The sequence below is a fragment of the Solanum verrucosum genome, unplaced genomic scaffold, assembly GCF_900185275.1.
Source record: "Solanum verrucosum unplaced genomic scaffold, falcon-dt-bn FXZP01000100.1, whole genome shotgun sequence".
NCBI lineage: Eukaryota > Viridiplantae > Streptophyta > Magnoliopsida > Solanales > Solanaceae > Solanum > Solanum verrucosum.
The window spans coordinates 173,054-284,516 of NW_026020254.1; the positions used below are offsets into that span (position 1 = coordinate 173,054).

Sequence of the window (111,463 nt, forward strand, 5' to 3'; positions counted from 1 at the left end):
AATATAATTAACTAACGAGCTTCTTAATCCTAACGAAAAATAAAATAATTAACTTAACGAAAAACTAATTAACTCGAAGATCTAAACTATTGATTAACTAAACTAATTAACAAAATTTTACGTAAAAAATACAATCTTTTTAAGAGGATTTTCGAATATTCATAAAATATTACTAATTATCTACAAAATTATATAAAATACAAATTTATTATTTAAAAATTATAAAAATGACAAAATTACTTTAAAATAACTTGAAAAATATTTGGAATTTTATAAAGTCATTTATTTCAAATCATTCGAAGTTGGAGAAACTCGATGGCTAAAATACATTGTGGAGGGCCAAAATTGGGTGTCAACAGTCTTGTCTAACCAGCTTTCCCCAATATTTCTTTAGCTACCTCTACCTCTCTTCAGATCCACTATAGCCAACCTCTCACAACTCCTTATTGGGACATTGTGCATCTCATCTTCACATGTCTGAACCATCTATGCCTTGCTTCTCTTATCTTGTCTAACACAAAGGTCACTCTCACCGTGTCCCGAATATCTTAGTTCCTAATCTTATCTCGCCTTGTATGCCCACACATCTATCTCAACATTTTCATTTCCACTACTTTAATCGTCTGGATGTGCGAGATTTTGAACGACCAACACTCCCCACATATAACATAGCTGGTCTAACAACCACTTTATTAAACTTATCTTTAAATCTTGGTGGCACATCTTTATCATACAAGACACCGGATACGAGCCTCCATGTCATTCACCTCGCTCCAATACGATGTGTAACATCATTGTCAATCTCTCTATTTCCTTGGATTAATGGCCCAAGGTACTTGAAATTTCCTCTCTTGGGAAATAACTTGCGTATCAATCCTCAATTCCACATCTATTTCTATCTCGTGTGTTACATCACTAAACTCTTGCTCCCAAGTACTTTGTCTTAGTTTCGCTCAAGTTGAACCCTTTTCAACTAGGGAAAAAAAGAAGTAAGACATGTGAAGCTTTAGTTTGTTATCGGCTAGAGCTCCCGCTTTTTATTTACCCACTGTATGGTGGCCAAACCCACCAAATAGAAGTAGGTAAGTTCCATAGATTACTACATTTCACATCAATATTTTAGAATCCAACGGAAACTACATGAAAAAAAGGGAAACATATAAAGCTACTTTCGTCTCAATTCCAACAAACAATCAGAAGTAAATGTAAATCATCAACCTCTTGCGTAAGGAACATAAACCTCCCTCTCCTTCTTTTGGAAACTATAGTGTAAAGTGGTTAATTAGTGTTTCTAATCTCTGAGGAGAATAAGATCTACAAAATGTATTGTTTGATCTCGCTTTCACCTATTTGCTTCCCCACACATCCAAAAAATGACGGTCTAGTGCACAAAACATTCATACAGGATTCAGGGAAGGACCTTCGTACCTCAAGAATATTTGTAATGAAGATAGTCTACCCTGACACAAATATTAATGGTTGTTTCACACACACATTACATGTACTTAAAATAGGATCCATGTTTACACATCCTAAACCACAAAGGAGTTAAATCAACATATAAAATTATGGTGGTTTTGCATGTCGATGCTCCTAATTTCTGTAACTTACTTAGCAAAAGGTACTAAATGGTCCATCCCAAAACCCCATATAATCAATGGCTAATGTTTTCCTCATGCCCCACTTAGGGGCGAATTTATAGCCTTATTTATATATAGTTTACATTAATCCATAGTCTTTCCGCCAAATTAGGTATTTTATGGACATATTTTTTAGAATTGATCAATATTATTTGCTCACACCCCTTTTCTACAAATGTTGAATGGTGCACTTAGTTGAATACTGAGTCATTTATCCAAAAAAATACGAATCAGTTTTCACTTAATATATACCTACTTTTTTCTCCTAATTTAGTGGTGCACCCCACTCCTAAACTTACAGTACTGGGGTTGCTTCAAAAGTTGGCAAAACTTGTGATAGCTTTCAGTTATTGAAATTCATTTATTTCATCTTTACTTTTTCCTGAAATTTAACTATGGGAGTCATCCCAAATCCTTAACACCCTTCGTATTGTATTGTATTGTATTGTATTGTATGGTTAGTTTAAATACAATGTTTGTTTTGTTTTGTTACTTAAATTATATTATATCGTATCGTTAGGTAACGACGAAAAAATACGTAACGAACCAATTTATTGGTGTGATTGCGTCGTTACTTTAATATTTTCTCCTCATTTTATCTTTATTTATTATTTAACAATCATATTTCATCTTTTATCCTGCATTTTCATAGTAACTCTACCTCGTACCCTATTTTTCTGGTAGGTTTATCATTCAAAATATGAATGTTTGACATTATGTAACAATGAAGAACGATACAATACGATACATGAAACAATACGTAACAACCCTCCAAACAAAGTGTAAGTAGTAAGAAATATTTGCGTACACGACGGAGGTGTATATAACCTTTCTAACCCTTTACAAATTTGTTTTTGGTTTTATACTTTTTCTTTGTTACTAAAGGATCATAATTTTACACGCAACACATGAACATAACAGACAACAGATCATGTTTGCATGATCATCATCGATGATCTGTTACATATTGTAAATGGTCTTAATCAAGATGAGCTACACAATTTTGCTTCCTACAAAAATGTATAAAATTAACCAAAAACAAATTTGTACTTTTGGGTATATGTTGGTATTATATATGACAAGGTCTCCTACACAAATTAATGTGCAAGTAGAGTAAAGTACTCTACTATCAGAAAAAAAGAAAGAATATAATGGCCTTTTGTATGCAAAAACTCGATTATACTTATTAAATAAAAGTTTCTTTCTGACTCTTCAAATCCAACACAGCTAACAATGACCGACCTTTGGAATCTGCAAAGACTATAATTGAATATATGAGCCAATTTAAACCCGCTTTTCCCTTTTACTTTACTTAAAATAATTAAATTATTTGTCCCTCAATCCCTTCACGTCTCTCTAATTCTCTTTTAAACAATTGCTAACCTAAATGACACGGCAAAATTAAGTTTATTTTGGGTAGTGCATTTAATCGTTCATGATGCTCCTCCATCTCGTTGATCATCATTTTATTATTATGCTAATGTGAAAACGTACTCGTATCAGGTATTTATACTATATTTTATTAACATAGTGGTAAATAATATATTAAAAGCGATAATATGTAATTAGCACCTTAGTTGTGGCGTAGTGCTCAGTGAAGGTTGAGAACCATAACGCCTTAGTGGAAGAAAATTATTTTCATCTGCCCAAATTAAATTAGTTGAGGTGCGTGTTTGATCCTTTAAGTTTTGAAGACATTATCACATTATCTTACCTGGATTCTTAATCTCTCTCTATATATAATAATTCCACTAAATATCGTCAACACCAATTCGTTTAAATTAAATAAAAGTAGATTTTTTACTTGTCATTCCAATTTGGCAATTTTGTCCGTTCGCCGCATCCTGACACGATTTACAATCATCCAATATATATTAATTTGTGGATCAATTATAATTAGGTTATGGAGTAGGTAGAGTCGTGTGAGTTCAGTCGAATTCAATAACTTCAGTTTAAATCTAGTATTTTTAAAAAAAAAATCATATTATTTAGTTTAGAACTCATAACTTAAAAGAGCTAAAATCTTGAACCTTTAAATTTCAAATCATAATTTCTCTTCTGAGTAGAATTAGCCTGATATTTAAATGGAAAAGGATAAACAAATGGATCAATTATCCCAAAAGTACAGTCAGAAAACTTTGTTCATATACATCCAAAGCCACAAGAGTTTTTTTTCAATTCTAACCCATGATTCATCACTTTATAGTTTATATTGTTCAATTTATTATGTTACATTCAGGGAAGTGACAAAATAATTTGCCAGTTAAGGACAGTGATCATTTAACTGCTACCAACTACTATTCATAATTTTAATTATTGCCAGTGTCTCACTTTTATTTTATTCTATAATTTTATTTGAATTGAATTGTTTAGTTTATTTTATATTCTATATATTCTATGGTTTTGCCGCCTCCACTGGGTACAATGTAAGTCAACAATGCTACAGTAAATGATTAGTTGTATAAATTGCCATATTTTATTTCTCTTTAATTAAATAATAGATCAATCAAAGTCTTCTTGTTTAATTAACTAAAATAAAGTACTCACATAAATTTAAAGAGCTTTTGAGCATTCTGATTAAAATATAGTTTTTTGATAGATTCCAATTTCCATCCCTACGACTGAATTTTTTTTCATTGATTCTTTTTTATTTTGACGAATTATTCATTTTGGATCTTGATAGTGACGCTGTTCAAGATGCTTCCATTTTTTTTATTCCTAATTGTTTATTGTTCGTAAAAAGGTAAGTGAGAAAATATCGTTTAAATAAAAATTGAAAGAAAAAAATTATCAATATAGAATCTTGGTGATGATGAAAATTTATTTGCACTCAATATTTATACAAATCAACCTAATGAATACATAACACTTACACTGGCTAATCTTTCCTAGTCTTATTAAACATATTTGCAATTCAAAAACTGAGAGATTCTTTCCATATTTAAAATTTAACATGTTTAACTTTGCATCAAATTGTTTGATAAATTAAACATGTCCATGATATATATGTCTCATATATTAACTTTTTCACGTCCTTTATGATCATTTTTCATCTTCACATACAAGAATGACACCCTCTCAAGACCTGAAAGGCCTAATAATAATTGCATAAATAGTGTTGCTAAATAGAACATATAAAGTGACAAATTAAAAGTAGAAGGTGATGGAATTGTACAATATAATTATCAGTTGATAAAGATTTTCCATCTAATTAATGGAAATGATGTCTTATGATCACTTACAAATTGAATAGAATACAATAATCTTTTCAGATCTTTTATAAAAAAAAAGTAAAATTAAAAACAAATTTGTAAAGAAGAATATTGAATTGAATTGATATTCAATTTACTCATATTGTGTGCTGATAAGCACGTTTCACTCTCAAAGTTTATTTATAATATAAGCACTATTTTTAATCTTTTAGTACTAGTATCATTTTGAATTCTGACACATTACCAAACATTTTTGTTTTTATCTAACTGATTATATATAAGTGGACGTGAAGCACGCCTTCGTTCTCAAACTGTTTGTACTACTAAAAAAAAGAGCACATGGGGTCCCTAATTATAGATCAAACCACTTTATTTTGGGCTTTTTAAATAACTTTTTTCATATGATACTCCTCCGTCCCTAATTACTTGTCTATTTTTGAATTGACATATCTATTAAGAAAATAATAATTGAAATAGTGACTTTACCATTTTACCCCTATTAATTATGAAGTGGGTGAATTAAAAATTTACGTTTTTTCAAAAAGTTCTACCTTTTTCAAAGTAATTAATTGAGGGTATAATAGGTAAAAAAAATTTGTTCTTTTTTGATTTGTCAAAATGGACAAATAATTAGGGACAACTATAAAAAAGAAAAAGTAGAAATAATTAAGGACAGAGGGAGTATGATTTTAAAAGCGTTTAGTAGTTAACGACGAGGGTTTAATATTTAGCTAGTTAATTAAGGTAGGGGTGAGTTTTAGAAATAAGTACTAAATGTTTTTGACGTTTTAAGATTTCAATATTAGTTAACATTTGGAGTACGTACACAGACCATAGTTATAAAGATTTTGGCGAATATCTTCCTTAGTAGAAGTTCTAATTTTGTAAGTGTGATAGTATACTTTCGAATCGAAAGAGTAGAGATGGATGCAGTGTTGTAGCATAGAAATAAATTAAATTTTGTATCCGCTTCTGAGTCGAACTCAAATTAGTGGCTGCTCAAGTGACGAAAAGTTGCTAGAAAATAAAGAAGATGACTGTCATTTTCCACAAAGGAATGGGACCTCATATAGTCCTTCACTTTTTTGAACTGATCTTCACATAAGTGAGCCATGTGAGATGAACACTTTAGCAGTAATGTTGTGTCACTATATGGCCATACCCTCTGCTCTCTACCCTCAAAACCAACATTTAGCTATATATATATATATATACCGTGGTGGGCTAGAATTATTAACAAGGGGTTTAAAATTTGAAGAAGTAAACACACAAACTAATTGAAGGGGGTTCGACTACATAAAAAATTTAATTATATATAAATAATAATATTTTCCGCCCGAAGAAATATAGAGTCTCCATCAAAGAAAAAGAAATATAACTACCGACAAGATTTGGCAACGGGGACCATATGGACCACGTAAAAATGGAAAATCAGCGGCGGCAGAGAGATGTAACTAGTCACTCTCTAGTGCCATTTTGACTAAACTTTGTAACCAAATTGTACACGATCTACGCTTGAATACCTTTTTTTTAAAAAAAATATTCGGTGTCTGGTATTCATATTGAGTCCTATTAAATCCGAATTCACACTTAGAAGTCCCACATTCAAGAGACTCGAACTTGAGGCTTCTGATTAAAAATAAAAAATACTTATCATTTCACCACAATCCTTATTAACACGAGGCTGAACAAGTAGGTCAAATGGGACATTACATTCAAATGTTTCTCTCGTTTATTCTTATTTGTCTACTTTCGACTTTGCATGCCTTTTAAAAAATAAGATTTAATATGAGTAGTTTACCATAATATTCATATTAATTGATGATGGTCTTATATTTTGAAAAATGATTTAGGGAATAAATAATTAATGTTAAGCATAAAATTGATGAATTTTATAATCATTTTAAATTAATATTCAATAATAACTATATTTATGATTAAATATTTATAAATAATTAATAAATATATAATACGTAGTCCGCATATTTCAGTTAGACAATTTTGAGTTTGGTGGATTTCGCAATCATAATGTAAACGACTTTATAAAGTCTAAAGACGGAAGAATAATCCAACATCTCGATTATTTTGTTCGATGTAGCTCTCCCACATGTTAACTCTACTTTTTTAAAAAATAAAATAGACCATAACTGAAAAGCTTTTAAGGCTTTAACCAAAATAGATACTTTTTTTGTTCTATTTTATTTGTCGATTATATTATTTATTTATTTTTGTCTATCTTAGTAAATGATCCAAATAATTTTTTAGTAAAAAAGATGTTTATTAAAAAGCTAATAAATACAATTTACTATTCATATTCTAATATATTTTGAAAATTAAATATTGTTAAGAAGATAAAATATAAAAATATATATTATTTTTTCTTAAAAATATACTTTTCCTGTTTACTTTATTTTGTTCATGAACAAAGTTTACGCTGTTAATATTTCAAAATTAGGAAATTATTTGGGGATGAATAGTTAATGTCAATAGTAAAATGTGAAAATAAATATTTTTTATATTTATATTAAAATCGATAAATATAAATTAATAATTAAAAAGAGTACTTTAAAAAAAATAAAGTATCAAATCAATATAGATCAAAGTAAAAATATAAACTGAGGTAGTTGGTAATTAGAGAAGAAAAAAGCAATTTGGGTACGTGGTGGTTGAGATTTTGACATTAATCAAAATTTTAGCATCATATTAACCATTGTTAGTGCCTAATCTCACTATATTTTCATTAATTAAGGGAAGAAAAATTCAAATTTGACTTTGTGTAATTCATTCCCTTTTGCCTGCTTCGCAGTTTCAGATATATAATCATTTTTTGTACAAGTGCCACGACATATATTTCGTCGAAGAAATTGTCCTTCTAGTAAAAATTTATCTTTATCAAATATTTACAACAAATTAATACTATAACTTATATTGATTAAGTAATTTAATGAAATAAAAAATGTATTTTAATTATAACTTAAACTTTTAGGCTATTAGCACTTGGTGATATTTTCTGCACTAATTTATTTTTTTGAAAGCTTTGAACTTTATATTCAAATGCATATATTAATTTGATGTAAACACTCGAAGATAATGATTTAGTTAAATTTTTGCCATCCCTTTCCGATAAGTCGATAACCTGAAGAAAAAGGCCAAACCCGTTTTGTTTGCACCCCCAATTTGAGCATAACATATATGAAAAAAATTAAAGTGAAGGAATCAACTTCAATGAATAAACATGTGCAAATATATATATGCAAGTAGGCTATTGACATCAAAAAGGGGAAAAGAGAAAAAAGTAACAATACGTAGCCTGCTTTTTGGTCTGCAACAACTTAATTATAATAAAAATATTCCCTCCCTCCGAGTTTATATAATTTATACTTTCCTTTTTCGTTAGTTCTAAAAAAAAACAAACATATTTTTATATTAAGTAATAATTTAACTTTAAAATATATATTTTATTCTTAATGAAATAATTTATAACAACACAAATATTCTAGATCACAAGTTTTAAAAGTCCTTCTTTCTTTCTTAAGTTTCCAATCAAATTAAACTAATTCATATAAAATGAAAATGAATAAATATATAAGTAATTATCAAAAGAAAAGTCTAGTTTGTGACTCTTCAATGCGTGAGTAAGAAAGACTGACTGACCTTTTGTTATCAACAAAGACTAACGAATTGGTCCCCTCATTTACTGAAATGGCCAACTACTTGCAACAATTTGTCCCTCATTCTCTTCAACTTGCATCATTCTATTTAATTACTCATCATGGACTTCCATCTCCTTTAATTTACTACTATTCTTTATTATACACTTTTATAGTATAGTTGAGCACAATTATTATTATTATTATATATATAAAAAGTATATTCTTCGACGGTCATTTAGCTGCTTTAGAGTGTGTATAAACGGTCAATTGACATTTATCAAGAGAGAAATATTAAAAATATTCTTATACTTGGTGTGAATTAGTAATTTCGTTAATGAATTATTGATAACTTTAAAAATATTCATTTCTTTAACTAACTTAATTTAAATACACCCACAATCTTGCAACATGAGTGAAATACACCCCTAAATTCTCGCTAAGTTTAGGGGTGTTTTCAACACATCTCTAGGTTTTTTATTATAAGTTTCCTCCTCCTACAAGAGTTTGATCCCACTTGTTATGTCATGTAATAGATTGGAAGTGTATCTAAGTTTAATTAAGACTGTCAATAGTTTAGAGACAAAACTAATAATTTACACCAAGTTCACGAGTGATTTCAAATACTTCTCTTTTGTTTATTAGTAACCTGAGCATTTGATTTTAATAAGTCAATATACTTTTACGAAAAACAATACAACCAATTGTTTTTCAATTAAAACAAATATATATTTTACTATCAATCCAATTTGGCAATTTTTAGTCGTCCATTCGCCACATATTAACAATTCATCAATCATTCAATTTTTTATAATCAACTTATAATGCATGGACCAGTGTAAGACACATACAATGTATGTTAAACAAATATATCTTCTATTATCAATCCAATTTGGCAAATTTTGTCTGTTCGCCACATATTGAAAATTAGTCAATCATTCAAATTTTATTTTTTTAATTACTCTTATAACGTCATGGGCTGTGTAAGACACATCCAAATTCACTTAATTGTCCATTTGCATTAGATTTCTTATGAATAATTAAATGTTTGCTTTACCCTCTTCAGATTTAATTTCAGAACTATACTGAGTTTGTTATTATTGTTATTGTCGAAAAAGGGAAAAGAAAAAATAATTATTTTAGTTGAAAATTATCATTTTCTAGAGCATAAAATGGTTTAACGTATTTTTTAATTCTAAGCCAGGGGTGTATTTTGTACTTCAATTCTTTATGTTACATTCAGGATTAGTGAACAACTAACTGCTACCAACTAATACTAATTAACTTTTTATTAGTGTTTTAATTAATGCTAGTGTTTCGCTTTTATTTTATTCTAATAGTTAGTTTATTATATAGTTCTCTGGCTCTTCCACTTTCATTGGTTACAATGTTAAGTCAACAATTGCCACATTAATTGCAAGCACATCGCAATTGGTTAATATAAGACAAAAAAAAAAGTTAATAATTTTCGTATTTTATTTCTCTTTTGAACCACCAAGAATCTACAATTTCCTTGTTTATTTAAATCCAATTAAATTATTATGAATTTAAGAGCCATTGAGCATTGTGATTTAATTATATATTTTTTATAGGTTCGTTTCTGTGCAATTTTATTCTATTTTACTAAATTCTTTATCGAGTATAACGAACTATTCATTTGGGGATCTTGATAATGACGCCGTTAAGAAAGCTTAATTTTATTTTACTTTTTCTTCTATCATAAATTATTTATCGTAAATTTTTTTATACGTCTCTTGAAAAACTTTAATGATGAAGATCTTTATCTAGTTTATCCTTTTTTTATTTGAACAATTATAAATAATTGAGGTGCTTATAATCTAGTCATAACTATTAAGGAAAACTTGAAAAAAATAATTAATTTTATTTAAGTTTTTAAATATTTAAAATAATTATTTTAAAAATTACGATATATAATTTGAAACGAAAGGAATACATTCTATAATTATTATTTTGCGTTAAAAGGTAGGTAACAGATTCCCTTGTATAGTGGGTTGGCCATGATCAATAGTTTTGGTTCGGATAAATTACTTAGCTAAAGCCTAAAAGTTCTACTTGGTTCGGATATTGTTGTATTTTCAATTTTAACCATCTTTCAACTCTACATTAATTAAAAGACTAATTATATTATAATCCATCTACGTGGATACAAATATGATTAAAAAAATAATAATCTTGGTTGGTGTGTTAGTTAGGTACACCTCACCAACCTTCATGATAATGATGCATTAATCACATTTTTAGTTCTTTTAATACTGTATTTCAAAGTAAAATATCCTCCCTTTCTAGTTATTTGTTTTGATTTTCTTTTACACGTTTCTTAATACTAATCAAGTAAAAAATTTAACTATTTTACTCGTTATTGTTATTTGAGCAATCATAATATTACCCCATACTTAAAGTATTTATAGGTAAGAATATACTCATAATTTGAGACGAAGAGAGCATATGGTAATTAGTTAAGAAACTCAGAAGGCAGGTTCAAGGTATTTTCTCTATTCTACTTTTACATTACTTAAAAAGATAAAAATAAATAAATAAATAATTAGAATATTTTTCAATTCTAATTAAATACTAACAATAACAATAATATTTTAAGTATAGTATTAGGATATAGATTTGGAAAGAGTAAAGTCTATGTAAATTTTATTTTTGTTTTGTTGAATGTAAAAATTATTTCTAATAGATCTTCGATTCAAGAATAGGTTTGAAAAAAATAGCGATAATATCTCACAAAATCACTCAATTTTAAAAATTTATCAATAGAGTCAGTCAACTATCAACATAAACCTTTGTATCAATAAAATCACTCTTTTTGTATAATTATTTGTATTTATTTTATCTTACGCGAATCCACTAACTAATGTTTTATAGGATTAATATTCTAATAAAACGTGCTACACGAGTTCATGTAACTTTTCGATCACTTTTACATTTCTGAATGGGACAAGGGGAAGGGGGGTGGGGGTAAATAAGTAGGAAAGAAAGATAAAAGGAGAAAGAAAACGTGGCTTCATTATGTCCTTGTCGTCAGAATATTTAAATTTTATTTACGTACAAGATAGAAACGTACATTTTTCATAGCTTAGGACTCCCTCTGTTTAAAAAAAAAATGACTTAATTTAATTTGTAATGAAGTTTAAGAAAAGAAAAAAAAAAACTTTTTAATCTTGTGGTTCTAAATTAAAGTTATGTCAAATGTACCAAAATGTCTTTTAATCTTGTGATCTTAAACATGTTACGTGAAAAGTTAAAGTTAAAATATTACCAAAAAGAAAAAGGGTCATTCTTTTTTAAACAGAGAGAATACTAGTTTTTTAAAAACTATTAAGTGTAGATGGTGCAGAAACTTCATTTTTATTTATCATAGAAACTATTTTACTTTATATTTAAAAATGATACTTATATTTTTGTGAGAGTTATCTGCAAATTAGGAGTTTGGTCGTATAATAATTTTTTTAAGAAATACTTTTTGTGTCTATGAATTAATTAAGCTCTAGTATTAGGTAAGATTTCTTTTTCATCCTTATAGTTGAAGTGCTATAGAGCGTGCTAAGTTACCAAATATTACAAAAACAAAACTGGGGTGTTTGGTCAAATTTTTTCGGAAATTTTAGGTTTTTTGAATAATAGCAAAAGTTAGTTTTTGAATAATAGCAAAACTTTTGAAATCTTTGCCAAACATAATATTTTGTTTTAATATTGACAAAAACACTTTCAAACTAATTAGCTACAGACAAAGAAATATGTACATCTCTTAAAAGTGTTTCTTTTTTTCTTAAAAGCACACCTAATAATTTAAAAAATTAAACAAATTTTAATAGCTCAGCCAAACAAATTTATAAAACCATTATACAATTCTGTCATATAATGGCACGTGAACAAGAGAGGGAGAGCTATGAAAATGGTTGATATAACTATCGGGACTCTTTTGGTGTAAGGGATAAATAATAATTAATTTCGAAATTAATTATAAGATGAGTTTATCACTTGTTTAGTTGGAATAAAATTATAGAATTAGTCATATCACTGTTTATATATTGGAGTATGATCTATGTACACTTTACCCTCTTCTAACTCAACGGTAGGATCCCAAAATTATAGTGTTAATTATTTTATCTCATATTATGGGTAAGATTTGACAATTCTGAAGTAAGTAATCCCGAAATAACTTGGTCTATGTATACTTTATTCTTTTCGAACCTAACTGTGAGATCCTGAGATTACAGTGTTAATTATATTATCCTATATTAAAAGTAAGATCTGACAATTCTGAATTAATTAATCCCAAAATAACTTGTTATCCCATCGAACAAAGTGCTTTTAGTACAATCAGAAGAGTAATTAGATATTGTTGGTCAAACTTGAGAAGCATAACCTTTAATAGATAATAAGATCTTGGTTATTCAAAACCACAATTATTCCAATCAATGAACTTGGATAAGATTTCCTTTTTGATTAAACACATTGAACTTTCTATCATATTATTTTGATAAAAATGTTCACTAATACTGTCTAATCACCTTTACACGTCCCACTCTAATTTAATTTAATCCTTGTTCTTTATCTCATATTCGAGATTCACAAATTAGTCACTCTCAAGATCCTCCAAAGTCCTAAATATTGCTGAATCAACATAATAGTGTTATATGCTATTGAATTGTCTGATCATCTCATTAAAAAAATTAACTGATTAAAATAAATATATTTTTAATTACTTAAATATGTGATATATTGACTTGTAATCTTACATATGAACTTGATACTTTTTCATAAGCTAAATATGAGGATTTTTTTTTTTTTTTTTTTGCATTTTGGATGACAGTGAAAATTTAATCTATGAAATCACTTATCGATTCTTAAAATGATTGAAAAATATATAATTTAATTATTTAATTATATTATGTTTCAACAAATAAACAAAAGTGACATTCACAAAAACAGATGATAATGATTCTCATATGGATTCCTTTTTGACTACTTTAAAAATACGTTCGGATTTATATTCTATCATTAAGTGGAAATAATTACGTAAAATCTACGCTAATTATTAGGTACTAATTCTCAAAGTATATCTACAATAATATTCTTTAATCCAATTCCTTATGTTTTATCCAGCTGATCAAGTTACTGTGAATAACGTTGTCAATTATTTGTAAAAATATCTGAAGCTCACTCAACTTTAAGAAATTATCTTCTAATATTATTCAATTTTATTTTATATATATAAAAATCACTCAACTTAAAAAAAAATTCTCAAATAAAATCACTCAATTAGAAATGTAATTTTAAAAAAGTTGACATGAAAAAATAAATTAAATTTTATTGTATATAAACATGGATCACAATAATAAAACAAATAAAAATTGACTATATTTTACATCCGATATTCCGTAATTGTCAAAATTATAAGCCTAAAAATTTACCGGATTCTAAAATATTATTTAAATTCATTTTTTTTTAAAAAAAATATCCGAATTCCATATATCGACTTACAATATTTCTTGGTTTTTGGCGCTTAAAAGGGCTAAAAATTATGGACCTCCAAAGTTTAATTATATTATAAAATAATAAACAATATGTATATATATAGGAACTTGATTCTTTTTTTCTTTTTCTAAAAAAGTTAAATATTGTAAAGTATTCTTCTATTTCAGATAATAAAAGATAAAATAATGAAACCAGACTAATCCCTACAACACCAATAAAACTTAAGTAAATATAGGAAACTACTTAATAAAGGTATATAAACTACTCATATCCCAATTCACTCGGTCCTATTTGATTTCGAATCACTCTTCAAACATAAAAGTCATTGCTTTACTTTTCAAATCTCAATTCTTTATATGTTTTTCTTCTTTATTTTACTATTTCTTTTTTATAATAATTATAAAATTACTTTACGTTTTGAAAAAATTACAATTATAGATTGACTGAATCGAATGCAAGATATTAAATCTTTAAAATTTTATTTTATTTATGATATGTGGTGGAAGTCATATGAAATTACAAAGCATCTTGTTCATTATGATTTAGAAAACACCCTAGATACACTATAATGAAGATTTAAACAAGAAAATAAAAGCAAAGACTTCTGAATATAAAATTTGGAAAAGTGAACATTTGGTAATGAGATTGAGAAATAAATTTTCCATATCACACTTTAAATTATATAAAAATGACTTTAGAAAAGTAATTCATATCATCAAGACATATAAATAATAATTTATTTTATCATATCAAAATATTTTTTTGTGGTAAATTTAGTTGCGTAATTATATAAAAGAAAATTTCAAATTTGAGTGATTTTATAGATATAAAATAAAATAAAATAACTTAATAATTACAAGATGATTCTCAAAGTTGAGTGTGACGTTTTGAAATATTTACTAAATAATTTTAAGCCTCAAACATAAAGTACACAATAGTTATTTATTACATTATTCTTTTCATGAGAACTAAAAAGATATGTTAACTGTTCACTCAAAAGGTGCTCATCAAAATTATTAATTAACAAAAAGAGTACCTAGGTAGTTAAGATTACGTTAGGTGTCGATATCGATCGGCAGTATATCTTACAATCTTAGCATTATTTTCCTTATTATGGTTGGTAGAAATATGATATAACTACTGAAAAGTGAAAAGTAAGAGGCGTGTGGGAAATGTTGTTATAATATATTAATAAAATAAAAGATACTTTCTTCCATCAATTATCCCACCTCTTTTTTACAATTCTATTTTAATGTATACGGTTGGATTTAATTATGTCAAGTTGATATATCATAAAGATTGTGTAATTTTTGACCATGTATTCTTTAATTATATTTCGTTTGATGTGATTTTACTTGTGAAAAATAGAGTATACTTAGTGGTGTTTTCATGCTGAAATCCCATTAATATATAAACATGTTATTTAATTTGGATTTATTTAGTATTTATGTTTTCCAATTTTGAAAGTAGACATTTAAATTTATACAAAATTAAATAAGTAGACATACACGTTTTTATGTGATAATTCACGTGAGGTTACTCTTAAATTAATTTATATTATGTTAGGTAAAACATGGCGTCTGAATTATTGGTCCTATACTCCTATTTCAAATTTAACTTGATGATTGATACAGCACAGGCCAATAAATTTGTACCATGTCCGTATCCTTTGAATATAAGTTGCCATCTTTGAATCCAATAGTTTTTGGTCTAAATCATGTGTATTTATTAAGAATTTTATTAAATATGTAATATTAAAATTTTGAACCCAATAATTTAAAGGTTTAATACATTAACCCTTTAAATTTGTGAATAAATTTTATTTAAATATTTAAACTACGACTTGCTTTAATTCATGAACATCTAAACCCAATATAATATGGAAAAAGGGTTAGTATTTTTAACACAAATAATTGAACTTACATGTAGAACTATGGAAGTCATCATTTACAGATGTGGTGCAGTGGATAAGGTTGTTCTTTTCTTCTTTAGAGATCTTTGGTTCGAACCTTAGGTATGAAAAAATTCTTGATAAAGAGTAGCTGAGCGCTACTCCCGAATTGAGCCCTACCTAATGTGAATCCAGAATAGTTGAGCTTCAATGAACACTAGGTGGACGAAAAAAAACATAAAAGTCTATTTGAAAAGTCTACTCTAAAATGACATGTTGCGAGGCTACAAATACAATTCCAATTTCGTTTATCCATTCCTAGTAATTTCTTCATCAAAGAAAAAGCAGCAACGTCAGCAAACAAGCATGGACCATAAGGAGTTACGGACCACAAAAAGTGGTTAGCGGCGATCCGAAATGTCATTTTTCTTTACTTGTCGTTGATATTCGATATTCATAGTAAAGTCTTTATCAATTTAATTCGTATAAAAGAAAACGCTCTAGCCAAATATGTTCACTAGTCACTCTAGCCCAACCTTCACATTTTAAATAAGACAACTTTGTGACCAAAAAGTAGACAAAGTCATTGTTGAACATTTCAATTTTGTTCCTTTCTTCCCCAACATCAACACTGAAATGCAGGTATCAATAGTTGTGGATTAGATTTAGATACTTCATATCTCATCCCCATACTTGTATTTTGTACGTCTCTATTATGCCCCTTTATATCATTGTAAACCTACCAATTTGACCTCATTTTTTTTAAAAAAAAAAAAGGTTACATCTATCTTGTGAGTGAATGCTTCATAATTGTCGTATTAGAATCGGAAAAGGGTCATATTTACCCCTGTACTCTTAGAAAATGATCATATTTGCCCTTCGTCATACTTTTTTGGATATGTTTATCCTTGTCATCCAACTTTAAGGCCATATTTACCCTCCATCCGTTAAATCTCCATATTTTCACATAATATTATTCATGTTGTGCCCATGTGGATTTTATTTTTATATAATTAAATCTAAATATTATTAAAATTATTTAACTGGCTCCATACATTAAACCCAATCCACTAATCAAAATAAAACCCAATCTTGATTCTTCTGCGTAAATTTCTTTATGGGCATTCTATTGGAACAAATGTAGAAAACTATATAGTATCTCCTCTTTCACATTAGACAACACTCAACGTTAGAACTAATACAGATTTTAGCATTCAATTAGATATTTTTGTTAAGTAAATTAAAGTCAAGTTTCATCGCTAATCTTGATGCATAAAATTGATTAATCTTAGCATTCAGTTCGATATTTTTGTTAAGTAAATTAAAGCCAAGTTTCATCGCTAATCTTGACACATAAAATTGATTAATCTGCATTTTATTAAAAAATAAGTAGAATTTCACAAACATTCTACATGTGCTCTGTTTTCTCGATGGTTTCAGACGGTGAAGAATGTGAAGTGAGGTTCAACAATGGAGATGGATGATTTAAGTTGGTTTCCGGTAGCTATCAATGGTGAAATGGGAAAGGAGATAAGATTAAATTCGAAGTAACTATCAGAAAACTTCTATATATCTAGAATATTTAATGTTGTTCGGGAATATATTTATTTGATGGATCTGCTTCGATGGTTCAGGATGGTGTTTCGATTTTCCGATAGTGATGGAGATCTCAAATCGGATTATAATTACATTAACCCATCTGTCCCATACAAATATAAAACCCAAACCCACGATAGTTAAAGACTTGTTCTTGGGTTCATTAGTGGATGGGGGTTAATTCAATGTGGGTGGGTTAAAATGATTTTAATAATATTTAGATTTAATTAGATAAAAATAAAATCCACACAAGCATAACATAAATGATATTATGTAAAAATATGGAGATTTAACGGATGAAGGGTAAATATGGCTTTAAAGTTGGATGGCAAGGGCAAATATATCAAAAAAATATGATGAAGGGCAAATATGATCCTTTTCTAAGAGTATAAGGGCAAATATGACCCTTTTCCGTATTAGAATAATGTACCTTTATGGGACCTAAACTGACATTGTGACACAGAGAAAAGTAAATTACAGTACTCCTGCATTTCATATTAATTAAATTGTTAAGGTGTTTCACACCCTTTAAGAAAAGAAGATTAAGATATAAATTAGGCTTAACTTTCCATTTTTACCCTTACTAATTATTATCAAAATTATGCTTAAAATAACTAAACATTAATTAATAACTAATTCCAATACTAACTAATGAAGAGTAAAATTGGAAAAACATTCAAAAAGTAGTCTTGAAAATTGAACAATTAAGTTAATTTGAAAAATGAAAAATGTCTCAACAATTCAATTAATATGAAATGGAGGGAGTAATACATTAATTTCCATTAAGTATGAATTTAAGAGCTTTCACTCTCTTTTTTCCCCATTAAATAAGCATATTTTCTTATAATGATAAAAACAATTGATTTATATTTCTCAAATTAATGTATTTCAATTGAATTTATCATAAAAACTAAAAGTATAAGATTTCTATGAATATCATGAAATGTATGTTTGACAAAAAGATTAATATTATAAATAAAATGTCATAAAATTACTAAAATATTTGGCAAAAAGTAATCCATCAAATCTAAATTAAAAATAAATGACTTGCAATGTGAAGTCTCGAGTCAATACTATTAAGACAAATGAAACTGAAAATATAACATAAGTTCTAGATTCAAAACAAATTAGTCTTATGTCAAATTTCAACATAATATACATAAATGTGATTTAAAATAAAAGAAAAATGTAAGTCTATAACCTTACTCAACAATGATTTTTACTTTAATTTAAAAATTAGGATACTATCAAAATTATGTTTGTATAAAAACAATAAACATGACATAAAAAAATAGATAATAATAAAAGTTATATTAAATCACATGAAATAAATGTTGAGAATAAAAAGGAAATGAAATATAAAAAATAAAAAACAAACTTTTAAAAAAATAAATAAAAAAGAATCCACAGTCTCTTCATTAGAATTGGACTTTCCGAATGATCCTTACTGTTTATCCTCACCTAACCCAAGTTGGTTGGTGAGGGTGGGGGCACAGGACCCACAACTTTAGATTCCCAAACGACAAAAAGTAAAAAAGCATAATGATAGATCAATGACCAATTACCTAAAAAAGGTAAGGTAGTAACCTCATTTGTTTTGACTTTTTAAATGCTTTTACTTCAAACTGTTGAACGTGGAAAACAAGGCAATTCCGTACTTCTCATTATTAACCTGATAATCCTACTTTCTTATATAAGGAGAAATTCACTAAAATAAACACCAGTTATTTATCAAATTATTACTCCCTCGGTTTTTAATTACTTGTTCATTCTTTTTAGTTAATTTAATTACTTGTCAATTTTGACAAATCAAGAAATGACAATTTTTTTTTACATATTATATCTTCAATTAATTATTTTGAAAAAGGTAGAACTTCTTCATAATTAATAGGGTAAAATGGTACACTCACTATATCAATAATTGTTTCTTAATAAGTGTGTCAATTTAAAAGTAGGCAAGTAATTAGAAACAGAGGGGATGTACTATTAGACTTCACGATTTTTTTTGTCGGAGAAACAAATTGAAATGGAAAAAAATACTATTTATAGTAAAAGCAAATTTATTCATATAAAAAGAAGAAAAAAACTTTGCATCTCAAAATATTTCTTTAAGAAATCTATGAATAATTTTGTATGTTTAAAAAACTAAAGAATAGACTTTAAATAAAAAGAGATATCATTCTTATTATTCAAAATTTTAATGTCTCCGATTCATTTTGAGGCTTTAGGTTCCCAATGCCTAAACTGCCCTTGTTTTTGGTGTAGTAGTTTATTGAAATTGATGGGTTTTTCTTGGTGTTTTTAGGTTAAATTATTTTTATATATTAAAAGGATTAATATTGTTCAATAATTTTTTAAGAAACTATTTTGATCCTACTCGAAATATTAGGACCATATTTTTATTTTTATTTTCTCCCTCCATTGCTAAGGCATTTTGTTTCCTCAGGTCTTTCCATTTTCTTGTTTAATTAATTGTTAGAAGAATGTTCCACACCAAGATTTTCTTCATTAATGAGATTTAAATTTGAGATATTTAATTAAAGATAAAAAATTTCATTGATCTCAATATATCTTTTGTTGATAGTCATGTTCCCATTTCCTCACACGTAAGGATAATTAACAAAATACAATTCAATTCAAACATTCTTACTATCAATATTTCACTTCTATTTTGTGTCTATTTTTGGCAGATTTAACTTTAATTTTTTTCTTCTATGGAGCACTTTTAGTTTCTGTCTATTTAATTTTATTTTTTTTGGGCAGATTTCACTTTTTTTAGCTTCATGTTTTGAACCAGATAATTTCACTAACTATTTATTTGATAAATAAAATAAGCTAATCAATGTCTTCATCTTGATTAAGGAATTTATTAGGACACGTAATATGGACTTTTAGTCTTGGTGGAGTTCTTCCAAAATTAGAAGTTATTTCTATATAAAAGTTATGTACCGGCGCAATGCGCGGAAAATGGTACAAAGAAAATGTAGTATGAAACTAGTATATGTATCAACGCGATGAGCGAAAAAATGGTATTTTTAAATCTTATTTTCCTCCATCTAAAATGTTCCTATGTATGTGCAATAAATTTCTGAGATTTTTGATGAATTGTTATTATTTTTGAAAATTGCTTTGGGTTTATTGGTCGCTAAAAAGTCTAAAATAATTCTATATTATCATTTGTCATTCTCTTTTTATTGAATAAATATATATATTATATATATATATCCTTCACTTTGAAAAGTAAAGTAATCCTTCCTCTTAAAAACTTGAAATGCAATTAAATTCTTTAAATCCTCTTTGTTCATTGCTACCACTCCATCATCCTGATTATTTTGATATCATTACACATGATTAGTGGTGTCAAATAGGTAAATTGAGCTGAATTTGAATACGTTTAAATGAGTCAAGTGAAATGACTCGTTCAAAAGTTACTTGAATTGAAATAGACTGGGCTAAAAATTAAATCATAGCCTAATCCATTCAATTCTTACAATTTAAAAATCTTTATTTATTTTCTAATAATTTGTTTGAATACCTAATAATTAATTTTCCCTTTTTATTATGACTATAATATCAAATAAAATCACCAAAATTGAACGAGTCATAATTTAATTTTATGGAGTAGTTGATTTTGTCACCCCTATCCCTACCCCTACGCATGATCAATTTAGTCAAACATACAATTGGATTTATACGTAGTTGTAGGCGTTTGTGTGTGCGCAAAATCATGTCACTAGCATAATCATTGAATTTGTAAATATAATTTGTTTATTATACATCATGAATCACAATATATAAAATTATAATTAATGAATCTTATATTCTTCCAATATTTTAATCTAAATTCGTAATTAAGATATTTACGCTGTTTGTGAATGTAATAGCCTGTTTGACTAAGGACAAGGTTTTTGTAGATTAGTATTTATTTTTTTTAATGTTTTTAAGTAATGGTAAAAAAAAAAACCAAACTAATTCAATCTTCTCAGCCTAATTAGTCGTTAAAGTTCATACTATGTGCGGCCCACAAGAAATAAACCACATAATTAACAGAAGACAAATGCGAAATGATAAAACAGAAAATAAAATCCTAAATTGAATACGCAGAACTAGAAGACAAATGCAAAATGATATTTCTTCCGTTTTAATTTGTTCGACCTATTTCTTTTCTAGTTTATTTAAAAAAATGAATCTTTTCGTATTAACTTTTTAGTTTTAGCTTTTCACATTATATGTTTAAGATCAAAATTTATTTTGATATATTTAACATATTTTTAATTTTATATTATTTCATTCAAAATATTTTTTTAATATCTTAAATTTCGTATTAAATTAAAATAGGAGGGAGTATGTGAAAGCGAAATTTCTGACTTTTTCTTGTTTCATTTTTTTTTTTCCTTTGTGTACATTTTTGGTTTTAGTATCAAGACATTTTGTAGAAAGCGTAGTAAAAGGAACACGATTGTTTTGTTTATAATTTTTTGCCGCATAAAACTACAGGCACTTGCTCTCTCACGTAAACTATTGGCCGCGTCTGTTTTTTATTTTTATTTTGGTACACTCTAATCTCAATTTATGTTTATTCATTTCGTCATTGAACTCGTCATCTTTTATCAATTATGTACTAATTCCTCCGAGTTTGTGGACTAAAATGAATGATAAAAAATTGTGTAGTTATAAATCATTTAATTAAGGTTAAAATGAACATTTTAAAGCTAAATTATTACTTAATATAAAAATGTGTCATTCTTTTTGAAACTGACTAAAAAAAAAGTAAGTCATATAAAATGAGATAGAGAAAATAACAAAATATATTCCATGTCACCATAATTCGACATATATATTAGTTGTGGATTAGCAAGTTTGATAATCACATTTAAGAGAAATATTCTATTGTTATAATAAGTCAAAAGCTATAAGTCCTTCCAACCAAACTTTATAAGTGAAAGTTGTCCAATCACAAAGTTGATTGATTATTAATTGTATAAGTTAGAGAAACTCAAATTTTAATCTTATTGTGAAATACATAATGTAATCTTTTTTTCATTTTTAGTTTGTTTTTCTGATTTTAACTTGATACAAAAGATAAAAATATATTTTTTTAATTTTAATCATTAGATATGTAAAATATATCAAAAACCTTTTAGTTTTGTGATATTTATATATATGTAGAAAATTAATATCAACATGAATTATAATGTAGCTATTAGACTGCTTCATCCTTGATTAGATGTTTAGAATTCGAGCTCTAAAACTGAAGAAAATTCTATTAAAACCCCGAGCTATGATCTAGAGAAAATTCTCTTGGGACCGCCATGAAAAACTAAAAATGTTCTTGTTAGACACAGGAGAAAAGGATGATGTAATAATATTTTTTTTTGTTGCAAATTTGTTTTTGCTCCCTAGTCCCTAGTGAAACTATTCTAACATCGGTTGATCAACTCGCACGTAGCAAATTTGCACCTGAGAAAGCACAATAAGGGGGTCCCACAAATAGAAAAAAAAAACTGAAAACCTGTAAGCATTTTTTACCGTGCCCGAACCTTGGAGGCTTGTAACCGAGCCTAGAGGCGGCTATAATATAGAATATCATAATCACCACCGTGAACCTCCTCGGCAAACCGTGGCCGACGGAGAGACCCCACCACGCGCGGTTGTCGGGTGCCGCATAGGAGATTCATCTTCTACACGTGATACCAACAAATTTTAGTAGGTGTTTTGAGCTGAAAATAATACAGTAAATTTACCCAACTATGGTTGTGGTAGAGTCGTAAGTACTCCTTCATTCTTAAATAAGAGGTTTCAGGTTCGAGCCCTCTAGGTACATAGTCGCCTTTGTTAGGGAGCACTTTACCCCATGTGAGACTTTTCGGCACGAATTTAAATTTAGTTGAATTTCAATGTATGTACCAGATATCGGGTGGAAAACAAAAAATACAGTAACTTTTTATAATAAAATATCTGTAAATACGAGTATATCATTAATAGATTCTCTTATTCATTATTTATTAAATTTAAAGTAAATTGAAAATCGGATTTAGGGAGTATTTGAAAGAAATAAAATTGTGAAAACAAATACTCCTACTATGTTTAAATAATGATTTTCTCTCACAAATTTTCGATTTATTAAAAAAATAGAGAAAGATTTATGATAAATTTCAAAAAGTCTACATATTTATACTTAAAAAATAGATTAAATAACATCAAAAGTTAAAGTATTATATACAATAAAATTGAATTTATCTAGTGCGATTTATATCTCTTATAATTAGATAAAAACTTATTTAAATTATACCTATGTAATGTATGATAAAAAGACATTAATTAATAAACTAGCGATTAAAATTGTAAATGGTAAAATTGAAAAATATCTACTATTATTTATTTAATGATGATAGAGGAAGAGTTTATCTTTTTTGTTTTTTTACTTTAAATGGCACTACGAAAGATAGATTATATTATATCATTTAAGATAAAACAGATACACATAATACTCCTCATTTATCAATCAATGGATAGATTTTGTTTTAAAACAAAGATAAAAACGTTTTTCTTCAAAAAAAAAAAAAACTCAGGTAGGGCCCACTCACCCCACCCCTCCAAGTCTACACACCCCGACAGCTTCTACTGTCTAATCTCATCTATAAAATCATAACACAAGCCACCTCGCCCATGCCGAAAAACGAACAAGAGTGCAGAGCTCCGCCACCTACCCCTGTCTCCTCTCCTCTCTCTGTTTTTTTATCTGCCCTTTCGTTTCTCCTCATTTTCATCTCCATTTATGTGAAAGAAAGAACCTTTTTTTTCTCAGTTTTCTTGAAAAGTTCGTCTGAATAAGGACAACGGACAGCCCCTTTTTCTCTATATATCCACCGCCCCCTTCCGCCGCCTCTGTAACTCCTTTTGGTTTATTCATCTTTTCATGTGATCTGCTGAAAAATCGACTGATTTGGTCATCTTGAACAACGGATCTGAGACTTTCTTGACGTTTTTAAGAATCTTGGTTCCTGTATACGTTTTGTTTATTCATAAAGATCTCGACTTTAATATTATATATATATATACAAAAATCTATCTTAAAAACTGGTAAAGATTTGAACTTGGGTGTTTTTTGAATATGTCGATTGCTTCGAGTTCTGTACTTCAGACCAAGAACAATGGCGTTGTTATGTCGTCACCGGTTAAGAGTCTTGTGGGGCATCAATTGAATGCTATGCCTTTGGGTCGGGTCGGTGTTGGTCTGGGGAGAACTAGGGTGACGAGGAGCTCGGTAGTGAAGAGGACTACCAATTTCGAGAAGAAGTTTTATGGAGCCAAGCTTCGGGCTTCCGGGTCGGAAAGGTTGCATCTTTGGCAATCTGACGGGCCGGGTCGGGCTCCGAAGCTAAGGGTCGTGGTGCGTTCTGCATTGTCTCAGGTGCCAGAGAAGCCTCTTGGACTCTACGATCCATCATTTGATAAGGACTCTTGTGGCGTTGGGTTTGTTGCTGAACTTTCCGGTGAAAGTAGCCGGAAAACGGTAAATCAGAAAACCTTAGGACTGTTTTTTGTTTTTCTGGTCTGTGGAAAGCGTCTGAATTTGTTTTTTTTTTTGGGTGATAATAGGTTACTGATGCTATTGAGATGTTAGTGCGGATGTCTCATAGAGGCGCGTGTGGTTGTGAGACTAATACCGGAGATGGAGCCGGTATTCTTGTTGGTTTGCCTCATGACTTCTACAAGGAGGTGATTTAATTTAACTGCTCAGAATTACTGCTTAGTGAATTATTTTCGTCGAATCAATGTTCTTGAATCCTGTATGACTTGTTCATTTGATGGCTGCTTCTTTGGTTCTTTACTATTTATGGTTAATCGGGCGTGGGTGGATTACCAGAGAATGTTAGGAGAATTGTCATGGTAGTCTGCTAATCATAAAAAGTGGGTGGGGGTTGGTGAGAAGGAAATGGTGCCATTCTTATATATGAAAATGATAATAAAGAGATTTTATTTTAAAATTCAGTATAATTTGAAATTAATTCGACAAAAATAATAGTAAGGATTTTCTTTTCATTTATATGTTCTTTTTGAAGGTGTTGCTGATAGCTATTTTGTTAATTGATAATAAGAAATGGACTAAGAATGCAGAATTTTGTACTGAGAGTATTTGTAGTCACCTCTCATTAGAAGTTGTAATTTGTGAGGGCTGAAATCTGAATGTTATATCTTCTGTACTTTCATCAGGTAGCTAGTGAGGCGGGATTTGAGCTACCACCACCTGGACAATATGCAGTTGGTATGTTCTTCCTGCCTACCTCTGACAGTAGAAGGGAGCAAAGCAAGATTGTATTTACTAAGGTGAGTTCTTGCTCTATCTGATGCTTTACTGAAAAACAGATTTATGTGTTCTGATTATCTTTTTTGATTCTTTGTTCTTCGGCAGGTGGCTGAGTCACTTGGTCATACAGTTCTTGCATGGCGTCCAGTCCCTACAGATAATTCAGGATTGGGCAAGTCTGCATTGCAGACTGAGCCTATCATTGAGCAAGTGTTTCTGACACCAACTCCTAGGTCAAAGGTCGATTTTGAGCGTCAGGTAGTTGTCTGTTACTGAAGTACTTAGTATATTCATTGGTACTTACTATTTACTGTATCAAATCCACTCATCCATTCTGAATCTGTTCCCCCTGCAGATGTATATTTTGAGGAGGGTGGCAATGGTAGCTATACGAGCTGCTTTAAACCTCCAACATGGTGGCGTGAAAGATTTCTATATATGCTCTCTTTCTTCAAGGTTTGTTCTGGAGACTCAGAAGTCAGAATACATTGCTCTTTGCTGCAGTTCTATGACTAATTTTTTGAAATTTATATGCTTAATACAGGACTGTTGTTTACAAAGGTCAGTTGAAGCCTAATCAGTTGAAGGAATACTACTTTGCAGATTTGGGCAATGAAAGGTTTACGAGCTACATGGCCCTGGTAAATATTTAATCCATTCTCTTTTAATTTGTACACTGACTCCATACTTCAACAACGAACAGCAGTGGATCAACCAGTAAACTGAAGAGATGCAAGGTTGAGGAATGACTTCTGAGGCATTGAAGTATGAATGATCTCTTAAGTTCTTCCACTCCCTTGATCACAATTTGAATTTGGATGCCCGTTTGGACTCTTTGGTGAGTTGGTAAGGAAACTCATTATGAAGTAAATAATGTTTTCAGAAACTTGGTGCCTTGCTCTCTGCCATCTGTTGTTAATAGTAAAACCTCCACTTAAATCATGTGGAGGGATTTGTGTGTGCTCAAGGTTAGACTAGGGCTCAAGGTTATGTGTCCTGTCACTGCAACAATCTTCAAAGTGCCTGAACTCAATTCCCGCTGCATTCAGAAGACATATCTCAGCATCTCTATTTTTTATTCTAAAAGAAAATCAGTTTTTTCCAAAATATAAAATTTTGGGTGTTTCTGGTGTAGGTGCATTCTAGGTTCTCTACAAATACCTTCCCTAGTTGGGATCGTGCTCAGCCTATGCGTGTCTTGGGTCATAATGGTGAAATTAACACACTTCGAGGCAATGTGAACTGGTAAGTTCCCTGCAGAATTGCATTTTATAGTAAAGTATATGTAGTGCTTACTGTAACTCATTTAGGATTGATCTCCTGAATGCAGAGGTAGTTTAGATAATTTGATTCCATGTGAAAATTGAGAAGGAACTTCATTGACACATTGTAAGATATGAATTGTGAGGATAAGGAGTTGACCGTAGTTGTTGCTGATCAGTGAAATTTTTTTCCATGCTACACGAGTGGCACTGAAGGATGCACATGTCTTCCTTCCTTTTGCATCAAATAGCTTTTCTTGTTCCCTTTGTGTTCTGGAGTAACATATTGACTGTAAATTGGCTAGCATGCCTCCTCAGAAGCTGAGGAAGAATCTCACATAAAATTCCGTTGTTTTACTGTGGCAAATTACTGTTGTTTCTTGTTAATTTGTCATCTGCATTGATTTTAAACTTTGTTCTGGACTCATTACTTTTGCCTATTCAGGATGAGGGCTCGTGAGGGTCTTCTTAAATGCAAAGAGCTTGGCCTTTCAAAGACAGAAATGAAAAAAATCTTGCCCATTGTTGATGCCAGTTCATCTGACTCAGGTTCTTAAACTACCTCTCTGCACCTTGAAACGGTCAACATCTCAACCTATTTCCCTACTAGCTGTTATTTGTGTTGATTGTCCCGTATCTGATTATGATCTCCATTTATCAGGAGCTTTTGACGGTGTGCTTGAGCTACTGCTTAGAGCTGGTAGAAGCCTCCCAGAAGCTGTTATGATGATGATTCCTGAAGCCTGGCAAAATGACAAGAACATGGATCCTAGCCGGAAGGCATTGTATGAATATTTTTCAGCCCTCATGGAACCATGGGATGGACCTGCTCTTATGTCATGTAATATACTTCAAGGAATTAGCTGATATCTTTTATGAGGTTTTCCAGTATGCTGTTTGCTTAATGGGGACACTTTACTTTGCAGTTACTGATGGGCGCTATCTTGGAGCTACGTTAGATCGGAATGGTCTGCGTCCAGGTCGCTTTTATGTTACATACAGTGGTAGGGTTATTATGGCAAGTGAAGTTGGAGTAGTTGATATTCCACCTGAAGATGTATCCAGAAAAGGTAGACTAAACCCTGGAATGATGCTTCTGGTGGACTTTGAGAACCATGTTGTTGTTGATGATGATGCTTTGAAGAAGCAGTACTCTCTTGCAAGACCTTATGGACAGTGGCTGAAAAAGCAGAAGATAGAGCTGAAAGACATTGTTGAGTCAGTAAATTATTCCTATAGGGTCCCTCCACCCATTGCAGGAGTTTTGCCTGTGAGTACTGTGTCTCATACTAATTTAGTTCCTCTGAATCTCTTATTAATTAACCCTTTTTGCTGTTAATTGTACTTCTTGTTATTAGTTGTTCTTTAAGTGCCATTTTATTTATCTATCTGTTCTTCTAAAATTTTACAGGCGGTAAGTGATGAGGACAGTATGGAAAATATGGGACTTCATGGTTTATTGGCTCCATTAAAGGCCTTCGGGTATGTATCTTTTGCCTAAGACAGAAACTTCCTTGAAATTTTTTGACAACATGAAGCAAAATAGTTTAATCACTGACCTATTATGCAGTTACACTATAGAGGCCTTAGAAATGCTGCTACTCCCAATGGCAAAAGATGGTGTTGAGGCTCTTGGTTCAATGGGGAATGATGCTCCATTAGCAGTGATGTCTAACAGAGAGAAACTTACATTTGAGTATTTCAAGCAGATGTTTGCTCAAGTCACAAACCCTCCTATTGACCCTATCAGGGAAAAAATTGTTACGTCTATGCAATGTATGGTTGGTCCTGAAGGAGATCTTACGGAGACCACTGAAGAACAGTGTCACCGCCTCTCACTCAAAGGGCCTCTTTTGTCCATTGAAGAGATGGAAGCTGTAAAGAAGATGAACTACAGAGGGTGGCGCAGTAAGGTTCTTGATATTACCTACTCCAGAGACCGTGGTACAAAAGGTCTAGAGGAGACCTTAGACAGGATTTGCTCTGAAGCGCACGATGCAATTCAGGAGGGTTATACAGCAATCGTACTTTCTGACAGAGGTACCAATCTTTTTAGAAAGCCTACTCTTTATACCTTTTTTTTTTAAAAAAAAAATCTGTCATTTGGCTGGACATAGGCTCGTTATCTCTTTTATCGACATAGCATTAAATTTTTCTTCTTAACCTTCCTAGGCTTCTCGCCGAAGTGTGTTGCTGTGAGCTCTTTATTGGCTATTGGCGCTGTCCATCATCATTTAGTTAAAAAGCTTGAGAGAACTCGAGTTGCATTGATTGTTGAATCTGCCGAGCCACGAGAAGTACACCATTTCTGTACATTGGTAGGATTTGGTGCTGATGCTATCTGCCCTTATTTAGCCGTAGAAGCTATATGGAGACTACAGGTTGATGGCAAAATCCCACCCAAGTCAACCGGTGAGTTTCATTCCAAGGATGAGCTTGTCAAGAAATACTTCAAAGCAAGTCACTATGGCATGATGAAGGTTCTTGCAAAAATGGGAATATCAACATTGGCATCGTACAAGGGCGCTCAGATTTTTGAGGCTGTTGGCCTTTCATCAGAAGTGATGGAGCGATGTTTCAATGGAACTCCTAGCAGAGTGGAGGGTGCAACTTTTGACGCACTTGCCAAAGATGCACTCAATCTGCATGGACTTGCATTTCCATCACGAGCCTTGGCTCCAGGGAGTGCAGAAGCTGTGGCACTCCCTAATCCTGGTGATTATCATTGGAGAAAGGGTGGTGAGATTCACCTTAATGATCCATTTGCCATTGCAAAACTGCAGGAGGCTGCACAATCTAATAGTGTAGCTGCCTACAAAGAATATTCTAAGCGAGTACAGGAATTAAATAGACAATGCAATTTGAGGGGACTTTTGAAATTCAAAGAGGGAGAGGTTAAAGTTCCTCTAGAAGAAGTTGAACCGGCAAGTGAGATTGTAAAACGTTTTTGTACTGGAGCCATGAGTTATGGATCAATCTCCTTGGAGGCACATGCTACTCTTGCTATGGCAATGAACAAGATTGGAGGCAAATCTAACACAGGTATGCTTTTTTTAAATGGAATGTTGACAGTGATCTTTCTTTTGTGAGGCTACCATGTCTTACCCTTGGGTAGTGGAATTTCTTTACTGTAACATGAAAGCTGTACCTACTTTTGAACAGGCGAGGGTGGTGAGCAACCTTCTCGGATGGAACCTCTTCCCAATGGTTCAAAGAACCCAAAAAGAAGTGCAATTAAACAGGTTGCAAGTGGTAGATTTGGAGTCTCAAGTTATTACCTTACAAATGCTGACGAGCTACAGATAAAGATGGCTCAGGTACACTTCACATGCATGTGCACTACAATATGTTTCATTTATGGTTATTTTCCTTCATTGTCATGTTTGTATTAAATGTTGGTCCATTCCTATCGGGTCCTGTATTCCAGCTGGAATAGAGGTTTCTCTTGTTTATGAATTTATGTTCATGGACAGATGATGCTGCATCTGCAAAGCACCTATTGGTGTCTTTGCCTCTTTAACTGAAACCTTCATTTGGCATTTGGTGAGATAAATGTTAACAGTGAAGTTTTCCGTGTGTGTGTCAAACACACCTATTCACTTCTTATTGTATTTTGCAGGGAGCCAAGCCTGGAGAAGGGGGTGAACTTCCTGGACACAAGGTCATTGGTGACATAGCTGTCACTAGGAACTCCACAGCTGGAGTTGGACTAATTAGTCCCCCCCCTCATCATGATATCTACTCAATTGAGGATCTTGCACAGTTGATTCATGATCTTAAGGTATTGAAATCTCTTGTATTTGTATCATGTACTTTCTGCTTTTTTGTTCATTGATCCTGAGGTGTTACCCTATTGTGCCTATAGAATGCAAACCCAGGGGCACGTGTTAGTGTCAAGTTGGTTTCTGAAGCTGGTGTTGGGGTTATAGCCAGCGGCGTTGTCAAGGGACATGCTGATCATGTCTTGATCTCCGGTCATGATGGAGGGACTGGTGCCTCAAGATGGACTGGCATCAAGAGTGCTGGGCTTCCATGGGAACTTGGTCTTGCAGAGACGCATCAAACTTTAGTGGCTAATGACCTCCGTGGCCGAACAGTGCTGCAAACAGATGGCCAATTGAAAACTGGAAGAGATGTAGCTATAGCTGCTCTTCTTGGTGCAGAGGAGTTTGGTTTCAGCACTGCTCCCCTCATAACACTTGGCTGCATAATGATGAGAAAATGCCACAAAAACACTTGTCCTGTGGGGATTGCCACTCAAGATCCAATTCTTCGGGAGAAGTTTGCTGGAGAACCAGAACATGTCATAAATTTCTTTTTCATGCTGGCAGAAGAACTGAGAGAAATCATGTCTCAACTTGGTTTCAGAACACTTACTGAAATGGTTGGCCGTTCAGACATGCTTGAAATGGACAATGATTTAGTCAAGAACAATGACAAATTGAAGAATATTGATCTGTCCCTACTGCTTCGACCTGCTGCTGATATCCGGCCTGAAGCTGCCCAATATTGTATACAGAAACAGGATCATGGTTTGGACTTGGCTTTAGATAACAATTTAATAGCCCTTTCCAAGGCTGCTTTAGAGAAAAGTCTTCCTGTATATATTGAAACTCCAATCTGCAATGTAAACCGGGCTGTTGGTACTATGCTAAGCCACGAAGTGACCAAGCGTTATCACCTCGCAGGGCTTCCTGCAGACACCATTCATATCAAGCTTAGTGGAAGTGCAGGACAGAGTCTGGGGGCTTTTCTTTGTCCTGGCATCACATTAGAGCTTGAAGGAGACAGCAATGATTATGTTGGTAAAGGTTTATCGGGTGGCAAAATCGTTGTTTATCCCCCAAAAGGAAGCAAGTTTGACCCCAAAGAAAATATTGTGATTGGAAATGTAGCTCTTTATGGGGCAACAAGTGGGGAGGCATATTTTAATGGGATGGCAGCAGAAAGATTTTGTGTCCGTAACTCAGGGGCCAAAGCTGTTGTAGAAGGTGTTGGTGATCATGGCTGTGAGTACATGACTGGTGGTACAGTTGTTGTGCTAGGAAAAACTGGAAGAAACTTTGCTGCTGGTATGAGTGGTGGTGTTGCCTATGTTCTTGACTTGCATTCCACTTTCCACTCTCGTTGCAATTCAGAGCTGGTTGATCTCGATAAAGTTGAAGAAGAAGAAGATATCATGACTTTGAAGATGATGATACAGCAACACCAGCGTAACACGAACAGCCAACTGGCGAAAGAAGTTCTTGCTGACTTTGATAATCTTTTGCCTAGATTTATTAAGGTCTTCCCTAGAGATTATAAACGTGTTCTTGCAAGCATGAAAAAGGAGGAAGCTTATGAAGCTGCAAAAGAACGTGCCATCAAGGAAGCGGAGGAGCAAGAAGAAGAAGAGTTGAAGGAGAAAGATGCCTTTGAAGAGCTGAAGAAGTTAGCAGCTGCATCTAAGGATGAATCCAGTCAGGTTAGTTCATCGATGGAGTTTCTAATTGAACTACCTTGGAATTCCTTTTGTATTATTTCATCATATTTCAGAAAGATTCTATATTTTCTCTTGATAGCTAGGAATGCTGATATATATATATATATATATATATATATTATATAGATGAAAATCATTAAAGCATCTTTGCACTTCCGATTTGGGAATGAAGATTTGTTCGGAAGGCCTGCAGTTCTGTGTATTAGAACCTGACTTTTCCATTAATTATTTTATTGGTCTTTGGAGTTGCATATGGGTATTTAGATGCTGTGAGAGGCTTTACAATATGTGTTGCAACTTTATATATGTAGTTTTGGTCTTTGCAGGTTGAAGAGGAGAACACATTGAAGAGGCCCACCCAAGTTGCTGAGGCAGTCAAGCATCGAGGTTTTGTTGCTTATGAGCGACAGGGTGTGTCTTACAGGGATCCAAATGTTCGGATGAAGGACTGGAAAGAGGTTATGGAGGAATCAAAACCCGGTCCACTCCTTACGACACAATCTGCGCGTTGCATGGACTGTGGAACTCCTTTTTGTCATCAGGTAATTTTAATGCTGAAATATGCGGTGATTAATACACACAATGAAATGCAAATGGCCAAAATCTGAGTCGACTATGTTATATAAAATATTTTGTAGGAGAACTCTGGATGTCCTCTTGGAAACAAAATACCAGAATTCAATGAGTTAGTGTATCAGAATAGATGGCGTGAAGCACTAGATAGGCTTCTTGAGACAAACAACTTCCCTGAGTTCACTGGCCGAGTGTGCCCTGCACCATGTGAAGGATCTTGTGTACTTGGTATCATTGAGAATCCCGTTTCTATTAAAAGCATTGAATGTGCCATTATTGACAAAGCTTTTGAGGAAGGGTGGATGGTGCCACGACCTCCTTCTGAGAGAACCGGGTATGCACTCTCATCATTTGCTTGTACTGTACCCCCCCCCCCCCCCCCCACACACACACACACACACACACACACACACACACACTCTCTCTCTTCCACACACACCCCATCCAACCTTATGCTTGATTTCGTTTTTCTTTGAAGGTGATCCTCTTTCTCATTTGTTATCTTTCAATGTGTTTGCTGTAAGCACCATAGTTTTTCAGAAGTAGTTGTGCCTGTACTGATTGAGGCTTATAGTAGTTAGCTTTAATGGCTAGACATTTTAGACTCTACCATACATAACTTTGATGGTTCACATTTTTCCTCTAACAGGAGAAGAGTCGCAATTGTTGGAAGTGGACCCTCAGGCCTGGCTGCTGCTGATCAGTTAAATAGATTGGGTCATACTGTCACCGTGTTTGAACGTGCTGATAGGATTGGTGGTCTGATGATGTATGGAGTGCCCAACATGAAGACCGACAAAATTGATGTCGTTCAGAGGCGGGTTGACCTTATGGAGAAGGAAGGGGTGAAATTTGTGGTCAATGCAAATATCGGAAATGATCCTACGTACTCCTTGGATAGTCTTCGTGAAGATCATGATGCAATTATCTTGGCTGTTGGAGCCACAAAGCCAAGGTGAGTACCATGGATGTCATCATTTCACTTTTGGTTCAGCCGTCAGTGTGTCTTTTCTGAATTAGTAATTGCTCACTCAAACTACTTGTTGACTTATCGTAGGGACCTTCCTGTTCCTGGACGAGACTTATCCGGAGTCCATTTCGCCATGGAGTTCCTTCACGCAAACACAAAAAGTTTGCTTGACAGCAATCTGCAGGATGGAAAATACATTTCAGCCAAGGGAAAGAAAGTGGTTGTTATTGGTGGAGGTGACACTGGGACAGATTGCATAGGAACATCAATTCGCCATGGCTGCAGCAGTGTAGTTAATCTAGAGCTTCTTCCTCAGCCACCAAACACTAGGGCTCCTGGAAATCCTTGGCCACAGGTTTGATCATGTTTTAGTTGATCTAGAGCTTTTTATTCAATTAGATGCTTGCTTTATGTCTATCATGTGCATGATGGTTTCAGTGTCAACACGAGGTTTTTGACAGCTAAAATCTTGAGGAAACTGCTCTTTTATACCTCCTGTGGAAGTTACTAGAATTGGCTTTATAGTAGGAGTTAGGATCACTTCTCTTTTATAAATTCCTGTGGAAGTTACTAGAATTGACTTTATAATCAGAGTTAGGATCATAAAGTGATCATGGAACTTCTGTTGACAAGTTTTTCATCAAATTCCTGAATGTCATTGTGACCCGTCCTTTGCCTTTCTTTGTTGGCAGTGGCCTCGTATCTTCCGTGTAGATTATGGGCATCAGGAAGCTTCTGCAAAGTTTGGTAAGGATCCGAGATCCTATGAGGTTTTGACCAAGCGGTTCATTGGAGATGAAAATGGAAATGTGAAAGGATTGGAGGTGATACGTGTACAGTGGGAAAAAGATGCCAGTGGAAGATTCCAATTCAAGGAAGTAGAAGGCTCTGAAGAAATTATCGGGGCCGATCTGATTATGCTAGCCATGGGGTTCCTTGGTCCTGAATCGGTTAGTATTTAATGACTTCCATTTTAATTTCCTCTTTAAATCCTGGTGCTGTGATGAAATCCAATTAAATATTGACTTGGTTATCCTTGCGTTTGATTTTTGTTCAGACAATAGCAGACAAACTAGGATTAGAAAAGGACAACAGGTCCAACTTCAAGGCTGATTATGGACGCTTCTCAACAAGTGTGGAGGGGGTGTTCGCAGCAGGAGACTGTCGTAGGGGACAGTCTTTGGTGGTTTGGGCCATCTCTGAAGGACGGCAAGCAGCTGCTCAAGTTGACAAGTTTCTCATGAAGGATGACGAGGACTCGTCTGCTGATGCAGCTAGCCAACAAGAATCTGTCAAAAAGCAGCCAACAGTCGTGACATAAGGCACTTGCTTTTGGCGGAGGCTGGTTTTGGGATTTTCCTTCAAACGACTTCCAAGAAAAGAAACACATAGTAAATCAAAAGCAGCTCAGCTGGAACATAGGATAGGGGGACTAGTTGAGAATATCTGATTCTTTTTTTGGGGGGAGTTTGGGGGTAGGGGATAGTATTTTGTTTTTTTGCTGCATCTTGGGTGTTCATAACTATATTATGTCCGTGCCTGTTTGCTTGGAGGGTTGCTCCAACACAGGCTAGATGAAAAAAATAAAATAATATGTACAGCTCGTTTGCCCAAAATTTCCTTCAAAATTAATATATGGGGATTTTCTTGATTTATTTGGTTGTGCACTTTGCAAGTTAATACATTATTTCTGATGACTTTGTGCGCATTCACTAAGTTATATAAGTGAAGTATTGTCCAACTTACTGTTGCAATTTGTTCAAGTTGTAGATGTAGATGCTGAAAATCAACATATTATCACAAATCTACTAATGACAGTGATTCAGCTTTACGAAAAAAGTAAATAGTTCATCACTTCTAATATGTCACTAGTATCTCTAGGCATAGTCCATGTAAGTTCCACCGCCTACAATTAACATATCAAGTATAATTTCACAAGTCAGATCATAAATTCACAAGTAGAAGTATGGCCAGAAAACATCCTTGCTTTCCAACATAATCTAACCGTCTACAACAAGAAGATATCCTTACTGTGAGCTCTCTCCAAAGTACAATAGTTTGTTTTGTCCCAAGTCAAATCATTAAATTGTTCTTTCAAGAAATTGGCCATCTTTCCAATTCCCAAGGGTCTCTAATAAACTTGAAAAAATGGCATAGCATGACAATCTATAGACTTTATTGGCAATAAATAGCCCATTTTAAATTTTTTAGCAAAAAAAGAATTTTTTAAATATTTATTTGGCATTAAATAGCCACATTCTTTTTTTAAAAAAATGATTTTTTTTCTGATTTTCTCTCTATTTCCTAGCAATTAGAGAGAGAAACTCCTTATAATTTGTTCCTTTTTTCTTTTTCCTTATAATTTGTCAACAATTTTTTTTTTTTTACGTGTTTTTCAATTCTTTCTTTCTTTCCTTTTTTTTCTCCCTCTTTCAAGTTTAGAATTTCTATCTTCTTCTTTGAAATATTTTCATTAAAGATCAATCACAATAGTAACTTTTCACAACAAGTAACTCAAATCATACTAATTTTTTTTATATTGATTGTTTGGGTTATTATTTTAAAAAAGTTGAGATTTCTACATTTTTTATCTTGTAGTTGAATGCAAGATTTTTTCTTTTTACAAATTTCCGTTTTTGTATTATAATTTTACAACTTTTCTTCTCCCAAAAACTGCAACGTTTCGTGATTTCTGGAATTGACGTTTTTTCAATTTTTAATAAATAATAAATTAATATATTTATGACATTCTTTTGAAATATTGAATTTCGTTGATTGAATTTGATAATGAATATTTATTTTGTCTCCAACAAATGTATCTAAATTTGTTAATGAATACAAACGAACATATAACAATGTAAAATTATCTAATTTGTTAATGAATTTCGTTGATTGCATTCCAAAATAGTAATGCAAACAACTGTATACCTATGTAAAATTAGAAAGATACTAATGCAAACAAATGTATACCAATTTATAAATGAATATGAACGAATGTATCAAATACAAATGTATACCAATGTAAATTTGAAAGATATTAATGCAAATAAATGTGTACCAATTTATTATGAATAAGAACAAAATGTATCCATTACAAATGTAAATTAGAAAGATATTAATGCAAACAAATGTACACCAATTTATAAATGAATATGGACGAATGTATCCAATACAAATGTATACATATGTAAAATTTGAAAGATATTAATGCAAATAAATATAAATGTATACCAATTTATTATGAATATGAACAAATGTATCCAATACAAATGTATGTCAATCTATTAGATGAATACAGATTAATGAATACCAATGCAAACAAATGTATACAAATTTGTTAAATGAATATGGATTGAGTTCAAAGGCAAAATAATTGGCAGGTAATGAATTCATAGGAATACCTTTGAAATAAGAATAATCATAATCAAAATATTATTTTCTAATTTTAAGAAAAAATATAATTCTAGACAGTATTTTTCTAGTTTTAAGTGAAAATGGTTGGAAGATAGAACAGAGATGACATTAATTTTCTTTTATTATTTTTAAAAATACGAAATAATTTGAAAGGAGAGAGTTTTGAATAATTTTTGCTAGTTTTAAGAAGAAATGGTTGGAAGTTAGAAGAGAGATGAAATTAATTTTCTTTTATTATTTTAAAAAACACGTAATAATTTGAAAGAAGAGATAATTCTAAATAATATTTTGCTAGTTTTAAATAGTAATGGTTGGAAGTTAGAAGACAAATGATGTTAAATATCTTTTATTATTAAAAAAAATAAAAAAAATATTGATATATTATTTTTAGGCTAATATGTGCCAATTTTTTTATTTGTTTATTAATTGCTATTTAATCTAGTTGTACCAATTGAAGTCTCCAAGCTTTAGATTTAATTTTCACAAATAAAAAATGTAAACGAAATCATATTTAGAAGTCGATTCAACACACAAAGCTCTTGGAGTCCAACTTAAATATACTAGGTGCTACTTTTTTCTCTTTTTTTTAGTGGAAAATGGTTCAAAATGCTCTTAACAGCTGGGGAAATTTTGACCAAAGTATTAACGATGCATTTTTAGATATTAACAACAAAGATATGTTTGGCCAAATTAAAAACGACAGATATTTTTGTTCAATTTTACATGATTAAAGAATTTTTTTTACCCATTTCCGTATATAGTTTCATTTAGCTGACCCATTTGTTTCCACCATATATATATATATATGCCAATCTTTTTAGGGAAGAACTGAAAAAAGAAGTAAGATCGAAGGCGCAGCAGATTCAAAATTGAATCAATCGCCCAATAGGTATATTTCGAAGCTTTTTTCACAGATCCCCTCCTAAACCCCTAGTTTTTACTTCATCTCTTACAACTGAGCTTGAATCTTTTTTTGAACTTGGTAATTTGGGTTGTGGCAAATTGGTTGCAAAACAAGGAGATTGCTTCTTCTTATTCCTGTGTTCCCCCTAATTATTCTTTTATATGGTAGTTTCAAAATTACATTTTTTTTGTGATTTTAGGTAGATAAATACCTCCTGTATGACTGGTTGGTCTTGTGTCTTTATGTTCTTTGTTGTTGATACAATAATTCATCCCATGTAAATATTTTACATTTCATTGTCGAAAAGTGTCTTGATTGGGAGAATCTTGCGTCAAATGGTGGTCTTAATAGTAAGTTTTTGTGCCCAGTAGTTGTGAGTTTTTGACATCGAATCTTGGTTTTATTACCACCTTCGCATTTTCCATCAATTTTAGAGAGATACTTTATATGGCCACAGTACAATTGAAGTGATGAGTCAATAGTTCGTGAAATTGGATCTATCTATTGAGTGATGACATTATCTTCGAATGATACAACAAGAAGTAGCAAAATTGGGTTGTACTTTCTTCAAGCCTACTTGTTTATCATTTATTTATTTACTTCCCTTTGTGATTTTGGTTAAATTCAATATTTTATCAATCTTAGGATAGATGTTTCATAAAGTATTGATCTTGTGTTGTATTCGTTCTAAGGAAAAAAACATATTTGCTATTCTAATGCCAAATTATATTGCATGAGTTGGTATAACTATGTCACATGCATGAGATCGTGTTGGCCTGCAGAAATAAGAAGATACTGGGTATGGATCAGAATATTAGGTCTACCCATGAATTTGTAGTCTCAGGAAATGTTCAAGGAGATCGGTAACCAGTGTGGAGGATTTATTGAGACAGTCAATAATGTTCATTCATGCGATATTGTTTGGTGTTGGAATAGCAACATTATTGACCACTACTTAGACAATCCACAGTTATATGAATATGATTTTACTGAGAGTGGTTAAACAAATAAACGTCTTTGTGGGGAGAATATTATCTAACCAAGGATGAAAAAAAAGAAAAGAACCTAGGTCCAACTTTATAGCCTCATAATCTATCTTTTTCTTTTTTTCTCATGGCTATCTTGTGACTTTTGAAGACATAATTTTTCAAGGGAAAAAATAGTTGTGCTAGGATGACATGCAGACTCTAAATGATGGAGTCAAGTTGCTAGTTGTAGCACCTAAGGTCCAGACTCCAGGGTCCGTGAGAACACATTCTTTCTGGTAGCACCTCTGTGAATTCATGTACTTCTGATAGTGCTTAGGTGCCAACTGATGGTGCCTAACCAACAATCTTTCTTAAGTTTTTGTTTCAGATCCATCAGTTAGCTCCCATGCCCTGTTATTTAGAGCCTAGACGCTATACACCTAGGATGTACTATTTTAAGGACTTACAACAACAACTATACCTTAATCCTAAACAAAATCGAGGTTGGCTATGTGAATCCTTACCGACCATGTAAAATAATCCCATCTTCACTCTGAATTGATTACTAGGGTAAACAATTACGGGTCAGTTGCTGAACTTAGTATAAATCCATGGTTATGGGGAACTCCTTTGTATCTCCTACTACCACTCTCACGCTAGTGACGGCTCCTTCTTACATGTCCGTTCTGACATAACATGAATTTCTTTTTTCTCCAAAACACACCAAAAAAGCTATTTTGGTACACTGTCATATGTTTTTTCAAGATCGATTAACACCATGTGTACATCTATTCTCCTCTTGCTATGAATTTTCATCAATCTTCTTAGTAAGAATATAACTTTTGTTGGAGATATATTGGGTGTAAATCCAAACTGATTCTTAGTCACTCTTGCAGTGTCCCTAAGTCTACACCCTATCGCCTTTTCCCCGAGTTTCATTGAACGACTTAATAAATTCAATTCCATGATTGTTTTCACAACTTGGAATATCTCTTTGTATCCAAGGGTGTGGCCCAGTGGTCAATGAAGTTGGTTTAGAACCATGAGGTCTCATATTCAAATCCCAACAAAGATAAAAAAGCACTAGGTGATTTCCTCCCATCTGTCCTAACCTTGGTGAAAAAAGTTATCTAGTACATGTTGTTTGGTAGGAGGGGACAAGTATTTTGTGGAATTAGTCATGGTGCATGAAAGCTGGCCCAAACACAATTGTCATAAAAAAATTATCTTTTTTGTTCTTATAAATTGAAATTAGGGTACTCCTATTCGTCATGCATCCTACCACCTTAAATAAAACATTAAATAGCTTGGTAAACTTTGCTTCTCCGAAGACACTCCCAAATCTTAATGCATTTACCATTTGGACCACATACTTTTCTAATCTTCTTTTTATATAGGCAGCCACTAATGCTTGTATTAGGTTAGGCTGTCCACATAACACCTCTTGGGGTTTGACTCTTACCCGGACTCTGCTAATGCAGGATGCTCTGTGCGCCAGACTGCCTTTTTTTAAATATTTTTTTTAGGCTTAATTCTACCAGTATAGCTAAAGTTTCTATCGTGCACAGATGTATTTAGATCCAAATTGTATATTCTTGTGGCTTGAGTTGAACAATTGACCAAAATAGCCTCTCCATCTCTCTTTGAGCTTGTTATCTCCACATAACCAACATTATGGCACGCAGTTGGCCATTATGGCAATGTGAACAGAAATGCCTTTTATGATTTAGGGGATGATGGAAGAGTCTGACATGTGGTTTTGAATTGCACCTTCTCTATGTGAGTATTAGATACAATACATGTGTTCCCTTCAATAAACTTCTCTTATCACTTTGTTTTAATAAAAGGAAATGAAATCTTTGCCATAAGTATATACAGTTTTTAACTATTTGCTAATTTTGTGCTACTTGTCCTCTATTAACGTTCTAGTTTTTTCAGGTTTTTTCTCCAATCGCAAATCTCCTCCAATTAACAGTCTTTATAGCACACTTAAGAGAGAGAGGAAATTTTTCAAGCCTCTGTATCTATTCTCAGTATCACTTTCCACTGTGCTCTCCCTGTCTATTTTCAATTCACTTCTTTGCTTCTGTTTCTCTAAGTTGTTCCATGAAATCACGGTCTTGTTAGGGTTCCTGAATTTGCAGTCGTTATTTCTCTATGTGCTTTCCCAACAAAGTTTTCCTTTTTAAAAATTACTTGAATTGTTTTATTTAGGTGGCAGACGAGGTCTAATGACAGTTTTTAGATGCATTCTTTATTTTTTTCTACAAGTTTGTCATGATTGCCTTTTTCTCTTGTTGCTATTTATCTCATCATTTTCACTTCCTTCCTCAGAGCTGAGAAAGTTATGGAAGCAAGAACAATGATAAGAATCATTTATTGACCAACTAAATGTTGCATCTTCTTGTTGATTGTTGTGTTCTCATGAGGAACTTATACTTGAAAGTCTTTTTCACTATAAACTCTCTCAAAATTTCAAATGTGAGGACAGAAATTTATCATCTTATGATATTTGTCTTAAAATTAATGGTATCAATGAAGCGTCTTCTCTGCATGATATTAGTCTTAAAAACAATTTCCTTTCAGATGAAAACAATGTGTATTCATTTGTTTTTTTTTTCATTGTGGTATGAATCTCTATTGAATTGTGACTTTGAATGTCAAAGCTTACGCTTGTGACATTTTAAGCTGGCAACAATTTTCAAAATGCTTTTTGGTGATAGTCAAGGAGAAAATATGGAATTGCACTTGTAAGGAGCAAGTTCACCTGTTAACTGCAATCTGATCAGGCACTATTTTTTACTGTTTCTGAAGGTTTTCTGTCTCGCTAGCGAGTCTGGTCAAGACTGGGTGAAGCAAATAGGAAATGGCAAGAAATATGGGTCATCTCTTGAAATCGTTGATTGAGCTTCCAGTATCCAAAGTTGGTTTTTCAAAGAACTCAGCTAGTCGACTCATTTGTTCTTCAACTCAAGGAGGGCAAATCAAACAGGATCATCCTGGAGAGCATGATGCTCGTACTTTGGATGAGAAGGAGAAGGTTGATAACAAAAATGAAGGGAATCTTGAAGTTGAGGACGACAGTGATGAAGAGGATACTTCTAATGTTAACAAAAAGACTGGTGAGATTGGAGGCCCTAAAGGTCCTGAGCCCACCCGCTATGGTGATTGGGAGCGTGGTGGTCGCTGCTCTGATTTCTAATCTTCTTTTCAGCTTTTGATTCAACCTGTCGTCTTACAGGTAATGCGTTGCCTATCCGATATGTAGGAGACAAATACTAATAATGTAGGTGCTAGTCAAATAGTGATATTATTTTTCGAAGTTCTTTTTTTTCTTCTGATGCTTGAATAGTGCAATGAACATTGAATAAGAGCAGCTGTTACATGATTGTACAACGCGTGATATAATATAGGTAAAATGGTCTTGTTAATTACGAATTACTGTCTCTAAATGATAGCGGCTTTTAGAGGATTAGATTATTTGAAGTTTTCTGGTATTTGGGAGATATTGAAGTCTTTGATGGTGACTTGAATCATTTTGTGTGATGGAACATTCAATTAAACCATTTTACTAAGGCATTGACCAACTCTATGTCTACAAAGTCAAGAGTTAATGTAGTATTATTATCTATTTCTAACTTGGAATTGGTAAAATGGTGATCATTTTCTTGATATTTATGATCTTTCTCCTTTCCCCACCACCATAATTTTCTCATTCATTCATTTTTGTTTTGTGTTTTTTCCACTGGCCAATTTTGAGTGCTATACGAGCTTTCTTGTTTTCCCTTATACATGAAGTAGGGCTGGAGGTTCGGATTGAATATGAAAATTTCAATCTTGATTTTCGATTTTCAGATTGAAAAAAAATTACAATCCCAAATAAGTTTGGATTGAATTGGATTTTTTAAGTTCAGTTTTGGTTTAATCAGTTTGTATATTTCAAATTTGAAGTTTTGACTTTTAAGCCTTTCGGTATATCATAATAATTAACGGTTTTAATTCACCTTATAGTTTGCCCGTTAGAATGTACAACTTTCTATGATTAATAGGGATTGAAGTCATCCTTTTGCAGTCCATGTCGTGTAATTTCGTATTGAACTTTATACTATAATGGATAGGATCGTAGGTATTGAAGCCCGACTAATGAGATATTCATGCCGTATAGGGCCTCATTCGGAGGGAAGTGCTCCATATCAAAGATCTTTTCATATCCATGGCTCGAATCTGAAATCTCTGATTAAGGGAGAAGTAACCTCATCCACTACATAACATTCTTTAGTTGCGCTGTGCACTTGATTGTGCTATGGCCTTTCATCCGTAAATTGTTTGTTATGAGAAGTAATTTAGTGGGACATAAAACAAAATTACTGCTCCTTTGTCCCATGATGCGATACTTTTTTTAGTTTATTAAAATAAAACAAAACAATAACATACTTTTCTTTTCCAAAGCTATTTAACTTTAGCGTCCTTATTTTACTTTCAGTAATCCAATTTATTTTAATCCACTTGATATAAAAGTTCAATGAAAATACACATATGCTTTTACCGCCACTCGTTAGTTACCTACTATTCTTTATTTTACTTTATTGGATACATAGTACTAATAATTATAATTAGGTAAAGAGTAGGAATTCAATTCTCTTTCTGCCTTACTATAAACCATATTACAAACAAAACAACACTATTAATAACTCTCTCATAACCCTGATAAAGTTCAAAGTAAATTGTTGTAATAATAAATTACTACTCTCTCTTTTTGACCAAACAAAAAAAATATATTAAAAAATCAACTCTAATAACATTGACTTGTGATATTGACGTCCTTTTATCATGATTCATACCAATTAACAACAATAATACTCTTTTTAACAATACTATAGTAGTAGTAAAGTAATATCATTTTACAAACCAAAACTCTATTTTTCAATGGAATTGGAGAAAACAATTGCTCTGTTTCTTCTCTTGTGCTATTTAATTAGCACAACAAGCACAGCTTGCTTCACATCTGCATGTAGCAAAGATAAACCATTAATCCGATTCCCTTTTCGTCTCCGTAATTACCAATCTCCAGATTGTGGCTATCCAGGATTCAACTTATTCTGCGATGCATTAAATAGAACAATTATTCGATTACCAGGTTCGCCAGGAGAATTCACAGTGGAAGCCATAAATTATTCTACACAGGAATTATGGCTTAACGATCCTAATGATTGCCTTCCTCAGCTTCTCCTGAACTTAAATCTCTCTGCTTCCCCTTTTTTGGGAGTTTATTATCAGGATTTCACATTGTTCAATTGCTCCTTTGATTATACGACGCTTAAGCTAAATCCAATAGCTTGTTTGAGTGGTTTGAATTATACTGTTTATGCTACATCTTCTATGAGGGGATTTAACTTGTTGTCGAGATCGGAGTGTAAATCGATTGGAACTTTACCGGTTCCTGTACAGTGGCCTTTCTTCGAACAGGTGGTGTCCTCCGATCTTAGTGATGCTATTCTGGTCACATGGAATAATCCAGATTGTAGAATCTGTGAGTCAAGTGGTGGAAGATGTAGTTTGAAGAGGACAACGTTTAATCGAGAAATCATTTGTGAAAATAGTCGTGGAATTGGTAAGATCTCTAAACATCAATCTTCTTTCGTTATCATATCAATCAACTTCCCTCTGATTGCCGTTTTCCTAATCAAAATATAAATCAGAACATCCCTTCTCCTTGTGCACTTTTACTTGTCCAGATTTTTGAAACTTTCCACAATATTAATTGATATTTACTTTTAAGTTTTGAGAAATGATTTTGGTGAATAAACCAGGAAAATAATAGTACGTCTTTTTCTCTTCATGCGCGAAAAGTAATAAATATAATGAACAAGTAAAAGTAAGCTGAGGGAGTATATTCAAATCCAATAAAGAGCTCCTTAAACTCTAAATTGGTTTGTGAATATTTAGAGCTTTTCATAGGCAAGTTAAAAGGCTTGTTGGTCGCAAAATTAGGATGCTTTCTAATTATAGTTGATATTAAAGCATAGTTGAGCCATCCATAGATGTGTCACCATATGAGATTACACTCAATAGTTTTTTTTTTTTTTTTTTTTCTTTCTATATACTTTTATTAGTTTTAAATTTTAATGTTATTTTTTGCAACTAAAAATAGTTTCGCTAATTTTATTGTTATAGTTAATTTGAGTTATTTTACTAAGACAAAAATAATTTTGTGACTTCACACTATAATTGATGAAGTTCAATGATCATACGTAAAATTAAGGTTTCCATTCAATTGAAATTTCTCTTCTTCTTTCTACATTTTTTTCTCGTATAGCATGGCACTTCTTATACAAAATTTGAGGGCTTTCCTTGTTCTATTGTTGAGAAGAAAAAGTCTCTCTTCTCTCCTTCTTGCATTGACCAAATAAAAGTTTCAAATGATCATTTCATAGGACAAAAATTTAATATTTCATGTCATTTAATAAGGTTTTAGGCCTAGACTTCAGTATTTGAAGTCTCCTATCCTTTGGTTAATTCAATAATCTCGAAGTTTGCAATTCGTACTTCTTTTCACATGTTTAAGTCAACATAGCCAATTCCCCTCTTGAAGACTTTGTTCATTTCATATGGTTGATAGTCCAATAAACACGGAAGTAGCAAACCATATATAATAATATTAGAAAGTACTTAGTTAAATAATTAATTAGTTAATATCCTGTTTCTAAAATCTGAATATGCACACCATAATGTGAGAAAATGTCTTGTAGAACATTTTGATATGAGTTGGTTGAGATTATTGTGTTTCAACATTATGTTGAATGTAGCTCAGTTGGAGAGTTGTTCACATCTTCACTCTATGCTGAGGTTCATATCCTATTGTATTTGGACATGAAATGAACTTTCATATTGTATACTTCAAATTTGAAATTGAAATAATGGACCAATTTGATAATGACTACTAAATCAAAAACCATAAAAGACAAGTAAAGAGAAGAAGATGCAAGAAATGATAACTTCATCTGACTTTTAAAGCCATTTTCATTATTTTAGTGGCATTTTATTTTTGTGGTTTTGTATCTTTATGTTTCCCTGCACTTTATCTATGTTACTCAATAGTTTTATGGGACGCTCTTTATTTATTTTTTTCCCTTTGCACTCAAATATTCTAAGTTTGACTTTGGAATTGGAGCATTAAAACTGAGTCAATAGTCCCCACATACGCCCTTTCTTCTACGTTATAAGGCCATGCGTGAAATGTTGCCTTACTTTTCTCTTTCTTGCATTATTTTAATAGGTAAAGTGACGAAGGAAATATGTTGAACAAAAAAAAAAAATAGAAGTGTGAAATCAAAGTAAACCCCCCATTATTCATACTATAGTCATTTTTATAGAAAGATATTGGAAAATAACCTTTCTATCTTCATGAGGTAGTATTAAGGTCTGTTTACACTTTATTATCTTAAACCTCACTTGTAAAATTTCACTAAGTATATTGTTGATATGTTGTTATATTAGAGTTGCAATAACTTAAATAGCACGGGAATTGAATTGAACATATTGGATCAAATCTCCTTATGTCAAGAGTTTTTGGCTTATCAAAAGAGAGAATTTAGGTCATAACTTAGGAGACTGTGCCATGAGTAGCTATTACTATTAAAATGGTATCATTTGTTTGTGTGGACAAATTACTTATTATAACAGGTTAAAATGCATTGACAATACATCATCATCACTATGCCAAGTTAAATCTATTGTAAGTAATCATTTTTTTTCCCCTTATACTACCTTCTTTATAACTAGACTTCTATCCATATTCACAAATAGTAGTTTTTTTGGTTTTCCAAAGAGTGTCTGGTATCTAATAAAAGGTGACTCCATATTCAAAGCTCAAACTACGAAACATCTAATTAAAAATAAAAAACAGTACTTGTCATTTCACCATAATCTTTGATAGTTGCTGGTGTATTTTAAGATATACCAACTCACTAACTGTAAAAAAAAAAATGATTTGAAATTGTTTGCAGCATTTCCTAGAGGCGCGCGTTACGCTATAATTGTGGGAGCTGGGGTACCAGCAATGTTATTCTTGATTGGGCTTCTATGTTTCATAAGTGGAAGGATAAGGTCTTGCAGGAGAAGAGCCCAACCAGTACTAGAATTCAGTTCTGCCGTTGCACCACAACCTATCGTATTTACGGGCTTAGATGGGCCCACAATAGAATCATATCCCAAAACTATATTGGGAGAGAGCAGACGTTTGCCCAAGCCTGATGATAATGTCTGCTCAATTTGCTTGGCTGAATATCAGCCCAAAGAGACTTTAAGGACCATTCCTGAATGCCTACACTGTTTCCATGCAGACTGCATAGACGAATGGCTTCGATTAAATGCTTCTTGTCCAGTTTGCCGCAATTCCCCTATGTGTGTTCATGGCACTGTATAATATGATTTTGAAAATTTCGATTCGATAATTTGAAATGGTATATCATTACCATATTGAATTAGGTGGATATGGTTCAGTTTTGATTTGTGTAGTACTGTAATTATGGTTTATTCGATTTCAACTTACATATAATGGAGAAATATGACTTGAGAATGAAATCTCTCATGCTTGAAATGATCAAGGGAAAGTACGATACATATGTTTGAGTAATTAATTTGTACTGTACATGACTATATATGTATAAATTAAGTTTTTAGTTTTATAGAGTATTTAGCCGGAAAGACGAGAAGTTTTTAGTCAGAAGGATTTTGGACATTTTCTTACTTTATATTAATTATCTGTATAATAATATATCGTAGATTATATATGTAATGAAGTAAAATATAAATACGTATTGAATACTAAGTTTTAAAAACCATACCAAATACCGTAACGCTGAAATCAAAGTGTCATAAATTTACCCGATATTGTTATATGTTTTGATAATTGATACGCTGGTTTAATTTTGAGAAAAAAAAAGACATAATCAAATCTCATTTGTGATTTGAGTTTTATACTTCATCTTGTAATCTAGACTACACGAGATGAACCTTAGTTTAGTGAATTGAAGTTAGCCTCGACTTCCAGTTATTGTGGTATATGTATGCATAATGAGGTGCTCACTGCTTGTTGTCGGCTTTAATCTTTGAGAATAAATGGAACTCATGCTCAATGTTCTTGTGAAAATTAGACAGAAAAGTTCTTGGCCTTTCCTTTTTAATGGTTTTTGGTGTACAAGCTAATAATACAAGCATCCTTTTTTACATGCCAAATGGTCATATTGCAACTTACAAGTCTCATTTGCTGTATTGTAAAGTAAATTCTCTATTTTGAGAAATTAGCTTTATTCAAAGTTTTATTGAGTACAATGTATAACAACCAAATTGATACATATATACATCAAGGACATACTAGATCGTATAGTATCAATTAACTTGAAAAATATACAATGCATCACATCTACTCAATTTGAACTTGCACCAGTTTCAAAACTACTTTCAATCTCACTGCTAAATTGGCTTCTCTCTGCACTAGTCTTCATGTCTGTCGAATTCATTGAGCCGAATGGATTTGGTGGCATTATGGGAATGCCTTCTCCTACTAGCATTTGAATCACAACTTTCATGGATGGCCTATCCGCTGGAAACCATTGAATGCACCAAAGTCCTACGATTGCTAGTTTCTTGATTATGCTGTTCTCATCTTCATTCTCAATTTGGATTGCTATTTCTTCACCTTTCTCGAGTTGTTTGTACATCCACTCCGGATAGTAAATCTGACTACTACTGTTCTCCGCCTTTGCAGCATCGTCAAATTTGTTCCTTCCACCAATCATATCAAGCAACAACATGCCAAAACTATAAATATCTGCTCTATATGACACATCTCCGTAGTTCCTGGAGAACACTTCAGGGGCGATATAGCCAATAGTGCCTCGAGCTGCAGTCATTGACACAGCACTTTGCTCCTTGGCACACAACTTTGCCAGCCCAAAATCAGCAACTTTTGGATTGAAATCTTGGTCTAACAAGATATTATGAGGTTTGATATCGAAATGAACAATTCGTTGATTGCAACCTTGATGGAGATACTCGAGTCCCTTGGCGATTCCTACAGATATTTGTAACATCTTCTCCCAACCTAGTGATGATGACCCTCTTCCATTCCGTGATGATATGATCTTTTGAAGTGTATCGTTTGATAAATATTCGTACACAAGAGCTCGTCTATAACCATCAGCACAATATCCAACTAAACGCACAACGTTCACATGATGAATTCTACCTATGCTGCCTACTTCATTGATGAAGTCTTCCCCTTCACCCTTGAAATTGTTTAGTACCTTAACCGCCACGAGAATTTCATTTGATAACTTCCCTTTGTATACTTTCCCATAGCCTCCTTGACCAAGTTTATACTTGAATTGCTCTGTGATCTTTTTAATATCTGCATAACTGTATCTTGTAGGCCTCAGAGCTTTATAATCCTCCAAAAACCTTTCAATTCTTTTCTGATCCTCTTTCTTCATTTTCAATTTGACAATCTTGTAGACTGCTAGAGAGACTAACACAAAGGCAAACATGCTACCTAATACAATTGCAACAGTAACTTTCTTTGACAGCCCTATAAAATGAAAATGATAATATTGTTAGCTTGTAATAATATTTATTATTTAGCAACAAAAAAAAACATACTAACAAACTTGATCTCTTGAGACAATAGCTTTCTTTGATGGCCCTGTAAAATTAACTTATGGTTTAGTGTATAGGTAAAAAACCTCCTAAACTATCATCGGTTAGTGAGTTCACAAAAATCCTCTGAACTATCATGAACTCATATTAAAATACCCCGTCCGAATATGACATGTTATGTGAGCATCACGCTCCAAAAGTGCCCCCCTCCCCCCCACACACACATTAAAACTATCACCTATTTGCGAGTTTCAGACCTAAGTTACCATGAACTCATTGTTCTTGTTCTCATTTTTAGGACTTTTTTCATCTCTCACGCGCTTCCTAGCAAGTTCTCCAAACACATTCAGTCAGAGGGTTTTTAATCTAAAGGGAGTTATAGTCCAGAGAGGTAACAAAATAGTTTAGATATGAAACTCGCAAAACAACAATAGTTTAGAGGGTTTTGACCTATTCCTTACTTCTATATTAAGGTTCTGATTCTTTTTCAGACAATAGTTTGAAAGGTAAATAAAAAATTATTAGAGACTGAAAAGGGGAAAATCAATTTCAAAGATGTACCTTTGCTCCGAAAGCTCCACCAAAGAGTTTCAAGTGACAATACACATGATAAAAGTGAGTGAATAGGTTAACCCCTCCTACTACCCAAACTATCACCTATTTGCGAGTTTCATACCTAATGAACTCATTGTTCTAGGTGACTTTTTTTCACCCCCCACGCGTTTCTTAGCAAGTTATCCCAAACATTTTGCCACATATTCAGTCGAAAGGTTTTTGATCTAAAAGGAGTTATAGATTCAGAGGCATATATAGCATTAAAGTTATCCATGACTTTAAAAATATAATGAGTTCAATGTTAATAATCTTAAAATTGAACCTATAGAGTTTAAATCTTGAACCCGCCTCTGGTTATAATCCAGGGAAGTAACAGGAACATCCAATAGTTTAGAGGGTTTTGACCTATTCCTTATTTCTAGGTTAAGTTGCTGATTCTTATTCAGACAACAGTTTGAAAGGTAAATAAAAAATTATTAAGAGACTGAAAAGGGGAAAATCAATTTCAAAGAAGTACCTTTGCTGGGTTCTTCTGGAATGTCAACACATTCAGTTTCACTACTTGAACTATTGGATTTCAACTTGCAGTACTTCTCATCCTCTTCACAATTCCCACAAAATGGTTCAGACCAATGCAAATAAATTCGTGTATAACTATATTCTTGCTTCCCGAAAAGTACCTCGTTTGGAACATCTGAAATGTTGTACATCATTGTACAAGATGACGGATACTCAGAAATACTATTGTAAGATCGAAAAGCAAGGACATCATAGTGAGGATTGCTAAGGCAATTGATCCGAATAGAAGACGATGAATACGTTTGCTTTGAGGAACAATTGAATAAAGTGAATCCACCATACGCGTACGGATCAAAAGTGAAAATGGAAGCAGAGGAGTTTATGTTCGCAATGCGTCTGGGAAGACACGAAGCATTGAGGTCTGATAATGTTATTGTCTGTGACTTGTAATTAATTTCCTGAACAGAAACGTTAGCTGATATTGAAATGTCGACTTTGTTGATAGTTGCTTGTATTGGAAATTGGAGGTTGAATCGAGTAACATTTCTTGAAGTACAAGATAGTTCGAAACCAGGGTATCCGCAGTGACTTGGCTGATGATTTTGGAGACGAAAAGGGAATCGAATTACCGGACCGAAATCGCCACATCTTGTTGGTAAACATTGATCATGGGGTGTTACTTGTTGTCCTAGAGTTACAGTTAAGAAAATTAGATGAAGAAACAAGTGGATCAGTGTATGAGACATTTCTCTAACAATGGTTGCCAATTAGGAAAGTCATAAAAGAATGGTTCCTTTGGGACAAAAACTAGTTGTGTGTTTAAAGGTCAACACGCTAAAACATATTATAACAAGTTGCTGAGCTAATTTGAATTGAAGAGAAAAATATGACAAAATTTGTCCCTTATGTTTGAGGATAGATTCAAAATAGACTTTTAAGTATGGATAATATAGTTTTGGGCCTTCAAATTTGCAAAAAGTTAGTACGTAGTATTTTAGCGCTCATCAAGTATTAATGGTTTATGTTTGTTAGATTTGATGGACAACATTTGAAAAAGAATTTAATAATAAATACCAACAAAATCACGTCAATTCCTAAAATATAAAATACAAAATGTTGCATCCCTCCGTTTTAAAAAGAGTGGTCTGGTTTGACTTAGCACGGAGTTTATAAAAGTAAAGAAGACTTTTGAATTTTGTGGTCCTAAATTAAAGTTATGTCAAATGTACAAAATTGTCCTTTAATCTTGTGGCCTTAAACATGTCACATGAAAAACTGAAATTAAAATGTTACCAAAAAAAGAAATAGGTCATTCTTTTTGAAACAGACTAAAAAAGAAATAAGGTCATTCTTTTTTAAACGGAGAAAGTAAAAAGTTGCAGAAATTACACCTCAAAAAGTTACACCAAACTTTAGAAATAACAAATATTACAAAAAATATTTGAAGGAGACTAAAAGCTTACCTCATTGACTCGATTTATATGACATACTTTCATTTTCAATCAATGCCAAAAACTTTGATACATTTCTATATTTAGTAATAATTTAATTTTAAAGTGTTAATTTTTATTACCACACAAACTTCTTATGACTTATTTAAGACCATAAATTTTAAAAGTCAATTTTTCTTTCTTAAATTTCGTATCCAATCAAACTATATCATATAAATTAAAAGAGAAAAAGTAACTCGTTAATAAACTTAAAAGACCTAAATTGCTTAGTGCGTACTTAAAAGAACTATTATAAACCTACCTTCAGATATAAAGAACCATTTTAGTAATTCTCTCTTGAATCTTTCAATAAATATCTTTTGACTTTCAAACATGGCAACTAAAAAATCATTTCCCCCAATTTTTATCTTGAAAATGTCATAATTCCACTCTGTCATGTTACTGAAAGAAATAGACTGGGCAATACATTTCTTAACATATTCAACTTCAATTTAACAAATCAATAATCCTAACATTTAATTGCACACGCTGCAAGAAAAGTCATTTTTATTCCTTATATATAAACCACACATCAAGAAAAAAAGAATATCATTAGTTCTATTTTCCTCAGTATATTCAATTGACAAAATGTCCATAACAAATTCATTTTTTGCTACTGTTTTTCTATTTGTTACATTCATAACAAGCTCTATAGCCCAGAATAGTACGTCTCAATGTGTCCCTTCTTCCTGTGGCGATATTCGCGATATAAAATTCCCCTTCCGATTGAGGTCTGATCCCAAGCATTGTGGTAAGGCCGGATATGAACTCGATTGCCAGAACAATGAAACCATTTTCCATTACAAGTCGCGAAAATTCTACGTACAGGAAATTAACTATACGAACTTCTCAATTAGGCTACTTGATCCCAGCCTAAAAAATCAGACCGAAAATTGCTCTGTTTTCCCAGAACACAGGGCAAGTTACGATGCCATGACTAGCCTAATCTTCGGATGGCTTAGTGTTGACAACGATATCAACTATGTCAACTGTCGTGGTCCAATCAACTCGTCACGATACATTCCTACAAGTTTTTGTAGCACAAATACAACTGCTACCAATTCTAGTTTTAGCTATTTTGTCGTAGGTGAAATATTGCAAGCTTCAGATTTAGCAGGCGGTTGCAGAGTTGAAACTGTGGCATGGTCATCAGCTCCGGGGATTTCACCTAACATATCGTCTTCGTTATCCAGCATTCATCAGGCCCTGGGTTACGGATTTGAGCTCTCTTGGAGGCGTGATTTCTTATGCAGAGAGTGTGGGAGAGATGACGAATGTGTTTTCGAAGACAATAGTGATGTAGCAACTTGTATTCATTATTGTAAAGAGGACACTCCTGTTTCTGAACGTACTTTCGGATGCAAAGTCGAGTACTATTCTGGTAAGAGTTTTAACTTATATACATTGACATTATAAGTTATACTCATGTCATAAAATTTTACTAACTTGTTTTTATGTTCTTCTTTGGCAGTTTTTGTATTTGTGTATGGCGGTATAGCAATTGTTGCACTCATGCTTGTGGGAATCGCAATCTTGATTGCAGTTGTGGTGTGGCAGTGTAAAAGGCGGAATTTGAACACATCGAACCATGATGTGTTGGGGAATAAAGCTTCTTCCAGTGAACAGAATTGTTAGAATTCTTTGATAATTCTAAGCTTTATCAATCATAAGTACTCCATTTGTTAGTATCCATATGTACAATCCAAGCTATTGTGTATTTTGTTCAGAACTCTAGTCTCTAGGACAAGGTCAATCTAATCCAGTTTAGTCCTGTATAGTATCTAGAGATTCCATTATTATCTATTTGATTCATTGATTGTATATCTTAAGTATTTTTTTAAAAATCTTTTTGATTAACCTAGTTCTTGTAAGTGGATGAGTGGATATTTGTGCATTCTGTCGATTATTGGACAAGAAATTATTTCGTTTTTGGATCAAAAGCAATAGTTCTCTGTTGTACGTTCAAGTATACCTTAATCGCGAACAACAAAATCCTGTATTAAATTTCAAAAATTTTATGCACAAGAAATAAATTCAAGAGCTAGGTTTAAAGTCAACAACCCAGTTGTCAAAGTGTATTGTGTTTGCGCCATACTATAGAGTAGCAGGGCAGTGTGATAGCAGATTTAGTTAGCCATGTGTATTTTTGAAGTTTATATAAGCTAGATTTAGTTGTTATAGTATGGGGCAATAGAGTTATTGCTCGTTTGTCTTGTAATAGAGTTATTACAAGGGGATAGAAATTAATAATTTAATTCATGGGTTGTAAGAGCTAGTAATTTGATACCTGGGTTGTGTTGTTAGTGAAGTTGTTGGTGGAACCCTTCAAGGTAGGTCGTGGTTTTTTTTCTTTCTTGAGCAAGAGGATTTCCGCGTAAACTTCTTGTGTGCTGTACTTTCTGTTGTGTAGTTTCTTCTTCCTTGTTCTTAGTTAGTTTTTCGTAAAGGGCCTGATCACTTGCCTCGGGGTGGACTCACATACGGACTAAAAATTATAAGATGAATAAACACAAAAGTGCATGGAACTAATGTTTTATGTCCAATTATATAAAGAAGACTAGATAATTTAAGGTCCGTGATACGGGACCAATGTAATGAAAGGCCCGTTTACAGGCTCGATATTATAATATTATATATATTTATAATAGAAATTTAATTAGTTTTCGAAAAGAAAAATTATTATGACATTTTCAAATAAACACGATAAGAAATAATAATAATAATAATTCTACGTGCAGGAAATTAACTACACAAGCTACATGATAAGGCTACTTGATCCTGGCCTAAAAGATCAAAACGAAAATTGCCCTGTTTTCCCCGATTACAGAGCAAACTACGGAGGCATAACTAGCGAAATCTTCCAATTGATTCATATTAACAATAGCATCAACTATGTGAGCTGTCGAACTCCTATCAACTCGTCACAATACATTGCAACAACTTTTTGTAGAACAAATTCCAACGCCAATCTTAGCTATCATGTCTTAAAAGAAATATGGCTAGCCTCGGATTTAGCAAACGGTTGCAAGGTTGAAACTGTGGCATGGTCCTCTGCTCCGGGTATTTTTACAAATAAGTCGCCTTCGTTAGGAAGCACTCATCAAGCCCTGACTTATGGCTTTGAGGTTTCATGGAAGTAGAGTTTGTTATTGTTAAATTAGGTCTTAGGCCTAACTCACACCTCAAAAGCTAGCTCAAAGGGAGGAGGATTGCCCAAGCCTTATAAAGAGTTCACCCATCTCATTAACCATCGATGTGAGACTTTTTGTCATTCTTTAACACCCCACCTCATGCCCAGTGCTTAACTTCTGGTGCGTGGACAATTTTTGATTTTGGGGGACCCAACATCGGGTGAGACGGGCCCTGCTTTGATACCATGTTAAATTAGGTGTTAGACCTAACTCACACCCCAAAAGGCAGAGAGTGTGAAGCGAGTGATGGCTCTTGCTATCTTGAAGACAACAACAATGTTGTAACTTGTATTCATTATTGCAAAGAGGACACTCCCGTTTCTGAACGTTCTTTCCGATGCAAAATTGAGTACTATTCAGGTGAAATTTTACTGACTTGTTTTTATTTTTTGTTCATTTCGTCGTTAACTTTGGCAGTTTTTGTATTGGTCTAAGGTGGTATTGGAATAGGCAAGGCTCTATAATTAAGCTCCAATAAATTGTTGTCTCAAGAAATTAAAGTGCATATTTTTCTTACTAGATGTAATTTTTTTGTTGTTTGAATTCTGCAGGTGCAATTATGGTGTTGAGATTTCTTGTGGGAATCCCAATTTTGATTGCAGTTGTGGTGTGGCAGTGCAAAAGACGGAATTTGAATACATCAAATGATAATGCCTTGGGGATAAAGCTGCAAAGGTGGAAGAATGAGTATACGTACTTCAAGCCTCGTCTTTGAGTTTCATCGAGTCTACACTCCGACAAGCCTTGAAGCAGGGCACATTTGTAGACATTGAAATTTTGTGGACTATACGAGACGTGTTCAATTCGAATTGGAACTCTGAAAGGTGTGTTCAATTTCAATTAGAATTCTTGGAGGTTACTCAACCATAAACCCTAGTTTATGCCTATATAAAAGGGTACTAAATTCCCTTAAAAGACATCTCAAAATATCCTATAAAACTCTTGGGTAATTTTAAAGATCAAGATCTCGAATATTTCGCAAATTGATGGAGTATTCATATAGAGGTCAAATCTAAATCATCCTAGTTTGAGAAATACGCTCTACGGCCCTCGAATCATGGATAAATCTTAGGAGAGTAGAATCAAGAGAGGAACAAAATTGTACCCGCATATTTATCAATAAAGTTATGTTTCTTCAGATTTTATTTGTGTGGTTTATTTATTTTCCATATGTTTAAAATTTGTTGCAAACAAATTGGCACACTCAGTGGGACCAAATCTGCCCTTCATCTCTTATCTCTTAAATCAAATATGAAAATCTGTAGCTGCAAAGGTGGAAGAATGAGTATAAGTAATTCAAGCCTTGTCTTTGAGTTTCATCGAGTCTACACTCTGACAAGCCTTGAAGCATGGGACATTTGTAGACATTGAAATTTTGCGGACTATACAAGACGTGTTCAATTCGAATTGGGACTCTGGAAGGTGTGTTCAGTTTCAATTAGAATTCTTGGAGGCTACTCAACCCTAAACCCTAGTTTATGCCTATATAAAGGGTATTAAATTCCCTTAAAAGACATCTAAAAATATCCCATAAAACTCTTGGGTAATTTTAAAGATCAAGATCTCGAATATTCCGCAAATTGATGGAGTATTCATATAGAGGTCAAATCTAAATCATCCTAGTTAGAGAAATACGCTACTAACGGCCCTCGAATCAAGGGTAAATCTTAGGAGAGTAGAATCAAGGGAGGAACAGAATTGTATCCGCATATTTATCAATAAAGTTATGTTTCTTCAGATTTTATTTGTGAGGTTTATTTATTTTTCATATGTTTAAAATTTGTTGTAAACAAATTTAATAATCGATTTGGTCTGATCACATTGTTACCTTAATATTTTCTTCTCATTTTATCTTTATTTTTTATTTAATAATCATATTTTATCTTTTATCATACCTCTTTTTATAATAACTCTAACTCGTATCCTATTTTTCTTTTAAGTTTTTCACTCAAATTATAAATGCATGACATTATTTAGCATATAAAACGATACAATCTATCCAAATACTATATTCATTCAAACAATACAATACAATATAATATAACACAATATAATACAATACAATACAATATTGTACAATACAATCCATCATAAAACAATATGCAACAATCGCCCAAATAAAGTGTGAATAGCAAAAAGGAATGGTCATTTCCTCACAGGCTTCCCAGTCAAACTCTCCCCCACACCCCCCACCTAAAAAAAAAAGTGATTGAACTTTGACTTTTTGCCTTGGTTCTCTATAATCCCTGACCAGATTTTGGATAATTAGCTTTTGTTAATTGCAGTCCTGCTCCTCTGATGAAATGGTTGCTCCATAGTGTATTTGCAGATAACATGTTTGTAAGAATGCTTTGTATTTCTGTTCTTGTATTACTTGTATTTTCCACAAACGTATCCGAAGCCCAAAACAATACTCAGTGTTCTTCTTCTTGTGGTGATATTCATAACATCAACTTCCCTTTTCGATTGAAATCTGATCCTGGGAATTGTGGAGATTCAAGATTCCAGCTTGATTGCAAGAACAATCGTACTGTCATTACTTTTAATTCAAGAAAATACAACGTGCTCGAAATCAACTATGATGAGTTCTTGATCAGAGCAATTGACCCTGGTTTGGAGCACAAAAACAGTAACTGTACTTCTTCTCCCAATTATCTCACCACAAGTTATCCTTACTCCTCAACTTTTGACTTTGGTATTTCGATTATTCCCATTATCTATGTCAATTGTTCGGCCACTGTAAATTCTTCGCGATATGTGGAGACTACTTTCTGTGGATCACTGAACAAGAGTCATAGCTATGTTGCCATAGGAGAGGGCATGTTGATTTCTGATTTGGCTGAGAGTTGCAGAGTGGAAATGGTGGGTTGGGGTTCGGCTCGTGGGCTTTCGGGGGATAGTACTTCTCTTTCGAGCATTGAAGGTGCCCTCAGTTATGGATTTGAGCTTTCTTGGAAGCGTACCTTCTTGTGCAGAGAATGTGAAGCGAGTCAAGGCAACTGTTTTGCTGAAGGTGACGGCTTTACTTGCAGCCACCGCTGCTACGATGACTCGGGGTTTGATCTTCCCCTCCCTTGTAAGTCAAAATTCATTTTACATTTCACTGTGTTCAACTCAGACCCTCTTGTGGGATAGCTTTACCACTAGGTAGAGGTAAGACTGCATACACCGAACCCAGGATTTAAAGACTTTCCGAGTGCACTAATATTACTTTTTGAGCTACTTAAAATAAAAACAGTGAAAAAAGGCTTCAAAATAGATTTGAACCCTTGTCTCACGAATGGCTCCTCTAGCTTGTACCAACAACACTAAGGCACTCATTTGCTTCTCTTGGGTGCACCTCTAATTATATTTTAGTTTCTGTCAGTTTCTTAAGATATATATATATATATATACATGATTATTTTTTGAAGTTAATGGGTGCACGGCACCCCCACTTACAAGTGTGGGTCCGCCTCTGTGCATACACACTACCTTTCCTCATACTTCACTTGTGGGACTACGCTAGGTATGTTGTTGTTGTACAATGTTCAACTAGGAATACCTTTTCGAGTTATCTCCTTAAATGATGTAACTGGCATCCGAGCAATTTAACTGTACTTTCAAGTTTCAAATTAAGGTGTCATGATTTACGACAGATTAGGTTGTCAATTAAAGCAGGCCGAAGATGTGTCATGGTTCTTTCATTTATTATATCCACTCTCTATGGGGTCTGTCCTTTGAAGTTATAAGAAAATTTGGATCTCTTTTGTATTCAACTCTCCCCTGGGTCCTCTTCTTATGCTTATCAGTTTCAATTCTCAGCAACTTATTTTGAGATGTAGCATCTGTATTTTACTCATATTCCTATATTTGGACAAATGCAGGTAGCATCCACTACTATGGCGGTACGTATTTGAGATACTGGAGTGCAATAACTTCACTACACTAAGCATTTTATTGAAAGGAGATCGTTAAAGCAATGTGTTTACCATTTATAGAATCCGCGTTCATTGCACTATATGGCTGTAAGCTATTTCTTCAAGACTTTAATGATTTTACATCCTCTAACTTTATGTTTCCTTTGTGATTTGCCTGTTTTGACAGTTCTTACTATATTGTACGGTGGAATAGTTATAGGTGAGTCTTCTTATCTTACTCAAGGATAAGCATTCTTCGCACACTCAGAATTCTGAAAAATAATTAGCTTTTGAAGCCTTACTCAAACCCATTTACCCCTATGAAAAAGATGTACTGGTTTTCTTGTCGATGACTTCCATTTTTATTTTTGAAATCATGCAGTATCAATTCTATCGTTACGACTTCTCTTTGGATTGGTTTTCCTAACTGCATTAATAGTGTATAAATGGAGAAGACGACACTTATCTATGTATCAATCAATTGAAGACTTCCTGCAAGTCCAGAGCAACCTCTTGCCGATTAAATACTCCTACTCTGAAATTAGAAAGATGACCAACAAATTCAAGGAAAAACTAGGCGAAGGAGCCTATGGATCTGTCTTTAAAGGAAAGCTGCGTAGTGGTCCTTTTGTTGCAGTGAAGATGATGCACCAATCTATGGCGAGTGGGCAAGAATTTATCAGTGAAGTTTCCACAATTGGAAGGATTCACCATGTTAACATTGTGCAGCTCGTTGGATTCTGCGTGGAGGGATCAAAACGTGCTTTGGTTTATGAGTTCATGCTCAATGGTTCCTTAGACAAGTACATATTTCAGCAAGAAGGAACTGTTTCCTTGACTTACAAGCAAATGTTCGACATATCTCTTGGTGTGGCCTGTGGCATAGACTACCTACATCGGGGCTGCGACATGCAGATCTTACATTTTGATATTAAGCCTCACAACATTCTTCTTGATGAAAATTTCAATCCCAAAATTTCTGACTTTGGGCTTGCGAAACTGTACTCCTCAGATGATAGTATTGTGAGTCTAACTGCAGCTAGAGGGACAATGGGTTACATGGCTCCAGAGCTGTTTTATAAAAATATTGGAGGAGTGTCATACAAAGCCGATGTATATAGCTATGGTATGTTATTGATGGAAATGGCAGGCAGAAGGAAGAACATGAACCCATTTGAGGACCACTTAAGCCAAATCTACTTTCCTACATGGATTTACGACCAATTTAATGAAGGAAATGATATAGAGATACAGGATGCAAGCGAGGAAGATAGGAGACTTGTCAAGAAGATGATGATTGTGGCTTTGTGGTGCATACAAATGAAGCCTGCTGATCGCCCTGCCATGAACAAAGTAGTTGAAATGCTTGAAGGAAATGTTGAACTCCTACAGATGCCCCCAAGACCTTTTATAGCTCCTCATGAGATTGCTGGATATAGTATTGAGACAATACAAATTTCCAGTGACGTATAGGTGGTTGGCTACTTACTGTGCTGTGCAAAACTACAGTCAAAATTCACTTAATTTAGTTCACGGCATCCAGTATCTATCAGAAGAGCTCAATCTCATGCCAACATTCCCTTGAGATGTCACTGTGGATTAAAAGAGTTGAACGAAAAGATGCCTATATCTTCGAGCAAGTAGTCATTTCTGTCCCATGGTGGTGACACTAGTTCCTCCTAGTTTTTTAGGTAAGAATTTGAATGTAATATGATGATTTAGTAAAGTGTAAATTAGTTTGCATGTTGGTGTTGTAAATTCTTGGAAACGGTAACTATCAAGCATAGATGTATCAAACAAGGAAATGATTACACCTTCAATTTTTTGTGTTTAAACTACCATTGATTGTCTTTATGGATTGAGAGCATCTTCTGTTTCTCAGGAGAAGCAATTTCTTGGTAAAGAAGCCCTTTAAGATGATAACCTGAATTTAAACTTGCCATAACTCATACAAGATAAATCATTGAGGGTTCTACTCCTTCCAGTACCATTGGTACTACTACTGTGATAGAAGGAGAACCTGATCGGTATCACTGAGAACATGTATTTTCTAGTAGAGAACTTATTAGCATCCCCTCTACGCACAATTTAACCACAGTCATGTTGGCGTGACCTTCTTTAGTACTTAGAAAGAATTCATAAGTAGGCAGGGATATATGGTATCCTCCATCACAGAAGCCAAGCAACTTAAAGCTCCTGATGTTTGCATGTTAGATCTTAGTGATCATCCCAGGTTCTCTGACAGATGAATGGTTGACGATTAAACTACCACAGAAATGGCATAAAGTTTTCTTTTGAAAGGTATTTCCTTCGCTCAATTGAGCCTTAAACTCAATTAAATTGAAGTGTATATCTTTGCAAAGGATTATCCTGATAGAATTTAATGCCTGTCTGAGCAAATAGAACAACATAAAAGGCATACCATTGGGCAATTAATTATATAGAGCTGACTTCTGACTTTCATCATTCATCCTGCTGTTATGACCAGATCAAACATCAACTTTGGATAATTAGACAGTTGACATTTGCCTTGCTAAATGTTCAAATATTGATTCAAGAATTGCAGATATGATGTTGGCAAGACAAATATGGATTTCTATTCTTTTTATCTGCACAACTATTGGCGAAGCTCAAATTCTTGTGGTGATATTCATGACATTCACTTCCCTTTTAGATTGAAAGCAGATCCCCTGAATTGTGGAGATTCCGAGTTTGAGCTTGATTGCCATAGAAATCGTACTGTCATAAGTTTGAATTCAAGAAGATATTACATGCTAGAAATCAGTTGTCATGACTCATGACCCTGGTTTGGAGCATCAGACGAGGAACTGTACTTCTCCTGGACTCCTCCTGATTACTTTAACACATCTATTATCACCTCAATATTTGGTAGAGCTTTAACTCCTAAGTATCATTATCTGAAGTCAACTTCTGGTACTATCACAACTGTTGAATATCATGATCCTTTCGTTCCCATTATCTATATCAATTGCTTAGCTCCTGTAAATTCCTCGCGCTATGTGGAGACTACGTACCTTCTGTGATTCACAACACAAGACTCCTTTCTCGAATTCTTTACAAAGTCATAGCTATATTGCCATTGGACGGGACATGTTAATTTCGGATTTGGCTGATAATTGCAGCGTTGAAATGATGGCCTTGGCCTCGTTGTCTCAGGTCTTTCAAGGGACAATACTACCTATATCAAGGCTGCAACATGCAGATCTTACATTTTAATATTAAGCCTCACAACATTCTTTCTTTATTAAAATCTCAATCCCAAACTATCTGACTTTGGGCTTGCAAAATTGTACTCCTCAGATGATAGTATTGTGAGTATAACTGCAGCAAGAGCCACGAGGGACAATGGGTTAGTAAGGACAAATTTATGTTTAGAAAACATAGTTAAGTTACTTTGGTGGAAAAAAACTCGTAGTTACCTGACCATTTATGAAATTTATTTTACCTAGATGTACGCTAAAAATATTGTATAATTAGGAGATTCAAATGAACCCGCCCCTCTAGGTACGCCTCTACTTGTAAGAGTAGTCCCTTTGCATACTATACAAGCTGAATGTTTCAACTATGACAACTAATAAATCACTCCTATCATAATTCCACTGAAAGCAACGTTTGTGGACAAAATGTTCCAAAGTGATACAAGTCAAGTCTAAAGTCAATTGAAGTATTGGACGCGCTAAAGAGAAATATAAACTTCATCACTCTATAAAACCACATCAAGAAAAAAGAAGATAGATCCAAATATATCTTTCTGTTTTCCTCTGTATATTCAATTAACAAAATGTCGATAAGAAGATCAATTCTTGCTAGTGTTTTTCTATTTGTTACATTCATAACAACCTCTGTAGCACAGAGTTCTACAATTTCTGATCAATGCACCTTTTTATACTGCAATGATAATCCAGTATTTCGTAAGCCTCAATTATTCAGATCTGTCGATTTAATTTTATTTGTGCTCATTCAACTTTGAGTTTATCACGTAAAATCATCCTTTAAGGCTATATTCTCTTGTCTTTTTTTTTTTTTTGGGAAATTGTGCAGGTGTGATTATGGTGATAAAATTTGTTGTGGGATTCTCAATCTTGATTGCAGTAGTGGTGTGGCAGTGCAAAAGACGTAATTTCAACACATGGAATGATAATTTGATGAATAGAGCATCCTCCTCCTACGAACAAAACTGTTAACTTTTACTACTGTTTCCCTTCTTCTTTTTTTTTATATATAATATAAAAGATACAATTGTCCCATCATATCATATCTCCAAAAATGATTTCTAGATTTAGCTTTGATTTTCAAATTAACAGCTAGTTCAACTCATTTTGACACTAAAAAAAATGAGGTATGTTGTATTGCAATTTTATTTCTGTATTTCCTTGTTCAAGCAATGAGATGTCTATCCAGAATAACTTTTTGTCATTTCCATAAGTACGAGTCCTGATATACAGTGTATGGCTTAGTTAAAGGTTCACTTTGAGTCGATTTTCTTTTAAAAATAAAATAATAAAATTAAATTAACTGAAAATCAAATGTGTTGGGCTTGGGAAAATGGAAGTGAAAACCGGGAAGAAAAGTAGAGGAAGTGAAGTGAGTAGAGACCTGGAAGACTGGACCGGAAAAGGATTAAATAGACCCTGTAGTATTGAAAATAGTTTATATATAATGAAGGGTATATATAGATCATTTCCGATAGACAGGGGTATATTTTACCATTTTCCCATACTCAATGACTGGTTTTGGGTTAAAAAGAGACGTAGGTTGGGTGGGTTTAATTTGCCATTAAACTAAATAAACTCGTATCAAATTAAATTTCAAAATCCATCTATTCCATTCTTCTTCACAGTTCACATCATTACTCCATTTGAAACATCATACATTGACAACAACAATAACCTATATATTCTGTAGGGGTATCAAATAGAGGGATTTGGTTGAAATTGAAATTATTAAAAGGAGTTGAATTAGGTCATGACCCATCCAAATTTACTTTAGGTTCAAATAAGTTAGGCTCAAATAAGCTAAAAATTGTTACTTTAGGTTCAAATGAGCTAGGCTCAAATAAGTTAAAATTTGTTATTTTAGGTTCAAATGAATTAGGCTCAAATAAGCTAAAAGTTGTTACTTTAGGTTCAAATGAGTTAGGCTCAACTAAGCTAAAAATTGTGTTTGATCACAATCCGTCCAATTTTACAGAAGAGGCTCCTCTCCAGTAATGAATCTCTCTATTTCCTCTAGTTGAGCCTTATCTATCTCACACATGTCCCATCATAAAATCAATGGATCAATTAAATATTTAACTAATTAATTTTAAGGAGAACTTACATAAATTTTATTGATTTAAATGTTAATTACTTGTATATACTTTAGTTTGTTATATTATATATCTTATCAAATTTGGTGTCTTCAGATACGATTAGATAAATGAAATGTATCTCAGATACATGGGTCAAGTTTAGGTGTACTTGGTTCTAGATACATTATATCCAAGTGGATTCGCATGTATTTAGGATATATAATATATTTTGTTCATCTCTCTCCCATCTTACTCGTCACTCTTTCATGTATCTTGTAACACCCCTATATACTAACCAAGAGTCGCATGTCGATTCACCATTGCTTAATTACTACAATATGTTTTATTCTCATTTTGGGAACTTGAAATTTTATGATATTTGCAAACTTGTTTAACATAATTGTGATCGTAATTTAAAGGATTGTATTGGGTTATTTACGTAATATTCTAATTAGGATTATCTATAACTTGAAAGGGTGGTGAGGTATATACATATAGGTATATATGTATGCATTTTGGGCAACGTACACTTTTATTTGGATAGCACCTTTGAAGGACAGTTGTACAAGTGATAAACATCACTTGTGTGACTATATTTTCACACCTCCTTTAGTTAAATTCGTTTCCTTGAAGTCTAAGAACCTTAGAACTCTTTCTAAAAAGATTGTTCTTCAAAATCACAAGAGAAAAACTTGGTCCTTTTGGCTTGAATTCGAGACACACCCTTCCCTTTGGTAAGTGATGAAATCTGTTTTAAAGGTGGGTAGTGTTTGGTATTTTAAGCATATTTCGTTCTCTAGAACTTCGTTTACAGTGAATAAATATGATTTGGAAAGCTAATCCATATACCTACAACTCTTATGTTTATGTATAACTCTAATTTAGCTGTTATGGATTCGAAATATGGGACGCAACATAGGACAAGTTCTGTCCAGATTTCAGAATTAGAAATCATGTATGATCAACTGTTAGTGTTTTGATTATATCTTTTTGTACAAAACATATTTTGCGATGATTCTTGATTATTATTTGAAACCTTATGAGATGTACCTACATCTTTCATGAAGGATATACAGTCCAGCTTTGTCGTTTTCATTTTCAAATCTAAGTTGCGACATGAGATACTAGGTTGGCCAGAATTACTATTTTGGGAGCATAGTCGTATTTGTACAGGCTAAGCTTACTTGTGATGATAATCCTGTTTTACATCAACATTATTGAGCTACTAGGAATTAAATATGTTATGTAATTTTATTTTTAAGGTTGTATATACTCGTGAACAAGTTGAGGACCTTGATACGTTGGTTGGTCTACGGTTTGAACTCTTGAAGTTGTGTTGGACTGTTTCTAAGCTAAGCACTGAGGTTTGTGTATAAACTTATAATTGTACTCTTTTTTACCTGCTGGTATATCTGAAAGTTTATCTTGGTACCTTGGTTACCTCTTGTCACTTTGCATTGTCGTGTTGGTATCCTTTAAGACATTAAAGACATTTGTGTAACTCGCCTTCTTGTACGGATTGTTTGATTCTTGTGGCTGTGACTTTGTCACTATTGGCATGCCTCTTGATTCAGATCATTTGTCATCTTGACTCTGGATTTTTAGTTTGTCTTAAGAATGAAAGTTGTATATTTTAAGTACGAACTAGAAAGCCATGTTTAATATGGTTCTTGGTTCTTTTGATTATTGGGCTTGACCCTTCTTGATACCTGCTTGTGCCTGGTGTGACGACATGATGTATATATTTGGCGAGCCTTGTTATTAAATCTCTTGGAAAATGGTGCTATGAGTGTTCTTGACATTTGGATCTTTAAATATCGAACTTGATACTCTTTATATATTGTTTACTTGATTTATTTATTATGTTTCATGCTGCCTATGACTTGAGAAAGGTAGCTTGGTGAATTTGAGAGCTCCAAACCTAAAGTTTTTTCACTACTAAGTTATATGCTTAGCGATAGTTGTTTCTATCGTAGGGAATGTTCGAGAGGATGCATGAAGTTGGCTATTGGAGATGGAGTTTTTGAGAGCCTTAAGGAAGATCACATTTGCATATAGGCATCTATATTTTGTATAAACCTTGGGACTTGTACATGATCTATGTGTTGTACATTTACATGAAACTTTGAAGGCTAATTTGATCATGTCACCATGGGTTGTAATATTAGTGTGGCTATATGTTTTGTTCTTTTTGGGGTGTATAAACCCGAGTCTTGTAATATACTAAAATTACTATTTGTTTTGAATATTGTGTGAAGCATGAACCGGCGAATTTTGGTACTCAAAAGTTGGTAATATTATTTTTATATCATTTTTAAGTATGAGGATAATATATGCATGAAAATCTCGTAAGTTATTTACTTAGATTATTTTGGAAGGATTTTTCCGCCATAAGTTAAAATTATGCGCAATATCAATTTGACATCAAATAAATGTTTAAACGGGCAGAATGCACATCTTTAACCATTTTTTTGAACCTAATCTCTCTACTAGATTATAATCAAAATTTCCACCGTTAATCTCTTTTAAATGTCGCAAGTATTAAATTAGATTTCTTGTTTAAGTGGTAGTATCCTTTCGAATCTCGTTCACCTCCCTCCCCAATCTCGCTCACTTCTCTCTCTATGTTTTTGTATATGATAACATAATACATATAATTAAATGTGTATATGGTATTGAAATATGTCTAATTATGTAATTTTTCATAATTTTAATAATGGTTAACTATTCTTTCCCTCTCCCTTCTCCTTTTCTCTCCCTTGAAAAGCACGACCACTATGGCCACCATTTCATCGACAAAAAATTGTCAAAGAAAATTTCAAATTCAATGTTCTAATGATTAAAACTAAAACTAAGATAGTGTTTGGCCATAGATTTTCAAATATTTTTGGCAAATGTTATTTGGGTGAAATTTCACCATGTGTTTGGCCATAGTATTTGGAAAACATATTTCACTTTTTTAGGAAATATGATTTATACCAATAAGTTTTTAAAACTATCAAAACTAACCATAGGTTTGTATTACAAGTCAATTGAATCTTCGTTGCAACAAATAACAAGTAGTGTCCATGACACTAGAGCAATATGGTAGTTCGGAGTGAGTACAATAAGCATCATTCCATACATAGTGAAGTAGACAAAGCACATGACTTTGTTATCCTGAACCGATTGTTCATCATTTTCATCAATAAACATATCATCACTGAATATTCCATCACTACTTTGGTGTTTACGTAAAAAATTATGTAATACAACACAAACAACTATTATAGATGGTGTTTTTGTAAAAGATAAAAGTTTGGTGTAGAGTTTAAACATTCCTTCTTGGTGTAAAATTTGGTGCAGTGGGTTGGAGTTGATTTGCACCAAATTTTACAACAAATCCTATATTTGGTGTAAAATTTGGTGTTTTGAGCTCCAACCCACACCAATTTTTACATCAAATTTGGTGTGTGAATAGTGTTACACCAAATTTGGTGTAACACTATTCATCACACCAATTCACTTTTTGAATATTTTAATAATATTTTATTATACAAACTTTTAATTAAACATTATATAAATTGTATGTTTTAATTAAATCTCTTGTATATTTAATTATATTTTATGTAATATTTTTATAATATTAATTTTAGATATAAAATTTAGCTTTTTTATAAATTAATTTTTCTATATATGACTTTTTAAAAAAATTAAATTTATGTTAATTCTATTATAAATTACAATTAACCTTCAGAAAAATTAAAAATGCAAACATATAAATTTTTAAACAAATAATACAATGTACTTAAAAACAAACCGAAAATAATAAACATTCAACAAAGTAGTAATTGACATACATCAAAATTGAAATATAAAATACATAGTAATTTTAAAAAGAAGTGCAACATGATATATTAACTTCATATATTATAATGCACAACATGATAATTGGGGATGAACGTGATCTTAATGCACCAATTCAAGATGCGTTAGAAGGTCCAACTCCGACCGTAGAAATGACAATAGATGAAAATTATTAATTTCAATAATTTATTGCTCGATATAAAAAAAATAAAGGACAAAGAAGCTCATTTTGAACTACGTAATGCATTAATAGAGCATTTATGGAAGCATCGTAGTGATCTTGAAAGTTTAATATTTAAGTAGAATTTAAAATAATTTTTTCAATTATGTAATGTTTATTTAATTGTATTTCATTAATGATTTCACTTTTATTTGTATTATCCATTATTATGTATAATATTTGGTAGCGTAAAATTTGGTGTTTGGAGATGCACTAAGGAGGGTGAGTTTGAAGAATCATTACAAGAAACACGTGTCCTCTAAATGGTAGAGAGTAGTCAATATTCTTGTCCACCAAACGGCAGAAAGAAAGATAGTTTCACCAGAAACCTTAGCAATTACGAGACGCCACTTGTCCTATCACTACATCCTATTGGTCCCACCTACCCACGCACCGTTATCAAAATAAATATCATCTTAATATACGTATATACAGTGACGGATTCGAAAATTTTGTATCATGGGTGTTCAATTATTTTTAGCTCGAAAATTACTACATATAATAGGTGCTCAGTTAATATATTTCAATGAATTACTAAATTTTTGTACATAAATAATAATATTGTCACAAAAGACAGTGAGTACATAAACAGGTGTAACTAATTCTTGCATAAACTACTATATCAATTTACTCATAATTATTTTTTTACATTATGAATATCTACATAATTAGGGGTAGAGCTAGGTGGAGGGTTTGTGGGTTCGGACGAATCTAGTATTTTTTTTGTAGACTTTATATTTGTATTAAAAATTAAATAAATATATATGTATATACTAACGACTCATTGATAAAGAAGGTTTCATGGAAACATTTTCCACCCTAGAGTTGTAGATTTGAATTCCACTTTCATCAAAAGCTACTTTTTTTTAAAAAAAAAAGCAGGCATTGCAATATTTTTTTCTTCTTAAAGAACTTTTAAATTTCTAATTCTTACTTTGCCTTTATGCAAAACTCTAATCGGCTATCAAATAATCTCTTAATGAAAAGAAATAATTTATAATCACATAAAATATCTAAAATTTGACTTAAATTACAAATTATAAAAGTCTTTATTTTTCATTAATTTTTTGTCAAGTTAAACATAACACATAAGGGCATCTCCAACCCTACCCTTTATTTTACTCTTCAAATATAGAGTTTTCTATTTTTTCAGATAATCAACTCCAACTCAATTATCTATTTTACTCTCTAAAAAAATCGTTTATCTTTCTTTTCAATACTATATTATTATTTCTATTTCATTTTTATTTTCTTATTTCATAATGTGGTTGTCTTTCATTCTTTCTTTCTTTCAAATAACCGCTTTATATAATTTTCATGCCATATAAAAAAAATATTTTTTTCAAATTTTTTATTTAATTTAAAATTTTATTTTATTCTAAATTTTAAATAACATAATTACAAATAAATATTATATAATATACAAATAAGTGCACATAAATTGCAACGAAAATTGTTGTGATAAAATTATTATGTTATGTATTGTATTTTTAGATTAAAATTTTATCTTATCATTTTAATGATGTGCAGTCATCGTAGTGACAAATAATAATAATAATAATAGCAAATTATAAAGTGACAAAAATAAAAAATATATATTATTAATTTGGGATGAAAATAGTATATATTAAATAATATATTTTTTAAAATATTATATTACATCTAAAAAGAATTACGTATATTAAAATATTTAATTAATGGTTTTATATAAAAAATAATATGTTAATTATAAAATAATTAAAAAGTATGAATAATAGTTCTCAAAATTTGAAGAATACTTTTACTCCCGTATAAGTGGAGAATAAAGAGTAAAATAAAGTTGGGTCGGATATGGTCAAATTGAGATTTGAGGTGGACGACTAATATTTTTCTTCCCCTAGGGAATCCCTATTGACTAGCGAAACATGTTTTCGCCACGTATTTTCCTCTTCCTTCATCCATACCGCCCACGTGTTTCAGTCCTCGTCCTACTCATCATTGCGTTTTGATCTTTGGAACTCAACCAGCCGCTTCATCATAGTCACGTGGCACAAATCAATCATACTATTCTATCCAACGGTTAATATTCATCGTAGAGTTGTTTAATATTCAACTCTCTCTACTTTCTCTCTCTTTTGGACCGAATTACGCAAAATATCTACTACTACTTCCATTATAATCTTCGCAATGCAGTTATCGTCTTCACATAAAAATGATTGATAGCGTTAAAGGTTTGCCGCCGGTAGCCGAAAAAGGTTGCCGGTTAACGGCGTTAGTGGATTCCGGCGGACTAGCAGAAGTAGATCTGAGTGAGAAGGAGCCAAATTTCACTCGTCGTAGGCGATTGAATGAACGTCGGTTGAAATCGTCGCCTGCGCTACCGGAAAATTTCAATGTCTTCGCCGCTGATTACAGGCATTATAAGAAGAAAAAACCGGAAAACAGTACCGTAACTGATACTGATGATCAAGTTCAACTAGCGACATTTAGAGAAGTGAAAAAAGTAAGGGAGAGCTTGGTCACGTGCTGTTCACATGGATCGATATCGTTGATCGGCCGGAGAAGGGAAATGGAAGATGCGGTGGCGATTTATCCGAGTTTTTTCAGTGAAGGCAGCAGCAGGAAGTACGATTATTTTGGTGTTTACGACGGGCATGGAGGGTCACGTGTAGCGCACGCGTGCCGTGACTTTTTGCACCGTTTAGTGATACAGCAAGTTTCGGAAGGAGAAGATTATGATGGGAAGAGTATTAATTGGGAGAATGTTATGATGGAGAGTTTCCGTAAAATGGACGAAAAGGTGAACAAGGAAGGGGCGGAGATGGCGACGATAGGATCAACGGCGGTTGTAGCGGTGGTGGGAGAGGAGGAATTTGTTGTTGCGAACTGTGGAGATTCAAGAGCTGTGCTTTCACGTGCTGGAGTTGCAGTACCTTTGTCTATTGATCATAAGGTATACGTTTTTTAACTTCCTTTTATTATTTTTTGTTATTGCAATGTTCGAATCAATTTTCACTAGCGTAGCCATTTCAGTCCATATTAATAAAATTGCTGAAATATACGTGTCTTATGTTCCCTTATTTTCAATATTCTTTTCTATTTCTAAAATCCCTTATTTCTCTCCTAATTTTAAATTATTTTATAATGTATTCGAGCTAGTTTTTAACATATTCGAGCTATATATTATGCATCTGATTTATTTTATAATGTATTCGAGTTACATATTATGTATTCGATTTGTTTTACTTTTTCAGGGATTAGTGTAATTACAAACTAAATAGGAATAGATTTTAATTTCATATTAAAACTATGTGATTCCTAAAATTTATACTTTAATATTAATTTTCAAACTTAATTGAAAAAACAGTTTTTTTTTGTTTTTGGAAAACAAAAAAAAAATTAGGGGCCGGTTGGAAGAAGGTGGGGGTAATTTTTTTTTTTTTATTTTTGGAAAACAAAAAAATTTAGGGGTAGATTGTGGAAGGTGTGTGTGGGGCGGGGTGCCCGGGAAAGGAGGTAAAAAAATTTTTTTAAAAAAATAGATTTCTTTTTGTTTTTGGAAAACAAAAATAATTTATAAGTCATCATCCTTACTCATATCAAACTCATATCAATATGATGAAAAAATACGTTTTTAAATATTAGTCAAAATTTATGCCAGATGAAGTTAAACGTGACAAGGTGAACCTAACAAATTTAGCTTTGCAGAATCAGAACGAAAGGAAAATATTTCTGTCGTTCACACTATTCAAACAGATTTTACCAACAACTTAATGTTTTACTACTTTTCGTTTCAATTTATTAGTTTTATACTTTCCTTCTTTTGTCTATTCAATAAAGGATGTGTCTTTTTTTTCAACTCTTTAATTCTACTTTTTCATCTGGTATGTTTAATACCACAACATTAAAAATTATTTTGGTACATTTTATATAATATTTTTAGTATAAAATCGTAAGGCTGAATTTTTTTTAATTTTGTGTCAATTCAAAATCAAACACATTACTAATATTTATAAAAGATTTGGCTGTGAATAATGTCAAAGGATTAGCCCTACTCAAACACCAACAAAGACATATCATTATTATTTATTTTACTTTATATTTTTTCATTGTAGTGTATAACTTTCATAAGGTCCTATATAACCACGAGCCTGGCAACTTTGGTATACCTTTTATTTATTTAACATCCTTAGATATGACTGTTTGTATGCTGTTATTGCTATAATCTTAACTCGCCAAAGGTCTAATATTTTATCGGATGTTCATCATATTATTAAATTGACAACGAGTAATGATATGATCAGTGGTTGATGTAGCCTTTAGCGCTGCGGGTGATCAATGCTTAAGACCATCAAATTAAAATCCCTAATTTGCGTGTAGGATAGGGATGAATTAACTTGGTACTCAACTTCTCTCGATAGACATTTTCTACATTTGATAGTGCCAAGTAGATGTCTTTGATTTTGAAATGGAATGCTTTCTGTTGACCAAGTTCCTGTATGGGCGCAGCCTGACAGACCTGATGAGCTGGATAGAATTGAAAATTCAGGTGGGAAAGTCATAAATTGGAATGGACAAAGAGTCTTAGGAGTTCTTGCTACTTCAAGATCCATAGGTACGTTGAAGACTCAGCTTACTGCACTAGCAGGTCTTTTCTTAATTCTCATCTTTGTCGAGGCTTCCACAGAAATGAAGAACAAACTTACTGTTTGTGGAAGAGCTGATCAGAGCACTTTGGCAAATTAATAGTAAATCATGCTTTTTATGATACAGTTATTGATCGATGCAGGTGATATGTACCTCAAACCATATGTCATTCCAGATCCTGAAGTCTTAGTTAGCCAAAGAAGTGATGAAGATGAATTCTTATTACTTGCAAGTGATGGTCTATGGGATGTCATTCCAAATGATGTTGCGTGTGACGTTACAAGAAGATGCTTGAATGGTCAAACGTTCAGGAGGTGTGACCAACAAACCAAATCCCATAAGAGAGATGATCAGTCAAGTGAAGGTGTCAAAGAAAGTCTCGCAGCACGAGCAGCTTCCTTCCTTGCAGAGTTGGCAATTGCTCGGGGTAGTAGGGATAACATCAGTGTAATTGTCGTCGATTTGAATAGATCTGTATGTTCATCCAGTTAAGCTTCCCATACAAATGATATGCAAACAATTTTATGGATGTCCACCAGGTTAGCAATGTGAAGGGATCTTTCCTTTTGATTGTCTGCAGCAATACCATTACTTGCCTTCCTTGCTTGTTCGCGTAATTCTCCCCTTTTCTTTGTAAAGCTTATGGTTTATTTAGACTATTATTGGCCTTGGTCATTCACATTTGAATGAGATTTTTAACAGACTAGTTGGGGGGGAAAGTCTCCACAGGTTAGTTGCTGCAATGGAAGTCTTTTGTGAGACGGTGGCTTTGAAGTTTTCAACCTCCACCACCACTTTTTTTACTCACCCGATTGACGGACGATTCATAATTTTTTCAACACGCTTTTGTTTCAATTTTGTTTCGTCTTTGTATTATTTCAACTTCTAGACTCCTGTTATCACCAATAATGAAATATGAAAATCATCGCCGCATTCAATCAATCAGCAACATAAATTTTCAGTTTATCGTAGAAACATATTTCGACATAGGGATATCCACTAAAGTTTCCAAGCATTTATTAGAAAGAGTAAAACTATATGCCAATGCGTGTCATAACATATTTTATTCAAGTCTCAATATCAACTAATAGAAGAGTTCAACAAGTTAACAATAGATATAGCAGTACTGAAACCTGCATATTACATGTTAATGTCTTCAATATCAAATACCAATACAAACCACACAGATAAATAGCCGCATCTACATTTCCTGCTGCCTACGCGTGTGACAAGTGGGAAGGATATCAACCAGTTTACTAGAGCAGCAAGGAAAAGAAATGGGTAATAGTTTCATAGATAATGCAACAACTTAAATCTTGACTCCTGCAGAGCGTGGGCCATCACCGAGACCGCTCACCTCCCTCCTTAAAAAGCACGGCAATGCGAAAGCAGCTTCATGCATCTGTTAAAAGAACAAGATACTCTGTCACAAGAAAAATGACAGCTTTTCTTGGTTGAATTGAAGTGCAGCTGTTGGACTTCAAATTCCAAGTATTTGATGTATGACGGTGGATGCAATGGAACAGAGACAAGGAAGCTTAAAACTCAAAATTGTTACCCTATACCAGCTAGTAAGGTAAAAAAAAAAAAAAAGTTCAAATGGTAGAAGAAAAGGCCCTCTTATCAAATGGCAGATGATAAGCTTGTATAGTTTGTCTTGGTACATTTGAAACACCCATAATATCAAATTGTATCCAAATTATGGTACAAAACTCGAAGACAAGTAAATATCGATGCATACCACACGCGCAGTCAATACAGCACAAACAAAATCAAAGAATGTTTATTGGTGATGTTATGAGTAGCAAATATGAAATTGCTTACTAGTAGAACAAGTTACCTCAGAATTGTAAAACTTAAGTTCCCGCTGATGCTGAAGAGCGCCCTCTAATTTCTCAATAGGATTAACAGGGTGCTTAAAATCAACAGATGGTCCCTCAGTTGAGCACAGAAGAAACCCAATAGCGCCACTGCATAATACGTAAAGCAACAATCCTCAATAACAATTAAGTGGAAGCATGTTTGACAATTCCTCTTTAACCTTCAACCGCACAACTAAGGAAACAAACAAATAAAATAGCTACATGTTCTTGCTGTTAATTCCTAAATTATACCTAGGATATGTAGGAACACTGGCCCATGCATAATGAACAGAACTAAATGTTTCACGGCAAATTGAGATCATATCCTGAATAAGATGAGTATGAAGCCACATGCTCTCTGCCATGTTGCAAAGTACACCGCCAGGCCTTAATGCCCTGGCTATCGTTGCAAAGAATGGTCTTTCCACAAGCTCTAGCGCAGGACCTGTAATGAAAGACATTTCAGAACAATTAAATCAAAGCTCATTGGATTGAAAAATTACTAGTTGCTGCAAAACCCATCTTTTAGGAGTGTGAGGTACAAAACCAAAAAACCAAAACTATTCCTACTCCAAACAAGAGAAGATACTATAGAGTCAATATATACACTGGCCAAGAACATCCAACAGAAACAGGAAAAATCAAACAAAAGAAGTGATGTGCTCTCCAACGAAAGACACGGATATCTACTCAGAAATGCATGCAGTTTTTCAATCCTTGAAAATCAGTGAACTATGGGCTCTATCTTCAACAAACAAAATCTGCCCTATTTGGACGGGGGATTGCTTCACTGTGGATGGCAGAACTGTATGGGAAATCCATAAATGACCTTTAAGTTGCTAAAACTTTAGAAAGCAAGGATTCGTAAAATTAAAAGATGCATCTGACTTACCTACAGGATCTGATGAATCAACTATGATAGCATCATACTTCCCTTCAGGTGTGTTCTTCAGAAACTCAACAGCTGTCAAAAATTATTCAGAAAGTCATATACAGCTATCTAAAGAAAAAAAAAATCATATACAGCTCAACTAGTAAAACGGGGAAATTAAATTTCAGCAATAAGAAAAGCATTCTGTCCTGCTTTTAGTTTTAACTGTACATGAGCCATTCCCACCATATTGAGGCCAAACTTTGGGTCCAGAATAACCAAAATGATAAACTCAGGGAGTTGTGCTATCTTTACCCTAGGCTTTCTCAGCCTCCCAAGCATTCTCCTAATAACTAAAAATCGAAGAGTAGAAAATATATTTCTGAATTGATGCGAAGACTCTGATAATAAGATCAAGCGACACAAAGTAGTGTTCATACCATCACCAACATGAAGATTGACACGAGGATCCTCAAAGCCAATAGCCAAATCTGGGAAATACTTTTTACTGACCTGCAACACAAGAAAATACAACATATTTAAAATGAAACTCAACAAAAGCACCAATTCATGTATCTTGGATCTGTTACTCACATCAATAACCATTTTATCAATCTCACAAATATCAATCAGCTCCACAGAGCTGTGTCGAGAAATTTCCCTTAGAACTCCACCATCACCACCCCCAACAACTAGAACCTGCATTTTTAGATCAAAATAGATTAGACAGAGAACAAATGAATGGTAAAACTGAGAAGGAAAACCAAGCCAATAGTAAAAAACAGATTAATATAAAAGATGAGGCATTCAAACAATAAGTTCCAATAAAGACATATAATATAATATACATATATATACATACACACACACACACACACACACACACAGGCTCATCATATCTTCATAATGAGCTTATCATAGACTCAAATCTTTCTAGTTTTGTCTTGGATGCCCAGGCAAAGAATAAAATCAAAGTATCAATGTTCTGAAAAGAATTGAAGAAAAAAATAAAGAACCTCGTGTTGGTTAACTCTTTTTCTCTCCCTTGTTACAAATGAGAAAACCCACACTCTCCCAGCAGCTGTGAAAGACCAGCAACATTTCAAACTAGGTCTTTTGATCAATTAATTAAATTGATCAACTATCACCTATATTAGATTCCATCTAAAAACACGCAGACAGAGATAACAAGCAGGATGTGCCAACATTCTAGTGATTATTTACAACACATATTTGAAGATAAAAATCTGCAGATAAAACTGAAAACTGGTAAACTACTGCTGACGAGTGATAAGAACCCATAAATCAATGAAGATTTGGCACTTTAACAGATGCTTAACAAGTAAAGAAACTGGCAGAAGAAAATTTTAGTTCCACCAACAACCACACACATCAAATTCTCATCCACTACAAAACAGGTTCTGCAGAAAGAATAGACCAAATACTTATATGATTGAGACTCCTCTGCATATGTCCTTCAAAACTAGGACAGTTCTTAGTTTCAAGTTCAAAGTAATTGCATGTAATCATCTTAGAAGAGATACTGCTTAATGCAGTCCACCAAGTTTACAAAGGTAATCCTCCTAGTTCCTAATGCACTTCCACTAAATGATTATTCAAATTCCTTCATGTCATAGACCTATCAAAGGGCTTTATAATCTTAACATTAGGTGATTCACATTTTTCGGTACACCCACAGATATTGATGTCCTTGTATGTGGAAATGATAGTAACATACAGCAAACAGAGCATAAGAAAGGGGTTGTAAACAAAGAAATTCTCTTAAGGTACAATTTCTATCTTGACCCATTGGGCTTAATGCAAAGAGAACCGAAGGCTGATTAGGATTCCTCCCGAAGCAGTAGCACATTAATTTGTCAGATTCCATAAAAACTAATGAGTTGCAGATAAAGGTATAATTCTACCAGAAAATCTATATGAGCCTTTAGAGCAACAGGACTTAGAAAGCTACAACCGTGTTAATCATCAAATTACCAAGAGAATGATGTATCAGTCCACACAACAACCAAGGGTGTGGCCTATTGGTTCGTAACGTGGGTACCGACCGAGGTAAAAATCCCAACAGAGACTAAACACTAAGAGATTCTACCAAACAAAATTACCCTGATACCTATGTAGGCAGGAAGAAGAGGTAGCTGATAGAGTAGTCCAAGTGTGCACAAGCTAATTCAAACATCAACCGTTACTAAGAGCATGTTTGGCCTAGTGGTTGGGAGGCTAAAAACACTTTTTTTGAGAAAAAGACAATTTTTAAAAGTTAAAATGTTTGGTCAACCAGTAAAACTGCTTTTAGATATAAGTAAAAGCAGTTTTTATGTGGTTGGGAAGAAGCAAAAAAAAATTTGCTTCTTAAAAAAGGCAAAAGAAGAAAATCATTTTTCAAAACAAGAATACCCCTACCATTTATACATATTTTTACCAATATATCCCTTGTTATTTAATTAGCATATCTCATAAATTTGGTTAAGTTCCATTTAAAAAATTTATTCTTAAATTTTACACAATAAATTCTTTATTTTATTATACATTTTATATATTATTATATTATAATTTAATTTGTGGAATAATTATTTAATATATTTGGTTTAATATTTTTAATTATATTTAAATCATTAGGTTAATATTATATCAATAATTAATATTTTCTTCGATTTAGCTACATATAATATTGAAGAAAATTTGCAATGTGTACTTTTTAGTAAAATAATTAAAAATTAATTAAAAAATTTATAATAGATATTTAAAATAATTTCTCTCAATAGAATAAAGTTAATATTAAAAGTGCATTGATGTCTGTCTTTTTTCGTAATTTGACTCTCAAAAATACTTTTTAAAATAGATTAACCAAACACAAGTTGCTTATCAAAATCACTTTTCAAATGAATTAGATGGACACAAATTGTTTTTAAAAAAAAATACACTTCTGAAAGCTATTTTAATAAAAATGCTTCTAAAAAATAAGCATTTTTTTGCCACTTGACAAACATGCTCTAACAAAGAAATGATTTATCAGTCCACACATGCAAGCCTCAAAAGGTTGGGGAAGAGGTGGACCATCCATGATGATGAAATCTTAAAGGGTGAGTGTTTGGTTGGTTCCATCACATAGTTTTATCTTTTCTTGATTGACTTACATATAAAAATCCAGGTCTCAGCTTGTCACGCGCACACACACGCAATGCACACACACAAACACATATCAATTCAGTTCTCAAGCACATAAGATTCACTCTCTTCCAGTATATTCTGATTCCAAAACAAGAAAGCAAATCCGAAAACCTTTGTTGATCATTGGGAGTGAAACAAAGGGAGCAAAATCTTTAAAGCCAAATTTTTACATGGTTACCTTCTTAGGAGATTTGATTGAACAAAGAGGAAGATGGGCTATCATCTCCTGATAGGCACATTCATCTTTCTCGGTCAACTGAACAATGCCATCTAGCACTAGAACTTTTCCATAGGATGCAGACTGCAAGTACGAATAGACATTTAAGGCAGATGATAAAAGAGCTTGAGAGAAATTTAATAGCTAGAATTTAAAGCACAAAACTACGATAGAACAAGATGCTGAACCTCAAAAACTAAAACCTCCTGGAATTCTGACTTTCCCTTGAATAAAACCTTTTCTACTTTCAGGGAATGTGCTTCTCCTGTAAAAAGACGCAATGAAGAAAAAATCATTCTTAGTAAACATTCAATAAAAAGGGTAGAAGAGAAAGGGCATCGTTGAGTACTTCAAGATCGAATAGGAGTCATACACTTAATAATAGAAGTCAAACTTTATGCATTAACTTGGGTTTAAACTAGCAAACCAAATTATAGGAATTTGTTACAGCATAAAGCTCATTTTTTCTCCTACTTCTACCAGAAGCATCATTTTGTGCTACTTTAACACACATACTGGAAATACAGGGCTCAAGATCGAATAGGAGTCATACACTTAATAATAGAAGTCAAACTTTATGCATTAACTTGGGTTTAAACTAGCAAACCAAATTATAGGAATTTGTTACAGCATAAAGCTCATTTTTTCTCCTACTTCTACCAGAAGCATCATTTTGTGCTACTTTAACACATACTGGAAATACAGGGCTCAAGGAAACAAGCGCACAATCCGAGCCACTCACCCTAAAATTTGACAATTCCCTTTGCAATAGGACACAAGTATCATCTCCTAAATCTAGTATAACTAACTAATGTAGTTGCAGCTGACATAAGCTCTTCTGTTTTACACAACTAAGAAGAAAAAAAACTCCAACTGTCCCAATCATCTCCAAAAAAAAAACCTATTTTTGACATATGATTGAGTCTACAAAATCACTAAGATCTTCTAAATTGTTGAGATTAAGACAATAACAAAAAGATAATGATTTCGTGTTTTCATCAACTTTTCTGAAAATATTTAGTTTAACACTGCTAACAGAAAAATGTAAGTTAAAAATTAATCATCAACTTTTGACTACTGTTTGGAGCAAATTACAAGTATCAGCCCTGGGTAAATCCTTCCTAGAGAGAGAGAGGGGGGGGGGGGGGTTGTTTCAGATAAAGGAACAAGCAAATTCTAACCTGGCCACATTGGATTGTTGAAGTACAGTACCTTCTCTTTTCCATCTGCAACAACAACAAACAGGTCAACAATAACATCTAAACCCTGAACACAACTGGCAATTATTAATTTCGTTTAATTACCAAATGATGAGGGAGGTTGAGAGAACCATCCTGAAACAACAGTGGAGTGACAATTGGCTTCAAGTTCAGGATCATATACCCTAGCCTTCAAGCAACATTTAGGAATAACAACCTTGTTTGAACCATTATTCTCCTTCCCATCCATAGTCCTCCGGTTGTCCAAACCTCTTCCTTCTTCGAGCTCCGTAAATTATTATCTTATTGGAATCCAGCCTCCAACAACCTCACGATATCCTACAATCATATTCAACAAGAACACAAGGAATTATAGAATACAATTATCTCTTAATTCAACAATTAGTACCAAAAGAAAGAGTGCTCACTTTAGGCAAAAATTGAAACTCCACTGAAAGATTAGAACTAAACGAAGTATTAATAAGCAAATGGAACCCAAATCAAATACTTTCCAACTGGGAACTCCACTCTTACTTAACCAAAATACAATAAAAGCAGCGTTGAATTAACGCAGAACCAACACTTAGCAAAAAAAATCAAAAAGAAGAAGGAATCCGAGAGAGAAAAAAAAAGCTTTGGTTTGGACGAATCAATGGCGTTAGCGCTTCCGAATTAGGTCTTTATATTACATTAAATTATTGATTTTACTACGTCTAAATTTTAGAAATCACATAATTTTAATATAAAATTACAATCTTATAATTACATTAATCCCTAAAAAAGTAAAATAAATTAGATACATAATATATAACTCGGATACATTATAAAATAACCGGATACATAATACGTAGCTCGAATACATTAAAAAATAATTTAAAATTAAGAGAGAAATAAGGGATTTTAGAGATTTTTAGAAATAGAAGAAAATATTAGAAATAACGAAAACATAAGACGTGTATTCTAGTAATTTTTCCTAAATTTAAAATAGGACTTTAACATTTATTTTTTCTACTTACAATAGGAAGCTTATTTTTTAAAATTATTTTTTCAAAAAGAAAATTTTCAATCAATTTAATCAAGCAAACATATGAAAATTATAAAATATTTTTCTTTATGTCAAACACACTCTTAATTATTTATTTTTTAAAAAGTATTTATTCTACTATTTTAATATTAAAATTTAAAATATTGTTAGTAAAATAAAACAAAGCGATGGCGTACTAAAATAAGTAAAGAGAATTATTTTTGTTATTATTATACTATTCCAATATTAATATATAAATTTTTAAATTATTATTAATAAATTAATTTAGTAAAATAAAACCGAGCAGAGAGTAGTTAACTGAAATTTACCGACACACTCTTAATTATTTATTTTTAAAAAAAAAATTAAAAAAATTTATTTATTATACTATTTAAAATATTATTAGTAAAATAAAACAGAGCAAGGGAGTAGTAAAATAAGTAAAGAGAATTGTTTTTGTTATTATTATACTGTTCCAATATTAATATTTAAACTTTTAGATATAATGAGGTTTCCGATTCTTTTTTCAATCTCCACGTGTGATAAAAATATGGGACAGATCATCCAGTCTCTTACTTTCAACACCATCGAATCAAATTAAAATATAATCAAAACAAATTTTATTTTAAATATAAACAGAAGCCGTACGTCATGCCATAATCAAAACATTATAATCGTTGGCAACTGAATGATTATACTATATTATTTTTCTATTATATAGAAGAGTGAAGACGATCAGGACGATCAAGGGAAAATTAGTAATTATGTTATTATGCAAGGACATTGCTGCTTGCCGACCAAGGGGTAAATTAGGTATTATCAAAAATAATCGTTGTAATTGACTTGTACCAGCTGCTATAATGATTATTTAATTGCTTTATTGGACAAAAAACCCAACACATATATATGTATTTATTTATTCGTCCTTTCTCAAAATGTACTACTATTCTGACGTATGGATCCCAGCTGGTACCTAATTACTACGCGCCATGTGCTTTTTTACTCTTTTTTTAATTTTTTTTTTACAAAGTGTGATCCTTACTTAGATATTTACTACACGCGCTCTTTATGCAACTTTTTAAATAGAGTCATCCAATAAAGTGGGGTCCATTAAAATTTTATTTGACAAGTTCTTCCTTATTTTGGTCTCACATTTTCTAACACGGTACCTTTACCTTTAAGTGGTTTTGTACTTAAAATATTACTCTTAATATTATCCCTCCCCTCTATTTTATATATTATATAAGTTATTTTAATTTGACACAGAGTTTAAGAAAGAAAAAAATTAAAATTTATGATCTAAAACAAGTGATAAATATTTATGTAGCTACAAATAATTTTATTAAGATTAAAATAAATATTTTAAAGTTGAATTGTATCATTTATATATATAAATATATATATATATATTATTTTACTACATATATGTAGTAAAGTGGTAATAGTAATATTTTTCTTTACTATTTAGTATTTTCTTTGTATTAAATTTGTTTCACTAATATTGTTCTTTCTGTTGATTGTAAATTTAAAAAATTGTATAAATAATAATTAACAAATAAATATTTAAAAGCTATGTAAAATAAAATTCGATTGACTCTTGACACTCTATTGGTGCTACAAAAAAAATGAGTTAGATGAGAAACATATATTATTCGAAATTGACGTAAAAAATATTATAAATCATAATAATTAACAATTTTTAAAAAAGACATAAAAAAATCACTTGACTCCAAAAAATCTATCAATGTCACATAAATTGAAACATGAGAAGTAACATATATTATTTGAAAATTATGTTAAGAAGATACTATAAATTACAAAAATTTACAATTTAATATGTTTAAAAAACATAAAAAGGTTTATTTTTTAAATCCTATATATGCCACATAAATTGAAACAAAGAGAGTAATAAAATAAGTATAAATTACAATAATTAACAACTTAAAATATTTTTAAAATCATATAAAAATTTTGATAACTTCTCAAGTTACATGATATAACATAAATTAAGACACAAAAATTAACATATATTGGGCCCCGTATAACAAAATATTGACTCTTGAAAAATCTACTGCTTGTTCATTACTAATATTTAAAAATAGTATTAAAAAATTATCGACACTCAAAATTTTATTATTGTCACATAAATTAGGATAGAAGAAATAACATTTATTATTTAAAGTTTATATAAAAAGTACTATAATTATTGTAATTATTGAATTCAAATATTGAAAAATCATATAAAAAATGATTAACTCTCTAAATTCTATTGTGCCACATAAATTAAGATAAAAGAAGAAACATATGTTATTTATAAAAATGATGTTAAAAGCACAATAGTACTATAAGTCACAATAATTAACAACTTAATTTTAAAAAAATAATATATACAACACTTGGCTGCCACTTCAAATTTCATTTGCATCACATTAATTGACCATTAATTCTACATTTTTTTCTTTTTAATTTTGTCTTACATTTCTTTTTTAGCCTGTTATATATTTGAAAATTACAGTAATAATACTTTAAATCACAATAATTAATAAGTTAAAATATTTAAAATTAATATAAAAAAATCATTTGAATTCCAAAATTCTATGTGTGACACATAAAATGGGTTAGAGAAAATGACATATATTATTTGACAATGACGTAAAAAGTATATAAATCACAATAATTAATAACTTCGAAATTTAAAAGACGTGCACAAAATTGGCTAACTTTCGAAATTCTATCAATACCACATAAATTGGGACATGAGAAGTAAAAAAAAAATATTTAAAAATTACGTAAAAGGTACTACAAATTACAATAATTAACAATTTAAAAGACATAAAAATGATTAATCTTTGAAATTATATCTATGCCGCATAAATTGGGAGAACGAAATAATATATATTACTTCAAAATCGCTTAAAAAATTATAAATCACAGTAATTAATAACTTAAAATATTTTTAAAAATCATATAAAATTTTGAATAACTTCTCAAGTTTCAACATGCCTGCTTGTAGCCAGGGGTAGTTTGGCAATTTAAAGTTTTCTTTTTTAAAAATTTGTCTTTTATTTGTTTTTGGAATAACACTTTTGAAGTACTACTGATGAAGTTATTCATGCTAATAGGTTTGTTGTTTCAGGTTTGGATGATGGACAATAGACACAAGTGATAAATGTATTCATTTTTCTAGGGGCAAAATGTAGACAAACACATTATTTGTGCTCCTTCTATTTTGTGTGAATTTCAAAGTTAATTCACACTTAGATGTATACAAATGGTGGTGATGGGGTTACTGGTTCTTACCTATGAAGAATGCTCATGGAGCTATGGTTGCAATAAATTTTATGGGATGAGTTGGGCACGTGTAATTTTAAAGATTGTTGTCTTATGTTAAAAAGAATGCCTATGTTTTTATGTTGTCTCTATGATTTTAGACATTTATTATAGCAAACAAACAAGGAACTAAAAGTCAAATCCTGACCGAATGACAACACCATTGCTGGTGCAAAATATTAGTATTACTTGGCCTAAAATGTAGGGCTTGTGCTTAGCACGGGCGACACTCATCTAGTTTTATTAGATTTTGTCAGCTTTTTTATTTGAAAGATTCTTAAGAAAGAAACCTAATTTCTTATATTTGCGTTTTTCTTTTATTGACCAAGCATTTATTTCTCATATATCATTTTATATCGGGTAAAGAAATATTAATATATTCATTTTCATAGATTTTTTCATATTTCTGAAAGGACATCAATTCCAAATTGATCCATGAAGTAAGTTTGAATGTTTGTTCCATTTTTATGATAACGGTTGGTGTAATATATTTGGGTATGGGACCTTGTAACAACACAATAAACCTATACTTAATAGTTAGGTCCTTGTTAGGTGAATTTAGAGGGTATTGAGGGAGTTTATTTGAACATGTGAATAATTTTTTAATATATATATAGGTTTTGAATTTGTTACACATAAGATTAGATGTTGATTTAGTAGTTGAGGTGGTTTAAAATATGAAAAAAATTATCTAAATATACTTTCTAATTATTTTATTATAATCTCTGAAAATTTCTACTATTTAAAAAAATTACAAAAATCAATATTTTCATATTTCACTCTCCTATTATCGGATACAGATACATCCCTCAAACTCTACATACACATTGCTTAACTTCCCCAAAATCATGCTTTACTTCATCAATTTAAATTCTAAAAAAAAAGGAAGATGAATTTCTTCATCATCTTTTTTATTTTCATTGCGGTAATAAGCTTTAAATATTCTTCTTGGTGAAGATGGTAAAGGTATTGGCAAGGAGAATTGGAATCAAGAAAGATGATGATTTGCTATATGAATTGAGGGATACCCAATTGTACATGTCGCCGGAGATGGTCATCGGCGGCGAACAGGTTGCTTGGGTGTGTGGTGGCTGAGATGTTTGTTGGAGTTCCTCCTGATAGTTTCTCCAATGATACAAAACTGTTAATTGTATGTTTATATTTCAATTATTAGATACATTACAACTTTGTTTGAATGCAACGTATCTGGTATAAATGTCATTGTATGAGATACATTACTATGTCAATGTTCATTATATTTTAGTACCCGATACATACAATACCCACATTTATGTATCAGATATATAACTAAACACATCTAATACAAAGTTGACACAATACATATGGTAATGTATCAAAATTCATTTAGCAGTTTTTTATTAAGTGTGTTTAATAATGTATCAGAATTACCGTCTATGATGTATCTGAAGTCTATTTTTTCCTCAATCGCCAAGTCAGCTGCAAGTGCTGATTTCATATTCACAAACGAAATATTTTCTCAACAATGATTTCATCACTTCTGTATCATTCATACTTTATTTTAGATTTCTGAATGTCTCAGCAAAATCGATATATTTATGATGTATCTTCTTTAAATTTGCGAGAATTTTAAATCAAAGTTTGAACAATTTTGATTTGATACGGAATTTAAGAAAATAAAGAAGACTTTTCAATCTTATGATCTTAAATTAAAGTTATGTCAAATGTATCAAAATGTTTTTTTTATCTTTTAACTTTAAATATGGCACACGAAAATATAAAATTAAAGAATCACCAAAAAAAGAAAATAAGTAATTTTTTGTAAAGACTAAAAGAAAAGAAGATAATTCTTTTTTAGATGAAAAAATATTAATATATTGAACGTAATAAATAAAAAATGAGAATATATTGTTGAAATTATGGACAAAACAGAATCAGATTCATAATTAAGGAATAATACACGCTGCGTAATGCATCTCTTTATTTTGTTAATCATATTTATGGTTATCCGGGTCATGTGGAATGACCCACACTTTTTTTAAAAGAAAAAAGGGAAAGACTTTCCTAGTTTCAAAATTTTGAAAAATACAAAATAGTTCATTTTTATATAATATTATGGTCATGTGGGATGACCCACACGTTTTTTAAAAGAAAAAAGAGAAAGACTTTCCTAGTTTCAAAATTTTGAAAAATACAAAATAGTTCATTTTTATATAATATTATTTGCTCGGATTAGAAACAAAAATTAATCTTCTCGTGTTTGATACTCTCGACTCAAATATTTAAAAATCTTCCGTGTCTGTTTTCAAGTACTCCACATAAATAAGTTAATTATTTAAGATATGTCGCATCATTTAATTATATACATTAATCTCAATTGAAATGTACTTAAAATTTTACAACTTGAATAGTTAATTTGTCTACGTAATGAAAGTTAAGAACATGAACAAAAAAAATTCTCAAAACTTGAGGAGAAAGTGTCTAACATGACACTTTATCACGTGCTTAAATGTTCAATTATAGCAAATTGTAACTTAAGTGTCTAAATAAAATATAATAACAAAATTTAAGAGGTTATCGATATATATATAATCATTTTAAATTATAATAGAAAATACATTTTGTTGTTTTTAAATTTTTTACTATAAAAAATATTTGAAAATAAATTTGAGCAAATAAACATTGAAATATTTAAAATCATTTTCTCTCGTCTACCTACCAAAATCATTTTCTCTCGTCTACCTACCACAATAGTGCTTCTCACATGTGATGAAAAAGAAAAAAGAAAAATCAACAAAAGGGGTAGGTTCTTGACAGAAACTCACATGTGAAAAAGAAAGGGGAAAGGAAGAATCTACAAGAGGGTAGGTTCTTACTTGACAAATTGACATAAACTTGTTAATTATTTGAGGTCGTTTAGTAGCGGGATAAGAGATAAGTTATTTATGTACTTTCTCTGTTCAATAATAGTTATTTATTATTGACTTGATACACTTCTTAAGAAATAATAAATAATAGGGGTAATATTATAGCTTTATTTTTTGACTTTATTAAATTTAATGCTTTGAGAAATGTGTTAGATGATAAATAGGAGTATTTAATAGCAAGGATAAAATAAACATTGGACAAGTATTGTTTGACAACTATTTTTAGTATAGTGGACAACTATTGTTGGACGAGGGAGTATTACTTTTCGTATAAGTTATACGATATTTGATAGATAAATAAAAAATAAGTTATTCATATGTAAAATTAATATGACGTTTGATTGACAATTTAGAAACTCGCATAACTCAACTAGCTACACCAAACTACTATTCATGAAAATCAAGAAATATTCACTTTTTCGATTATTTTTCTATTTTATATGAATTTGAAGTTGTATTTGAAAATTGAAAAACCCTTGGAGTTCATTTTTTTGTAAACTTTTTTCATTTTGTTATATTTTTCTTTTTCAAATATTTACAAAAACAAATAATCAAACATAACTCGAGAATTAAAAATAAAATGAATAATATTATTTAATTTTTATGGTTAATCGCCTATTAAATTATTGGAGGGGCAATTTAATTGGCTTTTCTCCTTAGACCTACTATAATGTCGATTAACTTCTTAAAATTTATTCTTTTAGACTTTTTTTTATTTCTTTTATAAGAAAATAGTAATATTTTGGTGAAGGTATGGTATGACAACTGCCAATATATACATATAAAAAAAAATCCTTCTATATGTCTCAAAAAGTAACAAAGAGACTATTTTCCTTTCCTACGTGTAAGAAACGTACACATCCTAATAAATACCACATGAAGTGTATAATCACTCATATTTATAAAAATGACTCATACGTTATACAAATTGCTCACATATATTTTTTTCCTCTAATAAAAGTAAAAAAAAATATTTTAATTATTTTTTGAAAAAAAATATAATTCATATGGGGTGTACTTGATCCTCCTCACACATATTTTTTTTTTTTTGACTTTTTTGTTTCAATGACTAATTTAAATTTATTATTTTAATGGTCAAATTTATTTATGTTTCACTAATTTTCTTGTAGAATTTATTATAGATGCACCATTTTTTAATAAAAAATACAAAAACTAAATTACAATATCGCTACAAAAAAACTATTTTTAAATTTTTTCTTTACACTTAAGAATGAAAGAAAAAAAATAAGAAACTCAAATAATGATAAGTAAAGAAGTCAAAAAATAATTTTGTATGAAAAAGATTTAAAAAATATACCTTAAACTTTGCTAGAAGGATCATATATATACCCCTACATGATTTTTTAAAAATTTAAAGTAAAAAAAATAAATTTAAAACTAATTTTTCCACTTCCGTTAAATGAAGAGTATATGTGAGCTATTTTTGTAACAATAAGAGTATATGTTGGACATTTATATAACGATAAGGGTATATATAAGCCACTTTCATAACGGATATATCAACTTTAAATGACAAAATTAAGAGGTATATCTGGTCATTTTTCCTCAATTATTAGTCCTTGATGAGGGGGAAATACGGTCATTGAATTAAAGACAACCCCATGCTACCTAATTGGGTTGTTGAACTGAATTGATGGGTCTTAGTTGGTTTCGGTGGTGGGTAACTATCATATCCGTCCAATAATAGTTGTTTACTATATTAAAAATAGTTCTTTAATAATATTTGTCTAATTTAAAAAATCAAGATATAATTTAGTTTTTGTGTCTATTTTATCTTTACTATTAAATATTATTTATCATCTAACACATTTCTCAAAGCATTAAATTTAATAAAGTCAAAGGACGATATAGTAATATTACTATATTTTTTTAAGAGGTGTGTCAAGTCAATAGTGAACAACTATTGTTATAACGACCTGATTTCGTCGTTAGGAAAATCCAAGGGAGAAATAATTGGGGCCAACAAACTTTTGAGTAGTAACTTGGGAATTCCTAGCCTAGTCCAAATTTGGACGAAATCTGAGCCAGTGAGGTCTAGGGAAATCTGGTATTGAATGAGAGATTTAATTATGAATTTGATCACATGAGTGGATAGCTAAGACATTAAGAAACACGTACGGCTTTACGGAATTGAATTCGGACGAGTAGAACTCTCCAAATTGATCTTAGCGTGAACAGGTATTTTCTGAGTGTCATGGGATGAAGGTGTGTCGTTGTGAAATAGGGGTTGAAATTCTTAAAATAGCTCACTGTTTCCATGCAAGCTGTTGTGGCGGGATTATTCCCGCCAGGGCAGGGCCGCTGCAGCGGGGTGAGGATCAGTGTGGCGGGCCAGTCGCGATTTAAGTCAGAAATAAACCCAAAAAAGTTTTATTCTACACTTTTCGTCTTTGAGGGCTAAGAGACGACCCCAAGTGTTTTTTTTTACGGTTTTCCACCATTCTTGAAGCTAAATGTAAGGTTTTTACTCCCCGAATCCATGTTTTGATCTGTAGAATGTAAATTCATGGGTAATTATCGATGGATGAGGGTTTTGATCAAGAAATTATGGTGGGAAAAGCCCCAATCTGCGTATGGGGATCAAGGGTTTGACCTAGAATTAATATTATTGATTATAATCCGGGTAATTAGGCCTCGTTTGTTGATCATTGCGTTAATTGTATGATTTTAGACCACAAACAAGCGGGAAGAATCCGGAAAAAAAAGATTCAAGCGCCTTAGGGGATTCAAGCTTGGATTCGAGGTAGGTGATGATTGTGATTTCATTTTTGGTGTGATATATGTTTGCAATTACTACATTATGATGCAAGTATGTATGGGAATGTTGCGTTATTGATCACACTACTCGTAAATAAGGTTGATTGACTAATTGTAAGCCATGAATTCATGAATTGATTGTATGATTATGAGAATGTACATTATGATTGTGATTGTGGCTTGTTGAATGGATTGGGTGTTACATTCCAATACACTAACTGGGATCGGTTGCCACGTTTCAGTATAAAAATGAGATCAGTTGCCACGTTCTGGCATAAATATGGAATCGGGTGTCACGTCCGGCACACTAACTTGGATCGGGTACCACGAACCGATACACTAATAGTTTGGGTTTGGGTTTCATGAGAGGACCATTGAATTGAGTTTTATGAGAGGACCATTGACTTGACATAAATGTATATCTTGAGAATTGTGAAATTGTGTGTTGTTCGTAAGTGATGACTAATATTGTATATGTTCAGTGCATGCATGTTTAATATTTGTTGTAATGACTTATATATGTTTCACCTCTTGGGATAGCCGTGTGATCCTACCAATACACGGTGATTGTGTATTGATATTGCACTTGCTTGTTCTTTGTTGAGTACAGGACATTTTCATGCGGTTATTGATAGACCTCAGCTAGGCGACTATTGAGTGTGACCGAATTCAAGGGTGAGTCAGTTCTTTCAAGCGGCCATGAATCTTTCTTGTTTAAGTCTACTCTTTTCAGACTCAGACTATTTGTTAAAGGTGTTTGTTAGTTTCGGGGTTGTACCCCTTGTTCTTAGACTTGTCGTCAGTAGAGTTTTGGTACAATGACTTTCAGGTTCTAGGGGTTGAATTTTTGCATTAGTTTGGTTAGTTAATTGTTTAAACCTTTGGAGTTTATTGGAATTCCATTTTTATTGTTATAAAAACCTGCTTCTGTATCTTTAAATGCCTTAGTTTTTTGTTAGGTTGTTAGTTTAGGTTGTAGTAATGGTTCTCCCACCGGAGTGTTAGTGTGGGTGTCAATCACGACGGTTTGGGTCATGATAATTGTTGAACAAAAAAAATATTTTTTTTGTCCCAATTTTAAATGATACAATTAAAATTTTGAAAGTTAATCAAATATTTTTTTGTTGATTCTTTTATGCTTTTAAAATATTCTAAATTTTTAATTATTATGATGTATTGTAGTTTTTAAATATATTAATTTTATTTTTTTTAAAAAAAACTTAAAACTTCTATATCAGAATATACGATCAAAGTTTAGATGTTTGAATTTCAAATTTTCAATAAAAAATTATTAACTAAACAATTAATTTGACTAAATTATTTATATTTATTCTTTGATTCAAATTTGATCCTATTCTCTTTTTCAATATATTAATCTATCTTCATATCTATTTAGGATAAAATTGAAAACCACAATTTAATTCTATCTAGGTTTTCTAAATTAACAATTACTCCATTTGTCAGTTTTCACATGACCAGTATTAACTTGGCACATATTTTTTTTTAAAATGATAATTTTATTATATCATTTTTTAAATATAATAAATTCAGTGTCTTGAAAAAAGTGCATTAAATATGTTTTTAATTATTAATAAAGGTAAATTAGAACCTAATTAATAAATAATCTTTTGATTTTTAAATTAAACAATAATTAAAGTAAACATCTATTTTCCATATAATGGACGAATAACATTGATGGAAGGGGAATAGTAACATGTCATGCTTCAAGCCTTCATCTATTCCACCAACAAGAATTGTGATGGAGTGGTTAATACTTTTTCATTTTTAATTAAAGGTCTTAGATTTAAATCGTCATAATCTACGGAGCCGCATTTATTAAAGAGTGTTTTACCCGTTAATATGAATTTTTCTAATACGAATCTAAATTTGACCGAGCTTCTATATAAATACTGAACATGAAAAAAGAAAAGGGTTCCACCTAATCATGAAACTAGGAAAGGGATATGCTTATTTGATGGTTGAAAACACTATAAGTTATGTAGTTATGGCCATGAAATGGCAAAACCACGTTTTCTACATTACAATGAAACGATGTGACCGGAGACAGGTCACAATATTAGACGAGGCGAATCCCAGGAAGGTTGGTAGGTTTAATTGAATTCATTAATTTCTATTCGAATTATAACTACATTATTTATTTAGAACTCACAGACTCTTCCCTCCAACATCCATTGCAGGGAAAGACTATAACACAGGAATTAGTAAAACAAAAATTAGTAATACAAGAATTAGTAATGCATGAAATATTTTTTACCAAGTGTTTGGTTCATTGCTTCTACTTCATATTGTGTTTAAATTAAAACTCTACAAAAGGCTTCTTTTCAATTATACCATTGATTATTATGAGATTTTCTATTTTATGTAATCGGGTCAAAGTAGATAATTGCCGGACAATATTATTTTTTATGGCCTTCTAACTAGCTAGGAGAAGAACAATTTTATTGTTATGTTTGCTTTTTTCTCACTTGAATTATTTGAAGGTAAATAATTGTAATCTTAATAAATTAATCACTCAAAAAATGTTAATTTTCAATTTAAAATAGATAGACCATCTACTTTTAAAATCGAAAAGACGGTAAACATTAGTAAAATCGAATAAATCATCTAATTTACACATAAAAATGGCAAGTTGGAGTTTTAAGATGTATGCAATTTTATAAATAGTTCAAAATACAAATAATTAGAAATCACATATATATCAACAAATAATATATTCAATTAAGATCGCAAACGTCATATGGTGATATATTTGCCTTTTCAATTAGTAAATGTTAAACAACTCATATTTAAATAGTTTGTTGATTTGTATTGCATTTATTTAGCAACAAACAACTTTCTCTAAATAATAAAATATGTAAGCTAATTTATTCAAAATTATATTTACTAGTACAAGTTTAAAACAAATAAAATGGTCAAAATGATTTGAGGGATATTTTAGTCTTTACATAGATAATCTCATGGAATTATATCCTATGTATTACGAATATCACCAAATAGAAGGTATTAGTAATACATCCTATAATACCATGTAGGGTGTAGAACTAGTCCATGAATTAGTTATACTTAGGCCCAAAATTCCTACCAAACATAGAATTAAATAATACCATACATAATACATAGACTATTTCTCCTAATACTTCCTATCAAACGACCCCTTAGTGGCATACTTTATGAAGAAAGGCTTCCATTAGTAGACATTTACGGTAAAACTTAACTAAATTAATATAGGCGGGACTGTGAAATATTATTATTTTATAGATGTATTGTTTAATCGATAAAGTAATATTCATTAATTTAAAGAGTGTTTTGAGATTCAACAGAGGTTAATTTTGATTACATCAAATTCATTGTATTTTACTAATTTATGCATCACATTTATTGAATCCACATAAAAATACATTCATTATACATAAAAGTATAATGTATACGTATGATTCATTGTAATATATTTTTTTGAAAATAATACAATACCTTTGGAACTAGTTACGCGTAAGAAAACACTTATCGCATCTAGAACTCTTCACAATTTTATGGTGCAGTTCGAAAAAGACAACACCAGAACTTTTCGATGCAATAAGAAAAGTTGAAGATGAACTTCAACTAGATTTAAATTTTAACAAAAATCAAGCACAATAGAATAGAATCATATTTCACTAAATTGTCTTAGATATATTTGTACTTTTAAAGAATGATTAGTTTATAATATTAATGGGACCATATATTTATATAGGGGTCCTCTGAAAATATATTATCTTATTATCTCATCGAAATGAGTGATTTTTTTCATTGGCGCAAGTCGGAACCGGAAGAAAATATTATCTTAGAGAAACTATTAATTTATATGTATTAATTTAGTGAGGTCTTGATGTACTCTACTTTTATGATACCTTCACATTAGGGCTACTTATCGGACGGATACTTCCTCTTAATGAATTGGCCTATAAGATTTCGATTTTTAAATTTACTAATTTTCTAGCCAACCAATAAGATATCGGCTGGTTCGATAACGACTTAGCAATTATCTGACGGTTATCGGACGGTGTATCGACTTACCTCCACTTTTTTTTTCATAAACGCACCTTTTAAAAAAGGACTTCTTTTCACTATTTTAAATGCAGTTAAATTTTAATATTCTTCTATATTGCAAAAATTATAGAATAATAGTAAATTAGTAATATAATGGTTAATATAACAGAAAAGTAAATAGGTTTTTCAGTTTTTGACTTTACGGCTTCAGGACTAACAATATATGTATTATGACAAATATTAAATGAGGCTAATATATCTAAGATAAAAGTGTAACTATGGTAACTCTTAACGAGTTAACAGTTTATCCGATAAGAAAATATAATTCGCCCCAACACCAATAAGCTGTTAATTATAAAATTCTAATTCGTTCACCAACCGTTTATTCAATAACCCAATACCAATAAGTCAATTTTGCGATTGGCTTATCAGTTATGGTTTAGTTTTGAACACCCCTACTTCACATCTTATTATCAAACCAACAACTTTTACCGGTTAAAAAATAAATAATATAAGCAGCTATAAAAATATTTACGAAAAATCAAGAAAAAAATTAATAACTTAATTGATTGACCAATTTAACATTAATTTTACCTTGTTGATGAAGATTTAATTTTCGTCTCAGTAATATTCTTCTTCATTTCCTCATCTCCCTTGCCCCAAGTTTTTCTTTTTAAAAAAGGTATATGTGTAAAATCATAGAAATTATAACATATAGAATATACGGTGGGACATTTTTTTTTTTAGATGTGCTAAAGTAGAATCCTAATTACCATAATTAATATAATATTTCATTTTCAAATCAAAATATTACTTTTTTTTTTTTTAACAAAACATATACAACCTGTTCTATCTCAGGGCGTCCGTAACTTTCTTCTCTCTATGCACACTCGTATATAATTGAATATTATTGTGTGTCAATGGGTGTAAAAAATGAGCCCAAATATAGGTAATGAGTTTAACTCGTTCAAAATTTTATGGGTTGGATTCAAGATAATTTGAATTGGGTTCAATCTCAACCAATTCAAGCTTTAATCTATTTTAAGAGAATTCTCAATTAAGCCTAATTTAATCTTCAATTTTAACCCGTTTTAAGACTCTTTATTTGCATTAATGTAATGTATGTTCCTATGAAGATATGAATACTATCTATTTTATATCTTTTAGAATTTATCTATCTATTTATAAAAAAAAAAATTTAAAAAAATCTTGAGTTGAAGTTTAAATTGTGGTTATAAAAGTCATAATAACAATGTGTTAAAATTATTGAGATTAAGCGGGTCAAATTGGGCAGGTCATGACCTGATCCAACCCAATTTTGAGCCCATTTGAACCAAAAGTAAACTTGGAAGGGGCAAGACTCAACCAAACTTCTATGTATAACTTACATAAATACCATAGTATAAAACCTAAATTACCTTCCATCCCTATTATTTTTGTAATTACAGAAATTTCATATGTTTTAGGCATTTCGGATATATAATTAAGAATCCGGATACATTATTGTTGATACATTATATATCAATCTGTTGCACTTATTAAGTGAAAAAAAGCTGAAAAATCAAATTAAGATCTCATAGTATCCATTTGTTGCACTAATTAAGGGGGGGAAAAAGAAGCAGAAAATCAAATTAAAATCCCATAAATTACGCTATTTCATTCCAAATTATTGTCAAGAATTCAAAATCCTATAGTGTAACAAACCAAAAAATTCAAAAATTAAATTTCTTCTTCTTGTTCATCGTTCTCTCTGTTTCATAAAAACTTTTGTCAAAATTTTGGATAAGCGAGGTGAGTTATGAAGGATGCAAAAGTGATGGAATTGTTGTTGGACAAACGATTTCTTTTGTGAATCTTCAAGTTCGTTGAATATCCTTTCGATTTTGATTCAAGATTGTCAAAAAATTTGAGATTCAAAATTCTTCTCCAGTTTATTGAAGATCCTTTCCGTTTTGATTCAAAATTGTTGACAATTTTGAGTTTCAAAATTATTCTCCTAGTTCATTGAAGATTCTTTCAATTTTGATTCAAAATTATCAAAAATTTTGAGAAGATACATCATGAAGATCCTTTCAATTTAAATTGATAAGTGTTGTATTTCTACCAGATACATTAAATAAGAAAGTGTTGTCCATGAGATTTTAGGTTTGAGATCGATACATTATTATTTGATAATTGTTATGTATCAAATACATTTAGTATACATTCGAATTTACGTATCATAACTAAAAAATTAGTGCATGATACATTATTATTTAGGTATTTTATTTTGTTTGAGATGATGGAGATCCTTTCAATTTAAATTGATAAGTGTTGTATTTCTACTAAATACATTAAATAAGAAAGTGTTGCCCATAAGATTTTAAGTTTGAGATCGATACATTAATGTTTGGTAATTGTTATGTATAGATACATTTAGTATAAATTTGAATTTACTATCATAACTAAAAAATTAGTGTATGATACATTATTATTTATGTATCTTATTTTGTTTGAGAAATACTATATTTAAAAAAAAAAAAATACATTATACATGTAATTGTTCCAAAATAGCTTCTTTTTTGTGTGTGTGATAAATAACACAAAGTTTATGTATCAAGTACATTTATATTGAACATGATAAACACTAATCAAAGATTCAACAACATTAGAGTTATGTATCAATATCTTAAGTATGAATATTATACATTGCATAAAACAAAGGTTATTGTAGCAGTGATGTATCAGATCAATGATAACACTAACAAAGACTAATTTAAGACTCAAAATAAACGAGATACATTAAAAATATGTATCTTTGATAGTGATGATCGTGCAATGGCAGATCCAACTTTTTTCTTCTTTTTTTTGGACGTTTTTCAATAGTAGAAACATTAAAAGAAAATAAATATTTTTCAACAAAAAATTTCAACGACAATATGATTAACTAAAATTGCAAAGGTTCAATAAGATTTCAATGAGGGCAGGGGGCGGAGGTAATTTTATTTTTATTTTTTAAGATGAAAAAATTTAAAAATAACAATAAAAGAAATAAAAAATTGAAGTGATGGAAAGAAATCTACCTCTTGAATAATTTGAAATCACTAATTGGAAATAGAAGATTTGAAATTCAAAAATAGATTAATTGATAAACTTGAGAGACACCTTCTGAAAATCAAAATGAATTTGAAATTTGTAATTGCCAAAGAAGTGGAGAGAGTTTAGGGATAAAATGGAGTGAAATGGGGAGTGGGAAATGTGGGTGTAGGCTGAAAATAGAAGTGAAATATTTATGTATCCAGAAGATTTTATGAATTGGGGGAATTAAGGGATTTTTGAAATTTTAAAAAAAAGTAGGGATAAATGGATACTAAGGTAAGTAAATGTGACATAAGTAATTTTCCCAATTTCTATTTCAACACATTTTAATCTTTCTAATTTCAACCCAACCCACCCATTTTACACTCCTAATGTATATACTTAACATACATATGATATACACAATTATATATTTGTTGTGTATTATCTTATATGTACAGTGATACATAGGATATCTAGTAAACATTGTATCATCTTATATATACAGTGATTCATAGGATATATAGTAAACATACACAACGACATACACAAAAAGAATTACACCGAACATGCACCAGATATTCAGTGAGATATATATATATATATATATATATATATATATATATAATACACACATCTATTTCCACCTTCAAACCACCACCACAAAATTTACCACTAACACCCCGTAATTACTTGTACATGTATGCGAAGTTGACGTTGATAAAATTACTTGAACTAGAAAGACTTAAAATGTATTTGAAATGGACTAAAAAGAAAAATTAAACAAACAAATTGAAACTAAGGGAGTAGTAGTAGTATATATAGGATAGGAGATTGAAATATAAGATTACTACAAATCGAAGAAGCCTATCATTTCCTTTGTACAAAATGATGTTTTCTTGCTAATATGCCTTGAGGATTGAAATATAAGATATTGCTACAAACAAACTAATATACAGGAAAAACATGTAATCAATCATGTACAAGAAGGCAAGCATTACAACATACTAAATACACTTACTTATCTTCAGCAGTAAAATCTGGTTCAGCTGGTTTCTGAAGCAAAATGGGTGATATCCTATCTGCCATCCTTGCTTTCTTTGCAGTATTACGCCGCAAAGCACGAAGTGCATTAGCAGCAAATCGCGATGCATAGATAGTAGCACCCAAACTTGGCGAGCTACCACCTCCCTTTGCTAATGCATCTTGTAATCTGTTTTCTTCTTCGCAAAGAGATTCTTCTAGCTTCTTCCTACAATGACGGCGCCATGCTGCTTGTATGAAGCAAGCCGCCCAGGTTCTCCACTGCTGCGAGTAAAACCTAAAAGTATGGCGGAGTTGCTTGCTATGAAGTCTCCGGAACTGAGAGGCTACAAATTTCAAATCATCGGCCACAAGAGCAAATGCTTCAACTTCTGAGAGCGCTTGGACAGTTCGGGTTGAGATTGGGAGGTTATTTGATGGATGAGGATCCAGAGCCCAAGTAAGAAGCTCTTCTCCACAAAAATCACCAGCTTTTAGATAATCAGAGTTAAAGAACCCCGTCCTCCCTCCATTAGTGGTTACAGTCAATAGTTTGCCCCGCATTATAAAAAGCATCTCATCAACCGGATCACCTTCACGCACAATGAAGCTGTTCTCTGTGTAAAGGACAGGCCTGAGACGGTCACATAGTGCATCCAGGAGTTGCTCATCCATTTTTTCAAACATTGGAACCTTCAAATTGTAACCAAAATCACATACTACTTAAGAAATTAATACAAGTAAATTGAAACATAAATTGAAAAAAAATACTTATAACCTAGCTACTCACAGAAAACCTTACTACTGCAGAAGTCATTAGGTGACGATGACATACATAGAAGAGCAAGAAAGAATATTTTATCGAGTTGCAAAGCAGGAATAACACAACGTACCCTCATGAGCAAAGCCAAACAAAGATGGCGCTTTATATCTCTTCTGAGATCTTTAGGCAGGTTGAGGATCAGATTCTCTTCATCAACACCCCTAGTTTCCTGCCACTTGTATTGCTCATAGCGCCTGATCCTCTCCCGGAGGTGCTCAGGGAGTAAGCGGTGAGACATCCACTGCTCTGCATCTCGTCTTTTCACCCTCATCTCTTCTAGCCTGAGTGTTGTGGACTGCAGATAAGTCTGTCACACCACAAGTACTTCAGTTAATCAGAACATAGTGGACACTGAATATTAATTATGACCACCGAGTCAAAACAATATCCTATCAGTTAGCCTATTCCCGGGCTGAAAAAACTTACCACCTACCTCTCATCTATCTTAGTTGTTTTAACCACATTATGCACATCAAGAATAATCAGTACATATATAATGGATATAATGAGAATTCTATAAAATCATTTCGCAGTTGTAAGACAAATCTGAAAAACAATCATTTTTGGTGTGTACTCAAGTGTATATGACAAATTGGTGATTGCCTGAACTTTAACATAGAACTGAAATGTGATGAGGCTACCTGCATGTTTCCAATGAGAAATGAAAATAGCACCAAGCCAGCGATGGAAATGAAAACTGCAAAGCAAATTTCCCAGACATAGGTACTTGTTTCGAGGTTTTGACCGAGGGAACTGCAACACAAAGAAGCAAAGTATCAGTTAGAATGAAAGCAAACAAAAGATCCAACTGAAAATGAACAGCACACAATTGGAGCTCCACAGAGATATTCTAGTTATGAAACGTAAAGGTCAACCAGGGATAAAAAGCTAAACCTATTAGAAGTGCTTGGGAAGTTTGACATATAAACAATGACTGAACAAAAGAAAGGCTAATATGAAACTAAGAAAGACAAGACTGTTGTTCCTTAATAATGAGGAAAATGACTTCTCTAATGGGAGTAGGGAAAAAAAGTTGCAGTAATGACATTCCACATTAATTGTGTCCTCTAACCCTCTAACACACCTCATCTTCACCCCCAACCCCCTTTTGCCCCTCACCTCACCGTCCCACACCCCTACCTCCCCACCCCTATCTCCCATAGTATTTGTCCAAATTACATACAAATGTTTTTAGGATAATATTTTTTGCTTGCCTACCGAACACAAGAAAATAAGTAAGAAACCCACTTATTTTCCTAGAGAACAGTTTTCATGGAAAACATTTTCCATGATAACGAACACACCTAGTCTTTAAAGATCCTTTTAACCTCATTGCACTCAAAATACATATATTTTTACTAAGGTTTTCCCTCAAATTTGGATATCAAAATTGTTATAAAACAACTTATCCTGAAAAAAGAACTTTTCCAGGCCATTCTTTATGGACATGTAGAGATATTTTTGCACATAAAACCATGCTTTTGCATGTCTTGCACTAGCGGTATCAGCGAAATGGGCTTGTTTGTCCAAGTATTCATCTCCTACCCTCCCCTCACCGAGGCATGTCAATATTAGAGACCAATATGAAATCTTTTAAAAAGAGACTAGCCAAATGTTCTAGCATCAAATTAAGTACAGTGCACTGAACCCACAGATACAACAAATAACCCACAAGCTGGCCCCAAAAGGAGTTTCCTACTCTTCCTACCTCTGTTTCCAATATATGGCTTGTGAGCAGCAGCATAATTCATACAAATATGGTTAGACATAGCAAATGAGCAAGAGTATCAATAGCAAACATGCAGGTAAATATGCAAAACTCAAGTACACAGAGATAGCATACCTCAAGTTCTGCAAACCCCACCAGAAACAATAAAAGAACTTCTGTGGAAAATCCATTGATTCCACAACACCAGACTTTAGGGCTTCATGGAATATTCCAAAATCAAAAAGCGTTGTATTTGGTGTCTCTATAGGACATGAATCATTCAGCAATTTTATGAAATTTGTATGATCATCATCACAGTACAATGAAGAATGATGACAAGCAGATGTATTTCCACATGCTCGTTGCCAACAAGTAGATTCACGTTCAATAGAAAACAGGTACCAAAAGGCTCCAAGTACCTAAGAAAGCCGATTATGACTCATTATATGCATAATGTTTCAGCAATAATAGTGTGCCAAGTATTAGATAATGACTAAACTACTTGCTAAAAAATATTACTGAATATCTGTAGATGATATGTTTGCATGACAGAGAAAACTTATGATACAGTCATCCCAAAAGTAATTTTCAATTTAGAACCAAAAATAAAATCAATTATGAAAAATAACACCCTCAAATACAGTCATCCCAAAAGTAATTTTCAAACACATTTAAACTAGCAAAGTGCATAGTCTCTTAGTGTTTCAGAACTTAAATCAAGCTTATCACAAACTTACATGACTGGCAAGCATATAAAGAAGGAGATTAAACGCAGCTCCAGCCCATGCTGTTTCAGTGAGTATGCCAGAAGTTCTAGTGACTTCCTTATATAAAGGGTATACTCGAAGGAGCCTCGGAATATATTGGAAGAAGACGACAAATTTCAGCAAAGTCTTTGTATTCAAAGATTTAGCACCCTGCAATTTCGGAATGACAACTAAAATTGCGACCTGAAAAAAAACAGGAAAGAAACATGAGTTTAAACAATAAATATAGGATTTGTATTTGCATAGTATGAGCTGCATGGTTTTAGTTATCAAACTAGTCCCTGTCGCAGTACAATCTCTTTCACAACTCAAGTCTAGCTTTAAAACATACAACACCCTTAACATCATAAGTGCATGACAACACAAAAGTTCACAAAATCATCCAACGCCAAAAAATGCACCATATCATAGAAATCTACCTTCTCCACGACAGATGGAATCATGGTTTGTTTTAAGCAGCATAAATCTTCGACACAATTGACCAACCACGTGTCAATTTAGTAAAATAAGAATATTCTTTAAATCAAAACTGAAATAACAATTGAAGAGAAGTCACTCTAACCTGTGGTAGAGGAAGAACTGCAAGAATATCTATTAAGAAGTAAGAGGACAAGTATCTCTTTGCTATTTCCCACGCATCTTCAACCAAAACGCCTCTTCCAAATACACGTGATGAAGGGGCGATGAAACCAGTACGAAATTGAAGCACAATATGGAAAAGGTAAAAGATATCAGTGATGGAACGCAAAACACTAGCTGTAACCTCCATTTTTCTATCCAAATGCAGGCATTTGTTGTTATTATCAATCACTGGAATGTAAAAGAACAAAGGATCCAAGGAGATGGCAATTACACAGGATAATACAAATATTTTGTTCCACTTCTGAAGAAAAGGTCCTTGAGGATCAAGCATCTTGTTTTCTGATCCCAAACTTTTGGTCAGAAGGCAATTTAAACAAGAACTTAAGGCATGTATTATGCTTTTAATCCTTCCAGAACCACTTTCCAGGGCTTTGCGTAATTCATTGGAGAACACTCCAAATTTGCCCCCGCGTACTCCATCTTTATATGTAAAATTCCCCTCTGAGCTTTTCTCTGAGTTCCAATCCTGAAACCTGCATAGAAATCAATTGAAGTGTAGAAACAAGCTTAGAGTCAGACATCTCAGCAAATTGATCCACGTTTAATATAACTTTGCTACATTAAATTACAATGGAATAGTTAATTCGCATCAAGTAGGTTAAAGTCAATGTTACAAGATCGAATTTACCAAAATAAAGTAATCCTACATAAAACCAGAATATGGGACGGATACACAGCTTTTCTCTTTCCTACAAATTCCATAATTAGTTTATTCTCCATTCCCTCTAATCTGTTCACTCATTCAATTTTCTCTTCTGTGTCAAATGCTTACGTTAAGACAAGTGAAACTAGTTCAATATGCTTCCTAAACAAAAACATCAAGTGGATAGCATATAAGATAAACAAGTGAACAAATAAAAGGGGTTTCCCAGGTTCACAGAAACTGACCTCACAAATTTCTCTTGCCGGTGATTCATAACTTAAGTCAGTGCATCAAACTGCTCTAACAGGCAGTAAAACGGCAGCCTAGTGCACTAAAACTCCTGCTATGCACGGATCCGTGGAGGGGCCGAACCACAAGGGTCTTTGTTCCAAGAGGCAGTAAGCTTCCAAAATCCTTCAAGGGACGACAGGTTTCTTCATAAAAACCACTTCGAGTAACACATCCAGGACCTACATAGCATTCCCTAAAAAAAATTATCTCCTCCCATATTATAACAGTAAAACCAGAAACCTCATGATATATTTCCTTTGAAGATGCATGATCGGAATACTTTGAGATGCTGTCACATGCAAAACTCTTCGCACAAAAATCACAAAATTTAGAATCAAGAACTGAACTTGCTTAGTCAGTTATAACATAAACGTTTCATCAGCACGGAGGAAGCCAAATATTCAATAGAAAATGTTTACACTTAACACAGCCATAGAGAAAGTAAAATAGGAGCCTAAAAATTGCATTCAAGTTCAACGACATCGAAAACTCTAACTTCCCACAAGGTCAACTAATCTAATTGAAGACATCTACATCGAAGAAAATATTCACAACATTAATACCTTTATCAGATATAATCAATCATCTAATACATCAAAACATAAAGCAAAATGTTACCTTTATCATATATAATATCCAAACATAAATCAATTTCTTCATTTCTCAAAGTTATTGTACTTGAAACATTACTTCAAACAAATTGTAGTCCACAATCAACGAAAACAAGGTTTTTCCCAAAACACGTCACTAAAACAACTGTCAAATTAAACTCAACCAACAAGAAATTAGTAGTATAATTAATATTTGCACAAATATTAACCACTTGAACAAGACAATACAGTGTAATTTAAATTAAATTTCAACCATACGAATCAAACAAGTAGTAATTTCAACAATATTGAAGTGAAACGTAGATACATACCGAATCAAATTTTGCGGAGACAAACTGTACAGTACAGCAAGAAACAACTAAGAGTTTTCAGAGAGAAGACGAAGACGATGATAGAGTGAAGGAAGGTTCCCGGAGACTTTTCTGTAGGGCTGATTTTGAATTATTTTTTTTCTAAATAGATACTTCCTCCGTCCCTTTTTACTTGTCCACTTTAGAAATGGCACACAGATTAAGGCAACAATGATTAGCACAGTGAAGTTACAATTTTACCCTTATGACAACTTTTCACTTCAAAATTACAACCACTTCTTTGAATTCAAGTGAAATAAATTGGAGGGAAACAACATACACTTTTACAATTTTCAAGAAGTGTAAATAAAGGTATAATAGGAAAAAATTTGTTGTCCTTTCTTGATTTATCAAAATGGACAACTAAATAGGGACAACTAAAAAAGGAAATATGGACAACTAAATAGGGACGGAGGGAGTATTATCAATCAACTTGTCTTTTTAACGGAAAAAAAAAAATATAGAGGGAGAAAACAAAAATGACGGGTCAATGGGTCATGGACTCTATTAAAGTCCACGGCAAGTATTTGAACCGGTTCTTTGTCTTAACGGTACTTGTTTTCCAAACTAACGGCGACGGCGCGCTTGCGTGTTTTTTTTTTTTTCTTTTATTGGTTTTGTTTTTTTGTTTACGATATTGGAATTAATTTCATATCTTTCTTTAAGCAAAGTATAAAAATGAGAATGACTCTCAATGAAGAGTCTTTATATTTGCAGTGTTTAGCGTACAAAAATAATATTAGTGGATGAGAAAGATGGCTTTTTTTTTATATACAAATTTAGAAACATAGACAATTTTTAATGTAATATAATTTTTTTGAAAAATTGGTTGAGTATTTATTTATGAATAATTATTGATATTAGCGATACTTTTTAGTTATAGCAATACTATGATAAATTTGCATTATGTGTTAAAGTAAATTATGCATGCAGTCTAAATATATTTTAAGTGTTTTGAAATATATTATGCTTGTTTAGTAAGAAATTGACATTATACATGTATTAAAGTGTGTGATAAAAATATTATTCATCAATAAAAATTGTATTATATGTGTTTTATAAATTTGTTCTAGTAAAATTGTATTGTAGGTGTTAAGTGAAAAAAAGAAGATGATGTCATTGCTATATATAACAATATTTTCTTATTATAGCATATATTTGTAAAAATAAAGGGAAAAATTTCAAAAATAGCAAACATAATAGACATAGTAAGACTCTATAGCTATAATTTCGATAATTGCACCGCATAGTTATAGTTCCATTTGATATGGAAGTTGAAGTATATACAAATTCTGTATTTATACATTTAGAAATTTTTCAGAAATTCATTTGTATAATTCGCTTGTCAATATACAAACAGGGTAATTTATTACTATGATTTTTTCATAAATCGTATACAAATAGCTAGGGTAAGCATATACAAAATTCTGGATTTATACAATCAGGAACCAAGATACAAATTTTAAATTTATACAAATCATGTGAATTATACAAATCATGCGAATAGCAAAAATTGGGAAAACTATAGCCGTGAATTACAATTTTCTTAAATTATAGCTATAGTACCTAATATTTCTCAAAAATAAAGTTTCCCATGTTATTACAACAAGATCAGTTGGGCCGTTTATGTGTATGTCTAAGTAGCACCAACGAGCCCAATGAACTAGCTCGTGTTTGCAAGAGTGTACCATTTCTTGCGAGCCCTTTTTAGCCAACAAAAAGTTATAAATGATAGTATGATACACAATATTCAAAAACAAAAAATGGAGAAAAGGAGGTATAGTTGAGGAAGACTAGGGATGAATTGGACTGATCTGAAGTCAAAAGTTGTAATTTATTCAGGTTAAAAAAATTTATGTGATGCATGTATTTTACATATACACATATACGTACGTATGATGAATATATACATGGGATACACAAGGTGTTGGAAATAAATAACTATTGAATTGGCTCCACGTACGGGGGGGTTTTAATTAGCCCATTAGTTCATTAATTTCTCCTCTCTTAAACTATATCTATGATATATAAATACATCATTATATATGAATGTAGAGAAATATGTGATTTTTTCACGTTAAGATGAAGGGCTAGGGGTGATTTTAAAACAAAAATGTAAAATGTCTAGGTTGTGGACAAAGAAAATTCATCAGCTTCGTAAGGATTTTTGATGATCAGTGACACGTGAAATCGCGATTGTTGCAGATTCATTTTCGCTATGCACAAATTCATAAGTCTCCAAAACTAGTATTTATGATTCAAATACTACACAAAAAATTGCATGTGATACACATCTTATCTTCAACCATGATTATCTTCTATTTCAAATTTGGCTTCAATTTAATTGAAACCACATCAAATCTCCATTAAATTATCCCAAAATTAAGATTCAAAATCTTTTTAAGATATGTATCCAGTCAGTTGCAATAATATCCACACAAAATTAAACCTAATCTCAGGAACTTATATTCTCAAGCTTAAACAAATTTCAATGGAGTTTTAGTTCATCTTCTACACTTTCTAAGTAACATTAACAATGTTTAATATATAAGGATCCAATCTTTCTACAACCTATTATTCTTTTTAATATATATATATATATATATATACTTTTTCATGAGTAGATAGGTCATAGGTTAATTACTCTACATATCTGCAGTATAACTCCCATTATTGATTATCTCCATTCGACTAAACTATTTTAGTATTTTCCTTAACAAGCTTCAACAAAAATTGAGTATTTTTATATGATGATAAAAAAAGGTTAGAAACAAAAATAAAACGTCTTTTTTTGGTCAAAGAGGATTTATTTATAATTCTAAACTTGATATGAGAAGTCAAAAATAGAAATATTTTTCTATTTTTTTCAATAAATAAATCATAAATTAAAGTTTCTTAAGCATAAAGTATGTAACTTAATGGTAAAAATAATTCTCTGGACATCTTACTATTTTTAAACTAGACTAGATATTAGCAAATGAATTCTATATAAAATAATTTTATTTTGATAACGATGGAGATTTTGGAAGCAGTGAAGTAAACATTAATATCAATGTGAGTATACGAGCTACACCAAATATAATATATTAATCAATTATGTAAGTTTTTATTTAATTTTCTTCAAATATACAAAATAAATGCCATTTATTTGAGTTTCTTCTTCTAGTTAATTATTTAATATTCGAAATTTATTTATCCAATCTATTTGAGTTCATGCTATACAAAGTATGTTACATTTACTTTCCATATAATTGAATTCAAGATTTTTAATTAAAAATAATAGATCTTATTCATCCTTTCCTATCGACAGTAATAAAACAAACATTTAAGCACCATATGGCATGAGCGAGTAGGGTGCATTTTCAGTATGAATGCTACCATTTTGAGTAGATTTACTACTTTAATTTTATCACCTAATTTGTATACTCAATCAAAAAGAAAAAAGGACATGAGATTTACATGGTGTTTGAATAAATTTATAAATTAATTAATTTAGCCTATAAATATTTTTATATTCTAATTTTTAATCTGTTTGTTAAACATAAAAGTATTTAATCATAAGCCAATTGTTTATAAGTAAAATCGCATGAAAATTACAAATTTTAACTATCCATAACTTATGATTTCATAGTTTACATGTAAAAAAGTAAAAAAATGTCTCTACCAATTGCCCTTAATATTCATTAAAACATATTTTCCATGATGGACGGGTGAGTAACGCATTGGATTAAAAATGTCTTCCTTCTATCTAGTAGACTACAATTATAACTTTACAACTAAACATATCAATCATTTTAACGAAATTATAAGATATCATAAGTAAGATCTTAATTAAATATATAGACAGTATTGATTATTGATCCACGTGAATCTTAGACCCAAACTATATATAAATATCACAATCCATCTGAATTTATTTGTTAGAAATTATTGAGGCTGGATTTCTAAGAATCTCATTGTTAATTACAAGATGAAAAATTGAGTGAACTTAGATTTAAAATAAATTGAAACGTAACTTAAGTATTTGCACTGGTCTCAAATCAAACACCCAGCTTCAAATGAAAAAGACATAATTGTCTTTTGAATTAATACAATCACAAAATGTGAAGCATCAAAAGAACTTGGTACAAACAAATGGATTTTTGTTATTTTTGTTTAATCTACATGGATCAGGTTATTTTTTACCGTTTCAGCTAAGATATTACTTTTAATTATCCCTTTGTTTAATTAATGTTATTCATTTTTTACGTAAAAAAAATAATCTTTTAAAATTTATATATATTTTTTGTAAATAGTTTGAAAGACATTTCAATTGTTTTAGCCAAAAAAGTGTTTATCAATTTTTTTTAAACACTTAATTATTCATTCAAGATTGATACTTATCAGCTAGTATTAATCCATTAATTCTAACATGTTCTTACTTTGTCTTAATTCCTCGTTATGAAGAATTTTTTTATCTCATCATGAAGTTTATAAACTAATATAAAACTTATGCCTTGCAACTTGCATATAAACTTCATTTTCTTTAACTGCAATTAAATGATTATAATATGTATTTTAATTGTTTAGTTACGTTACTTATTTCTGTGTATTATTTTCACCAATAATAGCATGTATCTGTTGATTTAAGTGACAGGTTTTAGTGGCACAGTCATGAAAAATTTTAATATGGTTAAGGCCCAACCAACAATAATTGTGTGAGACTCCATTCAATTTTTGACATTTGGATTTGTGGTCCCATTTTAACACCACACACTCTCTCACCTTATTTTCCCCCAAATTCCCCTCTTTTCCCTCCAAAATATTTTGGCTCCTTGTTCAATATTCTTCTCTTTTTCACATTTTTTTTTCAATTCTCTGTGCTCTTTATTAATTAGTAACTTGATTAGCTCTTTCTTTCCCATTAATCATTTATGTCACTCAGCTAAACCAATTTAAAAAATTGCCACCTCTCAACCAATTCAACTAAAATATAATTATTCCTCGTAGCCTTAGAAAAAAAAACTTTTAAAACTTTTATTTTATATATCAAAAAATTGAATCAAATTCCTAGGATACATTTAAAAGATAAATTTTGAATGAGAAATTTACACACTTTATATTTGTATTAAAAAGTATTCACTGAATATCGAAAATCGAACTAAATAAAAATTTAGTCAAATTGAATATTTATTTTCCTTCAATTTGTTTTCTTTTTATTTTTAAAAAAATTGACATAATCAGTTTTGGTTTCAAAGTAAAAATAAATTGAAAAACCACCAAACTGATTATAAAAATATCTCCCTCTTTAAATATATAGTGTGTGTGTTGTGAAAAATTAAACTTTTACTCTTTTTATTTGTAATCTAGTTACCTTTATATAAACTTAATTCTATTTTTTCACTTTCTAGTTTGATTTGTAATTTATTATGATGATTTTAAAAATTGATTTTTATGTTCAAAGTCACTTGTTTTTAGTCCTTTAATTATTCATTATTAGTTAATTCAACTATCATCAATCAGAACTAATTTTTTTAAAAAAAATTATACCGAAAAAAGCTCACCAATGAGTAAGTGAGAGCATACCTATAAGTATTCTAAAATCACTCGTTCTTCAATTTTTTTTAGAAATTTTTTGTACTTTGTGTTGCACTTATTACTGAAATTTAAGATAAAAATCTAAACAAAAATCAACCAAAAAAATATATAAATCAAGAAAAGAAGACTATAATTATAGTGGAGTTCAATTTTTTAATCGTATTAGCAATCACGGGAATAAAAGGCTAAAACTTGAATTGATATTAATTTACATATTTTTATTTGACTTTCGGAAAATAAAAATTTAAGACTATTAAAAAAAAGAGAGAGGTAAAATACTTATTATGAGGAAAGGGAGGAATTTGAAAAATACTTATTAACTAATTATGTTAGATATTATGACTTAATTGCTAATTTTCCCAAAATTAAATGGAGCCTCATACAACTATTGTTAGTTGGGCCTCAACCATATTAAAAATTGGACAAATTACTTAACTGCACTCCTTTACTTACCTTAATATCCATTTATCCCTACTTATTTCAAAAATTTCAAAAATCCCTTATTTCACCCAATTAATAAAATCTGGAAGATACATAAAGATTTCCCACCTTTTCTAAAGCCAATACCCATGTTTCCCCTTACAAATTTAATTCCTTTTTTTCAGCCATCACACACGTTTCCCATTAACAATTAAACTCTTCCATTCCATCCCTAAAATCTCTCCACTTCTTAACAAATTTCTAATCAATTTGATTTTCAATAAGAGTATCCTCACAGTACCGATTTCTAAGTTTCTCCATTGTTGTCTTCTTCGTGCTTTTTACTGATACATATGGAACAGGGTCCATCCGATAGTGTTGGTGTTTCTCATACTAAGAACAAATCCAAGCGATTGCATGACCCATTAGCAATG

General features: G+C 31.7%; 9 protein-coding genes and 1 pseudogene across 12 annotated transcripts; 7 read left to right on the forward strand and 3 right to left on the reverse strand.

Moving 5' to 3' along the window:
• The first annotated feature begins 24,541 nt into the window (after positions 1–24,541).
• On the forward strand, positions 24,542–35,748 carry LOC125833249 (glutamate synthase 1 [NADH], chloroplastic). 3 transcript variants are annotated; one of them, XM_049512397.1, is made up of 22 exons: positions 24,542–25,013; positions 25,100–25,219; positions 25,715–25,828; positions 25,914–26,066; positions 26,164–26,264; positions 26,353–26,449; positions 26,944–27,053; positions 27,516–27,619; positions 27,732–27,911; positions 27,997–28,340; positions 28,482–28,552; positions 28,641–29,110; positions 29,243–30,112; positions 30,233–30,387; positions 30,690–30,851; positions 30,936–32,534; positions 32,879–33,094; positions 33,191–33,459; positions 33,775–34,080; positions 34,183–34,450; positions 34,788–35,045; positions 35,153–35,748. In XM_049512397.1, exons 1-22 carry the CDS (start codon positions 24,612–24,614, stop codon positions 35,414–35,416), a joined length of 6,633 nt encoding a protein of 2,210 aa, XP_049368354.1. In that variant the 5' UTR covers positions 24,542–24,611; the 3' UTR covers positions 35,417–35,748. The 3 variants fall into 3 exon arrangements, with proteins under 3 accessions (XP_049368354.1, XP_049368355.1, XP_049368356.1); XM_049512398.1 differs by lacking the exons at positions 24,542–25,013; positions 25,100–25,219; positions 25,715–25,828; positions 25,914–26,066; positions 26,164–26,264 and adding an exon at positions 26,512–26,654 and having other exon boundaries at positions 26,351–26,427; XM_049512399.1 differs by lacking the exons at positions 24,542–25,013; positions 25,100–25,219; positions 25,715–25,828; ... (1 more) ...; positions 26,164–26,264; positions 26,353–26,449 and adding an exon at positions 26,514–26,646.
• Positions 35,749–41,963: 6,215 nt separating this feature from the next.
• LOC125833165 (uncharacterized) lies at positions 41,964–42,856 on the forward strand. Its single transcript, XM_049512305.1, has one exon. It carries the CDS (start codon positions 42,248–42,250, stop codon positions 42,581–42,583), a length of 336 nt encoding a protein of 111 aa, XP_049368262.1. The 5' UTR covers positions 41,964–42,247; the 3' UTR covers positions 42,584–42,856.
• A 1,451-nt stretch (positions 42,857–44,307) lies between these two features.
• LOC125833164 (putative RING-H2 finger protein ATL21A) lies at positions 44,308–47,931 on the forward strand. Its single transcript, XM_049512304.1, has 2 exons — positions 44,308–44,992; positions 47,388–47,931. Exons 1-2 carry the CDS (start codon positions 44,308–44,310, stop codon positions 47,804–47,806), a joined length of 1,104 nt encoding a protein of 367 aa, XP_049368261.1. The 3' UTR covers positions 47,807–47,931.
• Positions 47,932–48,809: 878 nt separating this feature from the next.
• LOC125833182 (rust resistance kinase Lr10-like) lies at positions 48,810–51,873 on the reverse strand. Its single transcript, XM_049512324.1, has 2 exons — positions 51,110–51,873; positions 48,810–49,969 (listed from the first exon to the last, which is right to left on the reverse strand). Exons 1-2 carry the CDS (start codon positions 51,855–51,857, stop codon positions 48,810–48,812), a joined length of 1,908 nt encoding a protein of 635 aa, XP_049368281.1. The 5' UTR covers positions 51,858–51,873.
• Positions 51,874–53,165: 1,292 nt separating this feature from the next.
• LOC125833175 (LEAF RUST 10 DISEASE-RESISTANCE LOCUS RECEPTOR-LIKE PROTEIN KINASE-like 2.1) lies at positions 53,166–54,253 on the forward strand. The gene is made up of 2 exons (XM_049512317.1): positions 53,166–53,982; positions 54,073–54,253. The coding sequence occupies exons 1-2, from the start codon at positions 53,190–53,192 to the stop codon at positions 54,234–54,236; spliced, it is 957 nt and encodes a 318-aa protein (XP_049368274.1). The 5' UTR covers positions 53,166–53,189; the 3' UTR covers positions 54,237–54,253.
• A 1,074-nt stretch (positions 54,254–55,327) lies between these two features.
• Positions 55,328–56,507, forward strand: LOC125833136 (uncharacterized; annotated as a pseudogene).
• A 1,440-nt stretch (positions 56,508–57,947) lies between these two features.
• LOC125833174 (rust resistance kinase Lr10-like) lies at positions 57,948–61,265 on the forward strand. Its single transcript, XM_049512316.1, has 4 exons — positions 57,948–58,868; positions 59,659–59,679; positions 59,879–59,911; positions 60,074–61,265. Exons 1-4 carry the CDS (start codon positions 58,091–58,093, stop codon positions 61,162–61,164), a joined length of 1,923 nt encoding a protein of 640 aa, XP_049368273.1. The 5' UTR covers positions 57,948–58,090; the 3' UTR covers positions 61,165–61,265.
• Positions 61,266–71,197: 9,932 nt separating this feature from the next.
• On the forward strand, positions 71,198–74,404 carry LOC125833183 (protein phosphatase 2C 51-like). Its single transcript, XM_049512325.1, has 3 exons — positions 71,198–72,000; positions 73,557–73,662; positions 73,837–74,404. The coding sequence occupies exons 1-3, from the start codon at positions 71,260–71,262 to the stop codon at positions 74,184–74,186; spliced, it is 1,197 nt and encodes a 398-aa protein (XP_049368282.1). The 5' UTR covers positions 71,198–71,259; the 3' UTR covers positions 74,187–74,404.
• A 398-nt stretch (positions 74,405–74,802) lies between these two features.
• Positions 74,803–81,671, reverse strand: LOC125833134 (spermine synthase). 2 transcript variants are annotated; one of them, XM_049512281.1, is made up of 11 exons: positions 81,461–81,658; positions 81,138–81,371; positions 81,015–81,059; positions 80,022–80,098; positions 79,795–79,917; positions 77,022–77,126; positions 76,868–76,940; positions 76,449–76,520; positions 75,809–76,001; positions 75,535–75,664; positions 74,803–75,096 (listed from the first exon to the last, which is right to left on the reverse strand). In XM_049512281.1, the coding sequence occupies exons 2-11, from the start codon at positions 81,280–81,282 to the stop codon at positions 75,004–75,006; spliced, it is 1,056 nt and encodes a 351-aa protein (XP_049368238.1). In that variant the 5' UTR covers positions 81,283–81,371; positions 81,461–81,658; the 3' UTR covers positions 74,803–75,003. The 2 variants fall into 2 exon arrangements, with proteins under 2 accessions (XP_049368238.1, XP_049368237.1); XM_049512280.1 differs by having other exon boundaries at positions 76,868–77,126; positions 81,461–81,671.
• A 17,329-nt stretch (positions 81,672–99,000) lies between these two features.
• LOC125833129 (cyclic nucleotide-gated ion channel 1) lies at positions 99,001–105,119 on the reverse strand. The gene is made up of 8 exons (XM_049512274.1): positions 104,994–105,119; positions 104,026–104,250; positions 103,058–103,610; positions 102,466–102,678; positions 101,864–102,147; positions 100,662–100,773; positions 100,091–100,327; positions 99,001–99,890 (listed from the first exon to the last, which is right to left on the reverse strand). Exons 2-8 carry the CDS (start codon positions 104,052–104,054, stop codon positions 99,192–99,194), a joined length of 2,127 nt encoding a protein of 708 aa, XP_049368231.1. The 5' UTR covers positions 104,055–104,250; positions 104,994–105,119; the 3' UTR covers positions 99,001–99,191.
• Positions 105,120–111,463: the final 6,344 nt, after the last annotated feature.

Coding starts and splice junctions, on each gene's coding strand:
- LOC125833249 (XM_049512397.1), top strand. CDS start 24,612: ATGTCGATTGCTTCGAGTTCTGTACTTCAGACCAAGAACAATGGCGTT. Junction 27,054..27,515: donor CTTCGAGGCAATGTGAACTG/GTAAGTTCCCTG, acceptor TTGCCTATTCAG/GATGAGGGCTCGTGAGGGTC. Junction 30,388..30,689: donor TACAGATAAAGATGGCTCAG/GTACACTTCACA, acceptor TGTATTTTGCAG/GGAGCCAAGCCTGGAGAAGG.
- LOC125833165 (XM_049512305.1), top strand. CDS start 42,248: ATGGCAAGAAATATGGGTCATCTCTTGAAATCGTTGATTGAGCTTCCA.
- LOC125833164 (XM_049512304.1), top strand. CDS start 44,308: ATGGAATTGGAGAAAACAATTGCTCTGTTTCTTCTCTTGTGCTATTTA. Junction 44,993..47,387: donor TGAAAATAGTCGTGGAATTG/GTAAGATCTCTA, acceptor AATTGTTTGCAG/CATTTCCTAGAGGCGCGCGT.
- LOC125833182 (XM_049512324.1), bottom strand. CDS start 51,857: ATGTCTCATACACTGATCCACTTGTTTCTTCATCTAATTTTCTTAACT. Junction 49,970..51,109: donor TCCAGAAGAACCCAGCAAAG/GTACTTCTTTGA, acceptor TTCATTTTATAG/GGCTGTCAAAGAAAGTTACT.
- LOC125833175 (XM_049512317.1), top strand. CDS start 53,190: ATGTCCATAACAAATTCATTTTTTGCTACTGTTTTTCTATTTGTTACA. Junction 53,983..54,072: donor CAAAGTCGAGTACTATTCTG/GTAAGAGTTTTA, acceptor CTTCTTTGGCAG/TTTTTGTATTTGTGTATGGC.
- LOC125833174 (XM_049512316.1), top strand. CDS start 58,091: ATGAAATGGTTGCTCCATAGTGTATTTGCAGATAACATGTTTGTAAGA. Junction 58,869..59,658: donor GTTTGATCTTCCCCTCCCTT/GTAAGTCAAAAT, acceptor GGACAAATGCAG/GTAGCATCCACTACTATGGC. Junction 59,912..60,073: donor GTACGGTGGAATAGTTATAG/GTGAGTCTTCTT, acceptor GAAATCATGCAG/TATCAATTCTATCGTTACGA.
- LOC125833183 (XM_049512325.1), top strand. CDS start 71,260: ATGATTGATAGCGTTAAAGGTTTGCCGCCGGTAGCCGAAAAAGGTTGC. Junction 72,001..73,556: donor CTTTGTCTATTGATCATAAG/GTATACGTTTTT, acceptor GTATGGGCGCAG/CCTGACAGACCTGATGAGCT. Junction 73,663..73,836: donor TGCTACTTCAAGATCCATAG/GTACGTTGAAGA, acceptor TGATCGATGCAG/GTGATATGTACCTCAAACCA.
- LOC125833134 (XM_049512280.1), bottom strand. CDS start 81,282: ATGGATGGGAAGGAGAATAATGGTTCAAACAAGGTTGTTATTCCTAAA. Junction 79,918..80,021: donor AGGAGGTTTTAGTTTTTGAG/GTTCAGCATCTT, acceptor TCGTACTTGCAG/TCTGCATCCTATGGAAAAGT. Junction 76,002..76,448: donor TGATTCATCAGATCCTGTAG/GTAAGTCAGATG, acceptor CTTTCATTACAG/GTCCTGCGCTAGAGCTTGTG.
- LOC125833129 (XM_049512274.1), bottom strand. CDS start 104,054: ATGAATCACCGGCAAGAGAAATTTGTGAG. Junction 100,774..101,863: donor TGGGGTTTGCAGAACTTGAG/GTATGCTATCTC, acceptor TTTGTGTTGCAG/TTCCCTCGGTCAAAACCTCG. Junction 99,891..100,090: donor GTTTGGCTTTGCTCATGAGG/GTACGTTGTGTT, acceptor TACAATTTGAAG/GTTCCAATGTTTGAAAAAAT.